Raw genomic sequence first — 144,179 nt, forward strand, 5'->3', positions numbered from 1 at the left:
AAATTCCTGGAGCTTCACCTTGGGCCCTGAGCTGTTACAGAAACCTCTGTGGGCAGAGGTGCTCAGAGTCTGACATCTTCTGCCTCCAAAACACACCCACTGCCTTTGGAAGGTCAAAGGTATCCCACTCCATTTTCAAGGCACCCAGTAGTATTCTCCTCTTCTCTTTTAGAATGATGCTCAGGAACAATCCATTACCAAGCCATTAGATTTGTTGCTGGTGAATTTAGTGCTCATCAAAATAATCTAGAGAACCTGTTAAAAAATATATTTCCTGGCTGCCTTCCCAGAAGTTGGAAGGTGGAGGGAGGGACCTGAAGATGGCCAAGTTCTTCTGTTGATCATGGGAGTTTAGGAATGCTCAATCGATTCTGGAAGGCAGAGATCAGAGCTTATCCATCCCTGTTTACAGCCGATTGTTTTTCCTCTAAATGTTTGATGCTTAGGGAGTGAGTTGGAAGATACAAATTTGTCTGCCTCCATCTTTTTTCTAGGGTTGTCCTAAGAGTCAAAAGACTAAGTTACATTACTTGTATTGTCTTTGCTTAGTTTTGTTATTTTGTTTCTCATTTTTCTATGTATTCAACAAGTATCATTTGCACAGGAAGGAGGCTCAGTGCTGCCACCCCTTCTGAGGGTTATCCAGTTTGGCTGCTTATATATATGGTCTTATTTTTGGGGTGACTGCTGAAGGAACCTGCATGTCTTTGGAGATTAAGTCCCATGACAGCACAGAAATTAGCACGAAGTGGATCTCCAAAACAACTAGTAATCAACCACAGACTGAATATTCATATTTTAGCATTTTAATTTCTAATAGAACCTTCAGGGTCCTGGCAAACAAAGCAAGAACAAGGCTTTCATGAGATGGGAACTGTCTGTCTAGTCACACTTTCCAAACGTTTCCTGTTGCACCTTCTCGGGTTTCTTTTGGATTATCCAGAACCCAGGCCTACCTGCTGAGGATGTGTCTTAAGAATGGCCTTCAGACATTCTTCTACACTCAATTCCTTCTCTACAGTCAGTGATACAACTTAAAATATTCACACATTTTTTTTTCTTTCTAATTTCGGAATGGAGGTGAAACCTGGGGAATCCTGTGGATTCTGGACCCTGAACAAAAAGGCTGGAGAGCCCTGCTTTTCCGATTGTCAGGCCAGGAAAGAATCTGACTGAAAGCAAGGCACGTGCCTCTGCTTCTGCACAGATCTCCGGGCTTCCTCAACTGCCACCCTAACAGCTCGAGCACGTTGGGTGATGGGGCCACCACGAGCCTCAGCGCCCACGTGGTGGGCCCGCCCGCTCGGCGCCCACTTGCAGAATCATCCCCACAGCTGCGCTGCCATCCACTTATGACTCCATACCGGGCGATGATCCCTCCATCCCTCTTTAGAGATGGCACCACACATCCGACTCCACCTCTCAGAGCTGGCGGCGCGGCATCCCTAACACTACGCGGTTCCACCCTATCCTCCTCGCCCACCCTGTAGCTTGTTGGAGTCCTAAACCCGACAGGCCCCGCCCTTGCGAGAGTCCCGCCCCCCCGCCACCGCCCATTGGTGCTCGGGCGGGGCGTGGGCGGCTCCTGCGGGTTGCAGGCGGGGCAGCGGTTCCAAGGCTGGCGCGCGTGGGCCAGGTCTTCACTGCTTCCTGAGCACCGGAGCCCAAGCTGTCCGGGATTTCTTGACCTCCTGACCATGAGAAAAGCAGACGACCCCTCGATCTCCAGCACCTCCTTACCGAAGTACCTGGAGCACCTCTCTGGGGATGGCAAAGCCATCGGTGTCCTGACCAGCGGCGGGGATGCCCAAGGTGCGCTCCTACCGGCTCTCTAGCCTGCCTCCTGGTCCCGGTCTGGAGGGGAGGGCGACTGGAGAGGGCTGCAGAAGAGGATAACCGGGGTGGGATGTCAGGGAGGAAGAGCTTGGGAGAAACGTTGAGTGATATGGATCTGGGAGAAAGGATGAGGAAAGAGTGAAAATGACGGGTGAGCTGAGGCGAACCGGTGGCCTAGAGCAGGAAGAGCCAGCCCTAAACTAGAAAGGACTAGGGTGTCTGAAAAGCGACCTTAGAGGGTGGAGCCCCATTGCCGGGTGAGGGGTAGAGGATGAGGGGTATGGTTGTAGGATCCTTCATTGGCAAGATGAATAATTTTTCCATCCCCAGGTTTATTGATTGAGCTAGCCAATGGGGTCGTCTAGTGTCTGAGTCTCTAAGATAGAGCCAGGCGTTCTTTCCTGAAATTAGGTACAGGGCGACTACTCGGATGCCAAGGCACTCGCCCCACCCCAATCCCTGGGCATCGTAGAAAAAACATCGGGGTCCCCCGCAGCGCCTCCTGTCCAGTCCCGCCTCCCACGCAGCTCAGGCTGCATCCCTGCTGCTGCAATGCGGGAAGCGCGGCTGGGGGCGCGCAGGGGTCTCTCCGGGCGTGGCGTTGACGGTCAGGCAGCGCCTCGTGTTTTCACTAGGGTGATCCTTTAAAAGGTTTTCTGTCGCCTTCTTGCTCGTGACAAAACTGAAAACTAAAATGGGTCACTAGGCCCTCCCCGTCAGTCTCCCCAGGACGGGAAAGACCAGGAAGCGGGGACTCCAGGACGTCACGGCACTCAGTCAAGCACCGGCTGCAGTCTTCCCTTTTCTACCAATGGCGAGGTTGATTTTAGAGCTGAAGAGACCCGATTCCAGGATGTTTGGACTTGATAAACTAAGAATATTTAAACTGTAAAAGCGATGGGGGTGACCAGTCACGCCCCCGGCCCCTCGCCGTGGGTACACGTCGGGGTTCTAGGGTTCCCAGACAGGGGGTGTTTCTAATGCTAATTCCTTCATTAGAATTAGAAGCTAGATATACATTTCCATAGCTTACAAGCTTTCCAAGCCTTGAGGTCTGCCGGCTGCAGACAGTTCCCGGAGCTGGGTTTTGCTTTTGCTTTTCCGTTCTTCCCTCTGCCCTAGAGGAGTCCAAATGTCACGTTTTATTTTCCTTCGTTCTAAGCCAGCACAAGAAGGGAGGCTTAGGGTTGGAGTCCGGTGACCTTGCCTTCCGCCCACCCTACGGATGACCTTCACTTCGCCCTTGAGCGGGGCGGGGCCGTCGCCGGTGCTGCAGGTTGGGGCTTAGGGCAACGCCCCGCCCGGCGTGGGAGCCTACGTGATGCTGGGCCCGTCGCCTCCGGTGTGCTTTAAGTCTCCTGTACCGGCTCAAATTAGTATAGCATCGGAGGCGCGTCGGGCTCACAGACACCGGAAACTGCGTCTGCCCAGTGAGGGGTCCCCAGTGCTCTCCCTCCCATTATCTTAAAGGCGCCAATGGCAACATCAGTCACCCTAGGCACTGCAACAGGCCCTCCTTCCTCCCCTGAAAGCAGTTACTAGTATTTTAGTAAGGAGATCCTCAGTACAAACTTCTTCATGGAGGGCTAGTTTCCTAGAGAGTGAATGCAGTGATACACCAGAGGCTGGAAGAACAGCAAAGTGGAATGTGAGATAACATCACCAGAGTCACCCAAATTTAAATGCCTGAAGATACCCATCTGTGGGGCAGCCAGGAGCCTGTACTAGGACACCAAAATGGGGGGACTTCTAAAGTCTTGCATCCTTACACAGAACTGTGCTAAGGCAAAGTAGGAAGTATTTTGGCTTTTATCCTGGGCAGCCAGAGAAGAAACTGCCACTACAGGAAGAGGCTTATGGCCAGCAGGGCTGCAAGCTGAGGTGGTAAAAGGTTTTATTTTAGAATTAACATCCTGGATCAGTTAGAAAACCAATATTGATGGCTTATCCCTTTGGAATCCCTTTCCAAAAATATTTCCTGAAATATTTAGCCTGGGTGCAACTATGTGCAATTCTAGGGTATTTGGTCAAAACTCCATTTCCTTTTCTGCTTATCTTGGGTCTGCCACAGGTGAGAAGTGGGGAATCTGATTTTTGAATTCATCTGCTGTCTCTTCAGTGGAAAAAAGATACTTTCAGAACCCAAATTACATTTGAACATCGCTGGGTTAGTGTAGTATCAGGTCCATGGGACATGGCTGCTCTCAGCTTCATAGGGGGCATCCACTACATCTTGTCATACCTGAGCTGTTCCTTGGGAAGAAAGTCAAGGCCAGTTGTATGGGTGTTCTGCCTGGTTTTTCTTAGAATTATGTAAACAGTCGTGTTTTGTTGTTATACTATATTGGACTTGTGTGAGGGGGTGCATGTATTTTTTTTTTCCTGGAAAATTCTCTCGAGATGCTCAGAGAACCTGGACTTAGCAGTGTTGCTCCTGGGACAGAAGAAAGTGGTTATTGTACCCTATTTTACTATTTTGTCTTGATTTCATCAGTACCTGATTTTTACTTGAGAGATGGGTTGGTTCATAGCCAGAGGTTCATAGCCAAATCTTACTGATGGAATAATAGTATAGTTTTATACTGAAATGGCCATATTTAGTACAATACATATTCTATAAATCTTATGCCAAAGTCTTGCAATTCTCATCTCTATGCCTAATGACATGACTGAGTTCAAGATACTGAGTTCTTCATTTTGGAGGTGGGGAAAAAGACTCACAAGAGAGAAGTAACTTAGGCAAGGCCATGAGGCTTATACCCAGTGGTAACAGGATTTAAAGGATGCTTTATGAAATCTCATCCCCAAATTCTCCTTACTGAACCTTGTCTTCATGGCGTCTTTCTCTGTAAGACTGGTTGAGTTATTGCTCAAAAGTGAATGGAGCCCAGCTCTCTCAAAGTGTATAGAGTCTCTTTGGGCAACTTTGTTAGCAGAGGAGGTAAACGTGGAGCATAACACTCAATACAAAGGCAGCAGAAGGCTTTCTTTTTCTAAAGGAATTTATATTGTATCATTATAAAATAAAACGGAAAAGTCACCATTAATTTCACTGTAGCCTAAAATGAACTCCACATTGCTAGACAGGCAAGTTTACTATGACTAAGTACCCACCTTCAAGCAGTATTGCTTCCCGTACAAAAATGATTAATGATTTTAGATACACTGTGGCAGGTTGCTGAGATGGCTCAGTGGGTAAGCATGCTTTTTACCAAGTCTGGTAAGTTCGATACCTGAGTCCCCCATGGTGGAAGGAGAAAACTGACTCCTGCCAATTGTCCTCTGACTTCCTTGTGTGCACCATGGCCCATTCACACCCCTCCCCACATACACAAATAACTACATTAATATAATAATTTAAAAAATTAGATTGTGGCCTCTGTAGGTCTGGTGTATGGTGGCATTCAGACTAGTCAGAATCCGTGGTACGTGTTTAGGATAGGCTCAGTTGTTTTATTGTCTATGGAGACATCAACATTAATACAATATTTACAAAACACCTACTTAGATTCTATAGGACGCTCTCCAGGCTCTGTGGAAATACTAGCCGTTAAAGACTGCTTGTTATGTGGTAGGCTGAATTTACTCTGGATGTCAAGTTACCCCCATCTGATGCATGAGCCAGTGAAGTTTAAGATCAACTGGTTTTCTGAAGTTCACAGAACTGAGTGTCAGGGCCAAGACTTGTGGCTGTAGATTGGATGCAGATACAATGTGCTGTTGACAGAGTTCCCATTGGAACTATGGCCACACCATCCGGCATGGCTAACAGCACACATTGTGATATTTGTTGACTGTCTTCCACCTAGAATCACCAGTGAAAGTGACAGGGAGTAAATGTGACTTGTCTTGGGTGAATTAAACCCTCACTAATCAAAATTACTCTTTCAGCCTTTGAGCAATAGGTACCAACTATTAGTAATTGTAAAGAACTTTAAAATTAGAATTAGAAGCCGGAGGTGCCCACAGACCTGACCCAAGTGCTGATTTGGTTCCTCTATTTCATACATTCACTCTGCCCTCTGTATTTATGGATTTCATATTTGCAAATGCCGTCAAACATGGCTTCAACATAAATTTCTAAGCATAGCATGTACTAAAATGCCTATGACTGTGTTTCATTATCATTACTCCCCCACCCCAAGCAATACAGCATAATAACCATTTGCATTCTATTTGCATTGTACTAGCTGTGATAAATTAATGCAGAGATGCTTTAGGAGAATGTACAAAGTTGTATAAAAACTCTTGTGATTTTTATAGATGTACTTCCGAGTCCTTGGATTGATTTCTGAAAGGATCCAAGAATCAATTCCCGGGGTGGGGTGGGGGAAGCAAGTCTACATTCATTGAACACCCAGATGAGAGCCCTGGTTGGGCCCCTTCATTACCCATAGCTGTGCTTGTATGGGATGCCAGTATATTGCAAAAAAGACTTTGTGAACAATAGACATGTGACTTCACACAGCTCCAGGGTGTGTGTGTGTGTGTGTGTGTGTGTGTGTGTGTGTGTGTGTGTGCATGTGCATGTGCGTGCGAGCAAAGCACACAAGCACATGTGCTTACTGTCTTAAGACTCTGCCTATCTGTGCTTTGAGTGCATCTTTCTAGGTTAAAATAATTATTTGAGCAAAAATATAGGGCAAGTCCATCACAGAGTAGGGGCTTTGTATGACAGTGTAGGGTCTCTTTGTTTATTTTCTTGGTGCTGGGGATCAAACCAGAGCTTTGCATATGCCAGGTAAGTGGTCTACAACTGAGTTGCTTCCCAAGCCCCAGGGCATCATTTTCTGAGGGCAGGTATTTTGTGTGACATGTATTCCTATGACCTTTGGAAGCTATTTTGCTGCCTTTCCGGAATAAGTAAGTAAATAAGATGAAAACCTGAGGCATGTTTTCCTCTGGTTACAGTGAACTCAAAGCTTTTGGTTGTGAAGACGGCTTTTATCCAGGAAATCTGAAACTGTTTAAGATCTGATCTATTGATTTGCTGTCAAAAGCCATGAGAATTAGAAATACGAAGATAAGGTCACCACATGTTGGAGACAGATGTCAGAATACAAAACTGCATTCATTTGCTATTACAGTCACCACCCTGCGTTGAGTGCTCGGGGATGAAGAGCAGGCGGCTGTACTCTGCAAAAAGCTGAGTCACTTCTTCAGTGTTGTACACTCTTCAACAAGCTTTGGCTAGTCTCGGATTTCTATTTGTTGCCAAGTCCCTCTGTCGAGGCTGGATTCTTCCTCACAACCAGGCTTTGCCACCTTGTATTTTGTTTGGAATTACAGTAATGTGCCTGTCTAGATGGATGAAGCTTTAAAACTTAGCAGAACAGTCTCTCTAGACTCAGACTTATCTATAGGCCCTGTCTTCTATCTACTAGAACGGCAACAGGGGTTTCTTTCTCATTTGCAAAGTGAAGGAGTCAGAATGTTCCATCTCTGCCTTTCTCTTTCCTTTCCCTATCCTACCCTGTATCCCTGCCCCACCCCCCTTATCTCCTAACATAGTCAGGCAAAAGTGGGACACAGAGCCAAAGAGGAAGGGTTGGACTGCTCTGGGCTTCTAACAGCACTGCCCCGGAGGACCCATTCACGATCTTGTCCATCCTCAAGGTGCTTATAGCCACTGGAAAGATACTGTGAAGATGCCTATGCTTCTAGAGTAGGTCTGCCAAAGGCTGGAAATGTGTACTTGGAGTTCCCTAATATTCCCTCCATCCCCAGGTGGGTTAGGACCACACAAGATTCAGGAATCAATGGGGCTATTGTTTGTAAACCCAGGTTCCCAAGAGGCTTCCCTAGTACATCAGCCCAGTGACCCTGTGTCACTGTTTTCTCTGCTTGATCAGCATTTTGACTGAGAGGCTTCCACAACATAGGGTCCATTATCTAAAAATGTGACCCAATTACAAGTTTTCTGATTAGAAACAATTGAAAGGGGTGGGCACATGTAGTCTCCCCAAGCAGTCATTCCGTCTGGTATTTTTCAAATCTGGATAACTTTTATTCAGATTGTTTATGCTCTTATATGACCATTTCACCCAGGAACAGGTTGTGGAATGTGTGAAGCCTTAGGTAGAACCATGGAATCCTTTCATCACTGTTACGACATGAACCAATGGACTGTGTATCTCACAGGCTGCGGGCATCTAAGAAGGATCCTGTACTAGGAGAGGGATAGGGTGTGAGCTCCTTTTCTATAGAGGCCTACAGAACCTTGAAATGCCTGGAAGGAGTCAGCAGGAAGTAGCCCAAGGCCAGGGAGCCAGAGCCCTCATGGGGGATGGGAGGAAGTGGTTTTGAGTAGGTACTAGTCAGCACAGGCTATATGTAGACTTTGGATTTACCTTATGTGAACTGGGAAGCCATGCTGAGGTTACAGGCTGCCTCTGATGAAGGTCATTTTGTAGAATGGAGAGGCAGAGAACTGGAGTTTAGTGACTCAGAAGAAAGAGGAGCAAGTCACAGATGGAGGCTTGAGGAGGTGGGGCAGGTCATGTGACCGACTGGATGCTACGGTGGACACAGCCTAGGAAGGAACAGAAGGGCTTTGGAGCAGGTGGAGGCACAAGATAGACAAGAACTCGTCTGCTGAAGCAGTAAAGACAATCTATGAAAAAGGCAGGTGTAGGAAGGCTTGTGAGAATATATTCTTTCCCGTGGTGCTTATAACAGCAGCAAATAAATAGGGAGAAAAAATAAGTCAGTGAAAAATTATCCATAGGAAGTAGGTCCTATCAGCTCCTGGTCTAGAATGTTCACCAGTAATTTAATAAGGACCTAGTTATGTAGCAGGCTGTGTATAGTATTTCACACATTAATGAGTAGATTTTAAGAGCATCTCTTTAAGATGTCCATTGAGAATAAGGTTTGCATTGGTGGCTTGCGTTTTACAGGTAATTATTGATATAGTAGCCACATTCATGAAAGTAACTGAAAGAGGTGAAATAATTATATGTGTAATCAATATTTTAGAACATAACTATTGTATTGGTTATACAATACTTTCTTTTTTGAATTAAAACTGGAATCTGTATGTACTGCCATTATAACACACTTAAATTTGGGCAACATGTGACCAGAAGCTACCCTGATGGACAGTATGGCCAGAGAGCCACAATGGTGTGTCATTACCTTCAATTAAAAGATTCTGCCTAAAATTGGGGCATCTGTTCCTCAAGGAAAAGGAGAGACTGTGAAAAATGGAGATGGGAGGGTTGCTGCAAACTGCTCTGACATGACGTCATGATGTGGCTGTTGTGCACGTGCCTGTGGCACCGGTGGTGACCTGCACAAGAGTGGGCCCATCAATATTCCATCCTCAATGGGAGTGTGGTTCATGAGACCCCCCAACTCGCAGAGGAGTTATAGGCAATGAAAGTGTGCACGGGGGTAGGAGGGAATCGTATTCCTCAGTGATACAGCCACTTGACCTTACTCAAGTACCCATCCATCCATGTTCATGCAGAGATCTCTAAATTTATCACACAATACACAAAGACTTGAAAAGTAGGAAAAGGCACATGGGAAGAAAGGATTTGGTGAGAGAGGGAAGACAAGAGTATAATGGGTGAGGAACTTTGATTTAAGGAAAACATACATACATACATACATGCACACACACATGAAACTGGAAAATAATTTATTTGTAAGGAGAACTCTACATGCTTGTATGGAAGCTATGAGTATAAGCAAAGATCAGGTGACAGTGGTCTCAGTGTTTGCTGTGGACACTGGGACTCCTCATACTCTCCGAACCCTCTGGCTTCAGGGCCTGTAGTATTTTCCAGCTGTCTGTTTGGCTAACTTTTTCCACCTCAGTTTCTTTCTCACACTGCTCTTCAGCAAAGCTCTTGGTTAACCACTATAGTGCTTCCTGAATCCTCCACATTCAGTCTCTCGTACATTTCTGCTTGACATTTTTCTCCTTAGTGGTAGTTCTAATGTGATCATTACTAATTTATTTATTGTGTGTGTGTGTGTGTGTGTGTGTGTGTGTGTGTGTGTGTGTGTGTGTGTGTGTTTGTCTTTCTTTGTGTAGGCATTCATGTGTGGGTGCTCTTGCTTGCGTGGAAACCTGTGGAGGACAAGGATGGACATCAGCGATCTTATCCAATCAGTTCTCCACTCTTATTTTCTAAGACACTCTTATTTCATATGAACCTGGAGCTCACTGTTGCAGCTAGACCGGCTAACCCACAAGTGCCCCTCCCCCCTAGGCTCTGCCTGTTTTCATGGGCCCCTCCTCCCAGCATTGGCTTTGCACAGGCATCCATCCTTTATCCACAGAGCCATCTTCTCAGCCCCTCATTCATTCGTTTACTCCTGCGGCAGGCCCAATTCAGGGTCTCCCGATGGTCCTCCACTAGCTGAATTCCCAGATCCTGTCGGTGGGCACCATTGGTACTTACGATACTGTTCTTTGCCCTCTCCTGGCTGCACTAAGCTCCAGAGGGCCACAGTCCCCTGCTGTTACATCAGCAAAGTCTCCCAACAGCCCCTGGCAGAGAGTAGACACTCAATCCACATATATAAGGGTGTATGTGATGGCTAGGCAGATGGAGACATACTTATAGATTTATCTGAACTCTTCTGATGTTGACTCTTGGACCTGGGTCCAGGGCAGCTCCCAGCTTGATAACTATGAGGGAGCCAGGCTTTGCCTGGGTTCTGTCTCTCTATCCACACCCCTTCCCTATCAACATCATTTAGAGACAAAGCTTAATGAATAACTACAGTAGAAAGAATAATATAGGGTATGTTTCATCTTTTAAAAAGACCTTTTCTGTTTTCTTTCTGGATATGTGTTTGTCTACGTGAATGAATGCCACGTGTGTGTCCTGCAGAGGCCAGAGGAGGGTGTAGCATTCCCGGAGCTAGAATTAGAGGTGGTTGTGAGGCACATTACATGGGTGCTGAGGACTAAACTCAGATCTTCTGGAAAAGCGATACTCGTTCTTCACCACTGTGCCGTCTCTCCAGCCGCTCGCATCCATTTCTTTGACAAACTAGTAGCCCCCTTGAGCCACTTGACTTTCTTTTTCCCAGAGGAAGTTAGTTGTGGAAATTAGTAAGAGAATGACTATATACTGTGGAACAGAAATGTGCTGTCAAAAGATTGAGCTAGGAGGTTGGTGCACTCTTCAGATCTCAAAAATGGTGGAAGGATAAACCCAAGTAATAATAGGATTTTATTAGACAGAATGTTTTTCTCATTCTTAATTAATTTTATTAGTTGGTATCTAATATCTGTACTACTTTATGGTACATGGGTTTGTTGCTAGGCACCCGTAGATCATGTGCAGCGGCCAAATGAGGGTGATTAGCTCTTTCATCTAAGTATCTTTCCAGTGACTCACAGTTTAAGTGTTGCCAGAGCAGAATTTCAAAGCTAGCCTTTGCAACGGTGAGGTTTGCCTCACAGCAGCTGGAAAATAAGAGATTTACCTAATGTTTCCTTGCATGGCCTTTGAATGAAAGACTCTGGCCTCAAAGCAGAGAGCTTGCTGCCCTTTCGTCTCCACTGTCCATTAGTGAGAAACTGTCCGCGACATGGCCGTCCTTCCCCTTGCATCTCCGTTCCGTCACACTTTTCCCACCTACCAGCACCATCGTTGTCTCCGTGGTAAATCAGTTTCAGCTCTGTGAGAAGATTGTACCTGTTACTGGAGTTGTTTGGGTCAGTGCCTGGCTCTGGCATGCACGACAAACCAGCCTCTGCCACCAGTCCTCACTAGGTCAACGAAACATGCAAAGTAATAGTGCAAAGCAGAAAAAGGGGATATATTCAGAGTGATCACACCCGAGAAGAGAAACAAAGAAGTTCATAGACCGCGCCGCCACCTCACCCCAAGTCTGCCTTCCAGGTTCTGAAACCTCTCAGGTTTAGGTTAATTTGAAGACAAGAGGTATGCATAGCTAGCGTGGTCATGCCCACCAGTGACTTACCACTGTCTAGGCTACAGTCTGTCCGGCAAGGTGTTTATTTTTATTTTATTTTACTTTATTTTATTTTTAAAGATTTTTTGAGACAGCGTTTCTCTGCTCTCCTGGAACTGGTTTTGTAGACCAGGCTAGGCCTGAACTCACAAAAATCCACCTGCCTCTGCTCCCCATTGTTGAGTCCAAGAACAAGGGTGAGACTCTCTGTAGGACATAGCAGTTATTCTAAGGGGTGGGGTCTTACATGGTTGTTGCCTTACATGTAATTATGAGCTAAAAATCAATGATACAGATTCTTTAGCTATTATACCAAAGGGGACTTCTCAAATTAAGTCTTTAGCTTCCAAAATATTAAAGGCGTGTACCACCAAGCCCAGCTCCTTGCAAGGTGTTCTGACAATTTAGCAGAACTATATGCACCTTCTTTTGAGAGAAAGCTCTACTCTGGCTGGTGCCAAGCTCCAACCTTTTTTGTCTCCCAGCATGAGACTCCTGGGGAAATTCCAGTTCCTTGGGGTCCATTGTTTCAATAGTCTGACAGACAATGGGAGGGACACCAATGTCCCCTTAGATTATCTTTATTCCTGTTCCAAACCTTCCGGGAGGACTGGGCTGGGATTTAGATTTCTTTCCAAACACTAAGATTATTGCTTCATAGGAAGATGACATTTCCTCCGTGGAAACACTCAAGAAGATTGTTTTGAGTCCCAGGTCAGACTATAAAACCTAAACAAACGAGTGAATGAACACTATGCTGTAACTGTTCTGGGAAAAACAGTAGGTTGAGTGTGAGTGGACACTCTTGAATCTACTCTTTGTCCCAAATGACCAGGTGGCCGAGGACAAGGACAGCTCTAAGCAAAATGACGAAACAGATGCTCACTCGGGAGACTATAAACCCTGAATTGTAAGGATACATGCCTACATATTGGCTTCTTTGTTTCCTCCTTGATCCCTGTTCATCTCTTCCAGAACCTTCCTGGGGTTCATCTCACTCTGCATTCCTTCAAAGACTTTTGCATTCATTTCAAAAGCAGAGCCTAAAACCTCAGGTAGCAGTTAGATAGGAATCTGGCCCCTGTTGGCAGTCTTCAGAAATTTGCCTTGTTAAAGCACAGGGGAAGCTTAAGTCAGCTTCTCTTTTAATTCTGTTACCCCTGCTGGTCAGTACCCTTCAGAGCCCCAGCTTTCTCCTGCCCCCTGAGAGGTATCTGGACTTATGTAGGCTTTCCTAGGAGATTTTTCAGTCCCTGCCAGAGCACTTGTACTGTTTGGGGAGTAAAGTGCTGCCTTTAGAGGGTTGGATCCCTAGGGTTTAACTTCCTAAGACTAGTTTGCAAGTGGATGAAAGCCTTCAGGACTTAGGGCGGTGCCTCTTAAAGCATTCTGAGCATGGGAGAAATGCAAACTCTCTGGCTATACCTGGAAGCTCCTGAGGCAGCCTACAGCCTATATAGTCCTAGTCTTAGGAGCCCACCTTGGGCCTGGGGTCAACTGCTGGAGTGCAATCACACCTCTTTCCTGGTGAGGTAGAGGTCATCAGTATAATCTCCACAGTGTGAAGCGGTTTCACATTTCTTTCTATTTATCCCTGGAGTCTAGCCTGGTTCCTGTCACCCTCTCTACCACACTCAGCTCTCTCCTTTTGTTATCACTCTCAGCTTTCAGCACCCCATTCCTTCTGCCTCTTCTTTTACACACACATTTTTGAACCCCCAAGGTTGTTCATGAGATAATGTTTCTGCCAAAAAAAACTTGTGGAAATGAGATCTTAAGACAGGAGAGGAGCAAAAGGGTCCAGGGCATCGTTCCTTGGGGTACTGCATCAACTCATTTCCCAGGGTTTGTACAGTTCAGGTACCTACCTAGTGGTTGATTAAGTGATTACACTGGAGCACAAAGCCCCATAAACACAGCCATTCTGCCGGAACCATGGAGTGCTGCTTTCATCCATGCAGCTAAAATGTAAGGGCCAACACACAGCTCACCCTTCCCTTGGAGGGATGCCTGCATCGTTAGCACATAGTTGTGAGTACAGAGGGGCAGGCAGCTCTGGCAGGGAAAGGGGGAGACTGGAGACGCAGAACTAGGAAGTTATAGAAAGGCTGCTGGGGGAAGCGTATGGGTGGGGATGGTGTCGAAGTTCTAGCAGATGTCACAGGGATGTCTCACCGTCACCAACTAGCAGGAGAGTCCTCAGGGTACAGGCCAGGTGTGCCCCCCCTCCCCCAGGCCAATTTTGTTTTCCTTCCCATAGATCCTTTCAGAGGAGGAGCTTGGCATAGGTATGCATGCCTTAGCAAAAACAGTCCTTCTCTTGGCAGAAAACTCTTCAAACATTGTTGAGTCCAAGAACAAGGGTGAGACTCTCTGTAGGGCACAGCAGTTGAGTGCCTAACCAAGTATTCTAAGGGGTGTGGGGTCTTACATGGTTGTTGCCTTACATGTAATTAGGAGCTAAAGTCAATGATACAGGATTCTTTAGCTATTATGCCAAAGGGGACTACTCAAATTAAGTCTTTAGCTTCCAAAATATGTTTTCAGTGGAAAGTACAATTGAGACTATGGGTTTATGTGATAAAGGCATGTGTATACTTCTAAGAGATTTGCAGAAGTGAAAATGAGGAAAACGTGTGCATATTTGTGTGGGCATTCACCTATTTCTGTGGAGGCCAGAGGCCCAGTGCCTTCCTTAGTTGTTCTCCACCCTGTTTTTGAGACAGGGCCTGTTACTGAATCTGGAGCTCATTGACTTGGACAGGATGGCTAGCCCCCAAGTTACAGCAATCCTCCTGTCTGCCCCTCTTCAGGAATACAAGGACACGGCGGTGGTTGGCTTTTTAGGTGGGAGGCAGGGATCAGAACTCAGGTCCCCATGCTTGTGCAGCAAGCACTTTAGGGATGGACCACTGCCCCAGCTCCCATTTTTTTTTAAATTTATTTTTGTACTTACTTATTTCAGGATGTCACTTGTCATCCTTCTGTATTGCAGCATGCCTACTTTTGATATTTGTTTCCCTAAATTTCAAGGTACAAGATGGGAGATTTGGAGAGAATCACAGCCTGGGAGGAACTTGGCTGAAAGCCCAGTCGCTCTTCATTATGAGGCTGAGGACCACATCCTTTCTGTCCTTCCTTCTTGTCCTCTCCCTTCTGCTGGGCCTTAGATCCTGAGCTAAGATGGTACAAGATTCTTCAACTCTTATGCCACTGGCAGGCTAAGGAAGCATGCTTTCGGGCTTCCAGAAATGTTATCTCAGTGGAAAGTAAACTTGAACTTCTGGTCTTGCATTCTAAAACATTGCACTCTGCTGTTCTTACTAGAAGTGTGGAAAATGTCCCCGGTCTCTCTTGAGGACGTATGGAGATTCCTAGCAGGCTGGCTTGTTTTACCTTCTCTCTTCTAACAAAAATGCCATGATTTGTTGAAGCCCATTGCCTATTTTTTTTTTTAGTCACACTGATAGGTAGGGATGAAATAACTATTTAACTTCTCCTCAAGCCACAGACCCTTTGCCCACTTCACTATTAATTTCTTTGAATTTGGGTATCAGCACCTGCCCTCTGTTTTCTTGAGTGATTGTCTGGAGTTGCCTAAACTTTTGTATTGCAGAGCACGCATCTGCCATCCCAGCACTCAGGAGGCTAAGGAGTTGAAAGCTCTACTCAGTCTCAACTTTGACTCATAAAACGGAAAATCCATAGCAAGTTGAGCAGTGATATTCTGAACTGAAAATAGCCTAGGCTCTTTCATAATGTGAACCCATCTTCAGATGGACCCTAGTGTGGTGGGTACCCTGACTCCCAATTGTTCTTTATAGTCACTGTACCCATCCTTGAGGTATGTGCCATAGTCATGTCTCATGAGGAAACAGCAGCACAGGCAGTTATGCTGTTGACCCAGGTCTTGGCGGACGAGCATCAAGCCCTCTACTGACAACTGCTCCTGTTCCTTCCACAGGTATGAATGCTGCGGTCCGTGCTGTGGTGCGCATGGGAATATACGTGGGGGCCAAAGTGTTCTTTATATATGAGGTCAGTGCTTGCTTCCCATTTGTGCTTTCTCTGACTCAGGAATTCGGACTGCCCACTGGCTCAGAGCCCTGAGCTCACAGGTCTCTCTCCTGCTGACTGCCCTGGCTGAGCCCCGGAAGTGAGGGAGAAAATGAGATAACACAGCACAAAAGTCAGGCTGGTATCAACTTCCTGGTCTTGATTACTGGGTTAATGATCCTGGATGTGTTAACTGTGTGAGCTGATGTCAAAGAATAGTACGAGAAATGGAAAGACAGCCACTTTGAGATTTCCATCCTTGAGCGGAAGCTGAAACCACTGCCTGGTGTCTGCTCATGTCTTAACTTCACAGTGAAGAATCTGTGGGTTAAACGGAATTTTATTAGTGAGTGCACAAATAAAAATGAGGTCATGAGTTTGCCTGGAAATGGATGCAACTGGAAATCATCACGTTAAGTAAATAAACTAGACTCAGGAGAGAGAGAGAGAGAGAGAGAGAGAGAGAGAGAGAGAGAGAGAGAGAGAGAGAATGAACTAGAAAGGAGACTGACAGGAAGAAAACATCTAAAGGGGTAGAGGAGGGTGGGCAAAGAAGGCGATAAAATGCCTGTGACTTGAGGACAGAGGGCAGAGGGGAGATGTTGGGACAGGGAGAGCAAGAGGGGCCAAGAGACTAGGAGGGAGAGGAGGGGAATGAATGCGGAGAAACGTGGATGAAAATGCCATAATGAAATCCACTATCTCTCGTACTAACTTATACTAAAACTAGGTAACAATAACTAAGTAAACTGGAACTGCTCTTTATCTCCTGTGTTGAGGTCCTTGCAGCTTAGGACATATGTAGTATGTGAAGAAACTTTATCTCCTGTGTTGAGGTCCTGGAAGCCTAGGAAATATGTAGTACGGGAAGAAACTTCATCTCCTGTGTTGAGGTCCTGGCAGGTTAGGAAATCTGTAGTACGTGAAGAAGGAAGCAGTATATACTGCGCCACTTTATTTTCAGAAGTACGAGGGAAATCATTTTGTTTTTAAATTCATAAAATGTAGCTAAAAATGGAAAAGAATTGTTTTCTAAATGATCACTTTAGGGCTGAGAAGATGGCTCTTGGGGTAAGAACTTTCTATAGAAGCATCAGGACCCAACTGTGAATCCACAGAAGCCACTGTGGCCATAAGCATCTGTAATTCCATTAGTCCTATGACATGGTTGGAGGCAGAAACAGGGGAATGGTCCTAGAACCTACTTCCAGGTCTATATTGCTATTTAAAATGCTGTGTTTTGAGTCAATACTTTGATCTGTAGAAAACGGCACCAATCAGTTAAATGTCATGACCATTGTGATGGATACCTCTGACTGAAGAAGCATTTTCTGAAAGCCCTCTGACCCTAACTCTCAACCCTAACCACCCCAGAGATGGCTACATCAGATCCTTGCAGACAGGTGTCTGAATGCTGGTTGTCTTAGTTAGGGTTTCTATTGTTGTGAAGAGATACCATGATCAAGGCAACTCTTCAGTCCATTTTCATCATGGCGGGGAGCATGGCGGTGTGCAGGCAGAAGTGGTGCTGGCTGTGTCTTGATATGTAGGCAACAGGAAATAGACTGTGAAACTGGGCAGTATCTTGAGTACTCAAAGCCCACCCCCACAGTGACACACTTACTTCAACAAGGCCACCCCTACTTCTACTAGGCCACACCTCCTAATGGTGCCACTCCCTATGAGATTATGAGGGCCATTTACGGTCAAACTACCATACTGGTATTTACTAAAACATCTTCCTTTTTGTGAAATGGTTGCACCTGTTATTCCTTTGGTCATGTATTTATCATTTGCCTGGGAAAGGTTTTCCTGATCCTTGTGTTTTAATTTGCTTTTCAAAATCTGTGGTTGTGTGATATTTCTTTATTACATTTGGGCAGTTTGAAAACCATGGTTCTAACCCTTAGTCCATTCAGACCATTTTATCATTTACTGTGTGGAGCATGTGAAGGTCAAATTCTCCTTGTGAATTTCCATGCCTGGGCTCTGAACCTGACTGCTGCCATTCCTGGTTCTGCTCTGTGAGGTGTAAGCACAGACTAGGATCCATGCCACCCAGAGCGTGAGCCCTCTTGCTCCTCTTCCTGCCTCCCTTAGCGTTTACATTTGTGTGTTAGGGTCTCTGGAGGGAGGCCATTGACTTACCCATTGGGCCACTGGGCTTCCAGTGTCACCATAACATTTCACCTGGACTTTTGTGTTGTTCTTTTTGTTCTGTTTCAGAGCTTGCATGTGAACACAGAGGTGGATTCTCTCCCCCTTTCCCCGACCTCTTTGCTCCTCTCTCCTGCCTCAAGCCTTGAGAGAGAACTGTGCATTCTGGCCTGAGAGCACTTCCTAATTAGCAAATGTGTTCATGAGCTCTCTGGGGTGGAGCAGTGCCAGATGTGGTTTCCTGTTAAAATTAGCAGCGGTTTCAAATTTGCTAGTGACTTAGAGTCTACAGAACATCCCCCCAGGAGCCCATGTGATATGCACACAGGCCACAGTGCTAGTGTCCTCTGCTCTTGCTGCATGCAGCTGAGCACCTGAGAAAGTAGAAAGTTCCCCATGAGTCACTGCTTTGATCTTGCTGGTGGCTCTGGAGGGTGTATGAGGTTAGGACGGAAGTTAAGTCTGTTATTTCCTAGTCAAACTGAATCCTCCCCCAAATGGTTGGTGTTCTCTATGCCCTTTGCAGAGCTAGAGAGAGCTCAGCCCTGTGTGACCCCCAAGCCTAGTGGAGGTGACTTAGACCCAAGGACATTTGCCATTGCTTGAAGACATATTTGATGATCTCATTGTTAGAGGGAGGATTGTTCTGGCATCCAGATGGTAAAACAGGATTCTGTCTAACACCTTTTAAACCAGACAAGGCAGCCCTCAACCTTGAAGTATCAGTGGGCCCCAAATGTCAGGTCAAACAATATTGAGAAACCCACTGTTCCATGGAGAGCCAACTCTGTTTTGAATGCTGTTAGTTGGGGAAGAGACTAGAAGTTAGTTGGGGAAGTTGTGTTGGCTGTGTGAGGGTTTAACCTTTGCTAGAAACTGGTAAACCCTTAGTGCTTTTTCAGATGCTCCGTGTATACAGTTGTGAGTCTTGTGTATCTGTACTTTGTTCTTTTGCATCCTGTCTTGTGATTGCCTGTCTGGGTTCTGCTGATATTTAGCTATCTCCAGACCTGTGTCTACCAGACTCTGCACATTTAAAAATTAAAGAGCTGATAGGGAGAACATCTTAGGGGCCTACAATGAAAGACTTTTGATCTTTCATTTGGGGTTAACCAGATTTATTCTCTACACTATTGTTTTTAGAGTTTTCTAGAGAAACAGAACCAACAATATGTAATTATAAGACAGGGTTTATTAGATTGGCTCATACACTCATAGGCTCCGTCTGGCTGGTGAGTTGGGGGAAATGAGTAGATGTTCATTCTAAGGAGCTGGAAGCCTCAGTATGAGAGGGAGGCCAATGCTGCTGTAGGACTAGGGACATGTGTAAGATTCTTTCTTCAGAAGTAATAAGTATTACCTGAGTTGAATCAATTGAAAATGTCATCATCTGCTCTAGACGTAAAACTTCTGCTTCTGTAATTTTAAAATCCAAAAAAGATCAGGAAATCTTTAAGCTTTTACCTCACTTGCTTGACAGCAAAGCCCTGATGGCCTGGAATGAGCCTGAGTATAATCCTGACTCAGTCTACTTGGTGTGAGGTGCTGTACCTTTCTATACAGAAACTGACATCTACAGCAATGGCCTCCACTGAGCTCCAAATTACCTCAGTTCACATTTACAGTCATATCCACATGGCCTTTGAAAATAAATGCAAAGCTTTAGAATCGTAGCATATCTCTTCCTGTGGTTAGGTATGGGACTGTGGATCTTTAGCAAGTGGCCCAGTGCCTGGGACTGGATGAGTCACCCTTTGGCCTTGTGTCCTCATTTGACCCATGGGAGTAATATTTGTGCTGGGTATGATGGAGTCAGGAAAGCATCAGGAGTTCAGAGTCATCTTTGATTACCAAGTTAGTTCCAGGCTGGCCTGGGCTACATAAGATCATGCTTCAAAACTCCTAAAAGACAAAGAATGGGGCATGAGGGGTCAAGAGAAAAAAAATAAGAAAGGGAAGGAAAAAAACAGAAATCTTCTGTCTCTTTCCCTCACTGGTAGAAAATGTGTGGAAGAGTTGTGAGCACTAACCACAAAGGTGCTATTTGCTGGCTGGTTGCAGGACAAGAAGACACGCTCGCCTTTGACTCCATTGGTTTGTGGCCAGGCACAGAACTGAGGCATGTGACTGAACTGATGTACTCCCAGACCTTCTGGGAATCATGAGTTGTCTAATATTGAGTCTTCTTTATTAACCTCACTCAGCACTGTGGTGTTTGGAATGGGATATCAGGGGTGGGGAATGGGCAACCTGTCCATTACAGAATTTTCAGAAGCATTCTGCCTCTACCCACTGGATGCCAGAGGCACCTCCTCCCCATAATCATGGCAGTCAAGACTGCCTCCAAGTGGCACTGTTCCCTGGTGGCACAGTCCCTCTCATTATTCTCAAACCTATTTGATTTAAATTTAAAAGGTGCTTGGAATTACGTTTTTAAGCATCATTTAGTGATTCATCCCAACGTGTTTGTTCATGTATACTCCACTTTCTCAGTTTGCCTAGAACTTTCAATGTTACCAGCATCAGCAGATTAGAACAGTTAAACGGGGATGGTATGAATTAATAATGGGTTCTTCTCCTCCTCCTTTACCATCTCCTCTTCTGTTCCCCCTCCATTCTACTCCTCCATCTTCATCCTCATCTTCTTGCTCCTCTTTTCCCCTCCCCCATCTCTTCTGAAAATATGTGAGAATGTATGAACCTGAAAACTCTCGTATTTCTGGCAAAAGCCTGGTGCCTGCTTGGGCTAAGCTGTTTTGTCTAGCTGCTACTTGCAAGCCTGCAGATCTGGGTCAGGCCTACGTGTGATGCATGTGGAGCCCTTGGGCTCCATTCCAGGGGAGATGGGAAGGGTTGGTGGGTTAACCCAGTTTTTTCCTGAGTAATGAGCTGATTGTTCATTACTTTCTTTCCCCCATTTGTTTTAATTGCTCTTAAGCTGGGTTCTTTCCTTAACAGCCCACAGAAGGCCAGAGCTCCTCAGTAGTGATAAGACAAGGCTAAAAATACTGTATAGGAAAGATCCTGTACAGAGCAGGCTGCCCTGGATTAGGTGGCTCCAACCCAGGATAGGAAAAAGTGAAATTAACCTGGGAGCATCAAGACAGGCTTCTCACTGCTTTTAGTTTATTATGTGGGTTTAATATCCTATTGTTGAAGGTTTCCTGCAGACTTTTAAAGAATCATTCTTAGAGATCTTTACAAAAAAGGTAACCTAAATGTCTTTTGTCTTTAGATGAAGGATTTAACAGTTTGATATTGTACATGGGCAGCCATTTATAAATGCTGTCCAAGCTCTTTTCTCAGTCCATACTGTGAACAAAGGCCAGGAGAATTCTTACCTTTTGGGCAGCTAATCTTCTTGCTATTCTAAAATTTTTGTTCCAAATTCTAAATGTGTTTGATGTAAAGAATAAGATAGAGGAGAGCTGAATCTGTCATGTCCTCACAGATCTACCCAAATGGTGACCTTTGTCACCTTCCCGGTGGCTCCAGAGGTATGAGGGTCTCTGCTGTCCTCGTCACCTCCAGTTGACGTGTCTATTTCTGGTTTACACCAGACTGGCTTCGCATCTTGAACTTGAGTGATTAGCCTGTCGTTTTGGCTTCTCTTGTTTCCGGCCCGGAGCTCCAGAGCCTGACTTACTATCCCAGTAAAGGCAAGGCAGTTTGGGGCTGAGGAATGCGGCACAGGTGGTAGAGTACGGGAAGCCTTGCCTTTGGTCCCCAGCACAGAAAACTTGGAAGAAGAGTCCCTGTGATCCGGGCACTCAGGAGCTGGAGGCAGGAATAACAGGAGCCTAAGGGCATCCTCTAAGTTCCAGGCCATTCTGGGCTGCAGGAGACTGTCCCCTAAGGAAAAAGTAAAATAGATAAAAGCCAAAGAAATGAAAGGAAAGATTTTATGCTAACTAGTGGACTGTCACCATTTTTTCCTTCCTGATACATACTCCTCCCCACTCTTCCCTTTGCTGGAAGAATGATGACTCTTATTGCCTGAAAGAATGCACTCCCAACTTCTGATGTTTAAAGTGAGAGATGCTAAGCGGTGACCCCATGAAACACTTGTCTAGCCTCTGCTCTTCTTATCCTGATTGTGAGCACTTGTCTGGTGCTTTAATCCGGGTAATACTTAAGCGCTTGCAATGCATGGACAAAGCCAGCTGGTGAGATTCCTGAACTTGACAACCGGTCACGTATCAGTGCTGATGTTTTTCAACATCTCTTGGTTGCTCGTTGTCATCAAGTGCCACTCCTCCTGTTCTGCTGCTGGCTTCCCCTTCCCCTCTCAGTGTTTCAGAATTCAAGCAATGCTATCCATATTTCATTCAAGCATGTCACTAGGATTTTTAACATAACCGTTTGTGGGCATTTGAACTTCCTTAGTACCCAAACTAGTTAAGCACTAAATCTGCCTAAACCTAAGAGCAGTGGCGTTTGAGGGTGGAGCTGTGTGGCATCACCACATGCTATCTCCTGCAGGCTGTTCACCAGCACACTCTGTCAGGCCCAGCCCTTGTACTAACAAGCGTGACTCTTAACTGCACAGGTTAACTTACGCTGATTTATGAAAGGCCAATTCATATGGTCAGTGCCTGCCTTTTTCACTGGAACTGGCTAGGATATGTCGTGGGTAATGAAAATAACTGCAGGTGTGAGTACTGTTTTCTGTTCAATGCTAAAACTATGCTAGGTCTTACACTAAATTTATATGCCATTTTTGACCTGGTAATCCCTACAGCTGTCGTCATGACATGGTTTCAGACAGTCTAAACACACAACATTGTCAAATTACAACAGAGTGGACTCTCTCTGCCCACTGCTGCCATCTTCACTGTCACCATGGCAGCCACAGTGAGGCTGAGTGAGTGCCCACTGAGGACACCGGTGTCATAATCACCCACATAGATTTGACTGTTATCCTGGAGGAAGGCTGACCTGCCTCCTTCCTGCTGTGGCTGTTAGGTTTACAGTGTTGATGAAATTGTGCACTGTTAGCTTTGGCTTAAAGAAATCTAATAATGCCAGAGAACTAAATAAATCAAGTCAGTGTATTAGCGGTTTGCTCACGCTCCAGGTACAGGACTACACAATGGCTTGCCATGTTCCAACCTATTTTCAAGCTGACCCAGCCTTACCAAGGACAAGTTCTATGGCTTCTTCCTCCACAGGAATTTTCCATGAAGTAATTAAGCCACTGAGAACATTTTTTATGTGATGACTGTGAAGTTCTTCACTTTAGTTCAGAGCCTTGGGAGAGAGACAGATCAGAGCCCTCCAGGTCGGAGAAGGAAACACTCTACACTCTCAGGTTCTGCATGGGCCCTTTGTGTGGGCAAAGTCAAGCCAAGGGCCTGACTTTGAAAAATCACTGGGGACCCTGGCATGGTGATTCATGCCTGTAATTCCATCGATCAGGAAGCTGAAACAGGATTCCATGAATCTGAGGTCAGGAAGCTGAACAGGATTCCTTTGAATTCAAGGCGAACTTGGCCTCCAGACGAGTCTGCACTGCAGAGTGAGATCTTGTCTTGGGAAAAAAGTGGGGTGGGGCTAGAGAGAAGGCCCAGTACTTGCTTGTATGTATCTGATTTCAGGGCTGACCACATGGTATTAGATAACCAGTTTCGAGGCTCTTCCCTGGGGAAGACTTCTCTCAGAATTCCTTGGTTGCCTATAGTTCTTTGTGTAGGGTTGAGGCCCTATTAGATTTCTCTCTTTTGTGTTAGCATGTCTATTGAAATCATATACACACTAGTAATGTAGAGGCTGAGCAGGTTATATTTATGTATTTAGGAATATATATATTCATAGACATGCACACATATGTATATACAAATAGAGGGATGCATGGAAGGGTTAGAGGAATGAGAAGGAGGAAAATTATTAAATTAAAATTTAATATATATTTAAATAAAAATAATCCACACGGTGCTTGCTACTATCACAGAGGGCTTCAGTTCAGTTCCTAGCACTTACTTCAGTAGGCTCGCAACTGTTTTTAACTCCAGCTGCAGGGGATCTGATGCCCTCTTCTGCTTCTAAGAGTACCTATACACACATCACACACACACATACACACACACACACACACACACACACACACACACACACACACACACACGCCCCCCCCCCACCCCCAAATAGAACAAAATCTTAGAAAAATTCTGGGTGGTGGTGGCACACACCTTTAATCCCAGCACTTGGGAGGCAGAGGCAGACGGATCTCTGTGAGTTGGAGGCCAGAGCTAGTTCTGTGACAGCAAGACTACACAAAGAAACCCTGTCTTGAAAACTGAAAAGGAAAGAAGGAAGGAAGGAAGGAAGGAAAGAAGGAAGGAAGGAAGAAAAAACCATGGACATAGAGGACTTTTGTTGTCTCTTTTTTTTGTGAGCAGCTAGTTTTGGTCAATGGTTTTTACTAATATAAATGTATGAATATAAAACTAGATAGCCATTCAGAGCCTCTCAACATGCCTGCCCTCAGGCATTTTTTTAGCAGAGAAATTTGGGGATTCACATTGAGACAGCACCCTGCAGATGAGTAGAAACTGCCCATAGATCCATCTAACAAGACTAAGAAAGGAAAAGGCTTGGTTTAATATGAGATGGTAATTTTTTCATATGGCCCTTTAATTTTGAAAAAAAAAAAAGAGATCACTTTGAAAACTACCTATGAGTGGGCTGGGTCTTACTTTGTTTATGGTGGAGTCAACACGTGACTAAACATAGTGGCCACAAGGTTCCCTAAATATAGCAATGCATTCCTTCAGAATCAGTTGATGACCAGTGTGGCGCTGTTCAGTATAAATCAGAGCCTATGACCTGTGTTTTCATGGGAGTGAATGACCTGATAAGAGAAATTCTGGTGGAGGATGGGTCTGATAGAGCCAGCCAGGGGTCTCTTAGGATTGTCCTCTGAAGGAGAGTAAACACAGCTGGTAGCATTTCTTTGGTTAAGAACTTAGTACGAGCTGGGCGGTGGTGGAGCACGCCTTTAATCCCAGCCCTCGGAAGGCAGAGCCAGGTGGATCTCTGTGAGTTCGAGGCCAGCCTGGTCTACTACAGGTTGAGTGCCAGGAAAGGCACAAAGCTACACAGAGAAACCCTGTCTCGAAGAAAAAAAAAAAGAACTTAGTACGATTTTAAAAGGTTCAATGATTTGCTTTTCTTTGGTGAGTCATAAAACTGGCTTTGAAGGCAGAGACAAAATGGAATTTTGGAAAATTGTTTGGCTACATTAAAATAAGTTTCTGTTTCAATAGGGGGAAAAAAAGATCTCACTTTCTACACAATAATAAATTAGAGTAAACTTAGTTCTCCTTATTTGGTAATCTCTTCCTCTTAGTAAAAGCAGCTTAAAGCTGCAGGTGGCAGTTATTTTTCTGATAGGATGTGAGCACAGTGACTTTGCAAACGGAAGAATGAGTCATTTCCTAGCAAGTTACCACGTGTACAGTGGAGTGGAAGCTTTCAATGCGATAGTAATTGAGTCATTCTCTTCTCATTTTTTTAAACTGCTTCCTTCATCATACAGATCTAGATTATGCAAAATATTTAAATTATTATTGCCAAGCACCTTTAAATGTGTTAAGACTTGTAGAGCATTGTCCTTGTTTTCTAAGTAGCAACATTCTTTGTAAAAAACAAACAAATTTTAAAGTAGCAACTCAGTATTTAGGGCTGGACTAGCACATAGGAAGCCCTGAATTCAGTCCGGAGCACCAAATAAAACTGGGTGTGCCAGTGCAGTGCACACTTGTAACCCCAGTACTTGGGAGCTGGAGGCAGAATCGTCAGAAGTTCGAGGCTGCACAATAAATTCAAGGCCAAAACCAAACATTTAAATTACAAGAATAAGAGGAAAGGGAACATTTCTGTTCACTGTGTGGCATAATTAAATAGTAGAACAGCCTGTAGTGGCTGAGTGGGGAGCAGTTCTGTAATTGTGGATGCTGCAGGAATACTGTGGACAGTGATACTACAAAAGGTTTACCTGAATCCAGCTCTGAGACAGTCTCAGGGCACTTTTTGACCTCCAACTATTTCAGAAGAAGCATTGCCAAATTCATCTTATGAGGTCACAATTACCCTGATACTCAAACCACACAAAGACTCAACAAAGAAAGAGAATTGCAGACCAATTTCCCTGTGAGCATAGATGCAAAATTTCTTGCAAACCAAATCCAAGAGTGTATCAAAAAAGATCATCCACCATGATCAAGTAGGCCTCATCCCATAGATGCAGGGATGGACCAACATATGAAAATCAGTCAATGTAATCCACCATATAAATAAACTGAAATAAAAAAAACACACACACATGATCATCTCATTAGACTCTGAAAAAGCCTTTGATAAATTCAACATCCCTTCATGATAAAACTCTTGGAGAGATCAGGGATACAAGGGACATACCTAAACATAATAAAGACAATATACAGCAAGCCTACAGCCAACATCAAATTAAATGACACTGGGCGGTGGTGGTGCATGCCTTTAATCCCAGCACTTGGGAGGCAGAACCAGATGGATCTCTGTGAGTTCAAGGCGAGCCTGGGCTACAGGGTGACTTCTAGGAAAGGTACAAAGCTACACAGAAACCCTGTCTCGAAAAACCACAAAGAAAAAAAAAATTAAATGGAGAGACTCAAAACAATTCCACTAAAATTGGGAAAAAGACAAGGCTGTCCACTCAGGATGCTTTTTGACCTCCAGCTTGTTCTCTTCCTCAGTGTGCAAGCTGTGACCATCTTCTCTCCTTGTGCCTCTTATTTACCCTACCATTGAATGTCAGATCTTATTGCAATGGGCCTTTGTGTGGGAGCTTGGCCCGTCCTCATGCTACATTGTGTCAAAGTCCAGTGAGTGTGACTCTGTGTCCTGGTCTTTTGAGAGTGCTCCTGAGTTATGGCTGTCACTCTGGCTGCACCTTTCACTCTTTGCTTTCTGACTCTTCTGAGCTTGTGAATTTGGATGAAGACACTGGCATTCTAGGTTGAATGCATTTCATCATAGTGGGGACTAGGATCTGACACACGGACCCCTCATGCCCCCAGGCCACTGTTCTACTTGTTCATTTCCTTCCCTTCCAGGCTTTGTAGAAATGGATTTTGGAAGAGTTTTTCTTTGTTTTTTAATCATGGTTCTACTCTTAGCCAACACTTGCATCGCACTGTCTTCTAAGAGTCACTTTGAAAACTAGATTCATTGCTGCTTGTGTTTCTAGTTTGTATAAGTTGCGGGTCTATTAATGTAAAGCCCAGCATCTTTTAAAATAGATGTTTATTTTTTCTCATCCAGGGTTACCAAGGCATGGTGGATGGAGGCTCCAATATTGTGGAAGCCACGTGGGAGAGTGTCTCCAGCATTCTACAAGTGGTAGGTGCCACGTTGCTCTTCGTTCCTCTATATTCAAGTCACTATTTTAGTTTGAAACATTTTATGCTCAAGCTTCAGAAAATTCTAAAGTGAGTTCCCATCCCAGCTAGCTAATTATAAACTATAACTAGTTTATTGTTTTAAACTAATTATGAGGACAGAAAACACCCATTGCTTACTGTTTTTCTTGTCTCTGACAAATATCTGACTGACTGAAACGGAGGGAGGATTGATTTGGTTTGTGATTCAGTGAATATAGTCCTTAATGTCAGGAGAGCAAGGTGGATGAGAAGCCCAGCAGTTCAGTCTGTGGTGGCAGGAAGCTTGTGGCTGAGCTTGTAACAGAGGGAGATTCTTCATGGCTTCTCACACCTTAGCTGATAAAAAACAGAGAGCTGGGGCCAGAAGCTGAGGTGCTTATCACCTTCAAAGATCACCCCAGCAACCCACTTGGACTTCAGCCCAGTCTCAAAGTAGCCACAATTCTTCCCAAACATCATTACTTGAGGACCAAGGGTTCAACCGCAGCTGCCTGTGGGGTATACGTCACATTCAATCTACAATATGGGTCAATTAATTATTTTTTTACTTTATGTGTGTGTGTGTGTGTGCCTATGTGAGTGTATGTGCATATGTGTGCACCTGTGCACAGAAAAGCCAGAAAATGATGTTGGGCCTCATGGAGTTGGAGTTTCAGCCATTTGTGGAATACCTGGCTTTTTACATGGGGGCTGGAATCTGAACTCTGGTCCTCATGATTACACATCAAGTAGTCTTAAGCACTGAGTCATCTTCCAGGCCCTTTTATTAAGTCTTAAAAATACCAACATGACCTTAACTCAGGAAGTATCTTTCCAATACAAACTTGTATGTCTCAGCCTCTGCTACTGTTCATTGTGTTACTTCTGGCAATTTATTTTTTTTAAGAGCAGAGGAATGTAGAGGTTACTTCGGTTTGCCATGTGCTCATTGGCAAATCTCTGTGCCCACTGGGTTTTTACTTATCCCTTGGCACCGAGTAAAACAAAGCAGGGGAAAGATTCTGCCTGGCAGCCCCTAGGGCTGTGGATTTAACAGGGACACTTCATCCCTGCTCTAGCTTGAAGCAGACACAGCTAATTTCTGTGTTGTGCACAAGGAAGAAGTAATTGCTACTTCAGGCAAAACAGTTGCCTGCTTTGAATTTAAAAGAAATCTGTCCAGAGAACTTACGCCTCATACATTCCTGGAACATTTTGGCTTAAGAAAGGGTCCAAATTAGTTGAGAAATAAAGAGATGATGTACAAAGAAAAGACTATAAGAAGCTCTTTATTTGTGGCTTGAGCTTCTAAAACCTAAGAATTAATCTCTGACTCATCTTGAGTCCTTTTTTTTTTTTTGAGACAGGGTTTCTCTGTGTAGTCTTGGCTGTCCTAGAACTTGCTCTGTAGACTCCAGGCTGTACTGGAACTGAAAAATCCTCCTGCCTCTGCTTCCTGAGTCCTGGGACTAAAGGCATGCACCACCATGTCTAGCTTGAGTACTTTTTTATTGTTGCTGTTGTTGTTTTCGAGACAAGGTTTCTCTGTGTAGCTTTGGAGCCTGACCTGGAACTCGCTTTGTAGACCAGAATGGCCTTGAACTCACAGAGATCCGCCTGCCTTTGTCTGCCCAGTGCTGGGATTAAAGGCATGCTCCACCACTGCTCAGCTTTGAGTACTTTTTTTAATATAAATAAAATTGGCAAATTCACTCTGAAGGTGCTAAGGGGGTGTGCACTTTAACAAATGTCCAAGACGCTGAGATTACACTTGGAATTTTCTTGGCTTTGCTACATACCCGGAAAGAGAGTGAAGGATATTTTGGCCCATCCATAATTAGGCAGAGTAATGCTTTCAAGAGTAGCTCATTACCAACACAGAACATTCTCATTCTGCTGTTGTGATAGAGACAGCAAAATAGGAAATTGCACTTGTCATTGTGAATGGCAGGTTTGTTGAGAGGCACAGATTAACTCTTACTCTTTTTTTTTTTTTTTTTTTGAGATAGAGTTTCTCTGTGTAGTTTTAGTGCCTGTCCTGGATCTCGCTCTGTAGACCGGGCTGGCCTCGAACTCACAGAGATCCGCCTTGGCTCTGCCTCCTAAGTGCTGGGGTAAAAGGCATGTGCCACCACCTCCCGGCTCTAACTCTCATTCTTGAATATAGCCCTGACCTCCAGGAGGATAGCCACTCCGGGACTAGAACTTTAAATGAAATGGTGGAAACCGCACACCTTTCATATTCCTTTGGTTTATTGACCTGACTCTTAAGAGAGCCAGGTCACCATCAGGAGACAAGACAGTTTTGTTCTTCAGGTAATGACTGATGTCCCGTGGGTTGCTGACACATCTTTTTCCCTCTGTGTGTACCTGGTCCAGTTCATACCATATAGGGACAACTTTGACCCAAACCAGCTGGGAGGCTGTGGTAACCCTGTAGACACTTGCTCTGTCTGTCCATTCAGCTGAAGGTTGATGTCCATTCGTCTGTCAAGGACATCAGGCTAGTGTGTTTCTTCATGGATTTCCAGAGAGGAACTGAAGTGAGGAACTCAGACTTTGACAGTAGACTGATTGAAGAGATGAAAATGAGGAAAACGTGTGGAATGTTCTACACGTAGAGTCAGTCAATCCATGCCTGTGCTGATCTGACTTCCCAGCAGTGAGCATGCTTTATGTCCTCTCCAGGGTGGGACAATCATCGGCAGTGCCCGTTGCCAAGCCTTTCGCAGCCGGGAAGGGCGTCTGAAAGCTGCCTGTAACTTGGTGCGTTTGGGCATCACCAACCTGTGCGTGATCGGTGGGGACGGAAGTCTCACGGGAGCCAACATCTTCCGGAAGGAGTGGAACGGACTTTTGGAAGAGCTGGCTAAGAATGGTGCGTTTCCGTTTCCGTTTCAGTTTCCACTCCTATTACTGCCTTTCTTTGAGTTGCCTGCTTCACGTTTCCCCATCTGCTTTTCAGGAGCCTGTGAAGTCATACATTATGCCTTCTTTGAGGGGGATGAAAAAGGAGCTATTTTATTTATAATTGCCATGAGCATACATACTTTTGAGCGAATTTTAAATTTTCACTTAATTTTAGTTTTTGAAATCTTAAAAATCTCAGGGACAGATGCACATGATACCTGCCTTCTAAGTGCTGGGAGTAAAGGTGTGCATCACCACAACCAGTCCCATTTCATTTTCAGCTGGAGCAAAACTGTCTGTGGTTTTATTTCAGGATTTGGTACACAGGATTTAAATCTGTACCTCAAATAGAAGCAGTAATAACAATAAGCCCCACTGTGTGCTAGGCCTATGGACTCTTTATGACAGTAATCATATACACCCCCATTTTCTATGCCAAGCTACTGTGACCGTGGTCTGGGTACATACTGGGCCCTTGGATGCTAATGTCCACACTTCCAGCCATCATACTGTATTCCTCCTGCTATGCTGGGATGTTTCCAAACTTATGTTGTTACAAGAGTTTTATTAGAAGATGTTGATCTGCTTTTACTCATTTTTTATTTTGAATTTTGAATTGCTTTGGCTGTTACTTAGGAATGGATGTCTGAGAACTCTATATGAATCGCTGTCTCTGTCTCTTTAAAGCTGGTATTATATAATTCCAATTCTTTATCAAGTATAACTAACAAGAGTATGTTGCTCAAACACACGTGATGCAACTTGATGAAAATTGGAAGCTTGTGATAAAGCATATGTCCTCAAAACCCAAAAAAACTTCAAAAATACGTTGCTGTGAGTCCGAGGCCAGCCTGGTCTACAGAGCTAGTTCCAGAATAGCCAAAGCTATACAGAGAAACCCTGTCTCAAAAACAAACAAACTCTAATCAGGAAATAGAGCAGAGAGGCCTTACTCTATCTTTACATTCACCAGCCCATTGGTGGCCACAGGTAAAAGCCTAGGAACACCCCCTCACCTCACCCCTACACTATTCTAATTTCATCTGTGTAGAACTACCTGACAGATGTGTTTATCTTGGTGAGCTAGCTGTACACCTACTAACTAGTTCCATGGGCATCTTTAAGAAGCCTATATCAAGGTGACCATAAGATTCTAAAGTACTTAACTATGAAATTATGATGTGTCCTTATTGAAAGTCATTATTGTCCAAAGCCATTGCTAAGAAAAATTTAAGTTTTTATTTTAAATTGAAAGCTTTGGATTTATTTTTATTATTTTTTTTTTTATAATTCAGGGTTCTTGTTTAATGTCCAGTGCCAATTTATATTTTGGGCAGTTCCTTCTGTCTTCACCTGGTATGTTGATTCAGGCTGTGTATAGTTCGGAGGAAATTCATAAAAACTGGAGCTTAGGGGATGCCATGGCCATTGTCTTTCACATCTGGTGGGGCACAAGGAGACGTGGCAGCTCTTCCTGGCTATAAATTGTGTTTCTTGTCTCCACTGCAGGGGAGATCGATAAAGATGCAGTGCAGAAGCACTCCTACCTCAACGTTGTGGGCATGGTGGGCTCCATTGACAATGACTTCTGTGGCACAGACATGACCATCGGTACAGATTCAGCTCTGCACCGAATTATTGAAGTTGTTGATGCCATCATGACCACTGCCCAGAGGTAAAAGGACTTACAGAAATTAGTCGGTTACCATGTTAGGATTATTCTAAGTGTGCTTATGGAAGAGAAACTAGAAAACAGAAAGAAACAATAATTATCTAAAGCCCTCCACTCCCAAGGGTCTTCTTGTGGAATAATAAAAAAAAAGAGAGAGTGATTTAGTGAGTTTGGCACACTTGTTAGTGTAGTGAGCCATTATAGTGTCGATTTTAGGATTCTAAGGTCCAGATGGACTGTGAGTAGATCATTAGCCGTTCATCTGCAGTGATGTAGACCCACAAGGAGGCATCACCAACAACGTTCTAGAGCATCTTGGAGTTCCTGGAAGCATTTTCATGAAAATCATGTGATGTTGTAAGTCAGACAAGCGCCTTCAGGTTGCTTGAGGCTTAGGAGATTGGAACAAGCATTATCGAGGGAGGCTGGGACCTCATGGATTCCTTTATGTGTCTGTCTGGTTCTCAGCTGCCCTCTGTCCTCTGAACTCTGTGACACTGGAAAACCACATCATCTCTTCAGGACAGGAAGGATGGCTCAGAACAATTGGGTTTTTCCATTGAAGGAAAGATCGTCATTATGTGTTGATGGAGCTGGTTTGTAACATTCATGTTCATGTGATTACATGGATATAGCCAGCCTATGGCTTTGCCAGATTGGATTTAAACTCCCAACTTCATAGCCTCTCCAGTTCCGAGATTACAGATATGAACCTGGCCAACCCATGGTTTTAAGAAGTATCCAACTTAGTTCATGGTGATGCTTTTTAGAAAAGGGCACAGGAGAGCACCTTAAAAGTGTAGAGAAGTCTTAGGGAACAAGTGATGGATATAAAGTATGTGACTTGAAGCAGTCCTGAGGATGTGATGTGGTTCATGGAGTGTTTGCCTAGCATGCAGGAAGCCCTAGGTTTGATTTCCAGTACCACACAAGCTGGGGGTCCTGCCATATGCCTATAATCCTAGCATCTTGGATGTGGAGACAGAAGGATCAGAAGCTCAAGGTTACCCACCCTTGGCTTTACAGAGAGTTCAAGGTCACTGTGAAGAGCGTGTTTCAAAGAACAAACTCCTCCCCAAAATGCAGTTATAGCAGCCTCATTACTCCTTGCAGTAGAGCTTGCTTTTTTTTTTTTTCCAGAGCTGAGGACCGAACCCAGGGCCTTGTGCTTGCTAGGCAAGCGCTCTACCACTGAGCTAAATCCCTAACCCTGAGCTTACTTTTTGTAGAAAATGAGTCAGCTTTTGGAAGCTTGGTGCCAGCCATAGTTGAGAAGCAGATATTCTCTCTGTCTCTGTCTCTCTCTGTCTCTCTGTCTCTTTCTCTCGACTGTAAGTATACTTTTCTTGCTGTGAGTGGTAACACGTACCCTTTACCTCTTTTCCAGCCACCAGAGGACCTTCGTCCTGGAGGTGATGGGGAGACATTGTGGGTAGGTATCTGCAGACACCATCCTGGTTGGTACAAACCCTAGCGGCATCTATGTGAGTGCTCCTCACCATGCATTGAAACAGAGGGCAGTCACAGAGGGAAAATCTCCTGCAGGATATCAAGGACTAGAGCGGCCCAAGGTTGTCTCCAAGTGTGGGTGGCACACTAGCTTTGCAAGCAGGCTTTTTCCTGCCAGTGTATTAATTATTCTTTTCCCCACATAGTTACTTGGCCTTGGTGAGCGCCTTGGCTTGTGGTGCGGACTGGGTGTTCCTTCCGGAGTCTCCACCCGAGGAAGGTTGGGAGGAAAACATGTGCTTCAAACTATCAGAGGTAATTGGGAGTCTGGATGGGTTGCTTCGAGTAAGGATCCACAAGGCCTTGTAGGGTGGCCAATTTGGATGACTTCTTTAAACACTTGACAACTTGCTGCTCGTAAAACGAGGTCAAGCCCGTTGCCAAGGCTCTGCCTGCGTAGGCTGTGTCCTGTGCAGTTCTCTTTCCGACGTTGCCATGGAGAAACAGCTGGAACCGTTGATTGTCTCTCATTCAAAGCAGTAGTTGTGTTTCTAGGTGGCTCTCGCACCATGAGATGAAATCATGGTGGTAAAATGAAGTCAGAGTTACAGAGAAAACTCCTGTTTGCTGTTCAAGATTTCCTCATCGTTGACCTCAGACATGTGTTAGACTCTCTAGTTTTAAATCCTGCCCTCCTCATGCCCACCCCCCAATATGGGGTGAATGTCCTGACTTTTCTTTCCTCCATGTGTGGGGATTTTTAGGTTCTTCTAGTTCCTAACTCTTTTGATCCACGTTCCTCTCTCCCCCTGTCAAGAGTTTGTTGTACGTTGTCTTTCAAAGTACAGTTGCTTATTAGGGGAGGGCAGATATCCCTGTATGAAGGCCCAATATAAACAGTGTGGGAGGCCTCTTTATTGTCATGCATAGCTTTCAGGGCAGAGATATTAACAAGTACGTAACTCTTCTGTCCCTTATTTTTGAAGCAATGTTATCACTGTTGTACAAGAAAATTATGTAAGCATTATATCACAGACCAGTTTTATTTATGGTCAGCAAGCACATAAGTACTGCTTGGAAAACGCCGTGCATGTGTGGGCAATAAAATGTTGCTTTCGAGTAACGATCTCAAAGGAGGATAATAATTCAAGACATGAACCAAATAGGTTTTGCTAAAATAAAAACTTATGTGGAAAGCTACTGATTAAAGTTATATCGTGGTAAGAAAAATCAAGCATCCATAACTTGAAATAAGCCACCTATAGTGGATGGCCAAAGTGCAGCCATTGCCACTGGGAGGGGGTGTTCCTTTGCTTTGGTCTTGTCTGATCTGGGGGACATTAGCAGTATCCTTAGATGCCTAATTAAGACAGGTTATCCATACCTGTCCCCATGAGATGAGAGGTATGCCCACTTATTGGCACTTTTGTGTGACCCAAAGACAGGATTGCCACCACACAGGACATCACCTCAGTGGTCTCTACCTCTTTAGAAGGCATATCTGGTCTCCTCATGTCTTCTTCCTGACTTGCCTGAAGCCTGATTGCACAGTGAATTGTCACAGGCCACAGATCCATGGGCAATGATTCAAATATAGGGAAGACTGTTGGGGCCTAGCTGACAGGAAGTATGCAGTCAGTCTATGTGGTTGGACTGGTCCTTCAGTTTCTAGATACTCACTTTAGATTTAAAGAAAATTTCTTCATGGAATCCCATCTAAAAACCTGCTTGGATTCTAGACCTCATACACTGTGCTTTCAAATACGATAAGACCAGAATACATCGCCTTCCATCCCCCAAGTTTTGGTTGAGTTAGGACAGAAATATTTGATATCTTTGTATCTGTCATTTGTTTTTATGGGTCACCAATATAATACTTCAAGAAGTTTACCCAATATTTTAGAAGATTGCTTAGCCTGAGAAACAATTTCCACAACATGTATTTAAGTGTAAAATGTAAAAGAGGTTTTCAGGTTTCAGAATCCCTTGGCCTGGCTATTGGGTGTACCACTATTAGGATGGCTTTGATCAAATAAACTCACCTTTCCATGTCCAAAGGTGCTCCTCCCTTATGTGTAAAATTACATTCCTTAATTAATTCCTAGTGATTTTGTGAAAGTCAGTGGATCAATAAATTCAGTCTAGATACCAAACATGGAGGCACTCATTAAGTTGTAGTGGCATGATGCCTATTTTCCTACTTGAATATACAGAGGATTCCATTGTTTGTATTTGCATTCCCCACACATGTATGTTCATGTGTGTGCAGGTACACATGCGTATGAAGATATTGTAGTTTGTTTCTCTGTTGTGATAAAACACTGGACCAAAATGAACTTGGAGAGAGAAGGGTTTACTTTAGTTTACAGTCCATCATCTAGACAAGTTAGGGCAGAAGCTCAAGGCAGGAACCTGGAGGCAGGAACAGAAGCAGAGATTGCAGAGGTCTCTGGCTTACTGGCTTGCTTCCTCTGGATCATATTCAGCTATGTTTCTATGTAGGCCAGCCCCAGGGATGTAAGGGATGTCATGGCCCACAGTAGGCATAGACCTCCTACCTCAAATAGCAATCAAGAAAATGCCTTTTGGGTCCTGTTCGTCAGACACTGTCTTCCTGTTTTCTCTTTTGGAGACAATCTCTAATTGGCGAATCCCAGGGATCTACCTTCTGTCTCCACTTTCCCAGCTCTAGAGTTACAAGTTTGTCCCATTACTTCCCCAGCATTTTTTTTTTTAAAAAACAAAACAAAACAAAAAAATGCTCTGGGAATCAAATTTATGTCCTTGTGCTTTTAAGGTTAGTATTTCACCAAAAGAGCTATTTCTACAGGCCACAGATTCCACTGTCTTTTAGCCACTTCAGAATATTGTGTTTTGTGGCTGAAGCACACCTATTTAGCCATCCCATATTTATGGGAATTGTCCTTCCAATACTCTTTCAGGCATTGCTAAGGTAATTACCCTGTACTCCTACCTTTATACTTTAAAGAAAATGTTTCTTTTTTTTTTTTTTTTTTTCGAGACAGGGTTTCTCTGTGTAGCTTTGCGCCTTTCCTGGAACTCACTTGGTAGTCCAGGCTGGCCTCAAACTCACAGAGATCTGCTTGGCTCTGCCTCCCGAGTGCTGGGATTAAAGGCGTGCGCCACCACTGCCCGGCAAGAAAATGTTTCTTATCAGCACATTGTTCAAAGCCTGGCACATTTCATAGCAGTCATAACCAAGAACAAAATCTTTGATGCCACATCCCTCTGATCCACATAGGTGTATTAATTGATTCCCTACCTTCAGGCATGGCCAGGGCCCCACACATTATCACTGACCTTTTATAAGGAAGCATATTTTGTTTGGCACTTTATAGAAAGCAAATACATTGAGAATGAGATAACCCACACCATGATATAGTTTCTGTGCACACTTAGGTTTATTTTAGCCTTAAGTGACCTTGTGAGCTAATGTAAGACAAGGTCCCAGAATGTGAGTACATAAAACAGCATACCAGAGTATAAGTACATAAGACAGGGTCCCAGAATGTGAATATATAAGACAGGATCCCAGAATGTGAATACATAAGAGAGTGTACCAGAGTGTAAGTACATAAGACAGAGTCCTAGAGTGTGAAGATATAAGACAGTGTACCGGAGTATAAGTACATAAGACAGGGTACCAGAGTGTGCGTATATAAGACAGGTCCCAGAGTATGAATATATAAGACAGGGTCCCAGAGTATATGAAATGGCAAATAAGGGTAACTGTTTGTCTCAGTATCTGTTAGATTTCTGTTACTGTGGTAAACATCTGAGCTAAATCAACTGTAAAGGGAAACATTTATTTTGGCCCATGGTCTTGGAGGCATTGGCCCATGATTGGTTGATGCCACATCAACCATGTGATCATATCATGAATCATGTCAGGGTTACAGGACAGAAGAGGTCTGTTTACATCATAGTGGCCAAAAGAAAAGAAAGAGGAAAAGGAGTAGTATTGTCTTAGTTAGGGTTCTATTGCTGTGAAGAGATACCATGACCAAGGCAACTCTTATAAAGGAAAACACTTAATTGGGGTGGCTTACATTTCAGAAGTTCAGTCCGTTATCATCATGGTAGGACATGCATCATGGAGGCAGACATGGTGCTGGAGAAGGAGCTGAGAGTCCTACGTTTTGATCTGCAGGCAAAGGAAGTGAACTGAACTAAATGTATCTTCATAGACCTCAAACTCTGTCCCCACAGTGACACACTTCTTCCAACAAGGCTACACTGACTTCAACAAGGCCACACCTCCTAATAGTACTCCTCCTTATGAGCTTATGGGGCCTAATTACATTCAGACAACCACACGTGGGGATGGAGTCATAATCCACCCCACCCCCCCATACACACACACACACACACTCTCTACCAATTACCTAGCCTTCTTTCACTAGGCTCCATCTCTTATATTCTCATCCAATAGTTCCATGGGCTGGGGACAAGCACTCAATGCATGAGCCTTGTGATATTCCAGTATCCTCTCCTGTTTTCTTATCTGTGACCCACCTGTCAGCTCCCCATGCCTGTGATTGAGGAGAATTGTTGGCTTCACAAGAGTAAGTTTAGGACGGTCCATGGGGAGATGGGGAAAGGCTCAAGCATAGAGGGGGCGGAAAACATGATTTGGGACAGGGAAAACTGGGAGAGCCCAGCCTGTGTTTGCTTACTGTTGTGGGGATCACTATCAATGAACATGTCCATATATCCCACCTTAACCCAGGGCTAACTGGGGTCAAGTTCTCATGTGTATTTGTAATGTCATCTAGACTACTAACTCCCTCAGCCCTCGCAAAGGCACCTTTCACCTACTTAGGGGGTTACTGAGAAATCCTCAAGTTAGGCAATGGTTTCTACCTGGAAAAAAGCCATTTCCATTTGGGACACATTTCTCTGGGTTTACTACCATGAAAAACAGATTATAAATTTTAGGAGTTCGAATTTTCTGTTTCCTTAGAACCGTGCTCGGAAAAAGAGGCTGAATATTATCATTGTGGCTGAAGGAGCAATCGATACCCAAAATAAACCAATCACCTCTGAGAAAATCAAGGAGGTAAGCTTGTGTGATGCCTCACCTTTGCGCTGCTGTCAGGCTGGACATAAGCGTGTCAGCATGATTGACAGGACTTAGATTTAGAATATTAACTCAACTTTCATAGCATGGGGAGCATGAAGCTTAAGAGCTCTAGACAGCCAGCATTTCTTGTCTCATGACTCAGTAGTCCTAATGGCACCATAAATAACTTCTCTAACAATAGAGAGAGACAGTTGAGTGGATAAGCATGTTCTTGCGTTAGAAAGGACCAGCTGCTAAGCAGATGTTGCACTGAAGGTAAGGAGCCATACCATACTTGGCAGCCAGTAGGGTCCAGGGGCTTCTCTGGAACAATAGACAAGGTGTCTGATTCCCTCACCAATCAAACTGCCTAGTTGGCTATGAGTCACTGATTCCTCATGTCCCTGAGGAAGGGCAGGGTCCGACTGGCTGCTGCTCTGCTACTTCTTCAGACTGGTGCTCACTCATCTCTACAGGACTTTGACTCCTTCACTAGCATCTCAGAGTCAGTGAGGAACCACAAGCTAGGCTGTGTTGTTTCAGCCCTGAGTCAGGGCCCACAGGCATTACTAATCTGGTTTTACAAGTTTGGTTTTTTTTCCTTCCTTTTTCTTTTATTTTTTAAAAATTCTTGCTAAGTAGCCGTGCTAGACTCAAACTGACCATCCTCTTGCATCCTCTTCCCAAATGTCAGAATTACAGGTGTGACCACCATATTATGCCTCACTTACTGTTTTTTTGTGAGGACTGGAACCCAGGAGCTCCTGTGCCTGGCAAGTGCTTTACCATCGAACCACACCCCCAGCCCTGCAAGCTGTTTTTATCATTGTTGAGTTATGGTTATTCAGTGAGCCGAGCTCGCTTCTCATTGACTCCGGTAGTAGATCTGCACCTCAGCACTAAACCATCACCAGGTGCCAGGGAAAGATCTTCAATGGTGTTTACTGATGGCTCTCTATCAAAGCAGGGCAGTGGGGTTTGTTCCCACTGAAATGAAATTAAGATGAACTCCAGCAGTACTGGACCAAGAAGTGTGAATATATGGATAAAGGTGGCTCTTTTTTATACACAGGGGATAAATAGGTCACCAGCCAGCGCTGCTGTTAGTATGGGGCTGAACTGCCTGGGTTACTCTCTTCTCAGAAGAGCTGTACACTGTCCAGGGAAATGCTTGTAATAGAAATAATGCTTTAAATACAGCTACTTGAAACAGCATTTTTGTAGAGAAGTCGGTGTTACTTATTTTATCTGCTTGCTAGGAGATAAAGATTTTAATTTTAGTAGTCTGACTGTGGTAAGTCTTGTCCGTAACCCTCAAACTCAGGATGCTGAGGCAGGAGGATTGTTAAGTTCAAGGCCAACCTGGCCTATGTACAGTTTCCAGTAACCCAAACCAAATCAAAACAAACAAACGTCAGCAACATCGAAAAGATTTTCTTTACAGTGAAAGCATTATTTGGAAAAACAAATTTCAGAATTGTGTATAGCTGTTCCTGCAAGGAGAAGTAGAGTAATAATCAGTTTTAACATTCATGTCTGAAGACCAAGTCGAGCACCTTTGTCTCGGTGCCAACACCCTGTGCCCTCACTTAGCTTGATATGGTCAAAGTGAGGTCTGTTTTGCTCTCTGTTTTCTGATGGCCATCCTTCTCCACAGCTTGTGGTGAAGCAGCTGGGCTTTGACACCCGGGTGACTATTCTTGGACATGTGCAACGAGGAGGGACCCCTTCTGCATTTGACAGGATTTTGGTAAGTGGGGATGGAAAGTACTGGACATTTTCATGAGGCCTCCTTGAAAGAAATTTAGAAGTACTAGTTTATTATTGTGGAGGCTGACCAGCAGCCTCATCCCTTGAGACGATAGTGGCCCATGTCCTTATTTCAAGGTCCTTTGAGACTTATTGACGTAGGATAATTTCCTGGGCTGAGGTCACAGCTGACGTGGGAAGTCAGTATGCCTACTGAGGGAAGGCATGGGTGCCAGGAGAATAAAACCCAGAATGTAGGAATTCGGTATCCCAAGTGTAAGCTTCCAGAAACTAACGCAAGAGGACAGCAGGCATCCTGAGTCCAAACCCTAAGTTTTTAGTATTACCTGGTAGTTCTTACTGGAATTATTGTTACAGAGATGAATAGAGACAAGCAAGACAGAAGCAGGGTAAAGCCCTGACTGAGTTATTGTTTCACAGCATAGAAAGCAGGCAGAAAGTGAACCTTGGGGTGGTCTCTGTCTGTGCACGCAGACAGTGCCTCCTGAGCATAGGATGAAGGACTCACTAACTTTAGCGATTGTGATTATCATTTGCAGGCCAGCCGCATGGGGGTGGAGGCTGTCTTAGCCTTGCTGGAGGCTACTCCTGAGACCCCGGCCTGTGTGGTATCACTGAGGGGAAACCATGCTGTGCGCCTGCCTCTGATGGAATGTGTGCAAATGGTGAGCTCAGCTACTGGGTGGGCTTGGACATTGGATGGCCACCTACAGGAACAGTGGGTGCTTCAAGCTGGTCTGCTTCAGATTCAGTTGAGCGCTGGGTCAAGTGACCTTTGGAGGGCAGAATGATCTGCCCAGTGGATGATGGCAGCAGGCTTCCTCCGTCACTGTGTAGTGTGTAAAAGCTTCTCCATCTCTTGCTCCTTTTCGGTCGCCACCCATGAGGCACTTCTAGTGGTCATCTCTCGTAAGGATGAGTCCTCTCCACCGAGAACTGGTAAAGAGTCGGTGACTGTTGCCACCTACAGTCACAAATGGTCCACATAGCTCCTGTGTGTGAGCAGCAGGATGAGTGTGGGAAAGTGATCCTGTCAGGAGTCGGTGCTGTAGGTGTGACATGCCTAAGTTCCTCCAGTTTTGTTTTCTGTCCTTTTGTTCCTGAGGCCATTCTGATCTGTGATATGACCTTGGGACAGATTCCAGGAAAGGTGAGATAGGGCCACTCTTTCAGGTGTGTCTACTGATACAAGAAGGAAAAAAATGGATTGTGCTTTTCAAATCAGTTGTTGGGTAGATGCTATTACTTTTCATTTTTCCAAAATTTTTTCATGAAATGTTACAATATTTAGGCTTTTGAACGACCCTGACATATATGCCTTTTATAATACAGAAACACAGACACACACACACACACACACACATACAGAGAGAGAGAGAGAGAGACAGAGAGAGAGAGAGAGAGACACAGAGAGAGAGAGAGAGAAGGAACTTGTTGAAACTAACCTTTACTTAATTCCCAGAAGCCAATAGGGATGAAGAAAGACAGTATATATACATATGAGTGGTGATGTGTGTCTATGTGTGCATGTTTGCATATACAAAAAGATGTGTGTGTGTGTGTGTGTGTGTGTGTGTGTGTGTGTGTGTGTGTTCCTATGTATCCTTGGGGATGGAAGGACAAAAGAAGTTTCAGAAACTGTATGAACCATATGTGTTACGTTGTTACATTTCTTGGGAGTTTATTGCTCACCCCGTGTCTGTATTCACTTCGGACAGTGAATTGCTTGTAACTCTCCTGATAGTCAAATAATCACATTATTTTAGTTTCATTAAGAAACAGCCAGAGAGAGCCACTTGTTGAGAGTCGGCAGTTAAGTGAGGCAGTCCGGGTACTCAGCCCTGAGCTCTCTGTCCTGAGGCTGCCTTCGGCCCTCTGTCCTCCTCAGCCACCTGGGAGCTATCCTGGAGACCTGCAGTCCTCAGTGGGGCCATGAGCTAGCAGTGTTCTCTTTTTCCTTAGCTGAGCTGAACTGAGGATTAATCAGGTCCTCTCCTAAAAGACCTATTTCTATGAACTTTGCCTGTGTGGAACTCAGTCTTTCTGACTCTGTGGCCATGAGCAGCAGGAGTCACCTCCTTTTCTTTGGGGCTCTAACCTCACGGATGGGCACTACCATGTCAGCTGTCAATTTGGGGGCCGTTAACAAGCCAGTGGGGTTAGACTGTGGAGGTTCAGCCATAGAGCATCAGAGGCCTGATTAATTCTTTATTACCTTTTTTAAAGACCCAGGATGTACAAAAGGCAATGGATGAGAGGAGATTTAAAGAAGCCGTACAGCTCCGAGGGAGGTGAGTTATTGTGAATAAAACTCTACTAGAAATTTAGGTCCTTGTTTGGTCATTGAGACTGTTCTTAGTTTCAATACAAAAATTTTGAAAGAATTTGGGCTGAAGAGATGGGTCAGCAGTTTAGGGAACAACCTAAGATCAGGTTTCCAGCTCCAGGAGAATCAGATGCACTCTTCTGATCTCCATGGGCATTCATGTGCACAAATCCATATTAAATTAAAACTAAATTATCATTTTTCTTTAGGAGTTTTGAAGGAAACCTGAAGATCTATAAGCGTCTTGCCATTAGGTTGCCTGATGACCAGATCACCAAGGTAGGTAGTTAGCTTCCAGCAATGACCCCAGTCTTTTGAGTGGCCTAGGAACCTTTTTACCCCATATCCCTCTTAATGTGGATCCCTGGAAACCTGTCTTCACCTCTCCATTGTGACCTTAATCATAACATGGCCACCTCCTGCCAGATGTGGCACAGTATGGCCCCTTATAAGTGTGCAGCAAATGGGAGCTTGCACTCATCTGGTAACTCAGCAGTTTCCTGTTCTGTGTTTCAGAGCAATTGCAATGTGGCTGTCATCAATGTAGGGGCTCCCGCAGCTGGGATGAACGCAGCCGTGCGCTCTGCTGTCCGAGTCGGGATTGCAGATGGCCACAGGATGTTTGCAGTCTATGATGGCTTTGATGGCTTCGCCAAAGGCAATGTGAGTCTCCCAGGAGTCCCTGTGGAAGTGAGAATATTATCACACATGGGGAGCCCAGACTTCCGACAGCACCTACTACTTCAGGACTCTATGGTGGTGTGACCGTACCAGTAACTGAGCTGAGGGTAAAGGTCTGCTTAGGAATCCTGCCCTAAGTTAGGTCGTAAGCCTTTACATAAAGCTCAGGGTGTCATGTGTTTTTAGAATTTCTCAAAACACACCCAGGCATGGCGATACCATGATGCTCACCTCACAGGCTGTTACGTTTGGATGGCCTGGGCAAAGTGCATGGTTTATAGCACATACTAGAACTTGTGATACAAAACCTTCATAAAAACACTTCTAGGCTGGGATGTAGCTGAGCAGTGGAATACTCGCCTAGCACCTGTAAGGCTCTGGGTTCACTCCTCAGCATGGGGAGAACAACAACCATCAGCAAACAAAGGTCTGGAGTGGTCACTGTTTTCCTCTTGTTGCATGTGATTTGCATATATTAATCCTTCTGACCTTACAATATGTCTAAGGTCTTCATACCATTTTTCTTATGAAAGAAGCAAGGAAGAGAAATATTGACAAACTTCTGTCTGTTTCTCATGATATAGGATTTGAAACAGGATGGTGAGGCATGGCTCTACTCTGAACCCAGAGCCGCTGTAATTGGTATTACTTTATCAGTAGGTTAAAGAGCTGCTGTAATTGGTACTATATCAGTAGGTTGGAGATGCCAAGTTGGGAGATGTCTTTAACTTACCTAAAGACCACCAGAATACATGAATAGTAATAGGTTCACCAAAAATCACATGACTGGAAGCTGGCAGACCTGGAGTTCTGGCTGACTGTGTTCTGCTCTGTGACTAACTCATGCTTCACCTAACATGGGACTTGCCCCCAGTTGGTTAAACTTTATCTGCTTAGCCAAACTGTGTTTGTGTTTCTCTCTTTATTTTCTTCCTTGCCTTTGGTGCTAAATTATTTTAACCTTTACCAATTTAAAAACCATGGTATTCATTTTCTTTCAGTAACAGAGTCTGGTCACATAAGGTGTCCACCTAGGACACATGCTTAGGGTTAGGGTGTGGATGTCCCCCACTGGCATGGAAGGAAGAGTTTTACTGAGGCTCGGCGTTTTGTTTAACCTTAGAAGGACACGTGTCAGCAGTGCAGTGAGGAAACAGGCCTTCCCCGTCTCTATGGGAACTCAGCCTATGAGAGAGTACAGAACCCTGAGCTGTCTTCACCGCCTTCTATTCCTGCCCTTTCTTCCTCACTTGAGCTGTTTCACTCTGTGTTGGAAATTTAGGTGAAAGAGATCGGCTGGGGAGATGTCGGAGGTTGGACTGGACAAGGAGGGTCCATTCTTGGGACAAAACGGTAATTTCTAAATTTTAACTCTTGGACAAGTTCTGTTTTTTTTATTTTCATCTTATGTGTATGAGTGTTTTGCCTGTGTGGATGTCTGCGCACCATGTGAGAGGACATTGGCTCCCTTGGAACTGGAATTAAAGATGGTTGTGAGCTGCCATGTGGATTCTAGGAACCAAAACCCAGTCCTCTCCAAGAGCAGCAAGTGTTCTTAACTGTTGAGCCATCCAGTAATTCTTAACAAAGAAGGAAGAAGCACCTCCTGGAGAGAATGGTTAGAGGTAGCGTTGAGAGTGTAGATGCCTCTTGTATTTTCCCTGTAATGAATACCCTGTAATCAGTTTCCCTGTAATGAAGCAGGGACATCTGTCTGCCATTGCCCCAGGAACTCAATCATGTTTTAGGGAGCTCAGTGCTAGGAAAGGGAGGGCAGATTAGGATGGATATGGACCACACCGCTTAGAGTGGTGGTACTTACCATCCATGAGGTTCAATCCCCAGTACTCTAAAACGAGAAGTCAAGTACCTGGCAGACCTTCCCATTAATTCCATACTTCCATTTATTTGAAGAGCAAAACAATATGTGAAAAGCTTCTGTCCCTCTCTGGTCAAGAGAATAAGTGATGATTTCGAGGCTGGCGTTAGCTGTGCCAAGCATTTATTTCAGCATTATGGGAGAAGTGTGGCGTGTCTGTGTATAACAGAGCTGAGCCACACAGTGACTGCGGGCTAAGATGCACAGCTGAAGAAATTATCAGAGTATTGCTAAAGTAAAATCATGTTTTTCTAACTTGCAAAGTCCTTCAGTTTTCTATATAGCTGGGAGTAAGGCATTTCGGCAAAGTGAATTATGTTGGTTCCAACCCTGTTTTATCTTTGGTTATTTCCAGGATGCAATTATTAATATCAGCCATTATTGTAACTTACTTTTTTTGTATGGAAGGAGAGTAGTTTTTAGGTATTGGGCTCTATGTCGTTGTGGCTTACTATAATCTGAGAAGAATCAAGCCAACTTTTTTTTGCTCTCTTCAAAATCAGGGCTTTTGGTGCCAGCTAGACAAGTGGGGATTCCACAGGGTGGCTTCCCCAGCCATCTGGGTCCTTTCCTTGGTGCCATGGCATTGGTGCTTTGGATGGCAAAGCCCCAATAGACTGGTGGTTACACACATAGACTCCCTAGGCCTCTGAGGAGAGGCTGATCCCTGCAAACCCAGGTGTGCTTCATGTAAAGCAACCTAGGCATCACTCTTGAGCAGTGTGGGAACGAGCTGACAGCCTGAAACACTTGCTGCAGATGCCGTGTTTGCCCATTGGGCACACTCACTTGTTTGGTACAGTTTTCCATATTCCATTTCCAATATCTGTGTCCATAGTCCAATAGTTTCACCTTAAGCTTACATGTGTCTACCAACAGTAGAAATACTTCATTTTATCCTCTAAGCGTGAAAGAAAGATTAGGGGTGGTTGTTAGATAAAATATTAGAATGGGGCATAAATCAGTTTCCTTTGCTTAGTGGTGTTCCTGCTGACTATGTCATTTGAAGTAGGTGACAGTATAGAAGAGGAATGTGGGTGGATGTAATTTTGGAGGAAATTAAATTGATATATATGGATATATTTCATATATATAAAAAGGAAATGTATATATATGTCAGTTAACATTATAAATATACACACATATAAACATATATTTTATTATTGTATTATTTACATACACATAAATATACTAAAATATATTAAACTACAGACATACACACATCTGTACACATTTTTGCACATGTACACAATTTAGAAAATGGAAATTTCTACATAAACAATTACTTACTATTAATAATTGTAAGCTAATGTATGTATATTTTCTTTTTCCTCATGAGTCGGTGTAATTCCTTTTGGCTTTTTTGAGCCAGGGTCTACATAAGCTCAGTCTGTTCTGGAATTCACTATGTCACATGCAGCCCAGGCTGGCCTTGAACTCGACAATCCTCCTGCCTCCACCCTGAGTGTTGAGATTACAAGTGCGTATTGCCACAACTTGGCTGAGGCAGCACAGGTCTTCTGGGGTAGTATTGTTTCTACCTGTCTGTCTGCCTATTTATTTTTGGTGATACGGCTTGAACTTAGCTGTTTACACATGTTACACATATTAGAAAAACAACACTGAGCTAAGTCCCCTCCTCCTTTTGAAAAGTGCTCTTCTGGGACTTGCTACCGTGCTGCTCCTGCCTTGAGTGATCATTCTCCAGTACTCCAGTCCCACGTGCCCGTCATCTGGGGGGGGGGGGGGGCATCAGAAAGTAGCCCCACTGCCCACTGTATCTTTCATGCCACAGAGTTCAGACGTAGGTGGAAGGTGGGAGAAGAGACCCCAGTGAGTGGGTAGATGGTTTCCAAGAAGTTTCCTAGCTTGTGGGTGTATTCTCACCTCTTGGTCTGTCTGTCTTCAGCACCCTACCTGGAAAGAACTTGGAGAAGATTGCCGAACAGATACGTTCCCACAGTATCAACGCGCTTCTGATCATTGGAGGATTTGAGGTATGTTACTGTCTCTCTGTCTCTCGCCTGTGGGTTTTGGAGGTGCGAATGGTAGCCCCCATGTTTGCTTCACGTATACCTGGTCTTATTGGCTGTTCCTCAGGAACTAGGATTTTAATACCCAACCCAGTTGCCCTGTAATGCAGAGTAGCAGGATAGTGTGATGTAGCACAAGACTGGCCCAATTCTGTTAAAGTAAATTAACCAGGCCAGCACAAGTTTGACCATTCTGCTGGGACTCATTTTGAAGTTTTCTGATTTGTTATCAATCTGTAGATAAAATTCCATACTTGGTGTTTGAAATACACTGATGATTTAGAAAGGAAGGTGGTTATCTGGCTAGTTTTTCTCTTTAGATTTCTAAGAATTATATTGGACTGTAGTCCTTAATCACATCCCGTCCAGTGGGGATGAGTCTCACAGAAAGTTGATTTACTTAAAGAAATGTAAGAACTTCACATAATCAAACTCAAATTTATAAGAGTTAGTCTTACTACTACATGCTAAGACCTCATCTCCCATTTGTGCCTGGGAAGCTGTCCTTGTCTGTGCTCTTAACTCGCCTGTGTTGATTTTCTAGTGGTGCCTGGTGTCACTGTACCCTGTGCACTGTGGTGACAGTGGCTCCCTGAGACTCTCCCATGCTCGCTCACTCCTGGTCACACACTGCCCATGTCCCCTTCTCCCTCCCTGGCCCCACACTCACACACACTTATCTGACAGGCCTACCTGGGACTCCTAGAGTTGGCAGCTGCCCGGGAGAAACACGAGGCGTTCTGTGTCCCTATGGTTATGGTTCCTGCTACTGTCTCCAACAACGTACCGGGTTCCGATTTCAGCATCGGGGCAGACACAGCTCTGAACACTATCACAGACGTAAGTGCGAGTGTGCCAGCAAAGCAGGTGCAGCTGAGGCTAACCCAAGGCCTGGACCCTTTTATCTACCATGCACTAGAAGTAGCCTTTTACCAGCCACCAACCGGATACCTAAGTATTTTGGTTTGTTTCAGGAAAGCACATTTTAGAAGTTCCTTGGAAATTCCTTGATCTAATCCCACCCCAATTTTTCCCAAGAGTCCTCCCAAGCAGCTGCCAGCCTGATGTCCCTCCATTACTAAGATCTGTGGAGTAACATCCCATCCTAGTTCAAGCAGTGCTAGCTAGATCACTGTGTTTTTAGCGTTTTTAAGTTTTGGCTGGATATAATTTCCTTTCAGCCTGTAGCCTCTTATTGCTCTTAAATCCTGTGTCCAACATTCTCTGCTTGTTGTTCAAGGGTAAAAATTGAACTAACTATTTCATAATGTTATTTTCTGAACCAACTGTTGGCACTTCACTGGATTTTTTGGCTATGGTTGTTATTGTTATTTTTCCCCCTTTTATAAATTGGCAATCTTAAGTCAAAAATATTGATGCCTTATTATTTTTCTTTTTGCAAAAAATAAGTAACAAAATGTACACATATATTTTAGTGCCACATTTGTAAATTATACTTGTTAATTCCTGTGGGAGTTTAAGATCGCTAAGTCAGAATTTTAAAATTTTTCATTAACTCAAGCTATTTTTTTCCTGGGAGACTTAATTCTTATACATATTTTTGTAGGGTTTTTGTTTTTCTTAAGCTCCTGACACCAAATTCATTTCTAGTACTGGTAAATAAAAGCTCCAAAGCTTTTGCAATAAATTGCAGGGTGGTAAGTAACGCTTAGCGCTGATTTCTTGCTTTTCTCCGTGTCTGAAACCTTTCCTTCAGTTTGCTTACTGAAGCCATGTGCCTGGTGTCTCCTAGAAGCAATGTCTGTTTTATTTAGTTTCGATCACTAACTTCTCCCTTCTCTGTTGTGTGTTCTGTCTGGGGACTGTTGCTATGGCTTTTGCTGTTGCTGTTGATAGATTCGGGCTCTTGATGGATCTTCTTTTGTGAGTGGAAAGAAGGGTGTCTGTCACAAAATGGATTGGGGCCCAGGGCTTTGTGCATCCCAGACACCGAATTACGGTCTACGCTTTACACAGGAGGAATTTGCAGGGGAAGCATTTAAAGTTTCTTTTTCCACAAGCTCCTCATCATCTAACTAAAAGCCCGCTAGCAGGTGCATCTGACCAGTAGCCTGTGGCTAGCATGCACCCTTGAGCAGCTGTGAGTGTGACCTAGCCAAAAAGGATCATGAAGTCAATGAGAATTATTTTTGCCAATCATTTTTTGGAAACTATATCTTGAGTGTGAACTTTGTCGATGGCAGTATCCTGTCAAAACGTTGAAGGTTGGACACTCCTGCATACTGTCATTTGCAGTTAGTGGGAGCCTCTGCAGATGCCAGCCAAGGTGGGTATTTATCTCCTTGTGGATATTCAGTGTGCATCGTCAGGCATGAAGGAAAGAGTCTCTCTTTTTATTCTAATGTCCCCACAATTATAATTTATGATTCTTAGCTCCCATGCTAGTAATTGTTTTGTCCCAAACTTGAATATATAATATTTACATATTGTTGAAAATTTGAAACTCAAAATAGATTTGTGGAGGGAAAAAAGTTATCTACTCCCTCTTCCTTTTACTTCCCTTAAAGGGATTTTGTGATGGTTGTTCTTTAATTTCTTTTCTTATTCATTAAAGTTTCTCAAAGCCAGTGGTAGTATGTGAGAACAAAAACGGAATGGTAGGTAGAATGAGGGCTTCAGGTTTGGTAACGTGTGGTAAGTCGATGTGTATGTCTGGTCTTTGTTGCTCATTGCTTCTGAGGTTCCAGGGAGCTGGGTCATCTGGGCTCTGTGATCTCAAGGTGGCTGGCTGAAGCTGGGCCAGTAAAGGTAACCTTAGTGAATGCTGCCATTGCTCTGGTGCTGATAGCTGAGTGAGGAGTAGAAAACAGTCCAGAGTCCCTTTGTGTATCCTGAAGGTAGAAGGACTAGAATGTGAAAAGTCGTGAAGGCAAAAGGAAAGGTAATTCTAGCAGTTGAAAGGTGGAAGTGAATTAGGTGAGCCTGGCTGCAAACATGAAAGGAGGTTAACCCTGTGTCTCGGAAAGGAGGATATGAGACTCTCCACAGCGCTCCCATTGCCTCCTGTTGCTGCATCTAGGAAGCCACTGTGTAGAGCTGGCAGGGAGTTGAGAGAGTTGCCTAACCTTAAACACTCATCTGTTTCCTCGAGGATAATAGCCTCCTACTGGCCCTGAATAATGTCTAAGCTTACCATCTCCCAGAACCAAGTCTTTTTTTAGGTTTGGAAAGCCAGGCAGTTCTCAGCTTTGGGTGATTATGCATCTAGTGGACAGCTGCAGTGATGCAGGAAGGACATTTTGCACCATCAGAGATAGGAGAGAAGAATCCCTAACATGCAGTCGGTGGAGGTCAGGAATGCTGTTCACTGCTTTACAGTGTAAGGGACAGTCCCCCACCATGGGGAAATATCAGTGTCAGAAGGTCTACTGCCTTGAGGTGTGGAAACCCGAGCTTCTCCAGTTTGATTAGAGAACATCATTGCCCTTGTATGGATCATTGTCTTCACAAATTGTTCCCTCCTTGCTCAGGTATAGGTCCATCCCTTGAATGGGCTTCAGTGTTTGCAAGGTAGTGGAGAAGTTCTCTGGGCAGCATCTCAAAGCAGGTGCTTCAGAAGTCTGGTGTTGGAGTGCTGAGGCTTTTTTCTAGGACTTGTTTTTATTCCTTACCATTGGTACCAAGCTTTGTTCTTGTCAAAAGACACAACCAAGGCAAGCTAAGTGTGAGCTGCCACCAAATACCATGAAGGTGGCATGACACGGCCCTGAGGATAGCCCCCCCCCCCCCAATTGTGAACACTAAGCTATAGAAAATTGACCTTAGGGCCTTGTAACTGTGTCCCATCTCTTTCTGCAATGTGTACAGTCAAAATGTCTAATGCAGCTTTATTGGTGTTTTAAAAATTGCTGTTGCCCCACCCCCCACCCCCCAGGATCTAGAAGCAAGACTTTTGGGATGGTTTCTTCAGTTTGCTTTTCCTGGGTAGGGCTCACCTGGCGTTTCCCTTTCAGTTCATGAGAGGAGCAGAACTAAAAGAGGAATGTTGGGAAGAAAGCTCTTGCAGCCATATAACCATCACTTTGAAAGTCAGAATGGAGTTAAGGCACTAACCCTCTCCATTGGCACCTGCCCTCTTCACACACCCCTGACCCTACCCCACCCACAGGGAAGACTCTGGTCTGCCAGGCATGTTGCCTACACCCCTCTGACTTCTAACGGGAGGCTTCTCAGTGACTCAGCTTCTTTCTGTATAATTTGTTCCTAATACATACCTAGCTAAAATGGTCCTCAGCAAATGAAAGCTCTTTCTTAGAAAGTTCTGAGGAGCCTAGCAAATGTGTGGGGTATTGACCAGTGGGTGTACCCAGATGGCTTTGACATAAGGTGCCATTTTGAGTGCAATCAATTGTAACACTCACAACCTTAGCAAGAAACAGCTGAGCACCTGGAGAGCAGTGAAAAGACTCAGAGCCACCTGGGGATGGAGATGGAGGGTTGCTTGTGTTGCAAACGAGGGAAACCCTGTCACTGGCCAGTGCTGGTGACCCTGTGTGACCTTTAGACTGATCACTCTAAGGACTAACTTACCACAGGTCCATGACCCACTGTCCAAAAATCCTTGGAGCGTACAGGTTTTAAATCTCAGGATGATTTGGTTGCAGAAAGATGGTATAGAACATGCAACATTTATTACAGCTGCCTTGTGTGGAGGCAGAGTCCTATGCTGCATTCTAGCAATAATTCTGCAGCAACTTGTATCTTTAATTATACTAAGAAGGATAAAAAAGATTTATGGGTCAGACTTGCCACCCACAATGGTCTAAAAATACCCTGCTTTACTCTGGGAGCTGCCTGGATTTAGGAACTGTGGGTGAGTAGACCTGTATGCTACTACTAACTTGGCTTTAATACCTGAGACAGGCATTTGAAACCTCTGTACCAGCGAGTTATCCTTCTGAAGCAGTGACTGAGGTTCCAAATGATTTATCATGCTTCGTGTCAGCACTGCCAAAGGCCCAGAAAGGCTGTTCCCTCTAGGAGGGAGACAGATATTGTTAATGGGGAGCAGAGGGACACACAGAAGCCGCTGTGGGTTCTGGGATGGACCTGCAGGTAATGTAAAGTGCATGCCTCTTTTCCTGTCAGCATTTGGCGGTGGTGCAGGGACCCCAGTCTGCATTGGTGATGCCAGTCATTTGATGTTATCCTTGCAGCCATATGCTCCTCCCCACACTCCACCCCTACCTAGAGAAAGGTCGGGATTGGCTTTGTGCTTAAACACCCCAACTTCATTTTCCTTCCCCACCTCCGCCGTAATGCCGAGAAAGGAGCAGCTGTTCCATCTAATGACTAACCCACGATGCACCTCTGTCCCCTCGGCCTGGTGCCTGCTTTGCTGCCTGCTTTGCTCCGCTTTGACTCTGCTGCTTGTGTCTTCTTCCTGCGGGACAAGAAGGACAAGGCTGAGGGATGCACCTAGCAGCCTGTGAATAGTTGCAGCATGCCCTGCGCCTGCTCAGATGTCCATCCAGGCCTCTCATGGTCTCTGCTGACCCATGTGGACCAACTTCCTGCTGGTTACTTGGTTCCCTCCCTGTCACATCCCTGGAGTTTACTGCCTGTGCTCAGTGACTTGGCAAGTGATGTACTGGCACCTTTCTAACTGCCATGGCCCTGCTGCTTCAGGCTTTCCATGCTGCAGCCATGATGGGTGAGGCTCGAAACAGCCATGAGGAGTTTTGCATCCCAGTATGCGTTTTGCCTGCCACTATTAGTAACGGTGTCCCCGGCACAGATCTATCTATCGGTTCTGATACTAGCTTGAATGTGATTGTCCAGGTAAGAGATCTTCTGCTTCTACTCCCATTTTGCTTGCTTTGCCTTAATGATGTTTTTCTTCAGTCCTAAACCTGCCTGTCAGCTCCAACTCGCAACTTGTGGTCTTTAACCTACGCCTATCTGACCTTAATTAGAAATTGGAAAAGAGCCGGGCGGTGGTGGCGCACGCCTTTAATCCCAGCACTCGGGAGGCAGAGCCAGGCGGATCTCTGTGAGTTCGAGGCCAGCCTGGACTACCAAGTGAGTTCCAGGAAAGGCGCAAAGCTACACAGAGAAACCCTGTCTCGAAAAACCAAAAAAAAAAAAAAAAAAAAAGAAATTGGAAAAGAAACCCTTTTGAGTTTTTTTTTTCGGAAGGAGTAAGTCAAAATGTATGTTTACTTTTTGGCCACACTTTCGATAATAGGATAGTGTTTCCTCATTTCTCACGGTGAGCGCCTTTTCTTTGTGAACTCAAGATAAAATGCTCTATGCAGGCCTCTCCACAGGGTTTCTGTACCATCTGAACTGGAGAGCTGTGGACATCACTTCCGGTAAGGTCAGTTGCTTGTAGCTGGAGAGTTTCTCTCCAGCTCCCGGCAATCCCGCAGCCCACTTATAAAATAAACACATCCCGCAGCCCACTTATAAAATAAACACACAGATGCTTATTTTACTTAAACTGTTTGGCCTAATGGCTCAGACTTCTTGCTATCTAGTTCTCATATCTTAAATTAACCCATTTCTATAAATCTATACCTTGCCATGTGGCTTACCAGTACTTTACATCCTACTTCTCATGGCGGCGGCTGACAGTGTCTCCCTGCCTCAGCCTTCCACCTCCCAGAATTTTTCTCCTCCTTGTCCTGCCTATCCTATCCTTCCTGTCTGGCTATCAGCGTTTTATTTATAAATCAATCATAGCAACATATTTTTACAGCATACAGGACATCCCACAGCAGTTACTTCTGTCCAAAGTCCCATTGTTAGAGTTGTGATGTCAAGGAGGTTAGAGAACAAGCCTCAGGAGTGAGCACAAAGGGTTGGATCTTAGATCCCAAGTGTTTTTCTAAGTTAAATTACATTGCAGGAAAAGGGGAAGGTGCCCAGTTGGGTTAAGCATCTGAATTCTCCACTAAGATCTTAGCATGGGACTCAAACAGATGGCCATACCCTAGGGGTCTCCCTCTTAACCTGTCTGTTGGTGTAGCTCATGAGCAATGTGGAAGCTTGCCTGGCCCATATTCAGCCTCCCTGGAGTTTAATTTGTGTGTGTGTGTTTGTGTGTGTGTGTGTGTGTGTGTGTGTGTGTGTGTGTGTGTTAAATAGAATCACAAACAAGCCTGTAAATGGAATCCTAGTCACTGAATGCCTTAGGGCCCAAGCACAGTCCTGAGCTTTCCCTTCTAAACACCTCCCTAGACAGGCGATATCACAGGCAGAAGCCCTAGATGATCCAGCATGCATTAGCCTTCTGCCTTGGACACTAGATTCACTGTCAGGGAAATGAGGATCAGTCATTGCTCTGCCAGCACATAGTAGGACAGGAATCCCCCTATCCATTGTCTAGCTCTTTCCCTCTCTGGCTACCTGAGTTCTTCAGTGAGTATTCTGAAGAAATACTAGTTATTGCAGTCAGGGGCAAGGCGGGGAGGAAACCTCTTAATATGTAAGACATGATTGCTCCCACATTAAATCCAATAAAGTCTATTGATTAAAAAAAAAATTAGCTCTGTGATGAATAGGCCTTATTGTCTTACCTTTCATTTCCATTCTGAAAAGACAGTTTGTGTAACAGAGTGGCCATAATGTTTGAACTGTAGCTTGACATTCTTCCTCCAGCAGGATCCCTTCCAGAGGCCTCCCCCAGAGGAATCACCACTCTGTGCCCTTGGTGCTCCATGAACTTGGCTAGGAGGCATTTGTTCTAGTATAAGTGGTTCCCGCTCTCAGCCAGAAGTCAGGGAGGCCCCTCAGCACATGCCAGATGGCATTGGTAGGCTGGTCCTTTCCTTGTCAGTACTACTTTGAGTAACTGAGTGAGACATGGCTAGGATGGGTTACCGTTTTTAGAAGAAGCCAACTGAAGTCTTCAGATGCAGTCTGGGTAATGAGAGAGTATTTAGGATGAGTGTATGTAAGCTCCAGGCAGAGGCTGACCATTCCAAACCCCTGCCCTTGCTTTTCCAGCCAGTGGCACACAGAAAGCCTGGGCTTTTTCTCCATGTCAGTTTCTTTTTGTTTAATCAATAATCCATTTGGATCAGAGCTTAGACAGCCTTGTGTCCAAAGGCTTCTTTCTTAGTAATATTCTTGTATCATCAGGTGACTACAGCATAGTTCTTTGGATTAGTGGGCAATTAGAATGGGCATATGGGGAAAGATTCAATTAGAAAAATAACCCATGTGGTTTTGCTCCCCTTAGGGGACTGGTCACCTGCCTCAGCACAGCCATGCAGATCTGCAGCTTCCCTTCACCTTAAAGGGTGGCTCTGTAACAAAGACCACACAGTGACCCTTTCAGTATTTGAATGTCCTAGAAAGAGGTTCCTCTCTTCCTTTGTTACATCTCTGTTGCCTGAGAATTCAGGCCTTCCCACCCACCAAAGCATATATTAAATACTTTTGGGCAGGAGGATCTGCAAGAGAAATTGCAGATCAGAATGCTTCTCATCAAACCTGTGTTTGTTCTTAATCATCATCTGTTAAATATAACTCAAAGTGATCACGTAAAAATGTCCAAATAGTTATTGGACTTTGGTGCAAAGACTCACTTTCTGCTCCCCATAAAGATGTGTGACTGTTACATTCCCTGAGTCCCGTCTCCCAACATGATGGCACTGTCCTCTTAGGTTTAGAATGTTGATGGGTAGGGCAAGTAGCTCCTGCACTTTTATTCAGTATTAAGCATCTACTGTGCTGCAGGCACAGCTGTCTGTGGAGGGTAGTAGAATGGCATTAGCCCAGCCCAGGGTTCCTGTCCAGAGAGGAGGAAGTACTCAAATCTAATAAGTACGCATTGCAGGAAGACATACTGGTGAAGAGAGGACACAGAGTCATGAGACTCCCTACCAGAGGGACTGTCCAGTCCTAGAGTTCACACAGTGTCTTCCTGAGGAAATGACTTTTTAACTGGGTCACAGGTCGCAGATAAGACAGCAGAAAAGAGCCTTAGTGAGTTTCCTATGGTTGTTGTAACAAATGGTTCCACACTTGTGTTAATATCATACCTCATATCATGCTCACAACTGTCAGGGGCAGAAGTCAGAGAACCAAAGTCAAGGGTCAAGCTCCAGGAGAGAGAGGCAATCCCTGTGTCTTCTACTTTCCTGACCTGTATCCCTGACAGGCCATGACCCCTGACCTCTCTTGCATCCTCTTAGCCAGCATGAAGTTTCTCTCCTTTGTATAGTAGCCTGTTTCTGTGTCCTGGCTCCCTTTGCCCCCTTTACAATGACACACAATGGCATTCAAGGTTCTCTTAGATAATCCAGAATAATCCCGTCTCAGGATCTTTTACTTATTTGTATAAGAAAATGCTCACGCCATTCCAGGGAGTATGAATGGAATACCTTTGGGGGCTTCTATGTACAGTTCTCCACTGTGCCTAGAGTCCACGTGTGTGGGAAGGTCCCATGGAGGCTCAAAGAGCAGCATAACTCTGAGCTAGGACAGCAGCTGGAGGTGGGAGCTGGACAGGGTGCGGGGGATTGGCCGGGCTGTGTGTTCCACAGGACGTCTTTGATGCATACTTACAAGTTAAGTGCCGAAGGGTTTTGAAGAGGACAAGAAGATAGTCCGTTTGGACCGCATATATGGAGCTCAGTTTCTTGGGGACAGAACAGATGTTGAGAATGAAGTGAGAGGCTGTCACTGGTTTTTTGAGAAAATGAATGGCATCTACACGGCTGCCGTGGGTGTGAGGCAGTGGGTAGTTTTTCAGTGTGGGACCTGGTGCCAGTGCCCAGAAGATGTCTCTGGACGCTGTTGCCCAAGAAGCTATTCTCTGTGGACAGAGGTACCCTTATGAAACACTCAAGGACATACCTAAGATAAACAAAACCTGTCATATCACAAAGAGCTTTTCACAACAAAACATCAGAAAAGTGAAGACAGCATCTAGGAAGCCAGGTAATCAACATTCCCGTGGGAATATAAATTGATACCAGCTAAATATTGGCTTGCAAAAATCCTTTCAGCGAGGACATATTCAGACAGCAAAGCCCGTGAGCTGACTTGGAGGACTACTCTCCAGGGTAATGGCCCAGCCAGGCCCCCACCGCAGGTGATCACAGATTCTGACTCACAGGCTGCCTCTAAGCACTTGTATCTATTGCCCCTCTCTGCACCCAATGCTTGCTTCTGCACGCTCAGGTTTGGTGGAGGGACATGCAGCTTGTGGGGAGAGCAGGCCCTGGGTTAGTGTACATGTGGCACTAGCCAAGGTCCTGGATTCAAATGACGGATCTCCTTGTCTCTGACCAGACCTGTGACCGAATCAAACAGTCGGCCAGTGGGACCAAGCGCCGGGTGTTCATCATTGAAACCATGGGCGGATACTGTGGCTATCTGGCCAACATGGGGGGACTTGCAGCAGGAGCCGATGCTGCCTACATCTTTGAAGAGCCATTTGACATCAGAGATTTACAGGTATGTCGATGCATGCATGACTCCGAGAGCACTTCATTTAACCGTGATGAGTAAAGAAACCTTATTTACTAACTGCCCATTGGTTTTGTGAAGGCTGGAGATGGTGTTGTAAAACACTGCAAGCTGTTTGCTTTTCAGCTCTCATCTCCAAGGCCAGATGCTTGCACTTGAGTCTTAGGAGCTCTTTGGATGGGTGACCATGACTAGGGAGGGTTGAGGCTTCTTCTTGTGTGTGAAGATATTTTATACTAAGAGTATTTTGCCAGTATGTGTGTATGTGCACACCTCATGGGCCAGAAGAGGGTGCTAGACTCCCCTGGAACTGGAGTTAAAGGTGGTTGTGAACCACCATATGGGTACTGAGAACAGAAGCTGGGTCTTCTGCAAAAACCAAAAGTGCTCTTAAGGGGGTTAAGACCTCCTTTCTCTCTCTGTTTATGAATGTATATGTATTTTTAAATGATCATTCTTTTGGGAAATATGAAATGCTTTCCCAATGTTTGGTATAAGTCACTTAAAAATACTTGTTTAATGGGACCTGGTGTCTTAAATAACATTCCTCAGACCTTTTGAAACATTGTCATGGTCCTAGTTTTGTTTCTCATTGATAGGATAAAATACTCAGGCAAAAGCAACTTAGGGGAGAAAGGGTTTATTTTGTTCATAGTTCCAGGGTATGGTCTGTTGTTACAGGGAAGTCAAAGCAGCTGGAACTTGAAGCTGCTAGTCATGTGCACAGTCAAAAGCACAGAGAACAAATGCATGCGTGCTAGCCATCAGCTTACTTTCTCTTGTACATAGTTCAGAATCCCCTTCCTAGGGAATGGTGCCACCCACAATGAGTTTGAGTCTTCCCTCCTCAATTAACATAATCAGGATAATCCTTCATAGACCTGCCTATAGACCCAGCCTGATAGAAAGTACAGAGACTTTTAGGTGGTTGTGGATTGTGAAGGGTTGACAGTGAAAACTAACCATCACATTCATGAATATTTCAAAAAATGTATGTGTTAGGCAAATGTATAGAGTAAGTATTTTAAGAGGGAAATCTATTTGGGGATGGGGCAGTATTCATTTATCAGTAGCATAGCACCATCTCTTAAATTTTCTATGTTTATCTGATTTACTATCAATACCATCATGTTTCCCATTACCCACTATATTCCTGTGTACTCTAATACCCCCCTCCCCAAAAAACATTTAAGCTATAAAAGCTGCTGACTATGTTTATACATGGTATTACATTGTAGCATAAATGGTGTTACAGTAGGTGCCCAATAAGTGTACTGGCTAATTGATTAATAAAACGTTCTTTTCTAGTCCAATGTAGAGCATTTGACAAAGAAAATGAAGACCACTATCCAGAGGGGCCTTATACTCAGGTAATGGAAAGTGTTTGCATTCTTCCATTTTAGATGTGGGTTCTTGGACAGAAGCTGCCATGTGTGATTTTCCTTTCCCACTGATTCTATGAATGCTGAAGAAATATAGGTACAGAACTGAGTTGTTAAAAAAAAAACAAAACAGGTTTTCCTTTAAATAAAGGGCAATCTTTTATAGTTTATTTTTGCTCTATACTCTACAGATTATTGCCACTCATTTACTTAAGCCCTCCTGGCTTTTAGGAAGAAAGGGAAATATACACAGAGTTAGGGTGTTATGGAATGTTCTCTATGCTGTAAATGTATTGCTATGATTGATTGATAAATAAAATACTGATTGGCCAGTAGCCAGACAAAAAGTATAAACGGGAGTAACAGAAAAGAAAATTGGGAAAACAGAAAGGCAGAGTGGAGGAGATGCTGCCAGCTGCCATGATGAGGAGCAGGATGTAAAGTATCGGTAAGCCACAAGCCACATGGCAAAGTATAGATTAATAAAAATGGGTTAATTTGAGATATAAAAACAGTTAACAAGCCTGCCATGGCCATACAGTTTATAAGCAATATAAGTCTCTGTGTGTTTACTCGGTTGGGTATGAGCAGCTGTGGGACTGGCGGGTGAGAGAGATTTGTCCTGACTGTGGGCCAGACAGGACCCAAAAAACTCCAGCTACATCAGGGTAGGAGCAGAGTTGAAGAAGGCTGATGTGGCAAGTGACTGGGCACTCTGAGCCTTGAGCAGTCTGGCTGGAAAGTCCTCAGCCAGGAAGCCCTCAGCCCCTCTCTATAGCCCTGAGTAAACTTGACCCTTTCACATTCATTTCAGAAATGAAAGCTGCAGTGTAAATTATACCACTGACTTCATTTACCAGCTCTACTCAGAGGAAGGCAAAGGAGTGTTTGACTGCAGGAAAAACGTACTGGGCCACATGCAGCAGGTAGGCTGAGGTCTTCTGTGACCCCTGAGCCTCCAGGGCTCCCCTTTATAATGGTGTCATTCTGTGGGAAGTGAGCATAAGTAAATTCTGAGATTATTGTAAGTATCCAGAATTATAAATCATACCAAACACCATCATCTTTAGGGTTCCCTGTTTTCTGTACTATCTGGGGTTTATGCGAAATGCTTAGTTGCTTTGCTCATGGCCGTGATCGAATAGCTGGCAAAAAGCACCATCAGGAGGAAGGATTTATGCTGGCTGATAATTTAAGGGGATAGAGCCATTATGGTGGGAATAGAGCCAACCATAGTGGGAATAGCATGGGGACAGGAGTGTGAGGCAGCTGGTCACTTTGAATCCACAGGCTGGAGGCAGAGGGCAGTCAGGAAGTGGGGCTGGGCTAAGGGACATCAACTCTGCCTCAGGAATCTACTTCCTCCACTTAGGCTATCTTAAGCTCCACCCCCAGTAGGGGACCAAATGTTCTAAGGCATGAATCTATGGGGAGATTCCGCACTCAAACCACAGCAGGATTTTTACAGGAAAAACTACCAGCTTCCATGTAGACAAGAACACTGGTCACTGGAAATACTCTGATTACTTCTTTGTTGAATTAAATACTAGCATTTAATAAGATTTAAGGTGGAATATGAGACCAGTAGTATTTACTTGACACTTTCACCAAATCAAGATCATTTGGAAATATAGAAGTACTTCTCCACCTCCAGAATAATGGCAGTTTCTTTTCATTTTTTTTTTTTTTTTTTTTTTTTTGGTTTTTCGAGACAGGATTTCTCTGTGTAGCTTTGCGCCTTTCCTGGAACTCACTTGGTAGCCCAGGCTGCTCAAACTCACAGAGATCCACCTGGCTCTGCCTCCTGAGTGCTGGGATTAAAGGCGTTCGCTACCACCGCCCAGCTCATTTTTTTTTTTTTTAAATACGCTCCATTTATGACAAATGAGTGCACCTAGGTGACAAGGCTAGAGGTCAGCGTGGGAGTCAGTGACCCCATTATTCCTTATTTGCTGACCTATGTGCATTGCTGGGAACTTTTTATCTTAATCCATTTGTGTGTGTGTGTGTGTGTGTGTGCATGCATGTTGCTCATGTATGTATATGCACTGCGGTGGTTTGAATAGATATGTTCCCCATAGACTCATGTGTTTGAATGCTTGGCCTGTAGAGTGAGTGGCACTATTAGGAGGTGTGGCCCTGTTGGAGGACATGTGTCACTGTGGAGGTGGGCTTTGAGGTCTCATAAATGCTCAAGCTACACCCAGTGAGACACTTCACTTCCTGTTGCCTATGGATTTAAGATATAGAACTCTCAGCTCCTTCTCCAGCACTATGTCTGCCTGCATGCTCCTCTCCATGATGGTAATGGACTAAACCTCTGAACTGCGAGCTAGCCCCCAATGAAATGTTTTCGTTTATAAGAGTTGCTGTGGTCATGGTTTCTCTTCACAGCAGTAGAACACTGAGTAAGACACGCACCCTTTTCCTTCCTTTGGTGTGTATGTACATGTGTGTCCATTGTATGTGGAGGCCTGAGGTTGACAGCAGGAATCAGACACGATTGCTCTCCCACATTATTCACAGAGGAAGAGTCTCAGTCAAATTCAGAGATCACTGATATTGCTATTTGGCTGGTCCATGAAGATGCCCACTTGAGGGAACTTTTAAACTAGGAGCCACGAACTTATTTCAAACGAATTCATGAATTCCTGAAGTTAGGATGTCTAGGAATACGTATGCTCTCATTTTTGTGAGTCCACAGATTTTTATCAATAAAGGAAGCTGTGATTAATCCCGGATATTAGAAATGGCCTGGGAAGATGGCTCAACGAATAATAGCCCTTGCTCTGCACGAATGAGCACCAAGATTTGAATCTCCAGCACCTGCATAATAAGCCAGGCACAGCTCCACATGCCTGTGGCCCCAACATTGGGATGTGAGATAGAGAAAACTAGCTGGCCAGGCAGGCTTGCCTAAATGGGGAGCTTCCAGTTGTATGAGAGACCCTGTCTCAAGGCAATTGTTGGAAAGCTACAGAGGTAGACACCTGATCTCTTGCTCTGCCCACTGCATGTGCACACATAGATGAGCACATTTGCATTCTCACATGCCTGCACCACACAGACAGACAGGAAGAATGATAGCTTACTTGTTTCGTTGAGAACACTATAAGGTTGTGTAGCAGGCTGAGGTGAGGCTCCAAGACATGCAGGCCTGCTTCCTTCTTGTCCTGTATATGCAAAACCAAACCATGTTTACCAATTTGCAGTTCTAAACACCACACGGATCTTGTTAGGTGATGGTATTTTTTTTTGGGTTTCTTTTTTTTAAAAATCTGGAGAAATTGCTGGGTGAGTTACATGTCATATACCTTGCCCACCACAGGGGGGAGCACCTTCTCCATTTGATCGGAACTTTGGAACAAAAATCTCTGCCAGAGCTATGGCGTGGATCAACGACAAACTGAAGGGGTCCCAGGGCACAGGTAGGAGTCAGTGGGGAGAATGGACGCACAGTGTGAGATGCCTCAGCTCCCTCACTGGGAATCGTGTGTTATAAAGCTATGATGTTTTTCCTTGTCCTTTAAATCTGCCATTGAGATGCCTGGCATACTATCTTATCCTTTCTTGCTTGTGAGTATTGAATACCATTTATGACTTCCCAAGGTTATAATTAAACATATTAATAAAAATAAATGTTTTATTTCTGCTGTTAGCAATGGGTGGCAAGTAGTTTGGTAGCCAGAAGATTGCCCGGCACACACTGCTTGCCATTAGCAAGACTGTAAAATGTAGCTTTTATTTATTTCTGTGGTGTCATGAAACACATTCAAGGTCCTTTTATTTAAGGTTCTTTTATTTAGGCTATCTAACCATTGTTCATTGATTTGATTCACAGGCAACTTTAACATAGGGTGGGAAATATGCACAACTGACTGGGAGTTCTCTGTCTTATTTTCTATTTTCCTTCATCAAACCCTTAATAGTGTTTTTGTTTGTTTGTTTGTTTGTTTCTTTCTTTTTTTTTAAATTGTCTCATACAGTACTTCCTGATGACAGTTTCCCCTCCCTCCACTCCTCCTTTTCCCCTCTTCCTTCTCCCCCAGACCCATTTCTCTTCCACTTCCCTTCAGAAAAGGGCAGGCCTCTCAGGGATATCAACTGAACGTGGCACAACAAGGTACAGTAAACTAGGCATAAACCCTCGTATCGAGGCTGGGTGAGGCAACCCAGTGAGAGGAAGAGTCCAAACAGCAGGAAAAGAGCCAGAGACACCCCCACTGCCACTATTAGGAGTCCCACAAAAACACCAAGCTAACAACCGTAACATATATGCAGAGGACTTAATGCAGACTCAGTGATTGCTGCTTCAGTCTCTGTGAGCCCATAGGAGCCCTGCCTAGTTGATTCTGTGGGCCAGGTTCTCCTGGTATCCTCAATCCCTCTGGCTCCTGCAATTCTTCCTCCCCCTCTTCTGCAGGATTCCCCAAGCTCTAAGGGAGGGACCCGATGGGGATTTCCATTTGGGCTCTCTCCACCTAATGTTTGGCTGTGAGTCTTAAATACTGTCTTTCTGCAATATTTTATTGTCTCCTCCACAGGTAACCTTGGGATTCTATGATAACCAATGTCACTATGAAGTGTATACATCTTCAAGGTGTAATTTAGCTCAGCATTCTAGCTTGTATGAATTAGTTGGATGGTTTCTCCGGTCCTGCCAGGCCCCCCCGCAGTCCCATGGCCTGCTTATAAAATAATCACTCTGAAGCTTATATTAATTATAACGGCTCGGCCATTAGCTCAGGCTTATTACTGACTAGCTCTTACACTTAAATTAACCCATAATTCTTATCTATGTTTAGCCAAATGGCTTTGTACCTTTTCTCAGTTCTGCCTTGTCATCTTGCTTCCTCTGTCTGGCTGGTGACCCCTGACTCAGCCCTTCCTCTTCCCAGAATTCTCCTCATTTGCTCGCCTGCCTATACTTCCTGCCTGACTCTTGGCCAATCAGCATTTTATTAAACCAGTGTACAAAAGCATTATCCCACAGCATATGAAGGAAGGGTATGCTTCTGTACTTTTCTGATGGTCTTGTTCACACATTGATGAAGATACATAATGGAACTGCTAACTGCTAAGGCCAACTAACCCTTTAGGTGTCTCTTAAGTTTCTTGACTCAATCTGCTGTAGTGTCTGGGCTCTTTCCCTCCACCACACCGACCCAGATGTATGCTCAGCACAGGCTCTAAGCCAGACTCAGCAGTCCTTTGCTCACTCACAGGCACACTGGTTTGCTTTATGTCCACCTGGCCCGTGACTGACACCCAGACTTCTTAGATGTTGCAATTCTTTGGGGTAGGATGCTTGTTTGGGTGATGGAAAACATCTGCCAGCTGTTTCCCCACTGTTGTTTCCATAGGGTCAAGTTTGAAAACAAAGGGTGGAGGGGCTTTCCTCCATAGTCTGTGTAACATTGGAGTTTAGCTTTCAGGATGTTTGGTAGACCCTTCCTGTGAAACCATCTGTCAAAACCTCCAGTTTCCTTTGTGGAAAGATTTGAGTGCTAAATGGATTTCATTCATGCTTAATGAAACTGCACACTTTTTTTTTCTTGGATAACTTTTCTAACATATTTGCTAGGATAGTTTACAGTCATTTACATTATCAAACATTTGCATGAGACTTTTCATACTATTCCCTTTTAAGGCCTGCAGTTCCAGATCCCATTCCCTTTTCATAGTGAGTATTTATGCCAGGGTTTTTGGCACCCTCTCCCCATCTCAGGCTTCTTTATCAGTCATACTAAGTATGTTTTCATCAGAAGAGATCTATACAATGACCAACATGTGGCTTACAAATGTGGCGCTCTACAAAAACGGATATAAAAAGTTCCAGCTAACTTTTAGTATTTTCAAAGTCCTGACTGGTTTTTTCTTCTCTTGATAATTTTTCAACATCACTTCATACTCTTGTATTCTTTCTGACTAGATTTCCTTTCCCAGTTTGTCTTTGAGCACTAATTATTAAAGTGAAATCTTCTTGCAATTTGAGCAGACATTCTTATTACACTATTTAGTGAAACACTTGGCCAGCACTCTATAAAGTGCTTCCTTCCAGGAACCTTTCCCATGGGTGGCCACTATATAGTAGGTGTACTTTAGGTGGGAGGCAGGTAAAGGGCTCCTCTTTGGGTGTGTGACATAAAGAAGGCCCCAGCAGAATCTAGGCCTCTTTGTATCCATCCTGGAGGAACCTTGAAGGTACCTAAGGAGACAGAGCCATGTTGGCCGTCTGGGAAGGACCCTGGTCTCAGAGGTCCCCTCAAGAGACTGCACAGCTGTTGCTCAGGAGTACTCCACACCCCCATTGGGCTTTGCACCGAGCTGACACTCTTCAGAAGGCCTCCAAAGAGGGGCAGTTCTTTCCTCAATACACAGATAATACTCTCTGATGGTTTCTCTCCCTTCACTGTCTTGTTTTTTACTGTGCTGGTAAATGTGCTCACTCAATATGCTGGGTTATTCTTAGATTTCTTATTCTAACTTTTACAGGGAAAAAATTTGTTAGCGATGATTCCATTTGTGTCCTGGGAATAAGCAAAAGAGATCTCCTGTTTCAACCAGTGGCAGAACTGAGGGAAAAAACTGATTTTGAGTAAGTCAATGAAATGAACTGTTCCTTATCTGAATCTCATCATGGGATGGCATGAGAATAGGAACTGAGGACAGATCACCAGTGCTACTCTGGCTACTGTATGGGACTCACTTATTGAACTCTTTTAGGTAATATATGAGCTTTTCTGAAGCTAGTTAAGTGTGTGTGTGTGTGTGTGTGTGTGTGTGTGTGTGCGCGCATGTGCGTGTGTGTGTGTGTGTGTGTGTGTGTGTGTGTGAAACTAGGGCAGATGTTTTAGAAAGAAACAGAAGGAATGGTTTCAACTCACCTATGCAGTGGGGTGTGGTGGAATAGGCCTGTAATCCCAGCACGGAAGCTGATTTAGGGGAGTCCTGAATTCAAGGTCAGATTGGACAACATGGTGAGACCTTGCTCCAAAACACTAAATATATAAAGGGCTGAGGACATAGCTTTGTAGTAGAGAGCTTACCTAGCTGTATGGAGTAATCTCCAGTGACATATATGCATATACACATATATACATATGTACATACACATACAGACACACATGCTCACACACACACACACACACAGGGCATTGTGGTAATACTTGTCATCCTAGCATTCATTTGATAAGCCGAAGGATTACAAGTTCAAGGCCACTCTGGGCTACATAGTAAAACCTTATCTTGAAATTAAGAAAGTTGCGGTGTCTCCCCAGAGCCATATCAGGTGACCGCACCACAAAGCCCATCTTTTCTGGGAAGGCTAGTCAAACAGCCCTCGGCAGCCTGTAGCAGTCAGAAGTTGCTATCCAGTACAAATGTAATACTTGATGGCTGACTTGTCTTTCTGCCAGGCACCGGATCCCCAAGGAGCAGTGGTGGCTGAAACTGCGGCCTCTCATGAAGATCTTGGCCAAGTACGAGGCGAGCTATGACGTGTCCGATGCAGGCAAGCTGGAATCCTTGCGGCAGCAGCAGGGTGCCTCCCATGGAGAACCGGCAACCATCTGATCAAGCATGCTATCGCCTGACCGACACACTTGTCTAGGGAAGCCTGTAAGGTTCCCCGGGGACCATGCTTTTTGTAACATAGTTATTTATCAGCACTTTATGCAAGTATTGTTGACCAAGCATTGTCAGCAGTAATAATCAGAGAGCGCCACTTGCCATGACCACTGACCCATCAGACCCTGAGAAATGAACCCCAGCCTCGTGTGCTTGATCCAGTGTCAGTTTTCTACTCCGTGGGGTACTGTCTTGTGCTTGACCATGTGTATCTTGTGGAAGTAAACATTTGGTTACAACTCCCACGGCCCTCAGTTCATTGTTTTAAGTAGGATGCTCTTTACTTGCCACCAAGGGTTTCCTCAGCAGTTTTATGGCTGGAGGTTAGCAGAGTCTCCTCAGATACTCCAGGGGCAGGTACAGATGGGGACCCTGCAAATGCAGAGTCATGAAAGGAGGGGAAAGAAGGCGCTATGATAAACGCCAGCTGTGTGCCATTAAGGGAACATGGCACTCTTCTGTGGCCATACTGAAAGGGATGGGTCAGAGGACCTGAGTTTGATCCCCACAACCCATTAAAAATGCTAGGTGGAGTGGCATGCACTAGCAGAGACAGGCAGAACTCTCTGGTGTGCTGGCCAGTTCCAGCCTGCTTAATGAGCTCCAGGCCAGGGAGAGACCTTGTGTCAAAATAAAGAACAGAACAAATCAAAACCTGGTGGATGATGCTTGATGAAGGACACCATGGGAAGTCTTCTGACCTCCAGCTGCATATGATGCAGATAATCTGTCACATGCTCTCTCTCTCTCACACACCCCCCCCACCCCACAAACACACACACAGTGCTGGTCTGGGACCTGAGCTTATCTGGCTTTGACACTGATGATTGTATAGGCAGAGAACATTATTAACTTCAGGTTTATGATTTAGCTATTTAGAAGTACATCACTACGCTTAGCTAGTTCTTCTTTGAAAATGAGATCAAGTGTAGAATTTTTAAATGACAAGTATTGAACCTGTGGTGAAGAGTAAGATCTCTCTTCTTCTCAGTTTCAGCCCTAGTTGCACACTAAAGCCACCAAGGGGGTTTGAAGAACAATCTACCAGCTTCTTCAAAAGCAGTGGTGCTGAGTGGAACTCGGGCTTTCACCCTTGGAAGGATCCTAACTCACTGTTAAGGGTTAATGATGGGGTCCTAGGCAATAGACCCTCCACTCCACCCCACCCCATCGTAATTGATGAGTCCTCTGCAGGGCAAAGCACCCTTGCCTCTTGTCGCTGTCTAGATGTTCTCACTTCTAAAGGCATCCTCTAGACATCTATCTACACAGCAGTAATGAGGAAAACGACAGAGGAAAGGGGTGATTAAAAGTCAATTGTGTTTGAGGATAAAATATAAAAGGCACAGGCACTCAGTCTTCTTCCTGTCTCAGTAATGACAGAGGGCAAAAGCTTGAGTTAACATGAACACGGTTAGTTCTTGAGTGGATGCTCACTGGACAGCCCTGTGGGACTCAAATCTGCACTTCCCTTCAGGCTTATGGTGTGATCACACACACTCCATGCAGATCTCTACATTTGTTCTGGTAGTCTTCTAAAAACAATGATTTATTCTATGTATGAATATTTGCCTGCATGTATGACTGCACCAAATGCATGCAGTGCCCTTAGAATCCAGAAGAGGAAATCAGATCCCCAGAAATAAGTTACAGATGGTTGGGAGATGCTCTATGGGTTCTGGGAACCTATCTCTGGTCTGCAAGAGCAGCAAGTGCTCTTAGCTGCTGAGCTATTTCTCCAAATGAATATTCATTCCTTAAACAAACAAACAAACAAAAACCCCAAAACAACTGAAGGTCCAAACACTAATTTTAAAGTAATAAAATGTTTAAAATAATGACTAAACCCAGGTAGGTCAGAGATGACTTTTATTTTTAAAATAAATGTTCTAGGCTTAGTATTGTTTCCAAATTTTAACTTGTCTACCTCTATCATTTAATGCATGATAACTTTATGTCTTCATGGTCACAGTATTTCCTTAGAGTTTTTGCCCAACTTGCGAGTCAATAAGCATCTTTGGTCAGATTTTTAATATAACTATGATTTTTTGGAACAACAACAAAACAGCAACACTTGTGATCATTCAGGGGCTTAGTTATTAAGAGCCTCTGATTTCTTACATATACTCAGAAATATGAGAGATTCATTATCATCTTATGATCCATGACGGGTCTTTGGCAATTTTTGAGTTCTCTGGTCCGAGTATAGCCAGGCCGTGTGTGCTCTTCCCGATGCCAAGGTACCTGCAAAGGAGATGGCACATTGGACCATTTTCTATTTGCAGCACTTTTAGTGGTCAACAGTAGTCAAAGCCTTCACCTTTCTGAGTTTCCTTTCCCACAGCTAACACAGGCCGCCAGGGGACACATACTCACTTATGGCTCACAGAGGTCAGTTTGTCATGGCTGACAGCAAAGAGCTGTTCCCGGTACGCCTGCTTCATTTCATCAGAGAGGCCATACAAGAAGTGGTCCATTCCTAAAAGTGAAACCACAGGTCTGGCTGGGGAGATAGATGGCTTGCACAGGGGCCTCTGTGCTCAAAGTATAGTGGGAACACTCATGTCACTTTATGGTATGCTCTTCAATCAAAAAGGTTACGTGGGCAAGAGAGATCAAACTTGACATCCACCTCTACAAAATGGTACCAATCCCATTATAGACTCCCTTTCCAGAGTAAGGATGCAGAGTCAGTATAGGCCACATGGGTAGCAATACTTACTGCAAATAAAAGCAGCATTCAGTAATGATGTGGCCAGTCTTGTGCTAGGTCAAAATGTCTTCTTTCACCCAAACTAGCTATCAGATCCCCTGGGAACTAAGTTACAAGTGGGTGTGAACTGCCAGAGTCAGATACTAAGGCCCAAACCCAGATCCTCACTCTTGATTGCTGAACCGGCTGTCCAGCTCCACCCTCCTTGCTTTTGGAGACAGGGCTTCCCTCACGGGCTTGGAGCTCACCAAGTAGGGTATGTTGGCTGGCTGACTGGTGAGCCTCAAGCATCTACCTGTCCTCAACTTCCCAGTGTTGGGATTAAGAAGTACCTACCACCGTGCCTGGCTTTTTACATGGAGTCAACTCAGGTCTTTACTGATGAAGCTGTTTTTAAGGTCAATGGTCAGGTGGGCAAGTGTGAAAATCTTAACACACAGGACAGAGAGATGGAGAAACTGCAAAAACATAGTTGCTACTGGGTTTCATTCAGGTGAGTCAAGAGACACATGACTATGAAAACTGTCTGGAATTCTGCCCCAGGAAACCCATGTACCCAGGTTACCAAGACTTAAAATACCTTTATCCGAAGGAGCAACAGGAGAATCCACAGCAGAGAAAACAGAAAGCTTGGCTTCATCGATGTCCTGCTGTGTGAACTTTCCAGACTTAGCCCAGTCTACGGCCTTCCCAAAAGACTGGAGTGTTTCTATGGAGTTTGGATCCCTGGGAACCCAAAAGAGCCAAAACTGAAGCATTACATCAGAGGGGGGGAAAATGGATGATAATCATGTGGATTTAACAGTTTTAATTTTTTTTCTTTCTGATAGTCTACATTCTACACAGCCCACTGACAGAGCAATGTCCCTGGAGAAATTTACATCTGACCCAGGAAGCCTCACAACAACTCCCTCTATATTTAATACCACAGTTCACCTGCTTACCTCACTGCTCGACTGTGACTTCATCTAGAGAGGAAGTCACATGGATGGTGGGGTGTCAGGAATAGCAAGACATTATAGAAGAGCCAGAGAAGATACACATTAAACTAGCCCTTACCTCCCCAAGACAGACCTAGAATAATCCAGAAATGAGCTAGAGCTGGGGGGGTTTCTGGAATACTTTCTTGTGTCTAACGCTCCTCTTAGCTCTTTAGGCTCACCATCAAGGACCTGCAAATTTGTCAGTGGGACTCTCCCAGTCTAAAGTGCAGTTCTATGGTACAATCAGGACACAGAGAATGACATCAGTGACAAGGCCTTGCTCTTAGCAGGTTGGCATACAAGACTTCAGGGAATAGTGCCTGAGAGACTAAACATTCACAGAAAATGGCAATAGTCCCACACCTGTGAAAACCCAACAGAACCATATCTTGCTTAGGTTCCCACAACAGAAGTAAGTTCAGAAATCACTCTGATTGCATTCTACCAAAACATGCTGATTATGAAGCTAGAATTTTGTCTAAGGTAAACAATTCAACAATACAACCCTTACACTACTGTGTCTGTTCCTTGGCGTAAGAAAGATACAGTCTGGTGGTTAGTTGCTCAAGATGGGGATCAAATAAATAGATGTAACCTTCATTGCACTAACGTTCACATCGAATGGTGACATTCTGTGTGAATGGAGCCAGTGGCTGGAATGTGGGTGCTCTCACATGGGAAACATGACAACTCAGAAACTCACCTGTAAGAGTAAAGCGTGAAAATCCCACTGTGGCTGAGTTTAGCACCTCCACCATAAGCACCTCCCTTTTCTCGAATTTCTGTATGCAAGAATTTAGCCGTCATTAGACGGGCAAGGATCTTAAGACTGAAATAGAGGGAGCAAAAAACAAGTTAGCGCATGACTCATAGAAGGTATAACATAAAAACCAATGTCAAGAAATGGGGTGGATGAGAAAAGGAAAACAGTCTGGTTAGATGGTAAGGTCATAGACAGCTTCCAAGGCACTCTGACTTTTCTTTTAGCAAGGGCTTTTCTAAGCTTCTGAGGTAGGGCAGAGCCTGGAGTCTAACCATTCCTCAGAGGAATCTGGAACTGTCCTCATTCCAGATCCCCTTGCTTTATGAGATGCATCAGTCTGGGTTGCTGCCACTTCAGGGCTTCAGGGCAGACTGTCTTTCTCCTTGTGTAGATCTGTCCCTCTGCAGGACAGGTAGGTACCCTATTCATGTACCTCTATCTGCCACTTTTAAAATTTCCCTGCAACTCTCACATGCTGCATGCCCTGCCATCTAGATGGCTAATATCAACTGTCAGCTTGAGGGACACATATGTGTAGGAGTTTCTAGACTGAGTTTCCTGAAGTGGGAAGACGGAACCCAAATGTGAGTAGCACTGTCCCATGGGCTGGGGTCCCAGACTGTATAAAAAGGAGAGTGGGAACATCCACTGCTCTCTGCTTCCTGGCTGTGGACACAAGATGAGATGTTTCAGGGTCCTGCTGCCATGGCTTCCTCATCCTGATAGAATGTAGCTTCTAGCCGTGAACCATAATAAATTCCCTTCTGTAGTAACTAATACACTGTCTTGTTTTTCTTCCTGGTGGCTTTATGCCCTTGTTAACATCCTTGCTGATAGTCTTCAGGGTGATTAGTGGATGTGTGTGTGTGTGTGTGTGTGTGTGTGTCAGAAGTCATTGGTGAGTATCTTCCTCGCTCAGTCTCTGTATTATAAATCACATCAGTTAACTGTCATGTGCTGCTTGTGATTGCTGAGAGCTGACTGTGGGTACAGGGTAGGTTCCCTTGTCTCAGACTCAAGAGTGTTTATCTCAAGTATCCTCTAAGACCAAGTGTGCTGGGGCAGGCTGGTCACCCTGGTCCTGTGACAAGGAGAAAAGAGAACAGTCCAAAGGGCATTAAAAACATTGTGCTCTGAGAACAGCTGGAAGGCAAAGCATGGCCAGAAGCTGGAAGTCTCACAAGGGGAAATCACTGGCAAGACTTGCATCTGGACGCTAGCTGACAGCTTCGGCAATGCTTATCCAGTCACTTCCGGATATTGTAAGTGCAGGATTTAATATTCTGCTGTCAACTGCTTGCTATTTGTTCTTTTACTTCTAATTGCTACATGCTATTTAGTAAACTAATTCATTTGTAACTGAAAGTTCAGCTACCATGGCCATTCTTCTGATAGAATGCTCTTTATTATTGGAGGCAGGATTTCTCACTGAGCCTAGACACTGATTTGGCTAGACTGATTGGTCAATGAGCTCCAGAAGTCTGCCTGTCTCTGCCTCTGTGGCACTGGGGTTACAGATGCCACCACCATCTGGCTTTTCTGTGGGTACTGGGAATCTCAACTCAGGTTTTTACACTCTACCAACAAAGCCATCTCTCCAGCCGGTCCCCTTTCTACCTTCTATCATGCTGGATAAACAATTTTATTGAAGTCCAGATGTGAGAGAGGGGATGCACCTCTACCCCTCTTCCTACCTGGCATGATCCGGATCAGCATAGGGGACAGTTCTGACACACTCGCCAACGTAATTCACAGGGAAGGGCAGCACAAAATGTGTCTTCATCTGGCAGGGTTTGAAGGTGGGGTCCTGATGGGCAGAGAGGCCTATGGGTCAGACTAGGCTGCACAACAAAATGTGGTCCACAGTAAACCCAATTGGTACCTCCCCAGCATCTCCTTCTCTATGGGAGTCACTAGCAAGGCTCTGCTAAGGCCGGCACAATAGAAATTCACATAATAGTACACTTATGAACTAACAAGAAACACTCCACATTTAGTAAGATGCATTAAAATGCAATTACTATTAAATTAAAAGCATTCCCGAGTGAGGCTGATTTTCCAGGAACACATTAAACTGCCATATTCTACAAATAGGCAGACCAAGAAGCATCATTGTGGAAACCAATGAGTACAAGGGGATTGATGCCACTGCCTGACTGGAGGCAGCTGCTGTGATTTAAGCACCATAAACTACATTAAAATGAGGGTAAACTGAGAAGTGATGAGACCATTTGGCAGAAAAAGTAGAGGCTTATTAAGAACTATGATACCCATTCTGGGCTGTCTCAAAAGAAAAGGCAAGAGACAGTGAATCCCCAAGTCTGAGGTTGCACGGTGTGGTCCTGGAAAGAACCCACTAGAAGAATGGTGATAGACTGAGGTTGCTCGCGCACACAGCAAGAAGCCCGACAGTCTGTGGTCACTCACGGTTATCAGCTTCCTGACGATCTGGGAGCCGTTAACGTGTGCACTGCCACGGGGGCCACTGTGTGTAGGTTTCTGAAAATGAAGAGTGTCCAAGAGTGAAGAGAAACTTACTTGAAATAGTTAAGGAGGTATGGGCGCTATAAAGTTCACAGAGTTCCTTCCATGGAATAGCTAAGGCAGACAGGCTTCATGTTGTAAAGCAGTGAAATTTTAAGCACATTTTTCAAATAGTCAATGAAGAAGACTATTTCTAGTCATAAAACTGTGTCTTTCAGAGCCAGTGAGATGACTCAACAGGTCTGGACCTGCAAGGTGGAAAGAGTAAACCCACTCCTACAAGTTATCTAATGACCTTCACATGCACACTATGGCACACTCATGCTCACACACATACATACACACGCGGAAATAAAAGTAACAGCAGCAACAACAAAAACAATGACCAAAGTATCCCTGTATCTTCCAAAGCACGAGGTTAGGGCAAGCAAGCTACTGACAGAGGCCCAAAGGAGCAGTGGGTTACCTCCGTGTGGTTTCCCTTCCCAGGAGAATGAAGAGAACAAAGAGACAGGGACACCAAATGACAAAAGGAAGAAGGGACATGTAACCACAGCAGAGAAGACACTAAAATAATTCCTGCATGATCTGCAAAGTGTCAACCTTCTGCAGTGACAAGTGAGGCTTCTAGGAATTTAGACTCAAAAACAAAACAAACCTTTGCAAATCAATTGCACTGATAAGATTATTACTGACAAGTATAGTACCCAAGGATAAAATCACTGAAAAAGCTTTTTACCAACTTGTGTCTGATTCCAAGCCTAACAAAATGCAGGGAGCAATTTAATTGGGTCAAGGTTTTTGTCTCTTTTTTTATTACTATACCCCAGGACAAAGTCTGCTCTTCTCTATCAGGAGAAAGCTCACCTCAAAGCATGAACAAAACTACATGATGCAGGGTTGAAGACCAAATCAAGGGTCTGAATTCACTTAACTAGGTTGACTAAGTCACTTAATTCTCCCATACACCTATATCTCCAAATATAACCATAAGGATATTAATTCCTATATATCTCATGCACTGAAACTAGGTGACATGGTTTCTGTTACCTCGACAATATGTGGACGGATGGGTTTCCGTTCCTTTTTGCTGCGGCCAATATTTCTAAGAAAGTTTTCCACCTCTTTCTCTGCCTGAGGCATCTGCTGAGATGTGGCATTGACTGAGCATCTGCAGAAAAGAATTGTGTACATGTAAAATCACTTAACCAAAAAAAACCCCATTATTTTACTAACATCATATTTTTGTACAAATGACACAGAAATGTGAAGTGATTAACATTGTTTTTGTTATAAAACACTAAAAAAAATCTTTAAAAGAAATAGTATCCAGATGTAGAAATCATGCAGCTGTCTCATTCTCTAGAGTAGCTTTAACACCAGTGTGGTCCATGTGTCGTCCATGTCACTCCCTCACAGCTGTGAACACAAAGGTTCTCTGAGGAGCAAAATCAAGAGCATGAACACTAGCAGCTTCCATCAATGCCTCAGATTTATAACAAAAAGCAGAAAACTTAAAATCATGACTATCCACAAAAGAATTCTGAAACTACAAACTTGTTGCTAAAACAGAGAATTAAAAATAGAAATCATGTCCACATCTTACACGTACGATGTATAGGCACATGTGTGCAGGTGCCCATGGAGGCCAGGAGAAGACATTGGATTTTCTGGAGCTGGAGTTACAGGCAGTTGTGAGCTGCTCAATGTGGGTGCTGGGAACTGAATTCCAATCCTCTGTAAGAGGAGCAAATGCTCTGAACTGCTGAGCCCTCTCTCCAGCTCCATAAACCAGAAAGTAAAGGTGTCAAAAACATTTAAAACATCCTTTTACAAAACTCCTCCCCACTTGAGAGAATCACAAAGATTATGCATGTTTCCCCCTTTTGGAGTTAACTCATGGCAGACACTATTTAGTTAATACTGCGGATGGGCTCTATACTCACTGTGTGTATAGATTACTGATTTTATTGCATGGAAGAACCTTGCAAAGACAGTTTCATGGAGAAGGAAGTAGACAATCTAAGTTCCCCAGGCTGGTCTTGGGTGTTATGGTGAACACAGGAGGAAGCCATCCTAGGGTATAGGTGAGTGCTAGGGTGTAAAATGAACCCCGGGGAAAGTCAGCCTGGGATGTAAGAGTAATTGCTGGGCCAGGCTGGCCTGGGGCACCATGGTGAATGCTGGACTAAATAAAGCCTGGGTGTAAGGGTAAGCGCTGAATTCAGCTGGCCTAGGGTGAAAGGGAAGGAAGTGCAAACCAGGCCCACAGGATACCGAAGGCTGGAGCACTGCGGATGCCTAGGCCCCACTCTTGCAGCCAGTCTGCCCCGTGGCATCTGTTGATGGTTCTCGAGAACTGACTGGAGGAAGAGACCAGGAGTCTATGCAAAACAGTAGCTTTAGTTAGGCATTTTCTCGTTAATCATCAGTGAATACTACATCAGTATTAGTGGTAGCAAGACACTGAATGTAAACTACTGATACTTCATTTTTATTCACGCTCAAGCCTGAATGCATAAAGCTAATTTAGTGTGCGCAAACCGCTACAAGACACTGGTTGTCCTGGCTAGTTTTATGTCAACTTGACACAAGCTAGCATCAACTGAAATGAGAAAACCTCAATTGAGAAAATGCCTTCATGAGATGCAGCTGTAAGGCATTTTCTTAATTAGTGATTGATGGGGGAAGGCTCAGTCCATTGTGGATGGGGCCAGCCCTGGGCTGGTGGTCCTGAGTTTTATTCAAGAAGGCTGAGCAAGTCATGAGGAACGAGCCAGTAAGCAGCACCCCTCCATGGACTTTTCAGTCCTTCCCTCCAGGTTCCTCCCCTGCTTGAGTTCCTGTCTTGACTTCCTTCAGTGGACTGTGACGCTGGATATGGAAACCAAATAAAGCTGTTCCTCCCCAATTGCTTTTGGTTGTGGTGTTTCATCACAGCAAGAGAAACCCTAATAGGATACCAGTCTTGAGCAAGATAACCTTCACTAGGTCTCACCGATTCCTTGTTTATGAAATATTTACTTTTAGAAGCAAATAACTTTTTAGTTGGCACCATAAGCCTACTTTGTAGTTCGAGACTTAAATTAGTCACTTTCATCTCCACTACACCCAACTGTTATTAAATTAAAATGCTATTCTTTTCATTTCCACAAAACATTATTTTGAAGTCTAGAAGCAATCCTGTAACTTAACACCTACACCAACACACTTTCTGTTTTGAAGGTAAATTCAGGTAATTACATCTTCAAAAAAGAATATTGAAAAATGACATTTCATGAAATGGTGTGAATCATAAGATCTGTTTGGAAGCAATTGGGGCACCCACCTCATGTTATCACAGTTTAGTAGGTATTTCTTGATCCGGGGGAGTTTTCTCAGGATGGGCTTGATGTCTGTCATTTCTGCGATCCTTTTCATCAACCTCACCTGGACCACAGGAGGCAGACACTGAGTCAGACCACACCCACAGTCAATACACTGCACAACTCAAACAAATTTTAGGTGACAGCCGTGGTGGTTGGGATAAGAAAGGTCCTCATGTATCTGAATACTTGGTCCACTGATGGTGGTGCTGTTTGGGGAGAATATAGGACCCCTTGGAAGTGCTGCTTTGCTGGAGGGGGTAAGCTGGTGGGGGTGGGCCTTGAGGGTTTATTGCCTCACCCACTTTCTGTTTTCTCTGCTTCCTGAGTATGGAGGAAAATGTGGCCTCTGCTTCTGCCTCTTATCGCCATGCCTTTCCCATCATCATGGCCTCTATCCCTCTAGAACCACAAGCTAACATAGATCTCTTCTTCCTTAAATTGCCTTTGGTTATGGTATTTTATCACAGTGGCAGGAAAATAATACAAGAGTATTTGTGATGCTCTAGAATTTTGCAGTTATAGAAAATATGTTTGCAGAGCACAGCAATTTTTTTTTTTGGCACCTTGCAATTTCTACGTTAGTAGTAATTTTTCAGTTTAAAGTTATTTATTTCTTCTCTGGACAGGTCTGAAATGCAAACGTCCTGGATCCAGGTCCTGACTGACCACTGGATGTGCCCTGGTTTGGGGTGCGCATGCGTGTCTACTGCCAGCGTCACTTTGGTGCTGCTGAGGGAGCGTATGGCACCAAGAGGAAAGTGAGTTCAAACCAACACTTTCCTCCATCAAGTCTGCGAATTAGAAATCAGAATTAAGCCAGGCAGTGGTGGCTTAATTCCAGCACTCAGGAGGCAGAGGCAGGTAAATGAGTTCGAGGCCAGCCTGGTCTACAGAAGTGAGTTCCAGGACAGCCAGGGATACACAGAGAAACCCTGTTTGTGTATCCAAAACCAGAAAGTAAAAACAAAACAAAACAAAAAAATCAGAATTAAGTTAGAAAGTTAGCCTTCTGGTTTCAGTCTGTGTGTGTACATGTGTATGTATTTTCACAGCCACGTGTGCAAACATGTATATGTGGAGGCCAGAGGACAACTTCGGCTCATTCCTCAGGATCCATCCACCTTTTTAAAGAGACACTGTCTCTCACTGGCCTGGGACTCCTTACGTAGGCTAGACTGGCTGGTCAGCAATCCTCAGGAATCTATCTGCCTTGACTTCTTAGCACTGGTATTATAAGCATAAGCTACCAAATCCAGCTTTTAGAAGGTTAGCTTTCTGAGATAAAATCACTTATTACCAGAGAACATTACCAATTCCAGGAAGCCTTGCTCATCCTGAACAAGCACCTGTCCTTGCCAGTGCCCACCTGATCCATCCCACCGAAGGTCTCCTGCAAGTCTCCTGAAGGTGTGAGCGTCTTGCTCGCTCTGAGGGATGCATAGAGATGCCCCGAGTCTGGAATGCCATTGGAGAGCTCCTGAGCAGTCATCTTCACCAACACTTTGAAGTGCTCTTCTTCTTCAAAGCATGGGCTACAAAAACACAGTGAAGTCTTGGAGACCGACCCAGTTCCATTTTGATACAGCAGTAAAGTTATTACAGAGTAATCCGGTATCTTTCAAAATTTTCTATGTCCTTAGGGATTACAAGTAAAATCAGACTAGAATCTGACAAGTGAAGAAAATCCTTGGGGAAGCATTTCAGAATTAGATATGTTAAACTCCCACTTATTAATATACAGTGCAAGTAAAGTTACTTGTTAAATATTTCACTCCACAGATGCATCATGTCTGGCAGGTTCCGTTCCAGGCAGAGGGATGAAAACAGCACACCCTACATCACCAAGGAAAAATACAAAAGACGAAATTAATTATGGTACCATTAAAACTAAAGACACTGTAGAGACAAGCCTTTGACTTTAGCCGTGATGGAGAGTGAAAGGCTACCTGCTCATAGGTATCCAGCTGTGAGTCGTCAGGGAGCACATGGGGCGAAACGGTCATGCCTCCTGTCTTTAGCTCAATCTGTTGGGCTTGCTCTCTGTAGTCAAGGATGCCACAACCCAGCCTGATGAGCAAAGAAGTACCTGAGTTAGGAGAGTTGCCTGTGCCTATCGTTTTCAACTGCACAGGGTATGTATGCTAATTCATAACCACAACTCTCCTATCTCCTGTACATGTCATGGTTCCTGAATGCATGCTAGCATAAACCTCTACACAGCTCGATGTGCTTATTCACTGAGGTACAAACGCACTTCTCCATCTGGAACTCATGTCCAGCATCCAGGACGCTAGACTTTAGCAGTTAGTGTCCACCGCTAAAGACAACAGGATGCATGCGCTTTTACAGTCTTCAGCTTGTACAGTTGTCATGAGTGCTCTCTTCCCCCTAAATATTTTCACACATACTTTATTTGCTCAAATATCTGGTGATGGAGTGGAGGGATCTGAGAAATATGTGCAAGAATTCTCTGTGTACTGATGTATCTAGAAGAAAAATTATCCATCTGAGCCCAGAGCACTACTGTGAGGTGCTCCTGAAAACTGGGTTAAAAGGACAGACACTAGGAGCTATTAAAATGGTTGAGAATTGGGACAAAACTTCCTAAAAGTCAAAGATGCATTTTCCATGCAATCCAATCCTCAGCCAGCATATAGGCTCCAGAGCCAGGCAGCACTGGAACACGCAGGCAACTTGAACTCCATGAAGTGTACATCAGAATGAGGGGCAGCACCCAGCCACTGTGCATGGTGGTTTAGGTTTCCCTGACTTTTTCTTTTATTCTATTATTTCATATGTTTAAGTATTTGCCTGCATGGTTGTCTGTGTACACGTGTGTCCCGGTGCCTGTAGAGACCAGAGGAAGACATCAGAATCCCTGGAACTGGATTTACAGTCAGTTGTGAGCTACCATGTCGGTGTTGGGACTAGAACCCGGGGCCTCTGGAAGAGCAGCAAGTGCTGCTGGGCCATCTCTCAGCCTCAGTTTCCCTTTACTGTCCTATAGCAGGAGAAGAAGTCTGTAGCTGTCAAGACACACTCACATACAATTTCTAATCTCTCCACAGGCTGGCCTGCGGGGGGGGGGGGGGGGGGGGGGGGGGGGGTGGGGGGGGGGGGGGGGGGCGGGGGACGACGACAGCCACTGCCGAGTTAGTTCAAGAGAAAAGCAGAGACAGGAGGAGGCTGTCCACCTGGACAGACAGCCCTCAAGCTACAGCTGTTCCTTACACTGAACTGTTCTTATTTCCTGATTAAGTGTATTCCCCTTTCTTCAAGATCTTCGGTGATCCATCTGGACAGGCGCCTTCATAAGTATTACCCACTTCTCTAGATTCATATTTTAATGTAACATATTTAAAATGAGAAAACATGTCCATATAAGAAAGCAAATACCATCGTACAGGCAGTGACAACACTAAGTTTTAAAAACCAAATAACCCCCTGGGAGGTTTTAAAAACAAAATAATTCCCTGGGAGGTGACACCCATCAGGGCGTGAACATAACACAAATACTCAAAGGACACACACACACACACACACACACACACACTAATAAACATCATAAAAATATGCTGAACAGCATGGATGTGCATCTATTACGCTCTATAACTCACTTGGTCAGCACATTGCAGAAGAGAGGCACATAGGGTCTCAACTCCTCTGGAAGGGTGTTTAAGCTGGAAAAGGCTCGGAAATACACCATACCATTGGTGGGCTGGGGGCAGTACTGCACAGGGATGTCTCCAGCTGGAAAACAAAAGCAATCCTTTTGGTTTAATTAATAAAATTTGAATGGGTTCGTGGTTGTTTCTGAAGCAGGGTCTCATGTAGGTAGGGCTATCCTCAAACTAGATGTTTATCGAAGGATGGTCCTGAGCTCTTGATTTCTCCTGCTGGGATGGATTACAGTGGGGTTCAAGTGATACTCTGCATGCTGGGCAAGCTCTCTACCAACTGAACGACATCCCCAGCCCCTAATCATTCTTTAAGAAATCATGCTACTGCTTTTCAAGGATGGAGGTTGAGACCTTGTAAGAGCATAGAAACATACTGATCATTTCCCATGGCTGATGCGTGTTTCCTTACTGCACTTTCCTTCCGGTATGAAGTAGAAACACTGCGGTGTAAGGCAGCCCCTGCTTGCCAAAGCACTGGGGTGGAACACTCACCGTGTTTTTCTGATTGCACAGCTAATTTCAGCAGCATCTCTGTGTTAGTTTCACCTGTATCTGAGCCATACCCTGAGAGCTTTCCTTCATCAACATGGTTAAGTCCATGTTGATGGTCATTCCCACAACATCTGACTTCATTGTCCCATCTCTATATGCTGCTGGTCTCCCCCAGTGAGTCCTCCCACCCTTCAGGAACACTGTATAATGAATGCCCTGTCCTCCACAAGCCCTCATGATATCTTAGGACACCATGACCTTAGGGCATCCCCTCATCTCTGGGGGTAGGTTTTCTGGATTCTGGTTTATATATCCCCACCTAGCACAGTGCCCTATACTGAAAGAGGAATGAAAATGTTTGGTGATACGTGATTTATTGTCTCTATTTCTTGAAATTCCCTTATAAATAAAAATGTAAGAAGGGTCATGGTGATTACTCAGTAGTCAAAGTGCTTGCCTCACAAGCAAGAGGACCAGAGTTGGGATTTTGACAACTGTCCAGAGTTGGGACATCCATGTAAAATGTCACATAGGTATAGCAGCCCACTTTTAATTTTAGCCTTGAAGGTTGGAGATGTGATTCCCTGGAAGAAGCTGTCTAGCAAGACTAGCCATATCGGTCAACTCTGGGTTTGATTGGGAGGCCCTGCCTCAATAAATAAGTTACAAGGTCAGTGGAGAATGATTCTCAATATCAACCTCCACATGCACATGCTCCCCACATGTTCACTCAACCACATACAGGTGCATCTGGAGTCACACACACCCATATCACACATGAAAATGATCTCTGGGAGTTTTCATTCTTTCCCTGCGGCCCCTCTCAGCTAAACACACAAACCTATACAAATAAATCGGACATGGCAAGTGAGATAATCACTGTTAAAATATGCAAGGCAGGGTAGAGATGCCTCACAGGAAACTGTTTCTACCCTGGGGTTGTCATCCAGTGCTTGTCTAGCAAACAGGAGGCTCTCAGTTCCAAAATCAAATCCAATCAAATCTATCCATCATCCACAGTGCACATTAAAGCTCAACCTCTGGCTGGATCAATACAAAAACTACCCATGGCCACTCACAAGTTCATGTGGCAACATCTTCCAGGAAAATGCTCTTCCAGAGACAACTGTCTCTCATGTCACCAACCACAAGCAAAGGGAAAACAAGCAACTCCAAGATCTCACAGCAGTGATACAGGAGGCCCACAGCATCCCCAGGCCCTATCCTTTCTCTGTAACTCCTCAGGACCTAACTTTGCCAATGTTTATTTATCCCCTCACTTCCTCTCCTAGGATGACAGTCAAGCGAAAGAGCTAGAGTGAGACAAGTGCTCAGAGGATTCCTACAGTCTTCCAAAGCCATCCTGAATTCAACCACAGGGAAACACCTATCCTCACCTGATTCCAGCAGCAGTGAATCCCCCTGACACCATTAAATCTATACTTAGAGGAAGAAACAAAGCTTATTACCGAATAAAGAAGTCTATCACCATTGAAGTCAAAATATTTTGCAAGGACTGTGAAAAAGTTCAGTTTGTGAAATCAGGGGCCTGAGTTTGATCCTCACAATCCACAGAAAAAAAGGAAAGAAAAGAAAGAAAGAAAGCCAGGAGTGGAGGTGCACACTGGTAATCCCCAAACTGGGAGATGGAGACATGTCACCAGCTCACCAGCCTAACTGAACTGCAAAGCCCCAAGTCCCAGTGAGTGACACTGTGGTGACAGTGTCTTGAAAAGCAAGTGGATCATACCTGAGCAGATAGACACAAGATTGGCCTTTGGCCTACACGCACGCACGCACGCACGCACGCACGCACTCACGCACGCATGCACGCATATATATATATGTGTAAATAGACATATATATATATACACACACACACACATACACACATATGCACATATAAACCAACAATAATTTGCAAGGCATATAAACAGCAGAGCTATAAGAACAGGTTGCTCACTCAGATGTTTTCTGGAAAACATCTAAAACATGACTCTGCCTATTTGCAAACTGCTTCTTCATGCAGTCAAAGCACCCAGGTACCCATGAGAAGGACTTGATGGTGACCTGCAAGCCCGATGTCAAACTTGGTGACAGGCATGGTGGGTTCAATGTCAGAGACTTTTAGTGCTGGGAGACAGGAGGCATCTTGAGGTTTACTTTGCTGAGTTCGTAATTCTAAACCTAAAGTGGAAAAAAAAAAATGAAAATGAAAACCAAACAACCCTGACTGAAAGTTTTAGGGTTTTATGCTCTTCTTGGTCTGCTAGTCTTCATTATATAAGATCCAAAGTGAGCCACTGAGGCCACAGGTAGAGGGGACACGATCATCAAAGCACGTAAGTGCTTGCCACACCTTGTCTAGGCAAACCTGATGTCACTGCATCATTCTGCAACTACCCCAGCACCCCAATTGCCCCTTGTGTGCATACATTCATAGTCAACATTTGAATCACTCAGCTGTTTTTCTTCTTTCTTTCCTCAAATCACCAAGTCCCTCATGCTAAGGACTTCTTCAGTCTTCCGTGGCAGTCAGACACCAAAAACACTGATGCAAACTTAAACCTTTTCCCATTGCCAGGCATCTTCTGACTGGCCTTTAATCCAGAGGTTCCAAGCACTGTGCCTACCTTTAGTGAGCTCTGCAGAGAATTTGCACAGAAAGAAACCCCTTCTGTAGCCTGAGCATCATCATTAACGTCTTGTGCTACTGCTCTACTTCAACTTTCAACTTGACACAATCTAGAATCACCTGGAAAGAGTCTCGATGAGGAATCATCTAGACAGGTGGATTTGGGTATGTCTGTGGGGATTGTCTTAAAAGAGTTAACTGAGGTACGAAGACCCGCCCTAAATGTAGGTGGCACCACTTCATGAGCTGGGCTCTGAATTACCTAAGAATAAAGAAAGCTAGTTGCACACAGGTAGGCAAGTGGGCATGAACGTGGGCTCCGCACTCTGATCTCGACTCTGGATGGGTTGTGATAGCTGTTTCATATTTCTGCCACCTTAACTTCCCTATGATGGGTGGCCCATAACCTGGACCCCTGAGCCGATATAAATAAACAAACTACAGTGTGAATTTTCTGAAATGGTTAAATGTCATGGGTGGAACCCATCATGACATATATGAAGTCTGTAGGTGTCCAAAAACTATCTTGCCTCTAACTATGAGGGGTAAAAAGTTCACTAGGCTGTAGGGAGGGTAGAGAGCATGCAAGCATTAAGACAGATGCATGACCTTTAAAATAAGCAAAACTTTTCTACTGCCAAGTGTTGGATTCTTTGTGGGGGGGGCATGGAGGGGAAGACAGGAACAATGGCCTTCAGTTGAGAACTACTGATATAATTAACTGTGTTTCCAGGCCTGGAGGCACAAGCCTGTAATCCCAGCTAAAGACAGTGGGAAAGTTCAAGGTCAGTGTTGAGCTCTTATCTCAAAATAAACAGTGAAGAGGCTAGAGACAGCTTCCTGGGAGTGCACTTGCCTAGCTCTGACAGCGCCCTGAGTTCAGGCCCGAGGAACATTGGGCCAATCATAGGAATCAGATGCATCACATCAAATCAAGTAAGCCACCTCACCCCAATCCCTCTGACCTTTCTGATAGATCTGCTGCTTGTCCGCCTGGGAGAGAGAATTCACCTTTTGCTCTAGTTTTTCAGTCTCCATTTGCGTTTGTTTCTCATAATATTTGTCATCTGGCTTCATGGATAAAGTCAGCTTGTGCTGGTTGTTCTGTCGAAACCATGGCAATAAGAAACCAGATTAAAACAAGATTAGGTGAAATTAAATCCAACGAATTAAAACATGAGAGCAGTGCGAACCTGGGCTTACAGTTCTGTTTTCCCGACTCTCAGATAATGAGAACTGCGTTAGGGCTGTTTGGCAGCTCTGAGCACACAGGCCATATGAAACACTCGTGACCATACCTGCTATATGGTCAGTACATGAGCCATAAGTGCTGTTACTTCAATCAGGCCAACTGTAACCACTGTCTTTCCCAAAATGTACATTTTGACTATAAAGAAAACCTGCACTTTCTGATATTATGAATTATTTTAAAGATAAGAGAACTCAAAATTAATTCTTATCTAGTACTATGAATTTCTGAAAGGCTAGAACTATAATTTTTTTTGGTTTTTCAAGACAGGGTTTCTCTGTGTAGTTTTGGTGCCTGTCCTGGATCTTGCTCTGTAGACCAGGCTGGCCTCGAACTCACAGAGATCCACCTGGCTGTGCCTCCTGAGTGCTGGGATTAAAGGCATGTGCCACAACCGTCTGGGCTAGAACTATAATTTTTTGTTTGTTTGTTTTGAGACAAGGTCTCAGGTAGCCCATGCTGGTCTCAAACTTATGATGTAGCCAGGGATGACCCTGGACTCCTGATCCTCCCGCCTCTGCTTCACCAGTGCTGGGATGATAGGCATGTGCCACCATGTATGCCTCTGGAACAATACTTACAATTCATCAGTTTATAATTTAAGTGTACAAGACAGATGTTGACCAAATATACAAGAAAAATGGCAGGTGTTCTTAGCCTGCTTCTGTTACTTATTTCAACAATTAAGCATGTGCACACGATGTTCAACAAAGAGAGGCATGTGGATCTGATTACAATAAGAACTTCCCAACAGCTGGATGTGGTGGGAGTTGCCTGTTATCCCAACACTTAGGAGGCAGAGGCAGGAAGGCTGAGAAGCAAGCTTGGGTGTGTATTCTAGGACAAATCAATCAAAGCGTGTATGGGGAGGTGGGTACATATAGGACACAGAGAAATCATAGGTCAAATGATCACATTCCTTGTCCCAAACAATGCCAATTCTTATGAGAAAGCTATCCTTCAAAACAGGTAACAGTGTGACCCTCGGTAATTAAGTAGAGTACAACAGAAAATACACAGCCAAGTATAGCTTGCTAGAGTGTGGGGGAAATAGAAATCAATAATTCATTCTATATACATATATTACTGTAATAAATAAGTACCGAATTTGCATTATAATCTCAAAAACAGAATTTAAGGCATGTAAGCACGTGTATTTCTTATTACATATACACACATATATATACATAATCTATTAACAGAAACTGACTTATATACATTGTGATCTTAACTTTACCATTTTCAAAAACTTGACATTTTTCAATATTTTGAAATCTAACTACCAACTTATAGACTAAAGATTCTCTAATTTTCTTACCTTAAAATACTGCTCTACTTTTTCTTGTAAAAATTTTGGATTTTCCTTAAGGCACTGCCTAAATTTAGTCAACTGATTTCCCATCTGCAGGAGTTCCACAGGGTCCCCATCATGATTCCAGCAAGAAGCTATATACTACAACAAAGAAATATAAACATAAAGTGCAGTGTTAGAACCTCAGAAAAACTAGGCTACCCCAGGTAAACATCAAAGGCATGACAGTCTATTATGATACCAAGGTCTACTTAAAAACACCATGGATGAGGGGTGGGGATATAGTTCAGTTTGTATAGCATTTGTCTAGTATGTCCAAAGCCCTGTGTTCAATCCCTAATATCCTTCATCCCCAAGACATAACTGCTTTTAACATAGTTTAAAGTCTATTAATTCTATTTTGCTTATGATATATAACATATTAGCTATATAAATAAATCCATTTCATATAAAAATGTAATATTCTCAAGCAGTCAATTAAGAGGCTGGGGAGACAGCTTAGTTGGTAAAGTGCTTGCTTTGCAAGCACATGTGATTGATCTCCAGAACCCCCATTAACAAGAAAGAAGCCAAGCATGGTGATACATGTTGGGTAGGCAGAGACAGGTGGGTCCCTGTTGCTCACTGTCTAGCCAGAATCACCTACTTGGTGAGAGGCCAGTGAGAGTCCCAGTCTTAAAGATATGGTGGACAGTAGTTGAGGAGCAACATTTGATATTGCCCCCCTGGTTTGCACATAGACATCCAGATACACACACACACACACACACACACACACACACACACACACACACACACACCTTCATACACACATAGACTTGCATACTTAATAATACTCACAGGCAAATAAAAGAGAACAAAACTAACAGCCAACTAAACAAGCTAATCAAAAACTAATAAAAAGATCTGGCAAGTGGTAAAGAGAGCTACTGCTCTTGCAGAGGACCCATGTTCAGTTTCCAGGGGATCCAATACTGTCTTCTGGTCTCCAGTGGCTCCTGCATGCACACAGTGCACATAAATTCTCATAGGCATTCACTCATACACATACATTAAAAAAAAACCTTTAAAAAGAAAGAAAAACTAAATCATAAGTATATTTATAAGTGACTTGAAACTAAATCATAAGTATATTTGTATTTGATTCAGGATAGTAGAAGTTTCAAAGCTCAAATGAAAATCACTTGTCAATGTTAATCAATCTATTCATTGCTGTCAAGAACCACAGTTCTGGTGAGCACCATGGTGCATGCCTATAACCCTGGCATTCAGGATGCCGAGAGAACTGGGCTTGGGGCTGCATGGCAGGACCTTGTTTCAAATACAAATAAAAATTATAAAAACAAGTTCAAAAAAAGAATAAAACAACATACCAATAAAAAAATAAACTCAGAGAGAATTACTAGTTATAAAACCAAAATCAAAACAAAAGGGAAAGCAGCTGTAGCAATGATTGCATACCGACGTCAGGGCCAGGCCAAAGCTGGTAGACTGATGCTTCATCTGGATTTCGATTTTGTGAAGCAAAGCTTCAATCCGATCATCTTCAAATCCTTTCCTAAAAAACAAGTGAGATGCTGTGAAAAGAGAGGTCACATGGTGGCAGAGGGAATACGGAAACAATTAAATAAGTGACATATAAGGAGGGACTATATGGGGAAGGAAGGAGCAAGGGGTGGGACATAAAGATGGGAAAGACAAATAAGAACAAATCATACACCACACACACACACACACACATATGCACATATGAAAATGTCACACTACCCATTACTTTGTATGCTAAAAAAAATCCAGAATAAAAATCAAATATATAAACAACTAAATTGAACCAACACATGTCACACATTACATGGAGAGGAGGTTGTCAATGGCGGTAGTGGAGATGGCTCAGTCTCCTTCCCACAGAACACTCATGAAGGAAGGACAGAAGCAGGTCATCATGACCCTCGCACATACTCAATAACTTCTTCAATTGTCCTGTCAACGAGCTCTCGGACTGTCTTGACATCGTTCTCTCCAATCCCTTGGAGGCCAACACTGAAGTAAGCCTCCCTCGTGTAGCCATTATATCTAGAATACAAAAGCAAACAATGCCTCAGCAGCCAAGCACTTTCCTTTGTGATGTACTTTACTGATATATCAGGACTAAAGACTCTAACTCACGATCCCATCGAAGAATGCATTAAAGCAATGTACTAAAGTAATGGTCTCAGACACTTGCTTCTAGTGGCTAGTCAAATGTACAATCATAACCTTTTAAATATTTCTAAAAGTCAGTACTACTTAAGATTCTGTGTTATGGTAAAACAATCCTAGAAACAGTGAACTGCTGAGCTTTACAACACCTTAGTGTTTTAAGGAATACTTAACAATAGGAATTTTAAAGCACAATGTAAGTGGTATTGATGTAGAACACCAATAAATCCAGGCCTTGGAACACAGACAGGTCTGGAGTGCTAGCTACCCGAGAGGCTGAGGCAGGAAGACTGAAAATGCAAGGCTACCTGGGCAAATCAGTCAATCAATCAAACAGGCCAATCAATCAAATCAACTAAATCAGTCACATCAACTTCCATCAAACCAATCAATTCAGCCACGTGCCAACTATACCAAACCCTATCCATATCAATAAGTCAAACCCATGAACCAATCAAGTCGATCAAATCCAACCAAAGAAATACAACTTACCCAACATCAGGAGAAAAGCCTGTGCCGAGTCCAGATTCAATCAGCGCTTTGTAAAAGGGGGAATTGGGCCCCGCAATCAGGAGAGAAGACAGAAGGTTCAACGTGAAGGCTTCAAAAGTGTCAGTGATACTTCACGGGGGGAGGGAGAATAAGTGAGGGTCAGTAAGAGGAGAACGCAAAGGAACATTCCTGGTGGTTATACATATGTTCTGTTTTAAAATGTGTGTATAAACATGTTTATGCGTGTTTGTAGTTGCACACATACACACGACAGTCAACTTCATTCGTCAATCCTCGGGTGCCATCCAGCTTACTTTTGGAGACAGCCTCTCTTACTTTTACTAGAAGTTCCTGATTCTGCTAGGCTGGCTGGACAGTGAGCCCCGAGGATCTGTCTATCTTCACTCACTGCCAAAAGCACTGAGATTACAAGTTTGTGTCACCACGCCCAGCTTTAAGGTTCTGGGACTGAACTCAGGTCCTCATGGCTACGTAATAAGCACTTTCCTGACAGAGCCCTCTCTATAGCCCTAAGAGCTTTTAAAGTCATTCAAAACCACTCTTAAATTAGCACCTGCGCCGGGCGGTGGTGGCGCATGCCTTTAATCCCAGCACTCGGGAGGCAGAGCCAGGCGGATCTCTGTGAGTTCGAGGCCAGCCTGGGCTACCAAGTGAGTTCCAGGAAAGGCGCAAAGCTACACAGAGAAACCCTGTCTCGAAAAACCAAAAAAAAAAAAAAAAAAAAAAAAAAAAAAAAAAAAATTAGCACCTGCATCTCTAATCAAGCCTAATTTCAACTAGAAATTCTTGAATTTTTACTTTATTTTAATAATTACATGGGATGCACGGGGGGCGGGGGGGGGGGGGCTCAGAATCAGAAAATTTAGTTACACATCAAATGCTACCAAAAGATGGTCTACCCTGTCTTTTGACATACTGTAGGTTCAGCAATGGGACCATGTCAGCACCATAAGAGACTGTGAAGTTATGAGCAGCAGCCAGAGCTTGGGTGGGTAGAGGAGCCCTGTCCTTCCTTTCTGAAATGCTCTTCAGGGCATGAATTTGATGCTGCTCTTCAGTAAATCTCTAGTTTTGTTTATGGCATATTCTCCTGAGGACAACATTCACAGGATACTTATACCTGGAGTGAACCAAGAACCCCCCAAAAGCTAAACCATTAAAAGCAGTCCCTTTTTTGGGAAGTGCTTAATATTAATGAATCAATTAACATTAATATATACTAAGTAGGGAAGGGAATGTGGGTCAATTGGTAGAGTACTTTCCTAGCATGCATGAAACCCTAGGTTCATGTCCCAGCATTGCATTAAAAACCAGGCGTGGCGGCACATACTTATTATCACAGCATTTGAGGCAGAAGCAGGAAAAGCTGAAGTTCAAGGTCATTCTTGGCTATATAGCCAGTACCAAGCCAGAGTGAAGTGCAGAGACCCTGTGTGAATATGTGTGCATATACAATAAGAACATTATTTTTCCCTGACTAGATGGCAGAATTGATTTTCCCAACTCAGCATCTGATATTATTAAAAACTTGACATTTGTTCTCTAGTCTTAAAACTTGCTGGCTTCCTGAACCCTCCTACATGTCCATTAAATTACTCCCGAGTGGTGAATTATCTACCCTTCTAATCTGCCTATTTTCTTACTGTCTGCCAGCATCAATTTTACAACACATACTTACTCTGGTAAGAGGAAGCTAACGCTGACAGTAGTTTGTTTAGAGGCATCCGTAGCTAATGAGTCTGGGCCACACGTTATATGGAATTCTCTCTGCAAAATGATGTGATACTTTAGGCAGGCACTGAGCATGAACCAACCAGAGATGATCTGGACATGTCAAATCCTTTGCAGTAACCATTGTCTCAGTCTTGAAAAGCTCGGAAACACTGCACACCCCAGGACAACTTCTCAAAATATTAGTACTACACTGTCCAAGTCTGTGTTTCAATCCATTTAACAGGCAGGATAAAACCGCTGACAACAGCTGGATAGGGCACTCACAGGCTTGTCCCAGTGCTGCTGGGCTGGCACCGCTGTACTCTGCTCCATTTTCTGAAATTTACTCAGGGCTTCTTCTTGAATTTGTTTCAGGTGCTGTTCTAGCTGAAAACTGCCATAAGTGAAGAACCTAAGAATTCCAGGAAACACAGCAGCTTATTTGCTTGAAATGGGAAGGAATCAACATGGAAGGACTTTGTATGAGACAGAGGGTACAAGGTATAGACTAGTTAATCTCCCCATGATCCTTAACTGCATTTAAGGATGTTTTTTGTTTTGAGGCAGTCTAACTACACATAGCAAACAGGAGGACTTGGTTAAATGCAACAAAAATTCTTTAATTTTATTTTGAACCTGCTATAAAGGCATTGCAAAAACCAAATGAGTTCCAATGACATACAATGTATACCAGAATGTATCTAAGATTGGCAGCCCCAAATAAAGAACTTCATAGAATTCAACTTTAGGCTATAATTACCAGACTGCATGTTTTTAATATAATGTTATGTAATCATCAGGGGAAAAGGCTACAAATGCCAGAGGCAATCTTTCTTTTCCATTAAAAGCTATCATTTAAAGTACAATTATTAGCCTGGTACATGCCTTTAATCCCAGCACTTAGTAGGCAGAAGCATGTGGATCTCTGTGAGTTTGAGGCCACCTGATCTACATAGTGAATTTCAGGCCAGCCAAAGCTACACAGTGAGACCCTGTCTCAAAAAAACAAAACAAACCAACCAAACAAACATTGTAGACAAAAGTACATACAACAACTAACCAAGCAAAAAAACTAACAGCAATAAAAATAAAGTTCAATTATTACCATTCACCATTTATTCCCCATTTACAGAATACTTCAGTCTGTCATGGGGAACCTTAGTCCACTCGTGGACATCACCATTCATAAACTATATGTAATAAGGTGTAACACAGACCAGGATGGGGAATTGGGACTCCAAGAGGTGACTCTAATGATAGTTTGTAACCACTAAACACTGCCAACTGAGTGTTACGGCTATAGCTATTTACAGTGATGCCCCAGTAGGATCCAGAGGTGAACTAAAGTAACATGATTTTACCCAGTTATGAATCTGTTCAGTAAACACTTCTTCCTTCAATGAGAAGCCACATCACTTAATATAAGAACTGTAGGAATGTAAGCACGTCAACTATTGGTCCACCATCAAATCTCTACACCAACACTACCTGGCATTGCTTGGGTGATAGTGAGTAGCATGGAACTGTTTCAGCTGCTCCCACGTGAGCTCTGGGATGCACAGTGGGTCCCCACCAGAGACCACAGAGTATGTGTGGTCAGGAAGAAGCTTGTTCTGAAGGTGCTGGGAGAATATCCTCTCATTGTCTGTCTTGAAATTGAAAAGAAGTAAGTTAACGAAAATATTTGTAAATCAAATGCCACCCAAGAGCCACAGGGGTTCAGTTTAACTTGGCGTTCAAGTTATTCATAATCTGTAAACCCTAAGACTGGCTCTCTTAGAAGCACAGTTTGAAGTCAGAGAGAAGGGCATGGTGAGGTAAGGAAGAAGGAAAGAACTGCTTGGTCCACAAACTATATAGACACAAGGATGTTACTACCATGGAGTGTCATGAACAAAATGATACCAACTGGAGTATAAAAGATAACCAATTTGCTATTAAAAGAGGCCACAGAATCAGAGATTGTCCTGGTATATAAAACTATCCTGTGTGTTTCTGAATGAGTGGGCCAGGCCAAGGGCAGGCTTTCACATTCCAGGTCCTGTATAATGAAACCTGCCCTTTCACCATCGAAGGGTTCTACTCTCAGTACTGACAATTTAAGGAGTTAGGTGAGAATATTAAATAACCACAGGTCTCCTACATTCCATGTGCACACACATTTCAAAATTTTACAAAGGTGGGTGGAGGGGGAGAGGTGGTGGCTCAGTGGTTAACAAACTTGGTGGTGGCGCACGCCTTTAATCCCAGCACTCGGAAGGCAGAGGCAGGTGGATCTCAGCCTGGGCTACAGAGTGAGAGCCAGGAAAGGTGCAAAGCTACACAGAGAAACCCTGTCTGGTGCAAACGTATGATGACACAAGTTTAAATCCCCAGAATACACATAAAGCTGTACACGCTAGCAACCCTATGTAAACACAGCACTCCCATAGCAAGATGGGAGATGGACAAAGGACAATGTGCAGAAGTTCATGGGCCAGACTGCCTGGTGTGAAAAATGAGAGAACCCTCCTCAAACACAGTGGAAGGCAAGCACCATCACCTTATGCTGTCCTCTGCTCTCCACAGGCACCGTGGCATGCCAGAGCCTGCACTCACAGATGAACATGCTCCATTTAGACACATACTTTTTTTTTTTTTTTTGGTTTTTTGAGACAGGGTTTCTCTGTGTAGCTTTGCGCCTTTCCTGGAACTCGCTTTGGAGACCAGGCTGGCCTCGAACTCACAGAGATCCGCCTGGCCCTGCCTCCCGAGTGCTGGGATTAAAGGCATGCGCCACCACCGCCCGGCTACGTTTTTTTACAACGATAATTTTAATACAGTAGAAGTGAGGAAGAGCACTTACAAACGCCCCTTTCATCTCATTAAAGACGACTCCTTTAAAGATCAAGGGGGTCTGAGGGTCACTTGGATTCTCATGTTCTAGTCGCCATCCTTCCTGCCTAAATAAACAGTAAATGGATAAATAAAAGATGGTAGTGAGCAGACTACTAACGCCCGCACCAAATAACTGATCATTACACACCAGAAGTCCAGTTCCCTCAAGCATGGGAAGAAAGTTGCATCCAAATACACTGAGAGGAGATTCTGAAAATCTTTGGGATTTTGTGTGGAGAACGGATACATCGTATAATCGCTGGCTGGGGAGAAAAGAAGAGTGAGATTTAAAAATATACGAAATGCTTTGAGAAACTCATGACTTTGAAGTCTCACTTCTTGACATCCTTCAGTATTTAACTCCCATGGAAACAGAAGGGGTAGCCCTGCACTTGGCATTTCCGCTCAGCTCGTCACGCTGAGCCTTAACCTTTCCAAACCCCAATGTCTTCTCTGAACAGACACTCACACCAGCTCTCCAGTGACCTTCCCTGTGCTCTGATTTGATTGACTGCTTGACTTGGTTGCTCCACTGGCTTAATTGATAAGACTGATTGACTGTTTTAATTCAAGCAATACAGACATTAATCAAACATTGTACATGCTATAGGGATATCCCCAAATTTGTTCTGAACTTTATCAGAAAAACTCCCATACCATTATCCTAAAACTCCAGTTTTCACTTACTTACTTGCTAATTGTGTGTGTTCATACATGTCTGTGTATATGTTTGTGTGCTTGGGTGCATGTAGACATGTGCTTGTGTGACCGTGGAGGCCTGAGGTTGATGTTGATACTTCTATCAATCACCCTCCGCCTTAGATTTTGACACAGGGTCTTACACTGAACCCAGAGCTCACCAATTCAGCTCCACTCTCCTGCATTAGGATCGTGGGTACACACCACTATGCCTGGCAATAGGTGCTAGAGTCCTGAACTTGGGTCCTCGTCCTCATGCTTTGCGGCAAGCACTTTATCAACCAAGCCATCTCCCCAGCCCCTAGTACTCCCATTTTTATTATCGAACCAAGATGTAGCTTTCCTAAAATAATTGAGTTTCTAACATCTTTCACCTAGTCCAGGGACTGATAAAAATTATTCTACTATATTAAGTCCTCTTTTGCTTTTGGAAAATAACTTAAATTCACTCACTTATATCTGAGAGACCAAACATGGTTTTGATTCAGGATGTCAGTCTTACCTGTGAAGGCATTCATAAACGTGGACAGTGACCTGTTGAGCATTTTGAAGAAAGGATCTCTGCATGGATACTTCTGAGAACCGCAGAGGACGGTATGCTCAAGAACATGGGGGACTCCAGTGCTGTCCATCGGGGTTGTGCGGAACTGTACACTGAGGGAAAGGACAGATGACAAACAGGTGACAAGGGTTAGCCTAACATTCTGTAGCAGAATTCCTGAGCCTGTGACCACCCTGCATCATTAAAAACAATCACTGTCATATCTCAGTCTTTCGATAAAATGCTTTCTGACTATAATGTCTGAATCACTGAGTCATGCTGTAAAATTTCAATGTATCTAGATGATAGCATCTTCAGATGAATTCATATAATCTTCCTTTATGGGAGGAGGGGGAGAGGTAGAAATAGATTCTCGCTCTATAGCCCAGTCTGGCCTGGAACTCAGTACATAGCCTCGCCCCACCTAGACCTTACAGCAATCCTCCTGCTTCTGCCTCCCTAGTACTAAGTTTACTGGTGAGCCACCATGCCCAGGAAGGCACACTTTCTCCTCTCATTTCAGGATGTATGGTAGATGTGTTGGACAGAGACATTCACGGACATGGTCTCAAAAGGACCCCACACCTGAATAAGTTATTTTTGTCTTCCCTCGCCAGGTGCAGGTATCTGGCTCCCGTGTTGTCATGGCTGAGCTTTACTGCTGTCAGGAACAGTTCAGGGACAGGAGTGACCTGGGGAGAGAAGGACAGTGTGAGCACACTCACGAGGCATGGCTGCCGTCAACACACCAGGAGAGCCAGCGTCTTTTCTCGTGTGTGTGTGTGTGTGTGTGTGTGTGTGTGTGTGTGCACGCACGAGTGTGTGGAGGTCAGAGGACAACCTCTGGTGGCATTCCTTAGGAGCAGTCCATCTTGGTTTTTGATACAAATTCTCACTGGCCTGGAACTTGCTGAGTAAGCTAGACTTAGTGGCCAGTGAACATCAGGCATCCAGCTGTCTCTACCTCTTCTGTTAGGGGACTACAGGTGCATGGCACCATCCCTGGTTTTCTGTTTTAACATGGATTCTAGGGATTCAATTTAGGTCCTCTTGTAAGTATTCCACCAACTAAGTTATTTCCCCTGGCCAAGACTTAGGCTAGGAAGCTAGCATTTTAGACCTGGTGTAGACAGACCATCTTATTAAAATCCCTGATCTCACAACCAAGGAAATTAAGACTCGATTAGAGGCCAATGAGAAGGCATGTTGCTTCTGGTCCTAATTACTTATTCTTTATCAATCATTTTCCAAGCATGTTACATAGGAAGTACACATTGCCATCCATCCCCTCATTTACTCATTTACAGAGAAACACAGCTGAGGCTCAGTTAATGACCACTGAGCCAAGGTCCACCTTCTGTCCATGTCCTTTCTACTGAACTATGTCATGAATGCCTGCCATACAAATGAATGACTCCCCACTCCTCAGGAAGGGAGCAGCAGCAGAGAGATGGAGGAATGACCTCTTCCTCAAGTGAGTCTCTAGAGTCCTTGATATAAACTGCAGGATTCTGGGGGCTGGAGAGACAGGTAAGTCAATAAAGTGCTTGCTGAGAGAACATGTGGACCTAAGTTTGATCCCCAGCATCCACAAAAAGCCAGATGCACAAAAGAATATGTCTGTAATCCCAGTACCAAGGAGGCAGAGACAGGAAGATTCCCAAAGTTCACTAGCCCGCCAGTCAGTCTAACACAATCAGCAAACTCCACATTCAGTGACAGAGCCTGTCTCAAGGCTGTGATGTAATGCAGCTGGCAGGGGATCTGCCATGGATGAAGGCCTGAGTTCCATTCCCAGCACCCTAGGAAACAGAGCATGGGAGCATACACATGCAATCCCAGCTCCTGGGAGATAGAGGCAGGAGGGTAAGAGAAGCTGAAGGCTGTCCTTGGCTACACTGCACATTTGAGGCCAGCCAGGATGACATGAAAACCTGCCTAAAAAAAGTAAAAGTATGATTGAGGAAGATACCCCTGAGGAAGACCTCTGGCACCCATAGGGACACATTGTGTGTGTGTGTGTGTGTGTGTGTGTGTGTGTGTGTGTGTGTGTGTGTGTCACATGCATGCATACACACATGCCACACACACACACTGTGTCCTGTCACACATTCATATCAGCTGGTTTTCTTCCTTTCAATCACAAGCCATACATACTATGGTAACTATGCCATTATCATTCTCTTTTCTCAGACGATAACCTGTTCACTTCTCTACAGGAAGTTCCCATCAAAACCACAGTTAGAACCAAGTCTCCTGAGTCTAACTTAGGGGCCCAGGTATACAAATGACATGGATAAAGCAGGCTCTTGATACTTGTGCAATTGTAGCTGGTTTTGTGTTCCTGAATTCACTCAGATAGATGATCAATGTACTTAAAACCAGGAGATAATGTTGTGCCTGCTTAACAACAGCTTTCAGGGAAGTTGTTTTCAAGCAGGAATTACCATTACCTCCACACTTCTCTTTGAACGCACCATTCTGAACAAGGTCTTCATTGCCAGCAACTTGTAAATTCCTCTGCATGGCCTTTCAGGGAGCTCACAATGCTCTCACCCCATTTTTGTGACTCATCACTCCAAGACCTATCCTGGAACTAATGCTCCAGTTTCACTGGCCTTGCTTATTTCTACCACTTATCAAATTCTGCCCTTTGCTGCAGCCGCATGAGGCTTTCTAGTTTACAGGTTCTGCCTTATTATATTTGTTAAACACAAGGACAGTACAAAGTCTGTGACCAAAAACTTGACCTGTGAGATTTCCTTTCATATATGTATCTGTGTATTTAAGATATCTATATCTATATCTATATCTGAGACAGAGTATTCCAGGCTGTCCATGAACTTGCTAAATATCCAAAAATGACCCTGAACTCCTGATCCTCCTGTCTCCACCTTTCATTTATAGGCATATACCACCAAACAAGGTTTCATATGGTGCTAGGGATGAAACTTAGGGCTTCCTGAATCCTAGACAGGCATTCTATCAACTGAGCTACATCCCCAGCTCAAATGTCTCAATAATTACATTTAAATAAAAAAGTAATATGAAGGCTTTAACCTAAACCTACAAAATAAAGACAAGAAAAGGAACCAACAAAACCCATTTTTAATGTAAATCAAGTAAATACTGGTGTACTATATCTTCTTTGTAATTCCAAGACAAACTAGCTAAAAAGGGTTGTATGCAAGTTTAGAGGCAACTATACTTGATGACAGAATGTGAATGAGGGGACATAGGGAACAGCAAACATCATCTGTACTGATCACAGTGAACGATCAGGCTTGGGTACAGAAATTTCAGTGGGTTTGACTACAAAAGCCCTACTTTGGTGTGTGTGGGGGGTCATTTTCTAATGATTGAGGCTTTGAAGGGTACAATTAAGGCCTGGCCATCATTTCATGTGTAAGCCATCTGGAGCACCTGCTGTGAGTCAGGAAGCTTGCCAGATCCTGGAAAGGTAAGGATTAAAAACTGCAGTCTCTACTCTCAAGAGATCTCAACTGCCAGCAGAAGCTGAATGTGTACCAACCTTGATTCATAAAGAACATGGCAAGACAGATGGGTGAGTACCTGGTTTACGGTGAATCCATGGATCTTTTCGCCCACTTTATACTGAAGAGCTCGCTGGCAGGCTTGATCACTCTTCTCCCTCCATACTTTGTGATGTACCCTGCTGAGTTTAAAGAAAGTTCTCAAATTTAGTGAATTTCCTGGAAAGTTGTTTGGTTAAATACCTTAGTGACATATGTAAATAACCCCATAGTATAAAGTAAACTAATTAAAGAGAACTTGCATCCTGCATCTTCCAAGATCTTGGACATTTCAAAAGACTAGTTTCTAGTTATGCTCTTTCTGTTTTGACCTTGAATAGAAACAAAAGCACAAAAACTTTAAAAAAGACAGTACACTGGTATCATGTGAGCAGGTAAACTTATTAGAGGAATGTACAAAGATAATAAAAAGAAAAAAAGCAAATAAACTCTTAAGTCTGGGGGGGCATAACTACCCAAAACAGATAGAGTTACAATCTTGTCAGGGCAATCTTGCCAAGTAATGATGACATCATTTAGAGCAGTTATTTTCTCAAACTGTATGTTTATGAAGTTTTCTGTATTAAGGTCTCAGAAGTATCCCTTATAAACGTTATATGGACAGAAGGAAAAGAAAACAACAACACAAACAAACCCCAAGCCCCACCAATTCAGTCATTGGCAGTATGAGGAAGAGATGTTAAATTCAACTGGTTTTCCTCTCCGACAGAAAGTTCTAGATTATGGGTAGAAATTTTAAGCAACTGTTGATCATCAGGACAGGATCTGCATGACAACACTGACGGATAAAAGGCTAGGACGGTTTACTCATTTCTATTCTGGTAGCTGCATACACTAATAAAATCGCTGCTATCAAGTTCAAACACTCTTAAAGCCCACACCCCCACAGAAACCCACACCCCCATGTTTCCTCACCTAGACTAAGAGGAGTTTGGCCCCACTATAAAATAAGGGTTTGGATTAGCATGAAAGTCAAACACTTTTTAAAAGCATCTTTACTTTTCCATAAATCGAGTCGCTACAAAATGTTCGACTCCAGGAGGCACAACTTTACAAAAACAGTAGCTTGTCTTGGAGGCCTAAAGGACTCTGCCTCGTAACAAAAATGAGATGGGCACAAATCTATTAATGAGAGCCATAAACTGCCTCTTTTATTACACAGTTAAAATCCACATCAAAGTCCATCTTTACTTCAAACAGCCTTGGTAACCCACACTCAGGACCACCCACTCGCTCTGGGACCACAAAAAGTCCAAGAAGGGAAAGTGGGTCAGGACAGTGCCCTGGACCTGGCACCCCTTTGGAGCACCGGTGTCACCCCAACTCTGGCAGCTGGGGCATCAGCTTCTTGGGGAGAGCGTGCTGTGCCACGCGCAGAAAATAAAAGAACTGCTTTACAGGCTCCGATGGAGCCCAGGAGAGGGTTTGGGGGTACGTGAGGCACCCGCAAGAAATTTTGGGAAGCCAGAGCCCCAGAGAGGGCTGTCACCCGTGCCCAGGGATGGCAGAGACCCGGAAGTCTCTCGTACCGGTCCCGCCCCTGCCCGTCCGCTGTTGCCACCCGCGGTGTCTCACCCGCAGCTCAGTCGCTGTACAGCGCACAGTCCCGGACGACCGCTGAAGCGCCACATGGCAAGTGACCAACATGGGGTCAGTGTGGGGACTGCCTTTAACCTGACGCACGGCGCGGGGCGGGGAGCGACCTCGACACTCTCATTGGACAGGCGGAGTGGAGACGTCCTCTGCAATAGGCTGGAGGGGAGGAAGGCGGTTCCATGGGGCGGAGTCAGGTGCGGGGCGGGTGATGGGTGGGTGATAAGTGATGGGCAGGCCTCAGAGAAGGACCGGTAGGAGGAGGGCGAGAAGGAAGCAGAGCAGGGGACAGAGGTAGTGTGGCAAGTGATAGGGGCTTTGCTGCAAGGGACGAGCCTGGAGCAATAAGAAGCGGGACATTTGCTAATGAAGGGCGTGATGTGGGTATGGAACGTAGCGTAGGCAAGAGGGGAGGTGCATGTGCTGGCGAGGGGGTATTTGGTCAAGTGAGCACCTGGCTAAGGAGGTGTTGGGGAGGGGGGAGTGGTAGTGGTGGTACTTGTGCAGATGAGGGGATGGAGCTTTGCTAATGAGGAAACGGTCCTAGGGGGATAAAGGGCGGGTCAGATGCAAATGAAGGACCTAGCTTTTGCAGTTTTTGAACCAAGTAGGTGCAGATAAGGGGTGGGGCACATGCTGGTGAGCAGTACGGACAAAACGCTGCCCATTAGCACATGAGGGGGCGGAGCATGGTGCCTGACTGTCTGGAGCGAGGTGGTGTGAACCCTGAAATGAAACTGTGATCCTGGCCCTCTCAAATGAAACTGTGATCCTGCTTCGCCCACCGTTAGTACTAGGGTGACAGGTGAAAAAAGTCTAGAGGGGTACCCATCCGGTGTCTGAACCTCTTGGGGTGGTGGCTTCAAAGATACTACACTGGATGGTAGCCAGGTCCCTAACACTATGATGTTACCATTAGGAGATATGTCTCCTCACAGATATCCCGTGGCACACCCTGGACAGCTCAGAGCTCCAGCAGGGGCACGTGGTGTCTTCTCTTCTCGTTCGTCGGCTCATTTTGAGTTTAGAAAGAAGACAGTGGTGTGTCTTAGGGTTTGCAAAGTCCCCACAGGCTCTTCTCAGAACCAGGAGACCTAAAGAAATCAGTGGGCTAGGTCCACTCTTGTGAATTGGAAGGGACATTAGGGATTCCTTACACCTAGGAAGTGTTTGGATGGGACTAGGAAAATGTCAGGACACTTCAGACCTCAGGTTCTTAAGCCTTGCTTCTTGCTTTCACTCCTTCTTGCCCATTGGCCCATACATGCAAAGCTTTCCTTAAGCTACTCTTGTAAAGACTGAATGCTAATAGATAGGTAGAACCTGTTTAAACATGTAGAGGCTCCAGCTTAAACATGGAAGGTGATACACTGTGTTCAAAAGCCACAGGCCACCTGCCCAGAATTCCCATAGTGCAGCCCAGACTGCAGCTAAAGTCCCTTCTTGTTGATGAACCCAAATGAACCTCGACACAGGTGAGAATAGGAAGCTGCAGGTGCCTACAAACACACTGTATTCCTTTCTTCTAAGGAGGATTGGAGTGATGCATCTTAATGAGGCTTCACATTGACTCTATGATCTTGAGGGAGACAGCTTGGTATTATTAACCCTGTTGTGAATGCTCAGGAATCAGAGGCTCTGGGGTATTATAGTGTTTCCCCCTCTCTAAGGAATAGATACTATATAAATCCAGTAATTACCACTTACTAGTATGTTCCCACAGGACACAACCTCATTGAGGATAACCTAGATACACACACAGTCAGAATTTATAAATAAATACTTACCCTGAGTAGCATTTGACCTAATATTAAGACTTGAGTGTAAGCTAGACTATTATTAATAAAACAATTGCAGTGTAGAAATGAAAACCATGAACTACAATTTTCTATATTATAAAATGCAGGTTCCACATCACAGTGAAAATCATTTTAGCAAGGTTAGCAAGGAAGTTATTTTTAGCAATATAGGTTGTAACCTAGGGGAATCATCAAGTGAGTTTTGGAGGTTCTAGAGGTTTGTTTGTGATGCCACCAGAAGGTATGGGAATCCTGGTCATAAATATATCACTGGGAGAAAAGGCTTTTGACAGGTAGTCAGTCCCCAAAAGAAGGCATTAGGAGTAGACTCTACTCCTTTATGGTGTGTCTGTGTGTTATACACACACACACACACACACACAGGCACACACACACACACACACACACACACACACACACACACACACACGCAGACACTCACAAGAAAACAATGTGAAAATAAAGACAAAAATTAGAGTGATGCTTCTTTAAGCCAGGGAATGTCAAGAATTTTCAGCAAGCCACCAGAAGCTAGGAGACACAAGGATTCTGGCATAGCCCCAGAAGTAACCCACTGCAGACACTTTGGCTTGAGACGCACTCTTTGTGGGGCATTTGGTGGTTAGAGATCATCATCTGGGGTATCCATAGTCTCTCTGCAAGAGGATGGGTGGCTTACTGGAGATGTAGGGCCATTGTAGAGGGTTCTCATTACACCTTGGGTCTGGCCTGAACTTGGAGAGGAAAGCCAAAATATTGACTATCCTTTTGCTTGCTCATCTCTTTTGGATTTGTCTTGTAAGCTTTTGTTGGTGAACACACAGAGGTTTTATCAGTTTACAAAAGGAGTAATGGATTTTTAGTTTAACTTTTGGGGGTAACATTTAAGTAGAGTTTAAATAAAAGCCAACCGAATTTTGAATAAATCCCAATTTTAGTAAGACTCAGTTTCTTGTTTTGTTTTGTTTTGTTTTGTTTTGTTTTTTTTGAGACGGAATTTCTCTGTGTAGTCTTAACTGCCCTGAAACTCCTTCTAGACCAGGCTGGCTTCAAACTTGGAGACATGCCTCTGCCTCCTGAGGCCTGGGATTAAAGGCATGTGCCACTGATGCCTGGCTAAGACTTTTAAGTAGATAAAATTTTAACAAATCTAGAAGAAAACATATATACTTACCTTGAAAAAAAATATCTGAAATCTTTGTTCTTTGGGTCTGTTCTTGCAAATACTACCATGAGCAGATAAATACCTTCAGCAAACTTTATTGTTTTTCACAAAAGGCAGATTTTAGTTTTATGTCAGTGACCTGGATTTTGACCTGAAGAATTTTAATAATGTTTACTCCCAACACATGGAACATCTTTGAGTTTTATCTTTTGCAAACCTTTTGTGACCTTTTGAAATGTGCTTAAGCTTTCTGGTTTTGCACTCCTCTTTTTCATCTTGAAAAATCCAGCAATTTCATCTCAGGCCAAAACTTATTTTATTATATAAAATTGTTTCTTACCTGAAATGCACTTTCTTTCCTTTTAAACCTTCCTTACCAAAACTGTGTCCTCATATTTACATGTTTATGACACACACCCTGTGCTCACTGGTTTCCTTTGGTTCTGTAATTTCATGAGACTGAATGACATAACAAAGAAATGTGCAGTGTTGGTGACAACATTGAGTTCACCTTCCAGTTTTGTTTTCTGTCTGTTAAATATTGTCCACGAAGAAATCTAAATTAGGAGCAGCACAGCATGGCAGCACGCACCTATTGTCTCCGAACTTGAGAGGTGGAGGCAGGAAGATCAGGATTTAAGGATAGCCTCAACTACATGGTGAGTTTGAGGCCATCCTAGGCTGCATGAGACCCAGTTGCTAAACCTGCTCCAAATAAAGTTAATATGAGCTAGAGCCAGTAATACATACACACCCATATTAGCCCAACACTCAAGAGGCAGAATATTGTGAGTTTGAAGTCATCCTGAGACACTGAATGAGACCGTCTAAATAAAGGGAAGAAAATAAAAATAAATTCAAATTAGTTTGCTTGATTAGATTTTCTTCCTGCTTCTTAATATGTTCATGATATCTACTCTTTATGTATAGTGTATGTATATCTATATTGGTGTGTGTGTGTGTGTGTGTGTGTGTGTGTGTGTGTGTGTGTGTGTGTGAGAGAGAGAGAGAGAGAGAGAGAGAGAGAGAGAGAGATCATTTGTGTACTTTGTGGAGACTAGAGGTTGATGCTGTCTTCCTCACTTGTTACCTACTTTATGTGTTGAGACCGAGTCTCTCACTGAGCCTGGAGCTCACTGGTTTGGCTAGACTAGAAGACCAGCAATCCCTAGGCATCCTCCTGGCTCTGCCTCCACAGATCACCGTGCCTTATTCTAGTTAAGGACCCAACACATCAAGGCTTATTTTAAGAATCTCAGACCATCAACCTTAATTCTATCTAAAACATTCCCATCCTCTCCCTTCTCACTTCCTATCCTCCTCCTCCTCCTCCTCCTCCTCCTCCTCCTCCTCCTCCTCCTCCTTCTCCTCCTCTCTCCAGTACTGGAAATGAAACCCAGGACCTAGGACATGCTAAACAAGTACTGTGCCACTGAACTGTGTTTCTAGCCCCACCATTACAATCTAGCTTGCCCTTACTATATAATCATAGGTTCTTGGGATTAGGATGCAGACATATTTGGGTACTATTCTGTCCACTACAGTGCTTCAAGACTAAAATAAAATCTCATTCTTATGAAATACAAGAAGATGCTTTCATAATAAAATATTAGAATCTAGGCATGGGGTAGCATGCTTGTAACTGTAGCTCTCAGGAGGTGAAGGCTAGAGGTTTGTTAGTGCAGCAAAAGTAATGTCTTGTTGGTTTGTTGCTTTTAAAAATGAAATAGTTAACGGGTGGTGGTGGTGCACACCTTTAATCCCAGCACTCGGGAGGCAGAGCCAGGTGGATCTCTATGAGTTCGAGGCCAGCCTGGTCTACAGAGCAAGATCCAGGAAAGGCACAAAGCTACACAGAGAAACCTTGTCTCGAAAACAAAACAAAACAAAACAAAAAGCAAAAAAAAGAAAAAAAGAAAGAAAGAAAGAAAGAAAGAAAGAAAGAAAGAAAGAAAGAAAGAAAGGAAGGAAGGAAGAAAGAAAGAAAGAAAGAAGTAGTCAGGTTAAAAGAATAGTCCAAAAAAGGTAGTTAGGGAGACTTTGGGAGTTAGGGAGATGACTCAGCTGAGTTTGATCCCCATGACATAAAATGCCCATAAGATGGTGAGTATCTGTAATCCCATAACTCTTATGCTGAGGTGGTACATGAAAACAAGAGAATACCGAGGAATCGGGTTAGCCAGTTATTCTGGAGCATGCAGCATGGCAAAAACAAGAGAGACCCTGCCTCAACAAGGTGGAAGGAGAAAACCCCAAAAGAGTTGTCCTGTGACCTCGACTATCACACCATTGAACATGCATGTCCCCATCTCTCTCTCTCTCTCTTTCTCTCTCTCTCTCTCTCTCTCTCTCTCTCTCTCTCTCTCTCTCTCTCTCTCTCTCACACACACACACACACACACACACACACATTTTTTAAGAGGTAGTTCTTTGTTACCAATTGATACTTTTTTTTTTGCAGGTTTCCTTCCAAACTTCTTTGTCCAGTTTTATTTAATGTACAGGGCAAATGTGCAAGTTGCTGGTATTTTCAGAAAAAAAAATCTGTAGTATTCTAGCTTATTCATATAAAGGAGAAATTTTGATGCACTAGACACAAAGAGAAAAGTGAATATGATATGATAATTTAATTATTAGACACTAAACTTTGGAGCTTTGAAACCCAAAATCTGTCTGTAATGAAGAGAAAAATTGTGTGCATGCAAGAGGGTAGAGGAAGAAAAGGAGTACCTCTGATGGCACTTATGCATCGTTTTATGCATTATTGTTTGTGGGGTGAGACAGAGAGTAATTAGTGCAGTCCTTTTAGTGAAAACACGTCCCAGGCAACATCATCCTTACAGAACATGAAGCCTGATGGGAGAAAAGCTGTTTTTGTTACTTCTCAGTAGAGTCTTTTATTGACTTAGAAAACACATCATTGAAATAGATTCATACCAACACCAAGACTGTTTTTGTTTAAATCATTGCTTTCTTGATAATATTGAAATAACTTGTTGAGGAAACACTAAGAATATTTTGAGTTTGAGCCCCATAATTTTGTCAAAGAATAAGGCCAAGGACACAAACTTCTTATCCCTCAACATCTAGTGTGAAGTAATAAGAGGAAGAATAATCCTGTGTTAGAACCAGGGTCTTCAAGGAGATGTGAGTGTGGTGATGGTTGATTTGGAAGTGAGAAGGCCTAAAGTCAAATATGAAATCCCAAGTTCAAAGAGGAGAGAGAAACAAGTCAAGCACTAACTTAGAAGTAGCTCCTGGGTGATTTCTACAAACCACTTTTGAATATTCATTCATCAACGCCCCCTTCCATCCCAAAAGCAAGCATGTGGTACCCAGGTAGAGGACTAGATTTTTAAACAGATGCCTGAAGTTCAAGATATTTTTACTCATGAATGAAATTCTAAAGTTGTATCTTTCCAAATGTATTTTTAGAGAAATGAATACTTATCCTTGTTTCGAGGGACACTTTTAGTACTGAGTTCTTAGGAAGTTGTAAGGAGGTACATGTAAGCCCAATATTTCAAGGAAATAAATATGTCATGAATGAATCTGGATGTATTTTCTTGGTTATAATTGTAATTGATTTGGATCAACTAATTGGTAAACTAATTAATTGCTTCATAAGGGCAATGTTCTTCTAAATTCATTCCAACAGAGTTCATTTACTGTATGGTAGACATTGAGCTGCTCAATAGTTATGCACTGGGTTTAGAGATAAATGCACTTAATTTGAACACCAAATTCAATTGCTTGTTAATAATACATCATTCTGTGAGTTGAAACTGGATTTCAAAATTTTTGATTGCTTTTCTTTCACTAGACCTGGCCTCTAATGATATGCAATATAAATATGCAAACTTCATGAAAGGAGCACTCCAAACTATCCAGGAAGCCTCACATGGATGAGACTATATTTGTGTCACTGTGCAGAGGTGGCCTGGATCTGTGCTATGTAAGATCTACAATAAAGAAATCTGAAGAAGAAATTAGAGTGCTGAAGGTAAGACTGTATAAACTGGGAAACTGAGTAAACTGTGCACAGAAGTAAAATCTGCAAAATATAAAAACATATTGCATTTTAACAAAACTCCATTTTCTTTTCCTTTCCTTCTTTTTGATGTGTATGAGTGTTTGCCTGTACGTATGCATGTGTGCCATGTGCATGTAGTTTCCACAGAGCCCAGAAGAGGGTGTCAAAACACCTGGAACTAGAGTTATAGACAATTGTGGGCTGCCATGTAGGTGCTGGGAACTGAACCTGGGTCCTCTGCAAGAACAGCAAGTGCTCTTAATCATTGAACCATCTCTCCAGCTCCATTCATTTTCTTTAAATCTAAGATAAAAATGAAGGTTTTTTGTTTTGCTTTGTTTTTTCCATTTTACATACCAACCACAGTTTCCTATCCCTCCCCTCCTTCTGCTCACCCCCCACTTTCCCCCCACCACACCCCCCATCCATTCCTCAGAGAAGGTAAGGCCTCCCATGTGAAGTCAACAAAGTCTGGTGTATCAAATTAAGGCAGGACCAAGCCCCTCTCCCCAGTGTCCCTCCACAGGGAATGGGCTCCAAAAAGCCAGTTCATGCATTGGGATAAATCTTGGTTCCACCGCCAGTGGCCCCACAAACTGCCCAAGCCACACAACTGTCACCCACTTTCAAAGGGCCTAGTTCGGTCCCATGCAGGATACCCAGCTGTCAGTCCAGAGTCAGTGAGCTCCAACTAGCTCAGGTCAGCTGTCTCTGTGGGTTTCCCCATCATGATCTTGATCCTTTTGCTCATGTAATCCCTCCTCTCTCTCTTCAACTGGACTCTGGGAGCTCAGCACATGCTTAGCTGTGGATCTCTGCATCTGCTTCCATCAGTTACTGGATGAAGGTTCTATGATGACAATTAGGGTAGTCATTGATCTGATCACAGGGGAAGGTCAGTTCAGGGCCCCTTTCCACTATTGCTTGGAGTCTTAGCTAGGGTCATCCTTGTGGATTCCTGGGAGTTTTCCTGGCACCAGGTTTCTCCCTAACTCTATAATGGCCCCCTCTAATCAAGACATCTTTTCCATTGCTCTCCCTCTCTGTCCCTCCCCCAACTTGACCATCTCGGTCCCTCATGTTCTCTTGCCACCTTTCTTTACCTCCTCCCGCCTCCATGCTCCCAATTTACTCAGGAGATCGTATCTATTTCCCCTTCTTGAGGGATCCACACATGTCTCTCTTAGGGTCCTCCTTGATACCTAGCCTCTTTGGGGTTGGTTTTGGCTTGTAGCCTGGTTATCCTTTGCTTTTCATCTAATATCCACTTATGAGTGAGTACATACCTTGCTTGTCTTTCTGGGTCTAAAAGTTAAGGTTTTTATACTGGAAATTATTTTTTCCTTTATTTTTATAAATTTGAATTTATTTTATTTTCCTAGTAATTACTATATTTTGAAAAAGCACCATCCCACTAGGATTAGAAATTAAAACAAGCAAAGAACAAAACCACTTTGGCATATTCATTCACCAGCTCTCCATCCACCTCCCAAAGCAGGCATATGGGTCTCAGGCAGAGGACTGGATTTCATACCCAAGTCTGAAACAGATGCCCGAGTTCAGGGCATTTTGACTCATAAGCTGTACATTGTGTCTTTTCAAATGTATTTCTAGAGAAATGAAATACTGTTAGGTATGTTTTCAAGGTCAAACAAATATATTTTAGATAGACAGGTCATCTTCAATCATTTACAGAAATCTACAGAATATGACATTTAAGATGTTTTAATAACATAGATTCTTTTATATATATAACAATGAGATATGTCTGCTCCTGGCAGCACCAATCTACTCCAGAGAAGATGATAGGCATTGAAGAAAACCCCATATTGAGCTTACTTTCTTTGTGGCAAAAGTTAGCCACTGAGCAAGAAAGTGCCCTTGCCTCAACTGCTGACAGTATGCTGTCGAAATGGGCAAGCAGGACACAAAGGAAAGGACTGCTGAACCTTGCCAAGACAAGGTAGGGAGGCCCTTTAGAAAATCCTGCTTCACAGAAAAGTCTATTAGATATGCAAGGCCTGTAGACCAAATATTGATGCCCCAACATTGCAAAAGAACCTTGGGTGACTGTCCAGGCAGCCAGATGTTTCTGTCATTTCTCACATTTTTGGAAGTTGCTTGCCTGCACTTCCTGTTTACTTAGGTAATATTATTTCCTTCTCAGGTGTCTGAATGAGTTGAAGACTAGATAGTTATATTTAGTGTTCCTTGGTAACAAATTCAGAAAAGAAACTCACTAAAGAGGTATAAAGTGTTTAAGTTTGAAAGACATCAAAAGATAGTTTTGTGTTGGTAATACAAGTTAGGATAGAAAGTGAATTAGGTACAACACTTTGGATTCACTAAAATATGATAAATAATGGAGTATTTTCTCTGAATTTGTCAATTGCTAATGGGCTGTACATTATTAATGTAATTCTTGACTGTATATTGTATATAGTTATTGTACTTATTGTATATAGTTTTTCTTATATTAGTTACAATTTCCTTTTATTATTTTAGGCAAAAGGGGGGAAATGTGTTGATATATTTATAATCTAATAAATAAAGCTTGCCTGAAGATCAGAGGACAGAGCAGTCACAGAGTTAGCCACAGAGGTCAGGCAGTGGTGGCACACACCTTTAATCCTAGCACTCAGGAGGCAGAGGGAGAGATCCATCTGGATTTCTCTGAATTCAAGGCTACATTGGGCTACATGAGATTTATACAGTCTAAAAGATAAACAGAGCCAGGCAGTGGTGGCACACACCTTTAATTCCAGCACTTGGGATCACACACCTTTAATCACAGCACAAGGAAGGTTGAAACAGGAAGTGATATGACTGGGCAGAGAAAGGAATATAAGGGGGAAAGAGACAGGAATTCTTTCTCTTGCAGAGGCTCTGTCAGGTCTGTCAGGCTGAGGAGTTAGTGAGGTAAGAAGTGGTGGCTGTGGCTTGCTCTGCTTCTCTGATCTTTCAGCTTTTACTCTGATATCTGGCTCTGGGTTTTTATTACAAGACCATTTAGGATTCATGCAACCAAATACTTATCCTGGTTTTGAGAAGGTGTTTTAAATACTTGAGTAGTTAGGAAGTACTCACAGATGTATTGGAAGTATGCATTTATAAACAGACTTCCTGTGCAACAAGAGAAACATTTTCAAGTGGTTTCTCAGCCATTAGAAAGGGACTCTCACCCAGTGAGTTCTCTTGATTCTACTGAAAGACAAGGACTATACATTCTTTCACAAAGTGTGAGCTGAGGCATGTAATGGGGATGATAAAAATACAGAGATCCAAGGAGGTGCCAAAATGGATCCTAGACTAGGTGGACATTTGAGCTTAATGCTCACACTTGAGACCAAACTCAGCAAACAGATATGGAAATAGAATTATTATTAAGTATGAGTACAGAGTGGCTGAATGTTTGGTGGTTGGCTCTGGGATAAGAAATTGGAAGCCCTGAAATGCAGCATTTACAGTTTGATGTAAGAGGTCCCACTGTGAATGACATCCACGGCCAATTCTAAGTTAGAGAAGGCAGTTAACATTAAGTTGCTTTCAAGCCAGCATCAGCACAGCTCCAATAGTCATAAAACACACACACACACACACACACACACACACACACACACACACACACGGCAGCATCACAACACAGTGATGACTTCCATACAGAATCATGTGATGTAGAGAAAAGGACTTACAAGGAAGTTGATAGGAGTAGGCAGAATGGACTCTCAACCTTTCCCCAAAGGCTGCTGAAATGTTGACTAGTTCCTCAATGATATAAACTGGAAGTTAATTCCAGAAATGCGCTTTGATAGCTTTTTGAATACACAAAACCAAGTTGTTTAGCTAATGTTTGAAATTATTCCTTGGATCGTGGTGATATACTGTGTATCAAATAAAATTTGCTTGAAGATCAGAGAACAGAACAAGCCATTAGATTAAACGTAGATGCCAGGGAGTGGTGGCACACACCTTTAATCCTAACTCTCAGGAGGCAGAGATCTGTCTGGATCTCTGTGAGTTCAAAGCCACCCTGGATTACATGAGATTGACTCAGTTTAGGTAAGAAATAGAGCCAGGCAAAGGTGTCACACAATTTAATCCCAGTACTTGGGAGGCACACACACCTTTAATCCTAACACTAAGAAGAAAATGATATGGCTGGGTGGAGAAAGGTATATAAGGCATGAGGAGACAGGAGCTGAAGATTTTCAGGCTGAGGAGTCCTAGAAGTATAAGGTGGCTGTGGCTTGTTCCTTTGTCTCTCTAATCTTTCAGCATTTACCCCAATATCAGGCTTCTGGTTTTTTTATTATTATTATTACAAGACCATTTAGGAATTCATGCAACACAGGGTAATTTTCAAAGGATAAAATGTTCAACAAGGTGACAACACTTTGTTGAGTTTGCAAATCCCTAAGGGCACCTCATGTTTGATTATTCACTGGAAGGCCTCACAGAAGTCACTGAAAATGACTGTTGCATAGTTACAGATTATTGCAGATGAAGGGTAGATATTAAACCAGCCATAGGAAGAGACAGAGAAAGTAGAGGGTGGAGAATCCCATGAACAGAGCTTCTGATTAGCCTCTCTCATTAGAGTCAAGGACAATCCTAACTTTTCCCAGAGATGATGTATGATAATATGCATGGAGTCTTGCCAGACAGAAATGCTTCTAGATCATTGTGTCCAGCGATTTTTATTGGAATCTGGTCACTTATATATGGTTGACTCCCTACTTGGCTGTCCTTCATCCCCAGATGTCTAAGTCCCTTTGTGTTGAAGAAGGCTATAAATTGATCTCTTATTAAGATTGTGATATCCACGATCAAGGCATCATCAGGTTCAGCATCAGAGAGAGCTGGTTTCTGCTTCCATGAAGGCACTTTGTGGCTCCATTCATTGGAGGGAAGAATGTTCTTTCCTTGTAAGGCAGAGGGATGGAAGAGTAAGAAACAGCTCCCTTCAACTTCAGATCCATTCGTGAGGGTTAAAATCTCCTCCCCCAAACCACACCTTTTTATCCTATTGCCTGAAGGACTGTGATTCAACATGAGTTTAGTAGAAGACCATTACCTGCTTGACACAAAGCCCTATGACATATTATAAAACTAGACTATGCTATCCAAGACACTCATGCCACATAGGACTTTCAAAGATCTGAAAGGAGATCTTCCAGCATCCAAAAGCAGAAGCAAGACTTCTCTTTGGGCAAGGTGAATTATTTACTTAACATACTTTAAAGTTTTATTATAGTTTTTTTTTAAATTTTGAAATTATTTTTTTATTTTATTACTTTGTGTGTATGGGGATTTTGCCTGATTGTATGTATGTACTCCATGTATATGATGGGTGACTGCAGAGGTCTGAAGAAGGCATTGGATCCCATGGAACTAGAGTTATAGAGTTGTGAGACACACTATGTAGATTCTGGGAATTATATGCAGGTCCTCTGAAAGAGCAGCCAGTGTTCTTAACCACTGAGCCACCCCTTCTTCCCCTTATATAACTATTTTTACATGTCAAAGACATTTTGATTGAATAATACAATTGCTCTACAGTTGTTCAGAGTGAAAGACCAAATAAACAACACTCTTGTGGTTAATTAATGTTAATTGTCAACCTGATGGAATCTGGAACTATTATGGAAATAGACTTCTGTAGCTGGAGATTTCTCCAGTCATTTCGGGGACTGCAGTCACTTAGACCCAAGTAAACACACAGAGACTTATATTACTTATAAACTATATGGCCGTGGCAGGCTTCTTGCTATCTAGTTCTTATATCTTAAATTAACCCATTTCTATTAATCTATAAGTTGCCATGTGGCTTGTGACTTACTGGTACTTTACATCTTACTTCTCATGGAGGCAGCGGCTGGCAGCATCTCCTGACTCAGCCTTCTTCTTCCCAGAATTCTCCTCTCTGCTTATCCCACCTATACTATACTTCCTGCCTGGCTACTGGCCAGTCAGCATTTTATTTATCAATCAATCAGAGCAACACATTCACAGTATAGAGAAAGACGTCCCCAGCAGACTTCTGGTCATGTGTGTGATTATGTTAATTAAGGTAAGAAAACCCACCCACTATGGGTGGCACTATTCCCTGACAGTGTTGTATAAGCTGAGCACTAGAAATGCATGCATTCATTGTTTTCTTCTTCTGACTGTGGACATAATATGGCCAGCTGCTTCTCGCTGCTGTTGCCCTGGTTTCCCTGCCATGATAGATTGTACCTCAAACTGTGAGCTAAAATAAATGCTTCCTTCATTAAGTGGCTTTTGTCAGTGTATTTTTCTATTTGACAAAGTTTAATTTCGCATTTCTATTTTATAATGTGTTTCAAAATATATTTCTTTAAATTATTGCACATGTCAGACAATCAGTCACTGACTCTGCTGTGTCCACAGCCCCTCCCCAGAATATTGCCACCATTCATTCAGTCTCTGCTGGGGACACCAGACTCAGTCAACAACAATGCGTGAAGCCCTGGGCAACTTTAGAGTCTGTTCCTAGGCTTGAATCTGTGAGTTGATCTGATGCCATAGGCTCTGCAGAAGTACTTCTGCAGCTGGAGTTTTCTCCAGTCCTGCCCAGCCCCACAGACCCCACAACCACTTATAAAATAATCACTCAGAAGCTCATATTAATTAAACTGCTCAGCCATTAGCTCAGGCTTACCACTGTCTAGCTCTTACACTTAAACTCAGCTCATTTCTATTAATCTATACCTTGCCATGTGGCTCGTGGCTTACCAGTAACTTTATCTTGCTACTCATTGCGGTGGCTGGCAGCATCTCCTGACTCAGCCTTCTTTCACCCAGCATTCTCCTCTCTCCTTGTCCTGCCTCCACTATCCTTACTGCCTGGCTACTGGCCAATCAGCATTTTATTTATCAATCAATCATAGCAGCATATATTCACAGCATACAGGACATCCCATAGCATACTTCAAATAAACAGTTATTGGCTGAGCTTATCATAAGCCCACTCCAATCATTTACAGTGGAAATCAAAGAAAGAACAACTAAATGAAATGAACAAGTGTGTATCAGACTACAGAGTGGGTGAGTTCCCTTCATAGCAAGGCTATAGGGTCTCTCTTTATGGCCCCTTACAGCTGTCTTTGATACTGAATATAGCTGATGTCCATAAAAGCTCAGCCTCCTAAGATTTTTAATGTTCTGAGGTTCATTGCCTCACATACATGCTCACAATGACCCCTTCCCACTTGACCTTGCCGAGTGATGAGTGACCCTCCACTCACTACAGTCCACTCTGGAGATTGAACTAACCCTCAGGGTCAGTCCTGAATCATGGCTGACACACAGGACTTACATCATCCTCATTCTGAATGAAAAGCGTTGAAAGATTTTCCAAACAAAAATAGTTAGTTCATCATTCCCTCTCTGAAACCTTGGCAAATTTAAAAATAACAAAATAGTTAGCTTAATGCTTTTGAAAGATATAAATGGTAGGTCTACCTTAATGTTAATCATGTGGTATATGATTCTTATGTTTGAGATGATTATTATTTTATTTCCCAGTGATCCTAAATATGATAGGCTATTTTACCTCTTTTTGAAGAGACTTTTCTCATAGCTCAATAATTAATATTTGTACTTATTAAGATGTTGACAATTAGCAGATTACATGCAAATCAAGTACAGGAGACTAGCACTAATAAAACTGGATACTAATAAACTATTAATAAAGAACAGTAAAGAAAGGCTGGCTCATAAATAATATCCATCTCCTTTCTTGTTTCACAAATAAACTGTTCTTCCTCAGATTTTTGGCAGGTATTTTTGCTGCTGTCACCTGAACATCTATAAAGTGTTGTCATACAAGGCCATGAACAAAATTGCAACTCTAAATTATAGTTAGAAGGTAGCAGCAGAGTGTACTCCAGCAAGCACAGGTGAGGAAGTCAACTCCATGCTCTTCTACTGCTGAGCAAGGTAGAACCATGGCAAAGTTATAGAATTTCCCTGGGCTTCAGTTCACTTTTGTATAAAGTAAAAGCGGCCCAAAGAGCTCTCTAAAGTCTTCTTCCTAAGTTGCTATTCCATGAGTTAATTCTACTGTAATAGATGACTAATAATTATCAACTTGGCAGGACCTAGAATCAGGACCTAGGCAAACCCACCCTCTGGGCACATCAGTGAAGGGAGGTTGTAGACTAGATTAATTGAGGTGGGAGGGCACACTTTAAATATGGATGGCATCATCCCATGGACTGGAGTTCTAGACTGAATAAAAGGAAGAAAATGAGCTGAGTGCCAGTGTACCTCTCTCACTGCTCCTTAGATGCAGATGCAATGTGACCAGCTGCCTCACTTCCATCACCATGTTTTGACTCCATGATTGACAGTGCCTTCAAACTGACTCAAAACAAGCCCTTCCTTCTGTAAATTGCTCTTTTCAGGCTTTCTGTCAAAGCAAGAAGAAGAATAATTAATACAAACACAAGCTCACCAACAAGCATTTCTTCTTTAAAACCTGTGCATATCAGCACAGAATAAATCCTGTGTCCTATCCCCTGTGTCCCAGCTGCGAGTTTCTCATGTTATGCTGTAAATCTAGTGAACATACTGAGAAATGGACTTCACAGAACATGGGGATGTGTCTTATGTATTTATGTTTGTAAATCTGAGAATGACAACTTTATTCTGTGAACCACAGCCTTCCCCTCTTTGATCTGAAATCTTTTCCCCTCTCTCTTCTGCTCCTGTGGCTTCATGTACACTAAGCAAGAATTCTACCACTAGGCTATACTCCCACTTCTCTCTTTCTCAATAAAAATCTAAAATTTCAAAAACTGAGACAGGGTCTTACTATATTGCCCAGGCTAGCCTTCAACCCATTCTGTAGCCCAGGCTATCCCTAACTTGGTGAGTCTCCTGTCTTAGTCTTCCAAGTACCTGGGATTATTGGTCTGTGCCCCAACATCTGGTAATAATTATTCTCTTCTTTACCATTTTATTTGTGATTTTTACATGTATATATAATGTTAAAGCATACATATTTTACTTATGCAGAGGGCCTAGGCCAGTCCCATAGAAGCTCCACAGCTGTTGGTCTAAAGTTCATGAGTTCCCACTAGCTTGGTTTGATTGTCTCTGTAGGTTTCCCCATTATGATCTTGATGCCCCTTGCTCATGGAATCCCTCTTTCCTCTCTTCAACTGGACTCCTAGAGCTCAGCCTGGTGTTTGGCTGTGGATCTCTGCATCTCCTTCCATCAGTTAGTGGATGAAGGCTCTATGATGACAGTTAGGGTATTTACCAATCTGATTACAGGGGTAAACCAGCTTAGGTACCCTTTCCACTGTTGCTACTAGTCTAAGCTGGGATCACCCTGTGGATTCCTGGGAACTTCCTGAGCACTAGGTTTCTCTCTATCTCCATGATGTCTCCCTCTTTCAAGATATCTCTTTCATTGCTCTTCCACTTAAGGGGCTCCCTGGCAGTAGGCTCAGGATCTATCCCTGCCTGGTGTATGAGCTGGCTTTTTGGAGCCCATTTCCTGTGGTGGGACACCTTGCACAGCCTTGGTGCAGGGAGGAGGGGCTTGGACCTGCCTCAATTGAATGTACCAGGCTTTGCTGACTCCCCATGGGAGGCCTTACCTTTTTGGAGAAAGGAATGCGGGTAGGGGGGAAGGGCTATGTGGGAGCGGGAGGAGGGAAGAGAGGGGGATCCATGATTGGCATGTAAAATGAATAAAAAATTTCTTAATAAAGAAAAAACATACTTAATTTCTTATTTTACTTGGATTTTAACATTACAAAATGATATTATGTGTGAGATAAATTTGGGAAACCTGCCTCTCTAATTAATATTACATAGTTTATCTGTGTTCACATGGCTGGATGTTAAATTCTTAATAGTATTATCAATGAGTTATATGAATGTGAATTAAACACTTATATTTTGCAAATTGTGAAAAGCAGTGACAGAAATTTGACTAATCCCACTAACAATCTTCCATGTTACTAAGACAGGAGCCAGGTTTAGTGTAACTCCTTAATAACAGGAAAACGAGAGGAGTTTTTGTGTGATTATTTCCTTGATGAATTTGTAGATAGACTGTGACTTTTATTAAAAAAGCAAACCATATATATTCTTGGGAGGGAAGCAGGTAGGGAAACACATTTGCATGTAGCCAAAGCTAGCTGCAAACTCACTATGTAGCCAGGGGTAGCCACAGACTCATCCTCCTGCCTCCAGCCTCCTGAATGCTGGGATTACATGCATGTGCTATCATGCCAAGCTTAATTTGTAGTCATTGTATTTCTTCTTGGCTGATAAAATAATCTCTGCTAAATCAGTGTTCCCAAATCCTTCATGTTTTCACATTGATATGAAACGATGTAGCCACTAGATGGCCATCTTTTCCTTCTTACTGTTTCCTTGGCACCGATTCTGCTTTTGAGTAAATACATCCTTTACAGGGCTTATTTATTTTTACTAAAATTGCTTTCATGACAGGGATTCAAACTTACAACCACTTCATACAGCTGGGTTGGCATTTTAAGAGGCATAAGCGAAGCAAAGGAAATGTCACTGTAAATAAATGGGAAGTGAAGGGGAGTTTTTAAACAATGAGTTCCTGCCATGTGGCATTACTTGATTTTGTGCATTATGTAAATAAATGCACAACGCTCATGTCTCTGGCAGGAAAGTCCTGGATGAGGAGTCTGGAGTGGACATGAGTCGGTTTGGCCTGACGACATTCATTAGGGCCTCTCACTGTTCACACTGGGCCATCTCCTTATTTTCCTCTGCCATCCACACTCTCTAGTCATGTCATTTATCTGGAGTCACATTTTATTCCCTTAGCTACAATCATTGGTTAAATAAACAAACAAATCTCTCAAGCCACACCAGTGGAGACTCATTTCTAGAATGTTTTTGGAGAGGAGCCTATAGTAATCACAATTCCTCACTTTTTTTTTTCACTACTCAGAGACAATCCCTGGCTAATATGTTTATACTTCCACATTTTTCTTTAGGTTTTCCAATATTTATTTTTTTATGGGGAAGGATGTACTTTATATTGCACATGTGTGGAGGTCACCAGATAATGTGTAGAAATTGATCCTCTCCTTCCATCGTATGCACTCCAGGGTTCAAAACTCAGGCCATCAGGCCTAGAGGTGAATGCTTTTACCTGCTGAGCTATCTGGCTGACCCCTTTCCACATTTTTCTATGTGAAGGTATATAAAGATATAGCAAAACATTTTGATCAAACATGCATTTTCTTCACATTATACTCTGCTAGGATTTCTATTGTATATATTTTCCATATCATTGTTTTGTTTTATTGTGAGACAGGGTCTCATGTACCCCTGGCTGGCCTTAAACTCACTATGTAGCCGAGGATAACATTGAGCACATGGTCCTCCTGCCTCTGGGATGACAGACAAGCCCCACCCTGGTTTGTGTGTTACTGGGGATTGAACCCAGGTCCTCTTGCACCCCAGGCAGATATTATACCAACTGAGCTACAACTCTAGCCTGAACATATGTGTGTGTACTTTTAAAATTAAATTTGTTCTTTGAATTTATGGACAGTGCATTCTGATTGCTTCCACCCCTCCCCTTTCTTCTCTTCTTCCATCCTTATCAACTTCCCTTTCTCCTGCAAGCCTGTGACTCACTAGGTTTAACCTGGGCCATCTGTTTGACCATTAGTTTGGAAGTAGTCTTTGGAGTCTGGGTCTCACCAGTGACTCTGCTTCTCCCAGAATTTATCATTAGCCAATAGTTCAGCTGGAAGAGGGAGTGGCTCCCTAGGCTCCATCCCCATTGGTGACTGACTGCTGATGGGCCCATTCTTGTGCAGATCCAGTACAGGCAACCACACCTGTTGTGAGATCATGATTGACATGGCCCTGTCCTGCCCAGAAAGAGGCATTTCAAAGCCTTTCTCTCTGTGCTCCAGGCCTTACATCCTTTCCACCCTCTTTCTTCCTTTATCTCGCCAAGCTTTTGAGGGGCTGGTATGGTCTTGTTTAGGACTGAACACTCAATCAACTTATAAACAAATTTCATCCTGGTTTCACTTCTGTCTTGACTACATCACAATTCCCTCATAGCAACTGATCTCTTAGAATCCTTCACCCAGAGAGTCTCAATGTTAACTTTAATATTCAAAATTGCTCTATTTTTTTTCTAGTAAATCTACTAACTCAAAATTTAAACTTGTAATTTCTTAATTTTCTCTGTTTTTTCTAATCATTACCCTTTGAGAAGAAACATCTCAAATTGCAGTTCATTTTGGAAGAAGATCTTCAACCGGTCAACTCAGAGAGTTTGAAGATCTGCAACCAGTCAACTCAGAGTTTGAGCTCTTCTGGCAAACAAAGTGCTCTGTAGGCAGATGAGGTAGCCACACCTCCCCCTGCTGGCTATCTCCTGTCACTGCAGGAGGCTCATGGAGTCCGGCTGGGCATGCCAATGACCTAATAGGCCAAGCTATAGGTGGGTCAGGAAGGCAACATTCTCCTCTGACCATTGTTCCATTTGTACTTTGTAATCCAACTCAAACACCTAAATGAATATGAGTTTAAATGTTATGCTGGGTATTTGGGAGAGTTGTGAACTCTCCAACAAAATAAACATGAGAAAACTTTTAATGATGAATTCGTTCATCATTATGGATTAGCACAAAAAACTCGGAGGTCAAGAGCAGACTGGCTGCTCTTCAGAGTTCCTGAGTTCAATTCCCAGCAACTACATGGTGTCTCAAAGTCATCTAGAATGAGATCTGGTGCCCTCTTCTGGTCTGCAGGCAGGCATGCAGGCAGAACACTGTATACATAATAAATAAAGAAATCTTAAAAAAAAAAAAGAAGTTTGGTAATTTTTATTTCCTAGTTTTTATCCCTATTGAAATGGAAAGTGGAATCTGTAACAACACACTCGAATTCTCATCATCCCATTATTACTATTTTCTCATCTTCACTTAACTATATTTATTTTTAAATGTAGACATCAATCCTTTTAGTACAAGACTGCCTGTGCTGGTTTGAATGAGAACCATTTCCCATGGGCTCACTTTTTTGAATTCTTGGTCCCCAGTTGATGGCACTGTTTGGGGGAGGTTATAGGAGAGCCTTGTTGGAGGAAGTACACACTGGAGACAGGCTTGGATTGTACTGAGCCTCGCTCCATTTCTGCTTTGTTCTTCCTCCTTGTTTGCAGCTAAAGATGTGATCCCTCAGCTTCCTGCAGCTGCAGCTTGCTGCCATGCCTTCTCACCATGGGGAGACACTTCTCCCTCTGGAACTGTGGGTCAAAATAAACTCTTTGTTCCATAATCTGTCTAAGTCATGGTATTTCATCACTGTAATAGAAGAGTAACTAAAACACCACTCATTCTACTAAAATCCACACAGACACCCTCACTAGGATAACATTCCCATTTCTAAACTAATATTCTTTCCACCCCTCTTCTGAGATGTTCTCTGAGCTTTAGGGTGTGCATGCATTCAAGTACGTGTGTGTGTGTGTGTGTGTGTGTGTGTGTGTGTGTGTGTGTGTGTGTGTGTGTGATATAGATGTCTCATTTAGGGCTGAACACTCAATAGACTGTTACTCTCTTTGGCCAGTTATGAGTCTCCACATTAACTGCTGACCACTGTAGAGAGAAGCTTCTTTGGTTAAGGTTGAGATCTGCATTAATCCATTGGTATAATCATACATATTTAGAAAGGAGCTTGACATCATGTCAGTTAGCAAAACACCTACAGTAGTTTCCCCCTGAGAACCTGACCTCCCAACTCAGGGACTTTCGACCAGTTTTACAGTCCTAGGCCTTGAGTTCCTTCATGTGAACCAGGCCTCAAATCCAACCCCAAAGAAGTTGGTTATCCTTATAACCTTCAAGCCTCTATTGTACCTGTGCCAGCCTCAAGATTTAAATAGAGGCTGACATACGTCTATAAAATATCATCTTACAACCACAGAAATGCAAATTAAGACAGAGGTCATGACAACAGGCTTCCAAAGTAGTCCAGGCATCCCAATACAGCTTGGGCCTCTAGGTTTACAACACTTCATCTCTGCTTAAGCTCACCCTACTCTTAATCACTGAGAATTAAATAGCTGGTGAGCTCAAATTCAGCCTCTTGGCAGGAACTTCAGTGTGTGGTTTGAATCCAGTTGCATCACTGGGATTGTAAGGTTTGTGTTAAGTCTCTTTACTCTAGTGACTTAGATTCCACCCTACCAAACCAGAATGGTGATACGAGTTCCTAACTCAAGGGTCTTTCTGAAGACTAATAAATAGATGCCTATAAAGTGCTCAGCACAGAATATGGATGACATATTCATAAATGATGGCTACTATGAATGTCATCCAATTTTGGATGATTCCCCGACAGTCTTCTCTTCCCCTCTGTCTGGGTAAAGTCACCAACAACTGGCCAGGATTGCTTTGGCTCCTCTGGACAGTGACCCATTCTCTTTCCTGCCAGCTCTTTACTCACTGTGAACTGTTGCACAATATCTGCAATATTCATTTCCACTGCTCCTCACAGTTGTCATATTGAACTAATCATTTGAGTTGCCACTGAGAAATGAACACTGCTTACCTGGGCACCACATCAGCTATCAATCTGAAAGCCAACTACTAAAAATCAGCTCAGTGAATGTCCACTTTGCAAAATGTCCAGTCTGCCAAGAATCTGTTCATTAAATTTACACATTTAATGTGTCTTTGACACTAGATTACCCCAAAGCATTGCCCTGTATCTTGCTGAGGCAGGGTCTGTCTCTCTTGTCCTCACTGTGCTGTGTACTCAGGCTTGCTGGTCTGAGTTTCTGAGTGATTTTCCTGTCTCTGCTATCTTGCTATAGGATTGATGGGATTACAGATGCACACAATTGCTTTCTCATCCAGTGTCATACAAGTTTATAAGCTCACATAGTAGAGGCTGCTGTGCCCCATTCAGCTCGGTCTGCTGGGCACTCTGGGGGTGCCTGCTTGCTCCCGCCTTGGCTTTCTCACCTCTTTTGCTTTTTTTCCAGACAGGGTTTCTCTGTGTAGCTCTGGTTGTCCTGGAACTCACTCTGTAGACCAGGCTAGCCTCAAACTCAGAGATCCGCTTGCCTCTGCCTCCCGAGTGCTGGGATTAAAGGTGTGTGCCACCACTGCCTAGCTAGGTTTTCTCACCTTTGAAATACTTTACTCACTCATTCTATATGTGCCCACATATGAATTCTTTTCCCTTGGGAACACAAGAACCAAGACTGCTGCTATAGTTGCAACCAGAGGGAATGCAGAAGAGTCATCTCTCCTTATCCATCACACTGGGTATAGAGCCTGCTGCAGTAGGTACCGCAGCTTGGTCTTGAAGGAAAGGCAGAGGAGAGCCCAGCCCTGGCCTGCCTGCCATTTATTTCCTCTCTCTTTAGAGAAGTGTCTTGAATTTCTTCACAGGTTGCCCCCCCCCCCGCCCCCCACCCCCCAAAAAAATCAGGTCAAACTGAGAATCAATTTCCAGGTGGATCTTTCACAAAGAAAGTGTTGACGCCGGCCCCCTTATTTCAACATCACTTCCTCTTGCTTTCTCAGGGCAGTGAAATAGGAGTAGGTGATTCCCATCTCAGCAAGGCTTCCTAGCTAGTTTCCTCTTTCAGGTGGTTATTCCAACCATCCCAGTAAACATCAGGGTTCTTTTGTTCAGTTATACCAACAGAGCATACTAGGAATTCTATTAATTTGTTTCTCTATCACTGCAACAAAACACCATGACCAGGGCAATTTATAGAAGAAAATATTTATTCTGGCTGATGGTTACAGGGGTAGGAGAGTCCATCAAGGTAGGGAAGTGGTCAGCATGGTGGTTACAGTAGCAAGCTGGGACTCACTTTTGGAACTGCGAGCACAAATCAGAGAGAGAAGCACCTCCAGTGAGGCACTTCCTCCTTCAAGGCCACACCTCCTAAGCCTCCCCAGACAGGGTCACCAATGAGGGACTAAGCATTCAAATGCCAGAGACTCTGACTATGGGTATACATTCTCATTGAAACCTGCACAGGGACACTGGAACACTGTGAGGCTTGAAGTGCCTGGGGAGCTCGATATACCGGTTGAATTACCTTGTTAGAAGTGGATACATAGGTGCCCATGGGAGGGAAAGAGTTACAACACTGAAAACCAGGGCCAATGCTCATGCTTCCTGCTCATTTTGTCTGGGTTTTACCCAGGAGAACACATGTTGTGGGAGGAAGGCCAGATCAAGAGCACAGTGGTCTAATCCCATGGCTGTCTACTGGCAGCTCCCCAGCAGCTAAGTGTCAAACAATTCTTACTACCTGTGGCCTTGGGCCTCTGGCCTCTCAGCAACCTGGCTACCAGTGGGACACTGGGTGGCAGCAGAGACCCAGCTCATGCTGCTCAGGGTGACTTCAGGGAAACCCTGGAACTTCTCAGGTGTCTGCTCTTCTAACCCAGGTGTAATAGGTCAGTGGGAACTGGCTCCTCCTCTCAGGAAAAGGGTTAGACACTATTCCCCTCACTGCCTCGTGTCAGAGCAACACAGGCATGCACCATGTCCCTTTTGTAAGTGGAATACTCTCCTTTTTATAATTCCTCTTCAGCTTTGACATGACAAGCTTTGAGTCCAATCTATGGAAGAAATAGCTGAAATGGAAGGAGCCTATGAGTTAATTTTGAACATATTTGCCATGAGATCTGGAAGGCCATAATGCTTTGCTCATTAGAGGAGCTGGTTAAACAGCTGGAGTGATTCCCTGCAGACATGAGACAATTGCATGATCCCCAAGTAGAGACAGAAGCCTGCAAACATGCTCAACCCCCATGAGGAGCGTCTCAAAGCTGCAGTGAACCCCAAGGCCAGCCAAACCCACTGTTTCTATGAGAAACTGTGCCTGCTTCTCTCAGGCATTTTTTTTTCCACCTTGAATTTCTATCACAAGGATAGACCCTACTTTCCACAATAGCCAATCAAAAGTTTGCAAAACATAAAGATAAAAGAAATACAACACTTAGATTTGTTCTTTTCTTAGAAATCTTTGATTTTTACTCTGAGTTATGAACAATCATGAGAAGGTTTCTTCTAAGTCATAACAGCACAGCAGCAGGAAACCTTTGATCAGGAGAAGATGAAGCAGCAATGGCCAAAGTCATCACCATCATCACCGAGTGATGAACATGAGCAAGCACAGAGCGAACACCAAGTTAGGTGGGACGTAAGGGAAGAAGGGTCTATTGTGGCTCATGGTTCCAGTGGGATTTCAGTGATGATAACATGGAGGCAGGAGTGGCTCCATCCTTGGCAGTGGGAGTGGCTGGCAGAGCTTCTCACGTCATAGTGATCTTAGAGGCAGATAGGAAGCAGGCAGTAGCCTGGAGCAAGGCTGGACCACACCTTCAAAGGATGGCTACTAGTGACTTCCACCTGCTGGCTAGGATCTACCTCCCCAGGGTTCCCAAATGGACCCACTAGATGTGGATTGGGAGGTTAAAATATATGAGCCTGTGGGGGACATTTCACCTTCAAGCCATCAGAAACACCTTCCCCAGGGGGCAGACGGACAGGACCCTCAGGAGGGCCAATGATTAGCCCTCTAATTTTCTCTCTGCTAACAGGATTTTCCCTGTCTATCCTGCCCCATAAGAAGAACATGAATACACCAAATGTAGCAAATGATAGCCTAGGAAGATTTCTGAGATAGATCTATTTTTGTTGAGTTTTTTTTTTTTTATTAAAAATAAATGTTATTAATAGAAGCTACAATCTTTCAAAGCATACCTACTCATAAATTTCACTATGATTCAGGAAAGTACATTGTATCATCATATTAAAGCACTGGTAGATCAGATTAAATTTCTGAGACACTAGTTTGAGTTAATGACTCAAATTCTGTACCTGTCTCCCAAATCTTTTTCTTTCCCAACCTTAGTATAGCATAAGGGTGTGAATAGAAGGCCTTAAATGCCATGAGCATGAAGATAAGATTCAGCAAAAAGGAAACAGGATGCTCTCTTCCTCAGGACAGCAACATGTTTAGTCCATAATATGTTACTGTAAACATAGGAGGCTAAGGCAGGAGGATTGTGAATTCCAGGTCAGCCTGGGCTACAGAGAAAGATCCAGTTTCAACTAGAAACAAAACAAACATGCCCCATCAAAAAACCCATTCAAAGTCAAAACAAAATTCTGTGGTTAGATGCAGTATACCCCAGCAAGTGCAGTTAACACTTTAATAATTGTTCATTGCTTACAGATGTACTTCTAAAGAACGAAAGCACTCTCCACATCCCAGTGTTAGGAGTGAGGGAGATTTACTAGGTAGTAGCCAGCCCTGTACTGCTAGTTCACTCAAATCACACAAAACTTTTTGTAGAGTCTGAGCTTTGCTTACGAAAATTGTTTTAGGATGGAAATCTCAAGAAATGTTCAAATGTAAATGAACTTGGAACCTCTTAAAATTAGCTATGCACATTCATATTTTTCTGAGAAGAGGGTCAAATAGATTTAATCACATTCTCTGTTATAAAAAACCAGCCAACCAACCTACCAACCTACCAACCAACCAACCAAACAAACAACCCAGGGATTCTGGTGGGAGCTCTAGACAATGAAGGAGACCTGGCTTTCTGACCAAATGGCTCTCACCAGTCATCCCAGCCCACAGGGAGTAAGGAGAAGAGAACAGCAGCAGGAGAATGTGAAGCATTACCTGCTGGTGGCCAGAGAACAAGAAGGCATGAAAGATGTTTGTTCAAACATTTCACTCTGTTGGGAACCCTGATTTTTTTTTCAATTGAAAAAGGAGGGGCTGGAAAGATGGCTTAGAGGTTAAGAACATTAACTGTTGTTCCAGAAGTCCTGAGTTCAATTCCCAGCAATCACATGGTGGCTCACAGCCATCTGTAATGAGATCTGGTGCCCTCTTTTGGCCTGCAGGCATACATGGAGACAGAACATTGTATACATAATAAATAAATAAATCTTAAAAAAAGGAAGTAGCAGTGAATTCACCCAGGGACAGAGCACTCTTGCATAGAACTGTGGGCATGCATTCTTCCAGTGGGCCCCTGCTCTGAAAACCTTGCCAAAGAAAAGTTCAGTCATTTCTCTTTAGGACAGATATTAACTTGGTTCTTTACCATTGTCAAATCTGGGCTTGTGATCTATTGAAAATATTATGAAAATGGAAAAGGAAATACTAGAACACCTTTGGGAAAAAAACTGGGAATGTACAAACCAAGATGACTGAGGTTATTGAGGAAGGCTTACAAAGAAGGAAAAATATTTTGGAAGAAGTATTTAATAAATCTCTTCTCAATCCTAAATCTGCATTTGTGACTGCCACATGCATCAGCTAGGGTTTAGAAGCTGGCTCTTTATATGCTAATGTGAGCATGGGAGGTATGTTTGACTTCCATGTCTTCTGTGTGTGATTCTTTGACCACAGTTCTTGTGATATTAGATGCAATGTGGTGTGTGACTTGTGGGAGATCATTTTCAGGTTCCTAGTGGCTTTACCCAGCAGGTCTGAATAGAGAGGATGATTGGACCAAGAGCCTGAGTGCAGGTGTCTGAGATGGTCTGCACTTGCCTGTGCTGGGGGTAGGTCCTTTGCACCATCTCTTGGCATTCCTTTAAATACCATAGGTCAGAGACAGTCGGGGCCTGATGAATTAGGATCCAGGCCCTCCTGAGTCTATCCTGTATTTTCTATCTTTTTCTCTCTCCTCTTCATTTCTAACTAAGTCTCTTATTCCTCATTCCTCAAGAGTCCCTGGGGTAAAGAAGTGTGGGGGCTGGTCCCCCACAGGGACTTCTTGAGGAGACATGAACAACTGTCTGATTACCCCAGATAAGGCACTGACCACAGACCAATCCCACCCAAGGCTATAGTGGTGAACCAACAAATTTATTGGGGTTAGTTGCAGGAATATGGGTGAAGGTTTTCTTACATAATCATGCATAACTCAAAGGCAGGTGCATCACTGAAAAGTCCACACAGCATGACTGATGACTGATGACTCAGGAAAGTTGTGTTCCTTGAGCTAATTGCATGACTGACAAGCAGCTTGGCCAGTGGAGTGGACTTCTCTCCTCAGCAACCGTGACTGCTTTCCTAACTTTGGGAAAAAGCATTGTGACTCTTAAGTTTCAGTAAATTTCTGAGTCTTGTGAGTTTAGTTTACATCTCAAGTTTTTGTTTTTGTTTTGTTTTGTTTCTAGACAGGGTTTCTCTGCATAGTTTTGGATCCTGTCCTGGAACTCACTCTACAGACCAGACTGGCCTCAGCTACATCTCAAGTTTTATGAGAAGGACTGAATGATATAATTTGGAGGAACCATACAACAGATGCACTCTGAGAATGTTAAGTAAGGGGTCTGTTTAATCACACCTTCTTGTGGTTTTAAATACAGTGCTTCAGTTAAAGCTTCCTGTGTTCTGCTATGAACCCAGCCTGGCATGTGTCATTATAAACCATTCCCCAATCCTAAATATCACCATTGTAATCTTCTGTGGATGTTGCAGGATATTTGATCACACTGTGAACCTTGAGATTCCGTTATTTACTGGAAAATCCTGTTTCTAGTTGTGGTGTGGCTCAGCCCTAGCACACACCTTTAATCCGAGAGCTTTCTGCTTGAATATTGTAAACAGGATCAAATAAAGTCAACCATAGGTTAGGAGGTGGAGCAAGCAACCGGGTGACAGGAAAAAACCATAGAGAGTAAGAGGGAGTCAGGAGAATGGATAGAGAGATGCACAGGAAGTAGAAGGAAGGGACATTCAGTGTGAGGAGTTTTGTTTGAGGTGGTGTAGGTGAGACTCTCTTCCTGGGAATTCAGCAGAGGAGAAAGGTCAGCTAGGTGCTTTCTCTGCCTCTCTGAGCTAGCAGGTTTAATTTTATTAGTATGTCCTTGTTTGTGTTCTCTGTGTCTGCAATTAGTATGTAAGGAATGTCTCTGACTTGCTTCTTCTGAAATAAGAGTGTATTGAGCCCCCACAATTCAGATGCAAGTCACAGAAATGGGAGATTATATGTCATCTTTCTGAAGCTATTTCTTCCAACGATGCAGTTGGCTGCATGACAGTTATGAATACAGGTACAAGATGCTGAGATTGTGGTATGTTCCCTGATTCTCTATGTCTGAGCCATTTCCCACAGATAGAAGAAATTGATTTCTTCCCTAAAATGAGTTCTCATTGAGTATAAAAAATAATGTGTGGAGAGTTTGACCAAGAAATGCAAGGTGATGGGATGTCACACATTGATCACAAGACCAGGGAAACAGAAGAGGGCTAAAGAATGATAGATTCAGGATGTGGAGGGCATGCCTCTTTGCTCCAGGTTCTGGACTTGGATTGTGGCTTTCAAATTTCATGCATATTTTAAAGTTGCTTCAGTCAGAGAAAACATTTTAAGTTTTTCTTTGGGCTATCTGTACCACAGATATAAAGAGCTAAGGTGACATTGATGCAGTACATGTTCAACTCACTCTGTAGCCCAGGCTGGCCTTGAACTTGGAATTCTGTTTGAGATAACAGGCCTGTGCCACTGTGCTTAACTGACAACTGGTTTTTTGGTTATTGATGCAATAATTTCTTTTCCTTCTTTCTTATTTTCTTTGGTATTTTAATTTAGATGTTTTAGTGCTCAGAAAGGATCTGTAGGATCATCAAACAACCCAGGGATCAAAGGATGAAGACCATCTTTACAGTAATAGAGGAAAGATAAAAGATAACTTCAGAGCTGTCATCAAAGACAGGAGATGAAAACCCTGATCTGAACACAACCAGGGCTCCGAGCCTGCTACATGGTGAGCACTTAGTTTGCTGAGCGATCGTGAGTGTATGAGCATTGATAATGCAAACTGAAGCTCTATCTTCTCGTACGATGTACACTGGCCAGTGGTCTAAGGTCTAGCTTCTGTGCTGGTTCGTCTTTGTCATTTTGACACAAATAAGAGTCACCTAGGGAAGAGGAAACTGCCTTCATCAAAATAGCCAGTGGGCTTGTCTGTGTGGGGCCTTTTCTTGATTCCTGATTGATGTGGAAGGGCTCAGCCTATTGTAACTGGTGTCACCCCTGGGCAGGTAGGCCTGGAATGTATAAGAAAGTGGGCTGAGAAACCATGGGAACAAGCCAGTAAGCAGCATTCCTTCATGATCTCTGCCTGAGTTCATGCCCTGATTTCCCTCAATGATGAACTGTAGTGTGGAAGTGTAATCCAAATAAACCCTTTCCTTCCCCAGGCTGAGTTTGGTCATGGCATTTTATCATAATGGTAGACGGCAAATGGGACAGCTTCCAAAGACACAGAAGCCACTGCTCCCTGTGTCTCCCAAGCATTGCACATCTTGTATATCTGGACTGTGGCTTGCAGGATCTGAGTAGCCTATTTTTCCATGTCAGGTGCCAGGAACAGTTCCAAGCTCCGGGATGCACGCATGAGACACTGATCCCACTTAGGTTGAAGCAATTCAACCTTTCACTGAGAAATACAAATTTGTCATTTTCTCTTTTTCATTGCTGGCTCATCATAACGTCTCTGTATGTCTTAGTCTTGAGTGGCAGACCACATTCTTTCCTTCCAATGGTGCCTGAGAACAGTGTGCCTTTGAAAACTGTCTAAGGGTGGTTCAGAGGGGTTCACATGTGAACAATGGGCCTTTGTTTTTCTCACATGCATGTTTTCAGATAAGCCTGTTGACCTCCAATGGGTGGAAGCTGGTCACACTCCACTCTGGGACACTGCATGCCACCCTATCTATTGTCATGAATTATCTTACTCCACAATATTGTAGAGATCACCTTTCCATTGCTGTGACAAAATACGTGAGGAAAATAAACTTAAAAGATAAAAACTTTATCTTGCCTCCTAGGACATTTCATCCTGTGGTCTCTTGGTCCCACTGCTTTGGTATCTGAGGCAGAAGATCATGGTAGGAACATGAGACAGAGGAAGATGTTTCCTTCATGATGGCCAGGGAATATAGAGACAGGGAAGAAGGACACACCCCCAGTGACCTAACTTCCTGCCCAAAGGCACCACCTCCTAATAGTCCCACCAGTCCAATAGCACCAATTGCTAAGGACTAAGCCTGTAACACATGAGCCTTGGAGGGACTTCCTTTCCTTCTTTCTCTTTCTCCTTCCTTCCTTCCTTCCTTCCTTCCTTCCTTCCTTCCTTCCTTCCTTCCCTCCTCTCTCTCTCTCTCTCTCTCTCTCTCTCTCTCTCTCTCTCTCTCTCTCTCTCTCTCTCTTTCTTTCTTCATTTATTCTCTGTGTATGTGTTCATGTGTGTATGTCTGTGCATGCCAGCTTCAACCTAAGTGGGATCAGTGTCTCATGCGTGCATCCCAGAGCTTGGAACTGTTCCTGGCACCTGACATGAAAAAATACGCTACTCAGATCCTGCAAGCCACAGTCCAGACACACAAGATGTGCAATGCTTGGAAGACACAGGGAGCAGTGGCTTCTGTGTCTTTGGAAGCTATCCCATTTGCCATCTACCCTTATGATAAAATGTCATGACCAAACTCAGCCTGGGGAAGGAAAGGGTTTATTTGGATTACACTTCCACACTACAGTTCATGCACTGTACTCTGTCATTTTCCATCTTAGCTTTTGAAACAGGGTCTCTCACTGAACCTAGAGATCACTAATTGGCTAGATGAGCTGGCCACTAAGTCCCGTGATCTGTCTGTCTCCACTGCTTCAGGGCTGGCATTGCAAGTTCATGCACCACACCCAGCTTTTTTACACAGGTTCTGGAGGCTCAAAATCATATCCTAATGCTTACCCAGCAAGCAATTTACTGATCTAGCCACCTCCCAGACACCTTGGGAAATGTACAAGATACAAACCATCAAAGGGGTCTTTCCTGTGATGACCTCGGTCTTGCTCAGATCCACCAGAAAATGAAGCATTAAACACTCACAGTACTATTTAATGGGTACTGATTTATTCCATAGATCCAGATGCAGTTGAAAGCACAATTAGTGATACAAACAAGTCACCCATGTTGCAGCAGAGACTTCCAGAAGGTTGGAAATTTCACAGAGGAGAATATCTAAATCTCTCCCTTACTATTGCCTTTCAGGACTGACTCTGATCTCCTCATCAGCCCAAGTAGTGTTGCTTCAGCTGGAGCTGAGCTCCTGTGTGAATTTATCCAACACAAATGGGTCTGACCTGAAAGCAAACAAACTTGTCAGGGCTGAGTCACAAGTCCATGTTGCCTTTTCCTGTGATGCCCGTGACAGCTCCAGGGGGTCCAGAATACAGCATGCTGGAAGCTGGGCTCAAATCCCCCTGTGTATACAAAGGAGGACTGTACTTAGCATGTCAGCACTGATGACTCAGGGCCTGTGTCCTGGTCAGTGATCCTCTGGTCCTGAAAGCCCCTCCTTCTGGGAGAGGAACTTAAGGTGATGGAAATTTGGCAGCTTGAAGGTGACAGCTGGTCAGAAGACTGGAAAAATATTTTCATGCGGAGCCCAGGAGCTCACTTGGCCAGTTTCTGACCTCATTCATCTGAGTGAGGCAGAGCGACAGAATCTGTGTTAAGGATGTCTGAGAAGTTCCTTACTAATGAGGTCTTTTATCTGGAAGAAAGCATTGTACAAGCAAGCTGGACTATGATGTCCTGCATCCCCACTGAGAAGCTGGAAATGTTTCAGAATGAAGAACTCTTCAAAGTATAGGAATTACCGAAATTCCCTTGTCCAGTTGTGGACATGAACGCACTCACAAGCACACACACTAACATGTTCACAGACACATGCACAAACCCACAAAGACCAAGAGAAACACAGAAGCACATGGAAAAACATACACAGACATGCACAGAACCACACACACACACACACACACACACACACACACACACACACACACACACACATAGACTCATAGAAACAGATATGTGTACAAATACACAGACACATATAATCACATAACTAAACACACACATACATAGGCCAGAGAAACACCAAAGAACATTTTTATACATGCACAGACACACAACACCATGCATGTACCATCAATTACTCTGTTCCTGTCCCCTCCCCTTACATGCTCCGTTGTCCTGGTTATTTCCTTGAAAACAAATCATGCTCCCAAGAGCTCCAGGGCCCAGCCAAGCTGGTGTGGAACTGTGCAGTTGTCTTCATGCTTCCTGCCGAAACGAGTGCTCTGCCTTGGGTACACAGCACTTCCTGTCTGCACAGCAATAGCTTCCATCTCTCATTGGCATCCATACTTCCTGTGCTACAGGGCACAGGAGACATTGAATCCTGTGCTGTGGGAGATAGATGTGGCATCATCACCTGTAAAAGTAAAAAGGGCAACTGCCAGCAATCTCTGAGGTCTAGGGAGCACAGACCAGGGAGAGGACATGATATAGTGAAGAGCACAGGTAAAGACCCGGGAGGATTGAGAATGGTATTTTCCTGTGTATGTTCAGCTGTGTGTCAGGGCAGTGGACCATCTTGGGGACTTTTTTGAGGAAGGAGGGAGGGCAGAACACATAGAAGAAATGACATGGGGGTACTTCACAAAACTAGTGTCACCCCAGGGTATAGGAAGAGACAGAGATGCTTCTCAGAGGGTGAAAAGTGTGGGGGTGGGGCTGCAGGCAGGAGGACTCCAAAGTTGTCCCCATAGTTTTCCATACTGGTTCCTGGAAGAGAATATGATAGACAGCACACTTCCAACTGTGTTATGTTGTAGGCTGAAGAGTTTGTGTTGTGAATCTATATATGAAAGGATTTTCTCTTGTGGGTGGCATGAGAAATTAGAACAGCCTAAGAGGGACAAGAACTCAAGGTGTCACTTCTAGACTGGAAGATGCGGGAAGCCACATGTAGAGAGAGATTAGTCCCTTAGCTAAGTAAGGAAATAAAGACCTCAGTCCCACAATTCATATAACTGGGTTCTGCCCAAGCATTGATATGGATTTTCCAGAGAAACAAAATCAGTTGTGTATTTATCTATACATCTATTATGTCCATTCAGTCATCTACCTATTTATTCATCATCCATCTATCTGTCTATCTCTCTATCTATCTATCTATCTATCTATCTATCTATCTATCCATCCATCCATCTTGGAAAGGGGACGAAAGGCAGTCCACAGATGGAGGAAAGCTAATCATGCATGGCAGTCCAAACAACAACTTCTCTAGAACCAAGACAATGCAATATTTCAGAAGAAATTCAAAGGCCATTATATGAAGAATTCGTTCTTTTTAAAATATATGTTACTTTTGTTCTCTTAAAGTGTTCCACAGCATGGCTAAGGTCCATCTACACCATGGAGGATAATCAGCTTTATCCAAAGTTCCCACATTTGAAAAGCAATTTGATACATAATGCTGTCATAGAAATATTCAGAATGATTCAGATCACATACTTGGACATCTGATAGCCTAGGAAACTGGACAGATAAAATGCACCATCCCAGCCACTTCTTCAGTGGGCTTGAAAGTTGATTTCCACCCAAGTTTAAGCAGGCTCAGGATTTTGGGTTGTGATTCCCTAAGCGGTGTAGAAAGGTGGGCTGACTCATTTGCATTGTGCCTGGCCACCAACTTCCAACTTTGCAGTGACCTGCAATGCAGCAGCAGAAAACAAACATCATGTGCTAAAGTGTAAAATAAATCCCATGAAGTCAGAGGAAAGGGTATTTCCAGACACAGAGAAAAGCACATCTCCAAGGCTGTGTAGAGTACTCCAGGATGACAAGACTGTGGCATTCCAATAAGAATCTTTCCAGAGACAAAAATTGCTTCAGTATAGTTACAGAGCCCTTGTAACTCTTCATATGACTGTGGAGGATGGATGAATGTCATATCTAGGTTGTTTCTACATACAATTACATTTATGTACTCCCAGTACAACACATTACATGGAGTAGCTGTGAATAATTTCCACTGATGACTGAGGAAACCAAAGATGGCTGATCTTGAGACACTTCAAATTCATCCAAAGGACCCCAGTCAATTGTCTGACTCTTCAAGCAAATAACAGAGACTGAGTGATGGAGGTGGATATCAGATCTCAAAGGTGGGGGAAGTAGTTACTGAGTGGTAAGGGTCAGAGACTGAACTCTGGAAGTCTTAGCAAGCAGTTGTGGCTACCTGTCCTCAACAGACCCATTTAATGGATGAGCATGTGGACAGTAGAAAAGAACATTTATTTAGTGTGGCCAAGCTGGGAAAAGAAACCAAGAGATCTAGTGACCTCTAAGTCCATCTTTGGGATTCTCACATGAGGTTTAAGTTAATGGAGAACAAGAGACATGCACAACTATGCAGTCCTGGTCAAGGTGTAGTTCTGCCCATCACTGACCCAGTACTGTCAGCTCCAGGCTCTGCTGCAAGTTAGTTTGACAAGTTGTCAGAACTGTAAGAATTCTCTTTCTGGGAAGCAAGCTCCAGGCTTCAGACTTTTCCTTCCCCCAGCATGAGATTCTTGGCAAAATCTCAATTCTTCAGAGTTCATTATTTCAGTAGTTTGGTAGCTAAAGGGATGGACACAAATGGCTCTCTCTAGGATATCTGCCCTCCTGCCAGGAACAAGCTGGTTAATGGGAGAAGATGATGGAAAGGTGAGTTGGGACTGTATCTAATTTTGAAAGCATGTGGAGAGTTTGGTGCAGGGATTCCAATCAGATGTGTCTCTCCAGAGACAAAAAGTGCTGCAGGCTAGTTACAAAGCCTCAGTAACTCACCATGTGACTTGTGGAGGATGGATGAATGATAGATCTTGTTTCATGTACAACTACATTTAACTCCCAGCACAACACGTTACACAGAGTAGCTATGAGTGATTCCTACTGAGGAAAGTGAAGCTGGGTGATCTTGAAACACTTCAGATTCATTCAAAGGACCCCAGCCCAATGTCTGACCCTCCATGTAATGAGTAGAGATGGAATGAGGAAGGTAGGCCTCACATTCAGAAGGTGGGAGAAGTAGCTGGAAGGGGAAGGTGGGTTCCATATGGAGAACTTAGCAAATTCTTGTGGAGAGGCTCCACAGAGTATTCCAGGGGCCAAAGTCAACATCCCAGAGTCACAGAACCAATGTTGTCATTCTTCTTTTCTCCACTCTCCAGATGATTAACGACTTATTTTGAATTTCAATGAGTAATGACCTTCTAAAGCCAAGCCAAACTGAAGTGGGACACCTAACCTCTCTCCTTTCTTCCCTTGTTCCTTTCCCAAAAGCTCATAAAAGTCTATTTGTGTTCCGCAAGAAAAGGCTTTTGGGGAGGGGTTAGTGGAATAGAAATAAAACCCGATGTCAGAGCCAAGTGCTAAGGCCAAAAAGTGATGTAAATTAGCACGAGTTTGGTCATTTAAAATCCAGCTCCCAGACTCATCCTTCATCCCAGCTCCACACAGTGAGCTCCAGTGTAATAAAGCAAGGATTTAAGCTGTCTTTCTCTGACATGTTTATGGGCTCCTGGTACATTGTCATTCTCTGTATTTCAAAGTCCTGGACGGGCTGTCTTCATAGCAAAGCCAAAGGCAGCATTCCTTTGAAAATTAAGCTACTTTAACTTCTCCTAGGGTAGTGTTGGCCTCTTGAGGTTAAGGCCTACCAGGAAATGGCTGCAAGATTTTGGACCCTGTGTATCCTTGGCTATAACAGACAATGATCAGTGATAGCATACACCTGCCTGGCTTTCTAGGATTCTCCTGTGTTGTGTTCTAAACACTTAGCTTCCCACATTTGTAGGGATACTGTGTGAAAAGTCTAAAGATTTTTTTTTTGGATAGTATATAAAGAAGTGATTTTCACTGTGACATTTCCATGTAAATATGTATTCATACATATGCAATTACACTTTGTTCTTGTTTGCCTCCATCATCTATCTACCCTCTACTATTCTTTAGCTTTTATTGTCTATTTGTCAGCTGAGAGTCACTTGATAAGGGACTCTCAATTGAGGGATTGTTTGCGAGCATGTCTCTTAGGGATTTTCTTGATTGTAGGAGGGTTCATCTATCCACTGTGGGTGGTGTCATTCCCCAGACAAGTGGTTCTGGGTTTTAGAAGAAAGCTAATCAACCAGGAACCTGCAAGGGAGCCAACAAGCAGCATTCCTCCATGGTTTCTGCTCCGGTTGGCTGTGGGCTTGCTACCCAATAGGAAGTAATGCTGTGTGAAATAGTAAGCAGGTCTGCCTTCAGTTTCCTGCCTTCGGTTCCTGCCTTGGCTTCTCTCAGTGATGGACTGTGACCTGGAAGTGTAAGCAAACCGAACTCTCTTTCTTCCACCTTTTTTGTTGACAATTTTTTAAATTGATTTTTTGGGAATTTCACATCATGCACCCCAATCCCACTTTTTATTTTTTTTTATTTCCCACTCCTTCCATGTCCACCCTCCACTCCTGTAGCCTTTCCCCACAAAAGAAAATTAAAAAATAATTAAACAACAACAACCACCCCACTTAACCCCTCCATCTTTCCCACCTCTCCATCACATATTCATTTGTCATAGTGACCTTGGGAGCTATGGTGTGTCACCCAGTGTACCCTTTAACCCAAACAGCTTTACTTGCAAATGTTCACTGCAATGAGTTGTTGATCTGAATTAAGACCTTTGGCTTCTAGTACGCTTTCAATACTGGACTTTCATGGAAACTCCTCTCATATATCCTGGTGTTGCCTCAAGTTGTAGAGATTGGATCATGGAGACCAGAGACCTGTCCTGGTCTCTTCATGTTCTCCAGCAGGTCATCAATAGGTTCAATGTTGGGGTGGGCCAACTCAAAGACCTGGAGGTAGGCCGGGATGGTACCTGAGTTGTCAGTCTGGGGCTCCTCCAGGACCACCTAGGTAAGGGCCAGCGCCAGCTCTCCTGTTGATGCTACAGGGAATGGAGGGGGAGGGGAGAAGTTCTCTGGCACCCATACCACTGGGGCTAGTTCTCCCAGAGCGTGGGGCAGTTATGCTGAGGTGATGGGTGAGGAGCAGGACCAGCTCTTCAGTGCTCAGGCCATTAGGCCTGCTCTCCCATGACCCCTGGTGGTAACATGGGACACAGACATCAACATTGACCCTGGCTGTGGTAGGGTCATAGCCCCAGACATGGCCCTTGACTGCAGCTTGGTCCATATGTCACCAATACGTGGTGGGGCAGTCCTTCAAATTTCCTGCTTCACTGAAAAGTCTGCTTTTTATGCTGGTCCTGCAAGGCTGAAGATGAATGCTCCAACATTGCAGAGGAACTTTGGGTGACTGTCTAGGCAACCAGATGTCTCTGTTATTAGGTAATATTACATCCTTTTGGGGACTTTGATGGAGTTAAAGACTAAATAGTGAGAGTTATAGTTTTTCTTAGATATGATAGAAAGTAAATTAGGTATAAAACTTTAGAATTACTAAGATAAGATAGATAATGGAGTATTTTCTCTGAATTTGCTAAATACAAATTGAATATTATAAATGAAATTCTTACTTGGTAACTCTTTTTGTTGTGTATAGTTTTACTATGTTAAAGTTAAAACCTTTCATATTTATGTAGACAAAAGGGGGAAATGTTTTGGAATACTATTTTAAGATGTGTTACATTTGTTTATGCTGTGGATTATTTGTTTAATGATGCAAAGATGTATCGCATTCTTTTATGTTGCATTTGTTTAAGTCTGTAAAGCTGTGTTGCTTTGCTTGTCTAAAACACCTGATTGGTCTAATAAAGAGTTGAACAGCCAATAGTTAGGCAGGAGAGGGATAGGTGGGGCTGCCAGGCAGAGAGAATAAATAAAAGTAATGAGAAGAGGAGAAGGAGAGGAGGACAGCAGGGGCCAGCCATCCAGCCACACATTCAGCTACAGATAAGAACTAAAGAGGGGTATATAGAATCGAGAAAGGTAAAAAGCCCAGAAGCAAAAGGTAGACAAGATAATTTAAGTCAAGAAAATCTGGTTAGAAATAAGCCAAGATAAGGCTGGGCATTCATAAGTAAGAATAAGTCTCCTTGTATTTATTTGGAAGCTGAGTGGTGGCACCCCCAAAGCAAAGAGTATTAAAACAACAACAAAAAACAAACAAACAAAAAAAAACAAAAAAAACCAAACAACAAAAAAAACTAAAAAACAACAACAACAATAACAAAAAAAAAAAACCCCAACAACAACAAAAAAAAACCACAACTACATTTTATGCCTAAAATCAATCATGACACTTATAGGAAAATGGGAGGAACAGGAGAAATTGTGCGAAGTGAAATAAGCCAGACTCAGAAAAATAAATATCAAATATTTTATCTCATATGAGGACTGTAGATTTAAATATACATGCACATGCATATTCACATCTATGCATATGTGTACATGGAAGGAGAAAGGGTTTGGTTAAGAGACAGGAGGAAGAGGTTGCTGTGGGATGTTCTGTATAGCAAATGTGTTGCTCTGATTGGTTGGTAAATAAAACACTGATTGGCCAGTAGTCAGGCAGGAGGAAGTATAGGCGGGACAAGGAGGAGAATAAAGCTGGGAAGTGGAAGGCTGAGTAAGAGACACTGCCAGCCGCCACGATGACAAACAGCATGTGAAGATGCCGGTAAGCCACGAGCCACGTGGCAAGGTATAGATTTATGGAAATGGATTAATTTAAGCTATAAGAACAGTTAGCAAGAAGCCTGGTACGGCCATACAGTTTGTAAGCAATATAAGTCTCTGTGTTTACTTGGTTGGGTCTGAGCGGCTGTGGGACTGGCAGGTGAGAGAGATTTGACCTGACTGTGGGCCAGGCAGGAAAACTCTAGCTACAAGAGGTCTAAATCCTGTCCTCTAGGATGCAATATGAAGCAAACAAATCATAAAGCCCTGACTATATGATACACTGACAAGTGTCATTCCCATCCTATGCTTCAGTGCTGGAGAACTTGAGACTCCCAAGGGACAGTGTCATCTCAGAACCACGCATCACACCCCAGCACTCCCTGGGGACATCATCCTGACAGCTGTAGGAGTCCTCAAGGGCTGGCACTGTTTCTGTGTCTGCATCCACATATCTATGTGTCACTCATTTACTTAATTTTATTTCTTTTAAAATATGCACATGACATACACATGTCAATTTAAACAGCATCATCCAGGGGGTATTCTTCGCATTTGCACTGATCAGGTGTGATTTCTGGCCTTTGCTCTTATTCTCTTGGGATAACGCAGAGTAGAATAGTAGTTGCCAGGGACTGTGGGGAGGAATGTGGTGGGGCTATTGCTTAGTGTGTCCATATTTTCAATCTTGGAGTGTGAAAGATCTGCTGATGGATATGGTGATGGCTGCACACTAATGTCCTACATCCTTTCTGGCTCTTAACACTCTTTCCACCTCACTTGTGCAGAGTTCCCTGAGACCCAAGGGGAGGGATTTGATGGAAACATCCTGTTTAGGGCTGAATATTCCAAGATCTCTGAGTTTCTATGTATTGTCTAGCTTTGGGACACTGTATCTGTTTCCATATGCTGCAGAAGGAAGCTTTCATGATGATGGCTGAGAAAAGTATCATCTGTATCTATGAGTATAGCACAATTTCATTAAGAGTCATTTTATTGCTGTAGTGGTTTAAGGCTCTGTGTAGGCACTGACTCAACTTCTCCGTGTTCAATGAGTTGTGTAGTTATTGTCTTCAGCAAAAGCACCATGCTATCAGCTTGTGGAGAGCAACCTATGGCCTTGGCAATAGCTTGTTTGGGGATTACCCTGGCAACCTTTTAGCCAACAACTCAGTATAACCCAATCCTGGTGCTGGAAGCTTTATTTGGTGACAAGAGATGGCCATTTGGGCTTTATCTCACCCATTATTTGGTGATTTCATTTAGATTACCTTCATATATTTATATATTTTAGGAAGGTTCTCCTGTATTATGTTTCTATACCATCCCTTAAATGGCCCTTCACTTTAGCTGTTTCTTCCCTTTTTCCCCTCTTCCTTCCCTTTCCCCACTTGATCCTCCTGTTTCAGCCCCCTGCCTATCCATAACTATCTTTTCTTGCCCTTTCCTGGGGAGAGCTATCTGTCTCCCATTAGTCCCTTATTCTATACATAACCTCTGTGGTTCTATGAACTGTAGCTTGCTTATCAATGACCTAATAGCTAATACACATATAAATGAATACAAACCATATCTGTCTCAGTCTGAGTTACCTCTTTCAGGATAATTTCTTCTACTTTCATTCAATTGTCTGAAAATTTTATGATTTCATTCATTCTTTCATTCATTCATTACAGCTGAGTAATATTCCATGTGTATATATACCACATTTTATTTATCTAGTCATCTGTTGGAAGACATCTAGGTTGTTTCCAAATTCTGGATATTATAAATAGAGCAGCACCAGGCTGCAGTGGCACATGCCTTTAATCCCAGCACTTGGGAGGCAGAGCCAGGCGGATCTCTGTGAGCTCGAGGCCAGCCTGGTCTACAGAGTGAGATCCAGGATAAGCACCAAAACTACACAGAGAAACCCTGTGTCAAAAAACCAAAAAAAAAAAAAAAAAAAAAAAAAGCAACAATGAACATGGTTGAGCAACTGTCTCTACAGTAGGGTCCTTTAGGTATATGTACAAGAGTGGTACAGCTGGATCTTGAGGTAGATTGATTCTCTTCTTGCTGAGGAACCATCACACTCATTTACACAGTGGCTGTACAAGTTTACACTTTCACAATCAATGAATGAGTGTTCCCCTAACTCTACATCCTCACCAGCATGAGCTGTCATTTGTTTTGATGATCTTAGCCATTCTGATAGGTATCAGATGAAATTTCAAAGAATTTCCCTGATGACTCGGGTTGGTGAGCATTTCTAAGTGTTTTGGGCCATTTAAGTGAGTTTCCTCTTTTGAGAATTCTCAGTTTAGTTTTCTTTCTTTCTTTTTTACCTTATTTTAAAATTGGGGTACTTGTTTTCTTGATATTCAGTATGTCAAATTCTTTCTGTCTTAGGTATTAGCCCTCTTTCAAATGTGTAGTTGGGAAAAAATCTTTTTCCATTTTGTAGGGTGATGCTTTGCTAAAATGATGGTGTCTTGAGGTACAGAAGCATTTTAATTTTATGAGGTCCCATTTATTAATTGTTGATTTTAGTGCCTATGCTAACAGTGTTCTGTTCAGAAAGTCTTTTCTTATGCCAGTGAGTTCAAGGCTATTCTCCACTTTCTCTTCTATCAGGTTCAGTGTATATTGTTTTATGTTGAGTCTTTGATTCATTTTGTGTTGAGTTTTCTACAGTCCATCTAGCTTGCCCAGCATCATTTTGTTGAAGATATTGTCTATTTTCCAGTGTGTATTTATGACTTCTTTATAAAATATCAGGTGTTTATGTCTATGTCTTCAATCCCATTCCATTGATCAATATGTGCCAATATCATGTGGTTTTTATTACTATCATGTATGGTGATACCTCCAGAAGTTCATTTATTGTTCAGGATTGTTTTTAGCTATTCTGGATTTTTGGTGTTCCCATATGAAGCTGAAAATTATCCTTTTAAGATCTGTGAAGAATTGTGCTGGAATTTTGATGGAGATTGCATTAAATCTGTAGATTGCTTTTGGTAGGATGACAATTTTCACTGTATTAATCTTACTGATCCATGAACATGGGAGGTCTTCCCATCCTCTGATAACTTCTTCAATGAAAAGAAGTTTTATCATAAAGGTCTTTCACTTGGTTAGAGTTATCTCAAGATATTTTATATTATTTGAGGCTATTGTGAAAGGTGTTGTTTCCCTAATCTCTTTCATAGTCTGTCATTTGTATATAGGAGGGCTACTGATTTTTTTCCTGAAAGTTTATCAGCTGTGGGAGTTTCCTTGTGGAATGTTTGGTTACTCATGTTTACTACTATATTACTTGCAAATAAACATACTCTGACTTCCCTTTCAATTTATATCCTTTTGATCTCCTTCAATTGTCTCGTTGCTCTAAGACTTTAAGTACTATATCGAAGAGGTATGGAGTGAGTGGGCAACCTTGTCTTGTTTCTGATTTTAGTGGAATTGTTTTGATTTTTCTCTTCATTGAAGTTGATGTTGGCTGTGGGCTTTGTGTAAACTGCCTTTATTATGTTTAGGTATGTTCTTTGTATCTTCAATATCTCGAGAACTTTTATCATGAAGGGATGTTGGATTTTGTCAAAGGTCTTTTCTGTATCTAATGAGATGATGATGTGATTTTTGTCTTTCAGTTTTTTATATAGTCGATTACATTTATTGATTTATGTATGTTGAAAAATCCCTGCATCTCAGGTATGAAACCTACTTGGTCATGGTGAATGATTTCTTTGACATGTTCTTGGATTCAGTTTGCAAGTATTTTATTGAGTATTTTTGCATCCATGTTTATAAGGGAATTGGTCTATAATTCTCTTTCTTTGTTGGGTCTTTATGTGGTGTGGGAATCAGAATAACTATGGCCTCATAAAATGAATTTGGCAATATTCCTTTTATTTCTATTTTGTGGAATAATTTGAGGAGTATTGGCATTAATTCTTCTTTGAAAGTCTGGTGGAATTCTGTGTCAAAACCATGTGATCTTGGTTGGGAGACTTTTAATAACAGCTTTTATTTCACTAGAGGTTATAGGTCTGCAGAAACAAATCGTTGAAAGAACAAAGTTATGTCAAAAGCAGGTTCTGAGTAGCTTTGCAGATGGTCCATAAAAGTAACTTGCAAAGTGCAATGTCTTAACTCTTTCTCTCCTTCTTCTCTTTTTCTTCTTGTCTTTTTGAGACAGGGTTTCTCTTTGCAGCTCTAGCTGTTTTGCAGCTTGCTCTTTAGACCAGGTTAGCCTCAAACTCAGAGTCTTATTTGCCTCTGCCTCCCAAGTGCTGGGACTAAAGGTGTGGGCCACCACCTCATGGCTTTACTTTCTCTTTTTAATGTAATCAATAAAAGAATGAAGACACCTGAAAATTTATCATGAACTTTGACTGTAGTGTGATAGACAGCTGGAGTTTAGCAGAATCTCACTATCAGGAAGCATTTGCTTTCTAGCTCCTTTAGGCCTTTGTATGACTTATTTCAAATGTTATTCACTAGACTGGAGAGATGGATTAGCTGTTAAGAGCACAGGCGACTCTTCTAGAGGTCCTGGGTTCAATTCCCAGTAACCACATGGTGGCTCACAACCATCTATAGATGTATCTGATGCCCTCTTCTGGCAAACAGACAGACATACACGCAAATAGAGCACTCATATGTCATTTACTGTTGTTTGGAATTCTTTGTCTACCTCCATAGTCTCTGTGCCTGCATGGGTTTGCAGTGCAGACTTCTGTGACTATGAGTTTCCTGTGGATATTAATCTGAGATAGTCTTTGTCAAAGATTAGTCAATCACCCCACTTTTCATATATTATTTATCTCTACCTATAATTTTTCTGTTAATTATCTGTCTTCTATCTATCTATCTATCTATCTATCTATCTATCTATCTATCATCCATCCATCCATCCATTAATCCATCCATCTGATGAGATGAGGTTAGTTCAAGGTAGGATAGCTGTACTTTCTCTCTCTCTCTTTGTAATTTACTATGTATCTCTTAGTCGTGATCTATACTGTCAATGCCTGTTAATTTCTTTAAGTTTATTTAGGCACACTTGACAAGTAATTATAGGTGTATAATGTGATATTGGAATATATATACATATTGTGAAATAAGAGCCACAATAAAGTTATTCAACGTACTCAGTATCCAGTACAATATATCAGCAAAATTTCATATGCTATACTTTATATATCCAAATTTATCTGTACCTGCTTAATCAAAATGTTGGCAAAGGATATAATCAATGCACACACATCATTCAATAAAAGGAATTAATAGCCTTGTCTATGATTTGACATCATATTGACAAGCTCTCATACCTAGTTGACTGGATGTTGGATCAGTTTTTAACCAGTTATTGTAGGTATTTTAATATAGACTTTATGGTCAAGATCTGAAATATACATATTTGAGAGATAGCATCTGCCTTCTTTTGTGAAAATACTTAACTTGAATTTTTGTTTTTCTCTAGAAAAGAACTTAAGGAAGTGAGAGTTTATTTAGGTTCATAGTTGAAGTAATCCACCATGGCAGAGAAGTCATGGTGTTCAGAATGATGGCCAGCACAGTTCAGGCTGTGCAAGCAG

General features: G+C 43.4%; 2 protein-coding genes and 1 long non-coding RNA gene across 6 annotated transcripts; 2 read left to right on the forward strand and 1 right to left on the reverse strand.

The window, feature by feature from the left end:
- Positions 1-1,555: 1,555 nt before the first annotated feature.
- On the forward strand, positions 1,556-66,892 carry Pfkp (phosphofructokinase, platelet). 3 transcript variants are annotated; one of them, XM_052729341.1, is made up of 23 exons: positions 1,556-1,812; positions 15,743-15,816; positions 27,295-27,372; positions 30,081-30,270; positions 31,812-31,977; positions 33,362-33,406; positions 33,630-33,738; positions 38,408-38,503; positions 40,164-40,256; positions 40,816-40,941; positions 42,503-42,567; positions 42,812-42,881; positions 43,119-43,265; positions 44,566-44,636; positions 47,072-47,159; positions 47,883-48,035; positions 52,845-52,997; positions 57,462-57,626; positions 58,947-59,008; positions 59,835-59,946; positions 62,349-62,448; positions 65,516-65,618; positions 66,439-66,892. In XM_052729341.1, exons 1-23 carry the CDS (start codon positions 1,698-1,700, stop codon positions 66,593-66,595), a joined length of 2,538 nt encoding a protein of 845 aa, XP_052585301.1. In that variant the 5' UTR covers positions 1,556-1,697; the 3' UTR covers positions 66,596-66,892. The 3 variants fall into 3 exon arrangements, with proteins under 3 accessions (XP_052585301.1, XP_052585302.1, XP_052585303.1); XM_052729342.1 differs by lacking the exon at positions 52,845-52,997 and having other exon boundaries at positions 1,570-1,812; XM_052729343.1 differs by lacking the exon at positions 15,743-15,816 and having other exon boundaries at positions 1,695-1,812.
- A 1,609-nt stretch (positions 66,893-68,501) lies between these two features.
- Pitrm1 (pitrilysin metallopeptidase 1) lies at positions 68,502-100,131 on the reverse strand. Of its 2 annotated transcripts, none has more exons than XM_052729339.1 (27): positions 100,000-100,131; positions 98,444-98,546; positions 95,456-95,562; positions 94,832-94,983; positions 93,779-93,893; positions 93,599-93,695; positions 92,242-92,402; positions 91,039-91,165; positions 90,719-90,807; positions 89,020-89,148; positions 88,288-88,401; positions 87,790-87,886; positions 86,335-86,469; positions 84,733-84,871; positions 83,203-83,319; positions 80,578-80,710; positions 78,907-79,027; positions 78,717-78,793; positions 78,327-78,492; positions 76,921-77,021; positions 74,643-74,763; positions 73,536-73,607; positions 72,803-72,915; positions 71,049-71,174; positions 69,943-70,088; positions 69,026-69,128; positions 68,502-68,893 (listed from the first exon to the last, which is right to left on the reverse strand). In XM_052729339.1, exons 1-27 carry the CDS (start codon positions 100,053-100,055, stop codon positions 68,800-68,802), a joined length of 3,111 nt encoding a protein of 1,036 aa, XP_052585299.1. In that variant the 5' UTR covers positions 100,056-100,131; the 3' UTR covers positions 68,502-68,799. The 2 variants fall into 2 exon arrangements, with proteins under 2 accessions (XP_052585299.1, XP_052585300.1); XM_052729340.1 differs by having other exon boundaries at positions 98,444-98,543; positions 100,000-100,129.
- A 157-nt stretch (positions 100,132-100,288) lies between these two features.
- LOC128104337 (uncharacterized) lies at positions 100,289-119,821 on the forward strand. Its single transcript, XR_008215963.1, has 3 exons — positions 100,289-103,640; positions 106,805-106,984; positions 119,277-119,821. It is a non-coding gene; the product is annotated as an uncharacterized LOC128104337 (long non-coding RNA).
- The last annotated feature ends 24,358 nt before the right edge of the window (positions 119,822-144,179 follow it).

This window comes from Peromyscus californicus, unplaced genomic scaffold (genome assembly GCF_007827085.1).
Source record: "Peromyscus californicus insignis strain IS unplaced genomic scaffold, ASM782708v3 Scaffold_8__1_contigs__length_139910024, whole genome shotgun sequence".
Lineage (NCBI taxonomy): Eukaryota > Metazoa > Chordata > Mammalia > Rodentia > Cricetidae > Peromyscus > Peromyscus californicus.

Coding starts and splice junctions, on each gene's coding strand:
- Pfkp (XM_052729341.1), top strand. CDS start 1,698: ATGAGAAAAGCAGACGACCCCTCGATCTCCAGCACCTCCTTACCGAAG. Junction 59,009..59,834: donor CAGAGGGGCCTTATACTCAG/GTAATGGAAAGT, acceptor CATTCATTTCAG/AAATGAAAGCTGCAGTGTAA. Junction 62,449..65,515: donor GAAGGGGTCCCAGGGCACAG/GTAGGAGTCAGT, acceptor TAACTTTTACAG/GGAAAAAATTTGTTAGCGAT.
- Pitrm1 (XM_052729339.1), bottom strand. CDS start 100,055: ATGTGGCGCTTCAGCGGTCGTCCGGGACTGTGCGCTGTACAGCGACTG. Junction 90,808..91,038: donor AGCAGCACTGGGACAAGCCT/GTGAGTGCCCTA, acceptor ATCATTTTGCAG/AGAGAATTCCATATAACGTG. Junction 89,149..90,718: donor GTTAGCTTCCTCTTACCAGA/GTAAGTATGTGT, acceptor CCCCCCGTGAAG/TATCACTGACACTTTTGAAG.